The sequence below is a fragment of the Microtus oregoni genome, unplaced genomic scaffold (assembly GCF_018167655.1).
Source record: "Microtus oregoni isolate MIOR12 unplaced genomic scaffold, Mior012 000090F_ref0000504, whole genome shotgun sequence".
Lineage (NCBI taxonomy): Eukaryota > Metazoa > Chordata > Mammalia > Rodentia > Cricetidae > Microtus > Microtus oregoni.
The window spans coordinates 1585851-1730029 of NW_024544599.1; positions in this window are offsets into that span (position 1 = coordinate 1585851).

The following is a 144179-nucleotide window of genomic DNA, read 5'->3' on the forward strand; positions in this document are numbered from 1 at the left end:
TTGCTGGGTCTTGAGATGGGTTGTTTCCTGATTTTCTAAGAAATCATCATACTAATTTCCAAAGCAGCTGTTGGATCCAACTGTTTTTAAGGAGAGTATTTCAACATTTCTTTTGTAGTAGATGCAAGAGGACCATGTGCTAGTAAACATTTTTCTTTAATTGATTTTATTCCCTAGCTGGCTCTAACATCTTGCTTCAAAATACAACTTATGGTCTTATTTTCCTTTCAGAATAAAGAGATAACAGAGGTTATTCTGCATTGGAGAAAGAAAGTCTCTGTAACATCTTAGGGACTATTTTATCTTTGAGAAAATAGTGTAACAATTAATACATCCCAGCATTCATAAGTTGAAGCTGATACATAGAAAGATTTTAGGAACTGGAAAGCATTTTTCATTTTTCAAATCTGAGTGTCTATTTGGGCATATTTTATTGCTCATTTCAAAATATTATGCAACTGGGAGAAGGGATTTTTGTATTAGCAACAAATTATATAATCAAAATTAATAGAGAAAAGTGTCCCTTTAGTTTTCAGTAGATAAAGAATGAGTTTAATTAACGCAGTAAAAGTGCATCTCCCTCTGCTACCAATGACGAGAGACAGAAGACAGAATTAGGTCATTGACTCTTGCTGACAGCACAGTAACAAGCAACGGAGTGAAACAGCCTTATTTTACAAGATGAGCAATTGCAATATTTCTGGGATAACTTTCTGTCACTATTTTATTTGTTCCCTTCTGAGTGTATAAAGTTTTGCATGTGATATGCATAAGTGAGGTTATTAGAGAATTTTTCAATACATGTTTGCATCAAGTCAAATGTCTTCCCTTTACTCATTCCAGAGGAAATGTTCTTCCCTGGGTTTGTATTTATTACACACCTGGAGATCATCCCAAAACAGTATCCGAAATTTCAAATAATAATCTACTCATATAACTTTCAACTCTGGTTAGAAATTCCATAGTAATCACAGAAAAAAAAATTGAATTAGAAGAAACATGTTGCCCATCATGCTCAGTCCATATAATGATTGTGTGAAGAAAATAAGATAGATGGTCCTTAAGGACTTACTGTTCCTCATTCAAAAGAGTGAACCAGAGTTAGCAAGGTGGCTCAGAAATAAGGCATTTGCTAAGAACTCCAACCTGAGTTCAACCCTGAGAAATCTAGAATAGAAGAGTATAGATTCCCAAAAGTTGTACTCTGCCTTCTGTATGCACACTGAAGTGTAGATGCATACACCCCTCCACATACACTGACAATAATAATAATAATAATAAAATAAATCACAAAGAAGCAAACAGAACAATCAGTTGGCTGGTGTGTTCCTCTTAAAATGTTTCAAGTATTCATTCAAATGGGAATAGATTGTCATAAAATTAAGAGTGGAATTGAATAGATGAAGAACACTGTCACCTAGGCAACCATGTCACCATGTACCTAATCAAAACTGTGTGTGCCAGTTGTACCAAGAGCATATCACAACATTACAGGATTCTTCTGCATCACATTAAATTCTTTTGTAGATAAGAAATGAAACATGAGTGTGTCAAAACATTGTAACCTCAGAGGATCCTATTTATAAATCAAGGAGATGATGTCCACATTTATTGTAGAAATCAGGCCTTTCCCCAGAAACAACACTACTAGGATATATGCAGATATCTTTGTGATGGTTTTAAAGGCCCAAAAGTCCTAATGAATAAGGTAATAAGGGAATAGGAAGGCTGGTGGTTGGACTTAACTCTGTCTGAAATCTGAGATGCACATGGGCCCATGTTGTAATCCTCAGTATGAAGGCCCAGGAACAAAGAACTTTCACTTTGGAAGTCAGAAATGGACAGCCCAATTCTTCAGAAGTGAGAGAGAAAATTTTCCCTTTCTTTCTTTCTTTCTTTTTTTTTTTTTTGGTTGATTGGTTGGTTAGTTGGCTGCTTGGTTGGTTTTGTCCTTGTTGATTCTTAGACCCAACACATTAGAAGCTGAAATCAATCTTCTTTATTAGGTCTACTAAGTCAAATGTTTATCTCTTCAAAAATACTATATTTTCATAATTCAAAACTCTGGGGACTGGGTTAGAGTGCCAGCACTCACAGCCAGTAGCGTACAACTGCTGTGAAATAATGCTTTTCTACCCTGTAAAGATTGGTCACTTGTAATTGTTTAATAAAATGCTGATTGGTCAGCAACCAGGAAGGAAGTATAAGCAGGGTGACCAGACTAGGAGAATTCTGGGAAAAGGAAAGGCTTAGTCTGCAGTCACCAACCAGATGCAGAGGAAGCAAGATGAAAAACGCTGCACTGAGAAAAAGTACCAAGCCACATAACTAAACATAGATACGAATTATGAGTTAATGTAAGTGGTAAGAGCTAGTTAATCACAAGCCTGAGCTAATAGGCCAAACAGTTTATAATTGTTACAAGCCTCCATGTGTTTCTTTGGGCCTTAATGGCAATGGGAGGAGGCAGGACAGAAACTTCTGACTACACACAACTACCTGTAACTCCAGCTCCAAGGACCTAATGTCCTCTTCTAGATTCCCTGAGCACCTTTCCTCACACGTGCATAAACCCACACACCATCACACATATAATTTTTTAAAAAGTAAATCTTAAATAAATAAAGACAAAATACAATGACCTTATACTTTGGGGACAGATGAGTGTCGACTTTTATTACAGAAAGTATAATTTAACATAAATGACTACATTTCTTCTATATCTGTTATTTGTGTTGCTTCGTTGTTAAACTGGCTATTCTGGTGGCTGAACCTAGGACCTTATACACATCAATTCAGTACTTTACCATGGAGCCCTAATGTAACAGCTATTTTTCTCTGAAAAAATACAAACTATAGTATTACTATTAGAGTTGCTTGAAGAAGGAGGTAAAATGAATTCTATGAACTATACTCCTATATTTATAACTCATTCATCCTCCATCAATGGAACTTCTCCTACCACCATCTCCTCCATTTTGAGTGAACTACGTTCTGGTGAACTAGCATGACCTTATGGTTGATCATTTTAACCACTGCCTGATTAGCTCATTCAATGTCATTACTTTAGTATTGTCATTTTAGTAAAATACCAGCATTAGAGCAATGCAAAATCTTACGCCCATGTTCACAGTGCAGTTGAGTTGAAGTCACTCAGTCAAGCACAATGATGCTGCTACAAAGTGATGCCTCCACAGTCACCTACCAGCATTATTTCCTTACATTCTCAGACAATACAACTCTTTTTCAGCAATTGCTTCAAGCTATTTTTCCACTCTTTAAGGGCTTTCTCTGTAAGCAAAATACCCTCTTCTGTTACAGTTCTTATGTTCAAACCCAGTCCCTAAGAATGGCATTAGGAAGTGAGTTTGAAAATGGTTATGGGCTAAAAACAGAATTCACCAATAGTATCAGCACTTTTATAAAAAGTCCTGAAGATTCCCCATACTTGGTATCCCACTGCCACTAGATAGCACTGAAAAGACAGATACTCATGAGCCCGAAAACATGTACTAAGAAAATACCAAGTATTAGACTTCCTAGCATGCTGAGCATGAGAAATACATTTCTCAAGACATAAAACAATTTGTTTATTGCTCTTTTAAGAACAGTCTGAAGTAACTAAGGTAGTTGTATTCAGATCTTTCCTTCTCCTCATAGTCTTCTCTGAGATTGCCAAACTGTTTTTGCACCATTATTTTGTGAAAACTTGGTTAATATGTCAGATTCTTGTAACCTAATGCTTGCAAGGTTTATGCATATTGCTCACGGAAACAAACTCCAACATACTACTACAAAATAGCATCTGCTGCATGCATGAATGTCTATGTTTGCCATTTGCCTAACTCTACTGAATCAAGTATGTATATGACCCAACTCTAGAGTCAGGATTATTAGCCCTTACCTATTGTGTACCCAGAGTCTCTTTGCCCTACCTCTACTTCCTGCCTAGTTTCTCCACTTATACTTCCTGCCTGGCTACTGGCCAATCAGCATTTTATTAAAAGTAATGCAAGTGGCAGGATAGAAGACCATTGTCCCACAGCAAGCACTCATTTTGAGCATCCCCATTTGATCTTCCAAAGGAGCCTACTATATTAAGAGAGGTCTGTGCAGCTCACTGAAATATGAGAAGCTGACCCCCACAATGGCCTTCGTGACTTGCTCAGGGAAAGTCAGGGAGCCTTGACTGGAAACTTCTATGAACCTTGCCATGCTGTGTTCAAAGAACTCTTAGAAACAAATTCAGTTTATTTTCCCAGAAGAAGGGAAATGAATGGTGCAATAGTAATTGATGGACAAACTTTCAATGTCTATATTTTGTCTGGGTTTCAAACCACCAATGCTTCCTAATGTCAAACTTTAATATGTCTTTCTGGCTATATTTCTATGCAGCCCTTATGTTACTGGACTCGTGGTGGATTCAGCAAATAGAATTTTATTTTCTTCACCAAACCAGATGTTTGGAAGTTTCTTTTTTAACCAGGATATAAGAAAGGTAACATTTGGGGATGCAGATTTTTTTTAAAAAATATTTTCACATAGGTAATGAACAAACAATACCATGGAAAAATCTGGAGTCTTCCTCTACATTCTTAGTTTTTGATTCAGGTCATGTATTAGTTTCTTTTCTCATTGCTGTGATAAAACACTCTGACAGAAGCGACTTAAAAGAGAGGGTCTTCTTGTAGATCACAGTGTGAAAATGCAGCTCATCACGGTGGGAAGTCATGGCAACAGAAGCTTGTGACAACTGCTCTCATCATGTCCCGATTCAGGGCAAAGAGAGACATGCATCCGGGTGTTCTGTCACTTGCTCCTTTATTTCCAGATCAGGCTTCACCACAGAATAGCAATGCCTCAGTTATAATGGGTCTTCCCACCTCAAGTAGCCAAATCTAAATTATTCCTCACAGGCATTCTCAGGGGTTTGTCTCCAAGGTGATTCTAATCCTTCTAAGTTAACAGTTAGTACTATCCACCATGGAAGAACAACTTCATGGTGTCAAGAGAACTGCTCTCATTTCAAGTCTCACAGGGTATATCCATTCCATGGAGAAATAAAGAAGTAATTCAGCTTCTTGACTCTATCCCTCTTAAGCAAGAAAAAAAACTTATTGGAAAGACTGTGATAGGGATTTCTGATTTCTTTGGTAGTTTGGCTCCATTTCTGTTGCTAGAGCAAAGTATAAAATGTTGGGAAATTGGTAAATAATAGACAATTATCTCTTGTAGTGTTATATATTAGTAAATCCAACACCAATGTACCAGCCGATTAGTGTTAAATAAAGTCTTGCTTTCTGTTTCCAGGATGATTACCCAATGCTATATCCTCTCAGTATAAAGGGGGAAAGAAAATAAATTGATGGTTACATTTCCAACATATAAGGATGGATCCCCTGTGACTTAATTACCTCCACCAGTCCCTCTGTCATTACCCAGAGACACAAAGTAAGCATATGCAATTTGGAAAGTAAACAATAGTTAAGTAATAGCAATCTAATATGATAATTGTCATGTTTATGGGAATGGTAAAAATGGAATGGTGCTCTTTTTTGGGCAACCTATATAATAGCTGTCTATATCTTTTATCCATTTTTACATCATCCTCTTGTGAAGGCTTAGTTAATATAAAACCAGTCTCCTCTAGACTAGACTTTGCCAGATGAAAGGTAATAGGTGATAGAAAGGTTAAATGACTGGAGTTAGGATGTACCTCATTTGGTAGAATGCTTGCCTAACATACATAAAGCTTTTGGTTCAATTCCAGCACCACATAAAGTTGGACAAAAGTGCTCATTCCTATAATCCTAGTATTCCGCAATTCAGGCCCAGTCTTAAGTATGTAGTGAGTTCAAGGCAAGCATGGGTTACATGAAGCCCTGAATTTAAAAAAAAATATATAAAATCATAGATAGGTAGATAGATGGGTGGATAAATAAAAGATAGAAAGATAGATAGATAGATAAATAGATAGATAGATAAAAAAGTTATCATGATTTTTCCACAAGGTAAGTCTCAGACAGAAGGCTGTGTAGAACCTGTCTTTTATTTATTATAAGGCAGTACAGACACAAAAGTTACATTTACTCAAGGCATTGTTATCATGTGATACTTTCACAAAAATTATCACATTGACTACAGTTGTATCCAGGAACAAATCTGAGGAAAATAAATTTAGGTCACTGAAATAATAGACTTCCAAAAACAATCCTATCTAAGAATCTTCATATAAATTTATATTCCTTAAGGATCAGGGTTTTAATCGATGTTTTTTAACTTCAAAAGCTTTGATCTGAAATTAAAATTTTATATTGTCATTGGTTTTATCAGAAAGAAAAGGGAGCAGATACAGATTTCTGGAGCTAATCTAACAACAGACATCCACAGAGCAAATGCTGGATGCCAAGTCTCCTGAGTTGCATGCCACACAGTCTATGGTCTTTCATCTCCAGGATCCAACTTGGAACCCATTGATGCATCAAAGAAATGCTGTTCCAGCTTTTCAGGCCTCCCCATTTCAAACTTGCTGGAAATAGTTACCTTCATTTGAGGGGATTTAAATATCAAACTCTTTAAGAAAAAAATTTGAATCCCTTATGTTTACTTCTGTTATCCATATTTCTGTTCTTACACTCTGTCCTAAATTTCTATGGCTATAACAAATGCTATGGCAAAAAATCCCCTGTAGAGAGAAGAATTATTTGGCCAGGTCACAGTCCATCACTGAAGAAAGTCAGTATCAGAATGCAAACAGGAACCTAGAAGCAGGAACTATGGAGAAATTTTCCAGGCTGGCTTACTATCTGTCTTGTTCAGTTATGCAATCAAGGCCCACCTGCCTAGGTTGATCCCTCCCACATCATTATCAATCAAACAAGACAATCCCTCACAGACATGGCCACAGGCTAACCTTATCTGAGCAATCTCTCAGGTGAAAATCCCTCAGATGAGGTTAGGTTGTGACAAGTTGACAGCTGAAGCTATCTAGAACACACTCCTCAGATGTAGATACAGTTACCCAACAACAACAGCAAAACCCATCACCACCTCCACCAAAACACAAGCAAACCCCTAGCCATGCAGTTTTCTAGGAAGCTGGCAAATGATCAATACAGGATTAAAAAACACAAATGGAAACAACATACAAAAAAGGTTAGGAGTACTGTTTTGCTTTCCTGAGCTCTTTGTTTTTCTACTGAATCTCATGAATGAACCATGCTACCTGTTTTCTGCCATCAAACTCTGCCAGCCTTCACCAAGAACATGAAAATAAGACTGTAGACAATGCAGAGGCAAAGTAAAGAGATTGTATGACTTTGGGCCTCTCCTATAGCCACCTTGAGTTCACTGGCATTAGCCTGTCATCTTCGTCTTGGTATAAAGTACTTGTTAAAGTGTTCAGCATCAAGTGGTCAACTTCTTTGGTTCTGACCCCGTTTAAAATGGAGTCAATTGTCATTTACATGCGGCCCTGCTCTATGACTACACATTTTGTTTCATGTTTCGTTTGAATGTTGTCCTGTCAACAACTATCTAATCCTTTTATGGCAGTAGTTGCTGTGATTATTGAATATAATTAAGATGTGTTCATTTTGTTTACCCCTTCGGCTGTGTATGGAAAGCAAACAAGATCAATCATTACAGTGCCTGGTGTGTTTGCTACAGAACACATGTCTTGTAACAGAGGAAATGAGACATGCCTCAGACACACTTCTACGAGAGAAAGAGAAAGAATGTTAGTATCTCATCCCAGACCTACATAAGCAAATTTCTTAGCTATGTGAAGGAGCTACATTGCTCAGTCTCCATAGGTGTCAACTTGTGTGTTTTCACCATTTGCGTAGGATTTTATGATTTCTGAAAACTCTTTAACTCCATGGTTTGTGAAAGAAGACTAGCAATGGCAATCCTGTGACTCAATTCAGACATCTGTGGGTGTTTAGGTTCCAATTACTGTTAACTGGTTGTAACCACTTAAAAATTAATAGAAATGTTGCAATAGTATTGTCCCATTTCCCGTAGAAGAATAAATCAATAAAAAACAAGCAATATCAGGTTCCCTATCATCAGCTGCCCAAGGAACTAACTGGGGACCTTGGCTTGGGCATCTGGGAGCCACTCTAGGTTCAACTCTCTTGCCAACTCTAAGGTGGCTCCCTTAACTAAGAATTGTGCTTCCGTGCTCCCCTATCCAACCTTCCTTTATCCCAATCCTCCTTTTTCACCAAGTTCCCCCCATTCTCCCCTTCTCCCTTTTCTCTCCCCATCTCCTCTTACCCCCATCCCACCCCACCCCCAAGATCTCAATTTTCTCCCCGGCCATTTTGTCTACTTCCCATAGCCAAGAGGACAACTATATGTTTTTCTTTTGGTTCACCTTCTTACTTAGCTTCTTTGGGATCACCAATTGTAGACTCCGTGACCCTTATTAATGGCTAGAAACCAATTATGAGTGAGTACATCCCATATTCATCTTTTTGGGTCTGGGTTACCTCACTCAGGATAGTGTTTTCTATTTCCATCCATTTGCATGCAAAATTTGAGAAGTCATTGTTTTTTACCGCAGCGTAGTACTCTAATGTGTAGATATTCCACACTTTCTTCATCGATTCTTCCATTGAAGGACATCTAGGTTGTTTCCAGGTTCTGGCTATTACAAATAATACTGCTATGAACAAATGACCCTATCCTATAGCAATACTGACGAATATCTTGCATATCATCATAGAACCTTCATCTGGTGATGGATGGAGATAGAGACAGAGACCCACACTGGAGCACTGGACTGAGCTCCCAAGGTCCCAATGAGGAGCAGAAGGAGGGAGAACATGAGCAAAGAAGTCGGGACCACGAGGGGTGCACCCACCCACTGAGACAGTGGAGCTGATCTATTGGGAGCTCACCAAGGCCAGCTGGACTGGGACTGAAAAAGCATGGGATAAAACTGGACTCTCTGAGCATGGCGAAAAATGAGGGCTGATGAGAAGCCAAGGACAATGGCACGGGGTTTTGAACCTACGTAATGTGCTGGCTCTGTGGGAGCCTAGCCAGTTTGGATGTTCACCTTCCTAGAAATGGACAGAGAGGGGAGGACCTAGGACTTACCACAGGGCAGGGAACCCTGACTGCTCTTTGGACTGGAGAGGGAGGGGGAGAGGAGTGGGGGGAGGGGGAGAAGGGTGGGAGGAGGGGGAGAAGGATGGGAGGAGGGGGAGGGAAATGGGAGGCTGGGAGGAGGTGGAAACTTGTTTTTTTTTCTCCTTTTCTCAATAAAAAAATGGAAAAAAAAACAAGCAATAATGCATGGTGTTCAGACCCTTCACCTGGGACCAACCCTCTCAGGACTGCAGTACTGATCCTTGTTTTCTCAGGACCTCTGTGGTCAGGCTCCTGTTTTTGTTTGCCATGACAATACCAAATGTCAGGTTTTCATGGCTTTCTTCTCCATGGAAGAGTAACTGTGGTAGTTTGAATAAGATGGTCACCATAGTCTTAGGCCCTTGAAACTTGGTCCTCAGCTAGTGGTACTATTTTAAAGGTTTGGGCCTAGAGCCTTTTGTAGGAAATATGTCACTGGAGGCTGGAACTCAAAATCAAAAGACTGTTTCTATTTATCTTTGGTACTCTCTGATTCCTGCTCACAGTTTGAGAGGTGAACACTCAGGTGTTTCTGATTCCCTGCCATGATAGGCTCTGATTTTGGGTCATAACCCAAACGAATGTATGGTGATTTGAATGAGAATGGCCCCCATAGGTTCATGGACTTCAGTTCTTTCTCAGTTGGAAGTGACACTATTTGACAAGAGTAGGAAGTGTGGCCTTGTTGGAGAAAGTGTGCCACTAGTGGTTATACATTTTGAGGTTTCAAAAAGCGAATTGCAAGTCCAGAGTCTCTCTTTATGCTGCCTGCAGATCCAGATATGGTCCTCTCAGCTAGTTCTCCAGCACCATGTCTGCCTGTATGCTGCCATGATGATAATAAACAAACTCTCTGAAACTGTAAATACGCCCCAATTAAATCCTTTCTCTTAGAACAGTTGCCATGATCATAAGGTCTCTTCACAGGAAAGCAACACTGACCAAGGCAAGACTTTTCCTTCTGTAAGCTGTCTTGGTCATGGTGTTTGATCACTTTATTTTCTTCTTCACAGTTATTATGGCCTAGAATTCATTTTTTTTGCTTGTCCATTTGTTCATTGAGTCCCTAAGAGAATAAAAACTTTTACCAGGCAGGAAATTATTTTTATTTAGCAGGGTATTTGCAACATAAAATTAAGCTTAGCAGAGGATATGCATCAAATAGTTATCTAACCATTGGTCTGCAGCCAACAGTAAACACCTGCCATTTTGAATTTCATGTTATTACCCAAGAAAGGTGCTTTCAGGAAGTACTTCACAAAGAAAGGAATAAAGTTAAGGTATCACTTGGAACATATTTCCAAATAAATGCCACTGGCGTTTTCTCAATTATTAAGAAACACAAGATGACTGGGAAACTGCTAGAAAACATAGATGTTAAAGGCACTACTAATCTCATTCAAGTGAGAAGTACCTTAAAGTGTCAATGGCATGCCATTCTCCCACTTACATATTATATACCTTTACCCAATCTGTTCAAATGTTTTTCCAGTCTTGGAAGCAGCTCATACGGTAAAGACACCCTCTCTGTTCTCCTGTTTACTCAAGGAACCATGCTAGAATGATTCCTCTTCCATATCTGTGCCTCCTGTGGAAAGAGGAAGGCTGCATCTGACTGCTGAGATGATAGAGGTGTTCTTTTCATCCCTTCCCACTTCTACAGGGCAAAATTTCTGCATTTAATCTTGTTGGGAAGTGAAGCTTTGCCTTTGACTTTCTGACTCCATCTACACCTACGCAATGTAGTTTGGCTTTGGTGTGCAGACTTGTTTTTCTATCCATCCCAAATGAGCCCAAAGTCTACAGTGAAAGACTCCATTTTCATTGACTCTCCAAATCAGCTTTGTCAACAGTAGTGGCACTGTTCTTCCTCGCTCCCTCAGTTGCTTGGTCTCTTTCCACATCTCCATTCAGAGGGTCACAGGAAGGGTAGTGAGGTTTTACACTCAACTGCAGCTCTGATTAATGACAGATATTTGGTTCTACAAATTGATTATATGGCTGAAATATGTTTGTTTTCTTCTGGTTTCCACTTGAGGTGTTCTGCTGCACAGTGGTTTGGTCACTCAACAGTTGAGTCCTGCTGCTCCAATAGATATTGAGATGCTGTATTCCTGGTGGCTCAGAAACTGCAGTGCTCCTGTGTAGAGAGGAGATGGAGTGCCTGTGTTATGCTCTTTCTCATTTAGTCCACACAACTAACCCAGTTTTATCCATTGGACCAATAGTCTCTCACTGTTTTTGGACATAATTTTACAGAGTCATTTTCAATTCCATGGTTTTAGTTAATCTCCTTACAGCTATAATTTCACCATTGATATATTTACTTTTAATTCTGCTCAAGCATTTGCTTGTATCTACATATGGAGTATTAGTAATTCATTCATCGCTTTCTGCCTTACCAACTGGCTTAGATCACAATCTTCTGTGGGTGAGAAATGCAACCTAATTTTGTATCATCATAGAATGTGCTGGAATGACCAGCAAGAAGCCAGGGACAATTTTTTCCTTCCATTATGGGAATATAATGATGAAAATAAGAATCCAAAAGCAGTGCGGTCTCTGCTGACCTAGATCTGGTCTCTCGGTGTGTTCACATAGCATGAGTGTTCCAGCCATTCCATCCCTCATTGCACTTCATTACCACTTGTTGATTGCTTTGCTTCCCCCTGGACCATCGACTTGGTGAAAGCAAAGAATGTATCTGCATTTTAAGCATCCATTTGTTATAGTTTCTGCTAATATTAAATTATCCCTCTTTGCAGACAAATAGTTGTAAAATTAAAAGGCTCCACAAGCTCCACCAGAAAACTTTTGAATCTGACAAATACACTCAGCAAAGTTACAGGACCCAAATGATGAGACTGGTCTGTGTCATACTCTTAACTTGCTTCATATTGTAGTAGGAAGCTGCTGGTTCATTTCCTGACCACTCAGACCGGAAATAATCACACAGAAACTATATTATTTGCAATACTGTTTGGCCAATAGCTTATGCATATTTCTAGCTAGCTCTTATATCCTAAACTAACCCATCTCCATTAATATGTGCATCACCATGAGGTCATAATCTACTGCTAGAGGTCGTGACCTATTGCCAAATTTCTGGCAGGCTCCAGCTGGAGCATATGTCTCCTGTGGTGGCTACATTGCTTCTCCCTGACTCCGCCTACTCTCTCTCTCTCTCTCTCTCTCTCTCTCTCTCTCTCTCTCTCTCTCTTTGGATTTCCTGCCTGGCTTTACTCTGTTAAAACATTGGCTGAAAGCAGCTTTATTCATTAACCAATAAAAGCAACACATATAGAGAAGGACTTTCCACACCTCCATATTATGTAAAACAGAGTTTCATTTTATTTTGCTTTAGCATTTAGTTTTGCCCTAGGAGACTCCATTTGATGGGCAGGTTTTAGCTCCATCTTGAAGGAGAAGGATGACTTCAACCAGAGACTGCAGCATTTGTCAGGCACCACTCATCCAACACAAGCTGGAGAGTTTTTCTTCTTTGGGGGTAGAATGGAGGGGTTAGAGACAGGATTTCTCTGTATAGCTCTAGCTGTTCTGGAACTCACTGACCTCAAATTCATAGATTCCCCCTAATACAGACAGGAAGAAGAGGTGGAGCAAAGAAAACAGGAGTACTCTGGGAAGCAGGAAGCCCCCTTCGCCATTCCTGCCCAAACGACCAAAGAAGCAAAGTTGTAGCCTACCCCGCTGAGAAAGATACTGAGCCATGTGGCTAACATAGATAAAAATAAGGGGTTAATATAAGCTACAAGAATAATAAGAAGCTAGAGCTAATGGGCCAATCAGTTTATAAGTAATGCAGACTCTCTGTGTGATTTCTTTGGGGCTGAACAGCTGTGGGAACCGGGCAGGACAGAAACCCCAACACGCATGCCCTCATGTTACACCTTAATTTGTCTCAGCCACTTTGCTGAGATGGGTATATTATATGACAAACTGTTTTCTTGAAACCAGGAAAACTTGTTTAATAATTTCTGACATTGTAGAAAGAAACAAACATGTGTATCTATGCTTCTAACACAGCAATTCACAACAAAAATCACCATACAAAATTTAATATTTGTATGCACACTGATAATAACCTTATTCAGAAATAAATTAAGAAATTGCCCAATTCATTACCTCCTTAGGAATGAACCTAACCAAGGATGTGGAAGGCCTCTATAAAGAACACTTTAAAACACTGACAAAGAAACTAGCAAAGACACTAGACAGTGGAAAGACATTCCATGCTGTTGGATTCACATCATCAATGCTGTGAGGCTGGCTCTGTAACCAAAGTAATAGATAGTCACTACAATCAAAATCAAAATCCACCAAAATTCCAGTGACATTCTTCACAGAACAAGAAAAAAAATCTTAAAATTTATATTGAGGCACAAAGACTACATGGCTAGCAGAAGCAATTCAAAGCAGAAAGAACACAAAAATCATTTCTTTATCTCAAGTGACACTACTGAGTGATAACAAGAGACAGCAAGTTCTAGAACAAAACAAACATATAGACTAATAAAACAAGCAAAGACCAGCGATCAACACACAGAACTATGTACTTTTTTTTTACATTTTATGATATTTTTCATGGAATTAGAAACATAATCTTACAAGCAAAAAGTAAATAATCTGAGCTAACACACGAAATGGGAAACATGAAGTCTAGAGAAGGAGATGACACAAGAACAGAGATCATGAAACTGCCAGTTGTATAAATAAAAAAGATGGAGGGAGAGCAGAGTAAAAACCAATAAAGACATTGGAAGCAGGAACACTCAGCAGATCATTTACCATGGAATAAATTAAAAAAAATGTTTGTGGGAATTGTCTTCCAAGAACCTACACAAGTTGATGTGATTGGACCCTCACATATTCAAGCCACAACCTCAACAGAGTTTAAATAACTCACATAATGAAGCCAAATAGAAAGACTCTGTATTGATTTCTATAAAAACACAACAATCTAGAAAATGAAGATAAATATTAATTAATTATCAATTGTGAATACTTATGACAAAATTACAAATGAACCCCTACCAAACAAAATTTGTAATTATATGTACTAGAAAGAGTTTACTCAAGTGATTTGAATTAAATTGAGAGGTAAAAAATGGTGGCAATAGATACCAAAAAGGTATTTTCAGGATGAAGCATGCAATTGTGATTTAATTAGAAAAACTTTACTGCCAATAATTTTTCAAAAACTGATTTTATTGCTGTGATGAAAAGTGCTTAAAGCAAATGCTGACTCACTAATGATACCGCTATTAGATCTGAAATAAGACAAATGGCTCATTATCCCCAATATTTTACTATAAATTCAAAAGTTTAACACTGCACTAAGATGTAACATAGAAAACAAAGTATGTAATTGGAAGGATGGGAACAAAATAAGCACCACCTCTTCCAATATCTGTCTATGTCTAAAACCTTCTTAAAGGTCACATAAACATGTCATTAACAATCAATTCAACAGGCATGAGATAATTAAAATAATTTTAGAAAATTCAGTGTTAGGAATGTACACTGCCTCTGAATAACTATTCAAACTATTTTTGAAATAGAACCTGATAAGCTATACATATAACCCATTACCATTATTTAGCCAAGAAAAAAAGAATTTATGTGCTGATACAATGACTTGAACATGAATGTTTATTTATATCATTAATATTCATAATAGCCTAAAAGCAGAAGCAGCCTAACACCTGCAAAAATGGGAGAAGTAAATAAAATGTGGTATGCATGTATTTTGAAATACTATTCAATCATAGAAAGGAGAATTCAATGAACTAGGAAGGGGAAATTGGAACTTCAGGGAGATGAAAGAGTTACTGCCTTGATGTCCCATTTATGATAATAACTTCATGAATCAATATACCTGTCCAAACTCAGGTATTTTCGAAAGATGTGGGTGGGTTATGGTATAAATTACACATGAAGAAAACTATAATTTAAAAAGATTCAATATTGGGCTAGAGAGATGACTCATCCTTTAAGGCTGTATGCTACTTTTCCAGGGGATCTGAGTTTAAATCCCAGCATCCATATAGGGTGGCTCAAAACTACCAGTGTCTACACCTCTAGAGGAGCTAAAACATCTTCTGGCCTCACAGGCATCTACACATGTATGGCACACACGTGTGGCACACACACACACACACAAAGAGAGAGAGAGAGAGAGAGAGAGAGAGAGAGAGAGAGAGTAAATATAAATATTTTTAAAAAAGTACAATACAGTCTTCGAAACAAGGAAATCCAGAGAATGGGAAGCAATTACATTGTAGTATAGACCCAAACTTACTTTACTTTATCTTTACTCCCTGGATTGTAAAGTTTTGTAAGCTGTTGCTTGGCTAGATAATATGATCTGTTACAGTAATTTATTAAGAAGGTGAAAAGATGCATTTGTACAACAGTGGCGTACCAGACCCTACTAGTTTATCCTCTATGTTCTACAAATGAAAGGAAGGAGACTAGCCAAGTGAGAAATGAGAGAGATGACTTTTGCTCAAATGGTATGTCTCCCTTCAGAAACCTTTGCTCCCTGACTTTCTCAGATGGAATTTCCAGAAAAACAGTTGGGTCTCAGTTGATTAATATGTTTAAGGTCATCTTTACTGGATACTCATACCTTGTCTTCTGAAGCCTCTTTTCTCACACATAGCATGAAGCCTAGATGATGGAGTAACTTCACTAGACTTCAAAATAATAGTAGTTAACATTTGAATGAAGGGATGACATTTGATTTTCCTTGGAGAAAAAGTTAAGATTCAAATAGATTTTACTAAATGATTGGGAAGTAAATCCCTGGCAGGTGACAATGTCTTTAGCATCTCTGGTGATGAGAATGGCTAAGAAACCTCTTGGACAAACACAAATGAAACAAGTTGTCTGCAGTGCAAGGTTTTGTTAAAACTCTGATGAAATGTGGCAGGCATCACACGTGACAACCAAGAGAGCTCTAAATGTCATGGTGACTCACTTAAATTTTGTCCTTCACATGAAAGAGTCTATGTCTGCCTGTAATTTTGGAAATAAATTTTTCAAATTGATGTTAGAGAAAATGAGTGTGGGGTGTCCATAAGATAGAAATAGAGAAGACTAAGTTTCATATTTAATAAAATTGACTGTATCACAGGATATATACACTAAATTTTATGTTATTTATATTTATTTTATACATATACTTATTTATATTTATTATATCTACATACACACACACTTTTGTTTCTTTGTTCTTAGATTCTTTTCTCACATCATATACTCTGACTACTCTCTCTACTCTTCCCAGCTCCACCCTCCTCCTCTCCCATTCAGATCTACTCTTCTTTTATCTCTCCTTCAGCCTTCTAAAAGATAATAATAAAATATACTAAGATAAACAAAAACTCATACATCAGAATTAGACAAAATAAACAAAATTCTGAAGGAAAAGAGCCCAAGACATGGCACGAGAAACAGAGGCCTACTAATTCACACACTCAGGAATTCCATAAAAACACTAAGCTACAAGCCATAATATATAACCAAAGGACCTGTTTGGTTAAAAAAAAATAGGGAGAAAACTAAAAATAAAATAAAAAAATATGTTAAAACTTTAAAATCTCACCCTGAGAGTACCCTTATCCAATGAGATGCCAATTTGCCTGTGTGAAAGAAATATTGCATGTCAGTCACACATCCATATGGGTAGGAACGCTGCCCACTGACTATTGTAAAATTTGGAGGATTCTGTAACAGGACATTTTTGTGTGTGTGTGTGTTTTGTTTTTGTTTTGTTTTTACTCTGTGGTAAGGAAATTTACATATATTTGTCTACGTGTGAATGAAAGTATAGTATACCACTGCCCTAGATTTTTGATTTCTCTTTTAAAAATTAATTAATTTAAATTTTTTACAATATCATGTGGTGTATAGTGATTTGTGATTACATTCACCCCTTTCCCCCTCCATCATGAAAACGGTATATTTTACATAGCAATGTAACACACCAGGGTGAGACAGGCAGGTATCCTACTGGACTACACTACCATGTTCTCTTCAACAGAAAGTTTTCCCAACTGTCATATTTTCTGAGTCATTCCTCAAAACTTCAAAAATTTATATCTCAAAACTTCTTAAGTATTTGCAGGTGTGTCAGCTCGTTTATGTTCTTAGAACTCTGGCCTCATTTTGGTCATTGTTGACAGGTGGTTCTAAAAATAGAGGATCAAGAGCAAGATGACTGGTATTCTCGGTAGATGTTTTGATGTATCAGAATTGAGTCATGGGTTCTGTTTGATCTGCTTCATAAGTGAGAGCTTTGATGTTGTACTGTTACCTCATTTCAAAAGGCATGCAGGAAAGGAAATACTGAAAGGCAGAATTTAATTCCCATGTGTTTTACTTAATGTGTTACCTAGGTAACTCTATCTGTATTCAATGGTCCTTAAAGCCCACATTTTCCCTGAAGAGAAATGGATTATAGACATTTGGAGAGTTCATAAAAGATGCCTTAATACCTCTCACTAAAAAAGTCTATAATGAGCGCTTGATTTGGAAATTAGCATAGTTTTATTTTGTTAATGAATACTTTATGAATCTATTCAGCACCTGGAACTATTTCAATACTCAAGACAACATTGCAGTTGTTGAAATGGGTAGTCCACAATGTACTTTCACTAGTCAGACCTTCTGCGGTCTATAATTCTGTGTATTATATTTCTAAATATAAGTGGACATATGTAGACTTTGGTCAGGGAAGCAGATAGGATAACTGCATCTTCTCTTCTCCCTCCTATCCTCCAAATTCTACTCCTCAGTCTCACCTCCAGCTCTGTAGCAGATCACCTCCTGAGGATTCCCCTTCTCCCATTGCCACATCTCCAGGAGATCACATAGATCTTCCTCTCCAAACTTCCTTTTCCCTATTCATCACTTTACTCCAGTGCCCAATTCCAACAACATTCCCTGGGAGTCTTCCGGCCACAATGGCAAAGGAAGCAGGCAGACTAACCACAGAACTGCATCTCTTACTCCTCTTCAATAAATTTAATTCCTGTACATCCCCTCCTCTCTGTCTCTATCTCCAGGACATAACACAAATCTCCTCCAACCGTCCTCCAAAGGCATTCTGTTATCTTGCCTCCCAACTTTAGCAGGCATTCTGTGAAAACCTGCAAGCCAACCTTACCAGGGAAGCAAGTAGGCAAGCAAAGGAGACAGGCAAGCTTTTGATATTCACCCTCTCTCTTCTCTAAATCCAATATCCCAACCTCATGCCCAGATCTGGAGCAGACTACCTGCTGTGGCCTTTTTCACTTTCCCTATTTCTAGAGGAGTAAGCAGATCTTCTTGGAACAACCTGATTTCCTCCCATGTAAAATCCCTCAACATTCCCTTCCATACTCATGACTGGTAAGATTAATATAATAAAAACACCCATCTTACCAAAGGCAAACTACAGATTCAATTAAATCCCCGTCAAATTCCAACATAATTCATCACAAATCCTGAAAGGACAGCTTTCAGACTTAAAAGGAAACACACACACACACAGGATTGCTAAAACAATCCTGAATAATAAAAGAAAGGTAGGAGGCATTATCATGCCTGATTTTATGTTTTAAGACAGAGCTATAGTAATAATAATGATAATAATAATAAAATAATAATAATAAACAGCATGATATTGGTACAAAAACAGACATGTTTATCAATGGAATCAAATTGAAGGCCCAGACCTAAATAGACACACTTATGTACACCTGCTTTTTGATTAAGAATCCAAAAATATAAACTGGGAAATAAAGAAAAGCATTTTGAGCAAATGGTACTGGTCAAACTGGATGTCTGCCTTAGAAGAGTCCAAATAGATCTGTATTTATCACTTTGTACAAAATTCAACTCCAGATGGATCAAAGGCCTCAACATAAAACTAAATAAATTAAACCTAACAGAAGAGAAAGTGGGAAATAGCCTTAAACTCACTGGCACAGGAAAGAACTTTCTGAACAGAACATCATTAGCACAGGAATTAATATCACTAATTAATAAATGAGACCACATAAAAGAAGAAAGCTCTGTATGGCAAAAGGCACAGTCAATAGGACACAACATCAGATTACAGAATGGGAAATGATTTTTACCAACTACACATCTGATAGAAGACTAATATCCAAAAGATACAAAGAACTAAAAACTTAGATATCAAGAAAACAAATGACCCAATTAAAAATGGCTTTAAATCTAAACAGAGAATTCTCAAGAGAGGAAACTGAAATGGCTGAGAACCACTTAATAAGATGTTCAACTTCCTTAGCCAACAAGGAAATGCAAATCAATACTACTTTGAGATTTTCTCTTAAGCCCAGAAGAATGAAAGATCAACAAGGCAAGTGACATCTCATGCTGGTATGGAATTGGAGTAAGGGGAACACTACTCCATTGCTGGCCTGAGTGCAAACATGTACAGCTGATATGACATTCATGTGGCTATTCTCAGGGAGTTGAGAATCGATCTACCTCATGATCTAGCTTTACCATTGGGACAACCTATATGTCCCTCAACAGTTGACAAGATAAAGCAAATGTGGTACATTTACACAATGAAATATTACTTAACTGTTTAAGAAAATGAAATAATGAAATCAGCAGGTAAATGGAAAGAACTAGAAATAAATAATTCTGAGTGAAGTAAGCCAGACACATAATGGGAAACATAATGTGTGTGTTCACTTCTATGTGGATATTAGCTGTTAAGTCAATGATAACGAAGTTACAATCCATAGACCTACAGAGGTTAAGTAATAGAGTAAGAAACTGGGTGAGTGGGAGGCACAGTTAGAGCTCCCTAGAACAGGAAAATGCAATATATAAATACAGATAGAAGGGAATGGGAAGATAAAAATAGGACTATAGAGTAGACAGCCGGAGGAAAGAGGAGAGCAAGGGAGGCAATATGAGGAGAGACAGCAAAAATTAAGGGTCATTTGAGAAGTAGAATGGAAAATGAATACAGTAGAAGCTTCCTAAAATATATACATATATGTGTAATCTCTAAATGAAATTCAAAACAATACAGCAGACTTGCCACAACTAGACACCTCTTGCCTCCATATAAGTCTCCACGACCAGGATTAGGTACTAACTGAGTTGTTGGACAAAGGACGAGATGAAAGAAAAGGTTGGCAAACTTGAAACTACAGCAATGAAAACTAATTTAAAATCAAACAAAGAAAACTAAGATTTTAAACCCTACATACATGAGATACCATGCAGCATAATGGACCACACCAAAAAAATGTGACTCAAAGAACAGAAGATAGAAGGAAATACACAGGAATGGAAGAAATGCTGGACACTACTGACTATCTTCCAGTCTAATGAAAACACATAAACCCATGATCTCAGGAAATTCAAGAGCACCAAAAACAAGAGATGTAAAGAGCTACAGAAGATGCCTCCTAATCAAACCACCACAATATACAATATACAATACAATACAATACAATACACAATATACAATGTCAGGATAATAGAGGGAACTGAGAAGAGCAGTCTAAAGAAGAGAATAGGCAGATGCTTATCATGAGGAAGAATGTAAGAAGACGTCAGAGCAGCTTTTGCTTGTTTTGTTTTAGAATCAGGGTCTCTCAAGAAGCTTTTTGGCCTGGAGCTCACTGTATACACCCAACTGTCCTGGAACTCATAAAAATTCACCTGCTTCTGCCTTCCTAGAAGTAGCATTAATAGTGTGTGCTACCATGACAGACTTCTAGCTTTTTAACTCAATCTAAAACATAGACATTAGAGAAAGAGAAAACATGGATAGAATTATTCACTCCTAGAGACAACAAGAAATGCTAAAGTAGGGCCCAGCAAGAGAAAAATGACCCATAAAAATCTGGATCATCACAGAAGAATGAGGAAACCTAGACATAGTGAATATACATTTAACATTAGCATATCTAACTCTTTAAAATGATAGCAAAAACTATTCTGGAAACTGGGAAGATGCTTCTGCACGTCAAGTGCCTGTTGTACAAGCATGATTTGAATTCTCACCTCCCATCTAAAACTTAGGTGGGCAGGGCAGTGCCACCTGTAATCCTAGTATACAGGAGGCAAAACCCAGGGATTCCCAGAGTACACTGGCTAGCTGGGTTGGTCTTCTGGCAGCTCTGCATTCAGTTAAGAGACCTGGCCTTGAGATATTACATACATGAATGAATATGTATATATCAGAGAGGGACCAAGGAGAATAGCTGACATTTTTAGGGATAATTTTAGTGACTTTGCATCAGGACATGAAAATCACAGACGTTAAACAAAATAAATCAATGAGAAAGACTCTATTAAAATTAAAGTGACTGACCTTCCAAAGAAAATGAAAGATCAGACAATAAAGTGAAAGAGAATGTTTGCAACACATAAATGTGACAAAAAGGTCAAATTCACAGCACACAAAGGACTCAGAACATAAAAACAGAAAGACAACCCAATAAACTGTTTAACCTTAACAGAACCTCGTGAAGTATGTACCAATCAATAAACCAATTTTTTAAGTACTGAAATTGTTGCTGGAGAAAATATTTTAAGTTCAAGTTTGACAGTATTTGTAAATTTTAATAAAAGAATCAGACTGGCTCTTGGGGTTCTAATGCTACAGCTAGCCTTCACCATATTATCCACAGATGCTTACATTTTAGAAGACTATAGTCATCACATTAAAGAAGATCAACCACGAAAGGAAACAGTGTTTTCCAAGATGTGCGCACACCCTAAACCACACATTCTTCCTGAGTGTTCAAGCATTTCCTTGGAAAGACCATGTTACTTCAGTAAGACCTCAATGAGTTTCTTACATTTCTTCAATAATTAAATTGTGGGAAGGTATTTTATGTGTTTTGCTGATGATAAAAATGAAAATATTAACTTTTGCTTTAAAGTTATTACATTAGTGACATTATTCATTTCATGTATGTGTCATATTTATAACGGTACAACAGATCACGAAGCCAAATGTGGTAAATTCTACTTTCAGGTCCCTGCAAATACACAGACCAAATTCTGATGAGGCAAAGTCACCGCTGGCTGATAGAACACTACATTATTTTCTCTACATCTGGCTCCTTGAGCTTGTGAGTGCACTAAGGGATTGGCTCCAGCTGGAGGTACACCTAGGAGATAGGCAAAGCAAGTTGAACGCATAGAAATTAGAATTATAAATAATCACCTTTATCAAAGTCAGACAATGAAAAATATGATAGCACAAAGGCAAGGCTGGATGGCCTTGTTATAGGTCATAATTCAAGTCTCACTGAAGGAAGCAGGAAACCAAAGCTTGCTACAGAGTAAGGGCTTTTAAACCTAAAACTAGAGAGATGAGGGAGGACACATGCTGTTGTTGGTGGGAAGTTCTCAAAAAAGAATGAAGTGGGTGACACCATACTTGGTACTTACCCAACTTGTTAGTCACGGGTCCTCTCATCTGTCTTGAAAAGAGCTCAAGGACGGAAGCGCCAGGGTCCAGGCACTTTACTCTGAGAGAGGCCCCGCCAAGCAGAGGATTTTGAGCAGGGGGCAGCAATCACATTTCAGGCTTTTTGGCGGCTGCAGAATGCATGCTCTAGTCAAAGTGCATTGCTTGAGAGTTGATGGTTGTTTACTGTCAGAATAAAGACCTCCAAGCAGAGTGTTGCCTTTAGAGCCAGACCTCAGTAGGCCTCTGACCCTCTCCTGCAGTATGCCCTTAGGCAAGTAATTTCACTTCTTTGATCTCATCAACTAGGAAATACAGATGACAAATCCCTAATTCACGGGGAGCTGCAAGCTATTCCAGCACCGGTGCAAGGCAGAGAGCCAGTCAAAACCACCAGCCCCTTCCTTCTACTTCTCCCTATAAAACCTACTGTCGATAAGAAAAATGTATGTGTGCACATTGTCGTTTACACTTCAACCAAGGGCTGCTTGTCTCCCTAGGCTGTTGTTCTAGTTAAACTCTCCCTCTTGGTGCCATGAGGATAATTCTGTTGATTGTCTAGCGAGCAAAGAGAGATTCATGAGGGAGGCACCATTCTGAAAATCTGGGACTTTCCAGACTATTGTGTTGTCATTACTTTTTATCCTCCCTCTTTGCAAACTTGTTCCAATGGCTTTTTCTGTTCTCTGAGAAATGTCACAGAAACATATGTCCCTTAAATGGCAAGAAGGTTATGAAAGATAATGCAAGCAGGCAAAGAAATTAGCAAGATCCTTGCCTCGTTGCTTTGCCTCTGAAACAAACAAAATGAAAATCAAGATCTCTAACTTGGGCATGCTATGTTTTAGAGCATTGAAACCTACTGTGCTTGCTTTTAATTGCTCCTTAATTGCATACAAAATTACAACACATTAAATCACACTAGAGGAGTGCAGGCAGAATTACTTCATCCGAGTAAAGTCACATTTTGCTTTTTTAAGTTGGTCATTAGGCAATCTAAATGCCAGAAGGTGACACAATTGTTTTGTTGAAGGGCACGATGGAAAAGTTCCAGAGGGAGACTCCACCTACAGCTGAATATTATCAGAAAGAAAAGGAATGGCCGAGTTCCACTTGCCTGTGGTACAAAATACATACCAACTTTGTTGCAAGGGAATTAATATGAGGGTAATAACAGATGCAAACCAAATTTCCAAACCTACACAGAAGCAGTTTTTTATGGTGGAGATAGCACAGCCCTGGAGAATAGGATTGAATTTGAATCCCAATTTTGTTTCAAGGACCTTGGGTAAAATACTCTTTCCATGAAATAGAGCCAAGAACATAATACCTGGTTTTTGCAGAGAATGGGGTTTTTGTGGGTAGAATCATAGCAGTACAACAAAGGAAATGGCTAACTTCTTCCCCAATTCAATTTTATCTTTTGCAATATAACTAGCAGTACAATTTTTCTTAATTTGACCTTTAGTTTCTTCATTCATAAATAAGATTATTAATGCTATCTGTTCTATGGAATCTCTGTGTGAATTAATGGAACAAGCATACATAAAATCTGTGGCATCTAAGGAGCACTTATTAGTCTTCTGCTGTTCTATAAAATGATTGTCATTGAAAGTTTAGGGTCTTTCTCCACCTCTATCTATAATTGCATCCACCAGAACAAAGGTTTTGCCATCTTATACACATCAAATGAATTTTCCTTCCAGGGCATTTCCTTACCAATCTATAACAAACATCACGAACTGTCATTGTAATTGGAGCCACAGGGTGTTCATTAGGATATAAGCAGCAGCATCTGGAAAGGTTGCATGACAGTCTTACTCCTGCATTGTGGGATTATCCACCTCTGTTCTTAATCTATACCGATCCATTTGAGTGAAAAGGTCTAGGCATTGAGTTAAGTCCTGGGGCAGGTAATTTCTGAGCAGATAATAGGAAAGGACACATATATGGGTTAGGAGAAACGCAGCCTGAAGTTTAGAAGGGAGCAGAATGGAGTGACCTATAAACCACCAGGAGGAACTGGGGTGCTGCCCACCACACATACGGAGTAGATTTGATTTCCCTTGATCAACTTCTTCCTGTTTCTCTCAGCCTCTCCTTATGTCATTAAAATATTTCTGTATTTTAATTTTATGTGTATGAATGTCTACCACATGCAAGTCCTGTACCTTAGGAGACTAGAAGAGGGTGTCAGATCCCCTGGAACTGGAGTAAAGAAGGTTGTGAGGCACCACATGAGTCCTCAGAATTGAGCTCTGCAAGAGCAGCAAGTGCTCTACCCACTGAGCCATTCCCCGAGCTCCACGTGGACCACTCTATATCATGGGCAATGCAGCAGCAGATAGTCTAGATACATCCTTCATATACTTTTTTACCTCCTTTAAAATTGTACCAAGAAATTGGATTGATTGATTATAGCTTAGCTAATTTTAGGCTTTGGAGAAACTCCATTTTTGTTTTCCATTATGGCTATGCCAATTTATATTCCCATTAACAGTATAGCCGGGGCCCGTCTTCTCCATATCCTTGTCAGTCTTGGCAGCCTTCAGGTTTTTGGCTTGCTTGTTTTAATCTCAAGCATTCCAACAGGTTTGTTGCAATAGCTCATTCTGGTTTTGATTTGCATTTCCCTGGTGACTAGTGAGTCATGTTGACCATAAAAATAATGTGTAGTGATTGAAAGCTAATCAACTTTCAGACACTATTCTGAGCACTTCACATCTTTATTTCATTTTGTGAGGAACAATTGCTCTCGCAATGGAGAAAATTAAGGCAAAGGAAAATTCGGGTTTCCCAAGTTCACGCAGGAAGTAAGTGGATGAACTGGAATGGCAGACCAGGGATTCTGACCCTTTTAGCACTGTGCTACATTTCTTTGATAATACATTCTGAAACGAGCCACATCCATTTTCCTTCTAGATTATCCATGCGGCTTCTTCTTTGATGATTTGAAATGCATTTTAGCTAGATCTGATCTTACCAAAGTGCACTGGTACACAGTCAGTGGTCTCTTCCCTGGGCATGGTGTTGAGCATATTAATCATGGGCATTTTCACATGAAAAATGGAAGAAGAACTCAACACTTTTAGTATTTTTTTCTTAACTATCAATTATCTGCTTGACTTTTTCTCTTAGTGACTTGATTACCAACCTATTTTTTTTTTTTAGGAAAATTGCTTTTATTTACATGAAGCACTGAAAGCAACAACATGAGTTTCATTGCTATATAAAAGGCTAATAAACAGAATTTTATCTCTATTGCCTAACCCAAGTACTTAACAAAATAATAGCATTAATGTAACAACAGTAAATTGCCAATTATGTCAGTAAGTAATTTATATGATTATCATTGGTGTATATTACTAAAACTGAGATCATATTAACTTAATATAAAATGCTCAATTTAATGTTTAAAGAAACCATCAATAAAATGTCTTAAAATATGTAGTAAAAACATTAAAAGTATAAAATGAGGAGGCTAGAGAGATGGTTTGGTGAATAAAGCACAATTTTGATTACCTGACTTTGTATCAACAGACTCTACATAATGTTGGGTGTGGAAGCATGAATCCGTAAACTCAGTGGTCCTATGGTGATAGCAGATAGAGACATAAGAGTCCCAAGAAATTCCTAGGCCAGCTCCCCAGATATACAAAGTGCTGAACAGATTCCCTGTGTCAAACAAGGCAGTCAATGACCAATTTATAAGCCTGTCTGCTGATACATACACACACACTATACCATATACATACCTTCATTCATCTGCGTGAATATGCACACATGGAGAAATATAAAAAATAAATAAAACGAAATTATACAACGAATATTTCTGCTTAACATAAAATAAAGATATAATGTATGACTATAGGAATAAAAATATAAATTGTACAATTTACAAAATATAATGTATGTATAATGATTTTATCAATATATAACCAATTTTTTTTTACTATTGGAACAAATTGCTGTAGTTGAAGTGACACAAATAAAAAGGACTATGTTGTTCTACTGATGGCACAACCGCTGCCCATGAGTCTCCTGCTGTCTCGGTGGCTCCACATTCGTTGCCTTGCCTCAGGACAAGGCCAAGCAGGACTTGTGTCCATCGCCTCTGCCACTGCTGTCCAATGTAGTTTTTGTTTTGTTTTTTATCTTACATTTTTTTTTATTTTTTTATTTTTATTTTTTATTTTTTAAATTTATTTATTTTTTTTTAATTTATTTATTTATTAAGGATTTCTGCCTCGTCCCCACAACCGCTTCCCATTTCCCTCCCGCTCCCCCGATCAAGTCCCCCCCCCTCTAGGATTTCTGCCTCGTCCCCACAACCGCTTCCCATTTCCCTCCCCCTCCCCCGATCAAGTCCCCCCCCCTCATCTGCTCGAAGAGCAATCAGGGTTCCCTGACCTGTGGGAAGCCCAAGGACTGCCCACCTCTATCGAGGTCTCGTAAGGTGAGCATTCAAACTGCCTAGGCTCCCACAAAGCCAGTACGTGCAGTAGGATCAAAAACCCACTGCAATTGTTCTTGAATTCTCAGTATTCCTCATTGTCCGCTATGTTCAGCTAGTCCGGATTTATCCCATGCTTTTTCAGACCTAGGCCAGCTGGCCTTGGTGAGATCCCAATAGAACATCCCCATTGTCTTAGTGTGTGGGTGCACCCCTCGTGGTCCTGAGTTCCTTGCTCGTGCTCCGTCTCCTTCTGCTCCTGATTTGGACCTTGAGATTTCTGTCCGGTGCTCCCGTGTGGGTCTCTGTCTCTGTCTCCTTTCATCGCCTGATGAAGGTTAATATTCCTGAGGATGCCTATGTGTTTGTCTTTGGATTCAGATGAAGAAAGTATGGAATATATACATATTAGAGTATTACTCAGCAGTAAAAAACAAGGACTTCTTGAATTTTGCATACAAATGGATGGAAATAGAAAACACTATCCTGAGTGAGGTAAGCCAGACCCAAAAAGAGGAACATGGGATGTACTCACTCATATTTGGTTTCTAGCCATAAATAAAGGACATTGAGCCTATAATTCATGTTCCTAGAGAACCTAAATAAGGTGAATCCAAAGACAAACACATAGGCATCCTCAGGAATATTAACCTTTATCTTACATTTTTAAGAGAAAACAAGCTTTTTTTCATTTTACATACCAATCCCAGTTCCCGCTCCCTCCCCTCCTCCCATTACCTCCACTTTCCTCCCACCCCAAACCCCACATACTCCTCAGAGAGGATAAGGCACATTGCTTTGAGGAATGTCTAAGGCTCTCCCTATTGTATCTACCAACCTGATTTTTTGAATGATTAGCCATGTTGGTGTTGAATTACTTCAGCTTTGTTGAGACCACATGCACCGGAGACTCCCTATACCATGGTCTCTTAGGATTCAAGTTAACATTAGTTTTTGATTGTCCCAAAGAAAATCCTCAAGAAATCCAAGCCTGGTAAGCCATTGAAAATGATATTATAATAAATATATTTGTTGATCCAATATCATGATAAAAAGATATGAACATATCTGGAGAATTTGTGTTTTTCAAGCAATCTGTAAAAACAATTATATATATATAATTTGGTGTTGATAAAATTTTTATAGAGAAAAAGGAAAGGATTTATTGATGCCATAAGTGATACAATGGAAGTCAAGGCAAAAGGCAAATAATTAACTAGTATTAATTAAATATTTGTCATAGGTCAAGAACTCAGACAGGATAGGTTAGTGGAGACTAGAGAGATGGCTAAGCGGTTAAGAGCATTGGCTGCCCTTACAGAGACCTGGGTACAATTTCCAGCACCAAAATGGCAGCTCACAACTGTCTGTAGCTTCAAGATCTGACATCCACACACAGACTTACATGCAGGGAAAATGGCAATGCACATAAAATATAAATACATAAATTTTAAAAAGAAAAACAAAGAACTACGATGGTAGAGTCTTTTTTTCATTTATTTATTTATTAAAGATTTCTGTCTCTTTTCCACCACCGCTTCCCATTTCCCTTCCCCTCCCCCAATCAATTCCCCCTCCCTCGTCAGCCCAAAGAGTGATCAGGGTTCCCTGCCCTGTGGGAAGTCCAAGGACCACCCACCTCCATCCAGGTCTAGAAAGGTGAGCATCCAAACTGCCTAGGCTCCCCCAAAGCCAGTACGTGCAGTAGGATCAAAAACCCATTGCCATTGATCTTGAGTTCTCAGTAGTCCTCATTGTCCGCTATGTTCATCAAGTCTGGTTTTATCCCAGGCTTTTTCAGACCCAAGTCAGCTGGGCTTGGTTTCTAGCCATAAACAAAGGACATTGAGCCTTAATTAGTGATCCTAGAGAAACTAAATAAAGAGAACCCAAAGAAAAACAGATGGTAGAGTCTTTAAAAGAACTAATCTTATGAAATTATACCATCATCCCAAAATATGAGGTAGTATCCAATACCCACCTGGTTAGCCTAGAGCCCTGACATGAAATATACAATATTACTAAGAAACGTTAATGGGAAACTGAGGCATTCAGCAACTATGGTACTTATGGAAAGGTCAGAATCTAAAATAGCTATGTTTGGCTTTAGAGTGAAAGCTCTGGGTCTACTTCATGCTACTACTATAATTATATGTATTATGGCTGTGAAAACACTCCGTATTCCCCATTCTTTCTCATTGACTCAATGCTTTCTTATGTTTAAGCCAATTATTATAATAGCAAATCTTGGTCACTTCCTGGAATGGAAGAATCAAAAAGTAATATGTGGTAGTTAAGTAAGTCCTAACCTTTCAAGAGGCCATAGTATTTCTTCTCAGGATTACAAATGCTGTCTCCTTGTCATCCCCCTAGGTCCACACACTACGATCAACATGTAAGGTTTGATTCAAAGTCACAAACAGCCTTTTTCTCTTAGTACTGATCCTCGGTTTTTTTTTCCTCTTAATGAAATTTGTTCATGTATTATCAACATATAAGTATATCTAACTAGATCCATCGATCTATAATAATGTCATATTTCACACTCTCTTTGACTCTAAGATCTACCACTGTGATCCTCATGTGCCAGTGATGTATTGTTGCAAAGAAAGAGGATGAAAAGCTTTTTAAATAATTGGATTTGGGTCTTTTGGCTCTGAATGACTGAGTTTACTGTGTTGTTGAACATAATTGTAGCTCTGATGATAATGACTGAAAGATTTTTTTTAAAAAAAAAAATCACTGTTTTGTTTCTTAATTTTATTTAACTTCTAAAATCAGCTGGTCAGGTTCTGTAGAGTCACTATTTGTGAGTGAACTTTTACAAATATGAATAGACCTATGTGATTTTTAATTAGAGATAATTATCAAACACAGAAATGTGAGCCTTGGAGAACTTTTTGGTGCAAACTTATGTGAGTCTTCGAGCAATTACTCTGATTCCTCTCTAATGGGTTTTCAAAAACCTGGAATCTGGAACACTTCTTGATTATGTCCTTTAAATGTAGGGCATGTGTTGGTACCCATGAGATGTGGAAAATACAAGAAACTAAAACAAAATTGTGGTGACACCCAGAGAGACCTGAAGAAGACACTGTTGATTTGTTTTGGAGAGCAGCAGTGGAGGTCTACTGTCTGACCCATGTAGAGATTGCCTCAACAATCCTGTGAGTGACAGATGACTCATGTGCTTGTTATAGTCAAGACCAACTAGCATTTTGTTCACACAAACACAGAAAACAATTCTTAAGTCTACCTATTTATATCAAAAATGTACGCTTTAAAATCTTATTAACCTAGCAAGAGTAAACTGTATTGCTGCTAAGTAAATATCCTGACAAGTCAGGTAATTATGAACCGAAGTAGCTATGAATAGAACACTCTCAAGAAAATAGATATTCCAGATCGGTGCTGATCTAATTAAATCTGAAGACAATGAGTGTGTAGTGTTATTAGAGAATGCAACACTGGTTATGGCTCACCCAGAGGCAAAGGATAACATGACGCTTGTTCACAATTTCTTGTAGTGCAATGTCTATTGAAGGAAGCCTGCAGCACTGTAGCTGCTCAGTGATATCATAAAATACACGGACCAAGCTGACAAATTCTAATTAGAAAAGAAATTTTAAATGTACAATTCACAAATTTCCAGTGTCTAATTCTTGACTTAATATGCAGCCGCAGAACTAAGGTGTTTTTATAACTGCCCTAATAGTACAGAACTACTTGCCATTGGTGGAGCCTCTGATCAGATCCAAAATGTAACCTTGTTGATTAATAAATTACAAAATATGTAAAATTCAGAACTTTATCAAGCATATTACATAAGATTAGGTATCAGTATAGAAATTCCTCAAAAAGCCTAAAAATGGGTTATCATATGACCCAGCCAAAACACTTGTCTTAGCTAGGGTTTCTATTGGAATAAAGCACCATAACCAAAAGCAATATCAAAGGAAAAGGGTTTATTTCTTCTTAACTGCTGTTCAGGTCACTCACACTGCAGCACTAATACAAGTCAGCGAAAGAACTCAAGGCAGGCTCTAAAGGCAGGAACTGAAGCAGAAGCCACAACAAAGTGCTGCCTAATAACTTGCTCATGCTGGCTTACTCAGCCTATCCCCCACCCATACGAAAGGGTCTAAATATTAGCTTACACCTTCATATCATTGTTCATCATAAAAAGAAGTAAGGATAAGAGTTCAAACAGGTTAGGAACTTGGAAACAGGAGCTACGCACAAGCTATACAAGGATATAGCAAATGATCTTGCTTCTAATGACTTGCTCAACCACATTTCTTAAAAGACCCAGGACCAACCAGTTCAGGATAGGCACCAGACACAATGGCTGGGCCTTCCCACATCAATCACTAATTTAAGAAAAATGCCTTACAGGTTTTCCTATAGCCTGCTCTTATGTAGGAATTTTCTCAATTGAGTTTCCCTCCTCTTAAATGACTTTAGGTTGTAACAAGTTGACATAAAACTATCCAGTACGACTGATAGTAACTTGACACATACACATCACCATTGAGCTACAACCTTCCCTTTCTTATTCCTTCCTAGTGTCTCATATTAAAAACCTAAATGATGACTGAGCTCCCAAGGTCCAGTTGAAGAGCAGAAGGAGGGAGAAGATGAGCAAGGAACTCTTTACCACGAGAGGTTGGTCCACCCACTGAGACAATGGGGCTGATCTAATGGGAGTTCACCAAATCCAGCTGGACCAGGACTGAACGATCGTGTGATCAAACAGGACTCTCTGAATGTGACTGTCAATGAAGGCAGACTAAGAAGCCATTGATAAAGGCACTGGGACCTGTTTCTACTGCATGTACTGGCTTTTTGGGACCCTAGTCTATTTGGATGCACACCTTCCTAGGCCTGGATGTAGGGGGGAGGGCCTTGGACTTCCCACAGGGCAGGATTCCCTGCCCTCTCTCAAGCAGGGAGGAGGAGGATGAAGGGTGAATGGAAGAGCAGGAGGGGAGTGGGAGGAGGGAAAGAAGTGTAAATTTTTGAATGAAAAAATTAAAAAAAAACTAATTGATTTTTAAAGTCCCACTCTATAAATTCCAGCACATTAAGATTTCAGTCTCACCTGGCAGTGGTGGTGCACGCCTTTAATCCCAGCACTCGGGAGGCAGAGGTAGGTGGATCTCTATGAGTTCGAGACCAGCCTGGTCTACAAGAGCTAGTTCCAGGACAGGCTCCAAAACCACAGAGAAACCCTGTCTCGAAAAAACCAAAAAAAAAAAAAAAAAAAAAAAAAAAAAAAACAAGATTTCAGTCTCATTAAAATATCCACTGTCTTTAAAAATCTAAAATATCTTTTAAAAGTTTATAGTACTTCAGCTTTGGCCTCCTGTAAAAATCAAAACTAAGTAAAACATTCTTCAAGAGGGAAGAACCGGGGAACAGTCATAATCTAAACCAAACAAAAGCAAATTCCAGCAGTGTAAGTAACTCTAGGTCCAATTATCTGGAATTCACTCATGAAATTCTGGGCTTCTTCAAGGGGATTGGGTCACTTTTTTAGCTCTGCTCTCTTTCGTACATACAGCTTGTCTTCTAAGCTCATACAGACTCTGTAGTTGGAGGTTGCTTGTTCATTCCCAGCCACACAGATTTGAAATAATCACACAGAAACTATTAATTAAAACACTGATTGGCTAATCACTTAGGTGTATTGCTAGGTAGCTCTTATATCTTAAATTAACCCATCTCTATTAATCTGTGTATCACCTATGAGGTCCTGGCCTACTGGCAAGGTTCCAGAGATTCCCACAGACTTCTTTCTCCTCCAACAGCTACATGGTGCCTCTTTGATTTCGGCATCCACTTTAGTTGTCCTGCCTAGCTCTATTCTGCCCTGCCATAGGCCAAAGCAGCTTCTTTATTATCCAATGATAATGATCCATATTCACAGCATACAGAGGGGAATCACACATCACCTCCTCTTTTCTGCCTTAATAAAAAGAAGGTTTTAACTATAACACAATAAAATTACATATAACAAAAGAGGTTTCAAGCCAGAACTACAGTTACAATACTCAAGGCAAATCAACAGAAGAGGAAGAAACCCAAAAGAAGGCACAGGAATCAGAGACCTACTCATTTGCACACGCAGGAGTACCATAAAAACACTAAACTGAAAGCGATAATATATATGAAGACTACCTGATTCAGATCCACGCTGGCCCTGTGCTTGCTGCTTCAGTCTCCAAGTTCATATCAACTTTGCTCATTTGATTTAAAGATTCTTGTTACCCTGGTGTCCTCCATCTCCTCTTGCTCTTATATTCTTTCCTCCTCCTGCTCTTCGAAGAGTTCTCTGAGATCTTGGAGGAGGGATTTGATGGAGACATCCCATTTATATCTGAGTGTTCCAAGGTTTCTCTCTCTGGCTCTCTTTCTCTTTCTCTCTCTCTTTCTCTCTCTCCCTTCTTCCTTCCTTCCCTCCCTCCCCCATACCTATCTCTGTCTGTAAGGTCTGGCTATGGGTCTCTGTATTTTTCCCATCTGCAGTTGGAGGAAGCTTCTTTGATGATGACCAAATAGGCACTCATCTGGGAATATAGCAGAATAGCATTAGGAGTCATCTTATCACTACTTTTAAACTTTAGGATTAGTAGTATTTGATATAACCCTAGGTTTCTAGTATATCTAGTGTCTAGTTTTTGGATACCATGCAGTGTCAGATATGGCTTACACATCACAAAGTAGGCCTTAAATCAAATCAGACATTTGTTGGTTACTCCCACAACCTTTGTACCACCATTTCCCTAACATATTTTGCAGGCAGGACAGATTTTAGATCAAAGGTTTGTTTAGCCTGCTTTCTTAGAGCACTCAGATGCCCATGCCCAGGAATGGTACCAACTGCACGAAGCTAGGCTGCTTTCTATCAATTAACAATCAAGAAAATGTTCCCATAGACTTGCCTATTACAGGCAATCTGATGGAGGCATTTTCTCAGTTGAGGTTCCTCTTTCCAAATAACTCTAGATTTTGTCAAGTTGACTAAAAACCAAGCAAAACACTACTTCTAGGTACATGCCGAAAATAAATGTATAAAATAATATTTCTGACATAGTGCTGGAGGGAGACTGAGAGACTGGAATAGATGAGCAAAAAAGGAAAGTTATTGGAGACTAAAGGGAAGGAATAAGAGAGAGGAACATGATTAAATTACACCATCTATTGGAAGGAATTCTCTGTATGAGCCATGAACACTACATATGAATATATGCTAATAAGAAAGAAAGAGAATTCAAGTACTGATTGAGGAAAAATAAGACTGAAAATTGAAACAGAATCATTGACAATGATTTGGCTAATTTTATGGCTAGGAAGCCTCTGAATTACGCTGTCTCCTTTGCCAAAAACCACCTCTTATCAAATAAATGAACTGATCCTTGCAGGTAATTCTTGTTCAGCGTTGATCAAAAATCACTGGCTCTAAACTTGGATGTTGAGGAAGATTCTAGAACTTCTAGGGGTAAAATGTGGAGGGTTAAAATGTGATATTTGGGAGAAGGTTTGCATATTAGAATACTTGGCTTCCTGCTACTATGAGCCAAAAGTTAGGTTGGAGGATTATGCCAGGTCACAGTCCAAGTGAAGCAAAGTAAGAAGTTTAGACTAGACTCTGTTTACTGATATAAATACTTATATCCCAAACTTTGAATTTACAGTCCTGGAAGGGGGTGCCAATGATTATAGCTGGTTGATTTATTAGTTGGCTGACATCAGTATTTATCTTTGGAGAGCAATAACTAAATGAACTAAGGATATAATGAAGATAGATATAATAAATATATTTATAAATACTCAATATAACATACATTTATATTCAAATATGCTTATACACTATATTGACGCATATTGTTATAATATATAAATATATTGCCTAGACATATTTATATATTTATATAATAATGAATACTACATTGAGTATATAATATATAAATACATATCTTTAAAGACACTGCATCCACTTGGTGAATCTATCCAATAAGAGACCTTCTTCACACCTGATAAACCCCAAGACATCCAAGACTACATTCTCTTCTTCACAGCATTGGGTAAAACATAGATGAGTAGAGCAACATCCTCTGTGAAAAGCTGATTCACACTGGATGAAGGAAAGTTATGTTCCCATTGAATGTGCTCCCTTTATAATAGTTCATACAATACCTTATGATAACACTTCTCCACAAGGACCAAGAAGAAACAGTTACCAATGATCCATGTGATACTCATCCATCAGGACCAAGAAAAGACAATTATCAATGATTCACCACATGCGTGTGTGTGAAAAATGAAAAATAAAATGCCCTGCAAGGATCTGTAATAACAAAATGTCACTTACCAAGTAGAAGGTATTCACTGAAATTATGCAACAGACTGGCATATTCCCTACAGATAATGCAGACAATGTTTCAGCCAGGTTCTACTTCATCTGTATGATAAATATGACAAAACACACACACACACACACACACACACACACACGTATATATACACAAAATATGTAAAAACAATAAAGGATAAATGTGGGTCCACGAACACTCACTGGTACATTTTTTGACCTCTTTACAATGAATGAGTGAATTATGGTAAATTATGGTATCCAGAGCTCTATCCTTTTTTTGTAGGTCTGAGTATCCAATGGAGTATTTTTCTTACATTAAAGCACAAGTTACCAAAAGGTCATTTTGCCATCCTTATGTTATGATGCCAACAGAACTATTAGCCATAATTATCAACAGAAATTTATCACTTTGTAATGGAGTAAGGAGGCCTTTCCAAACCATCAGGATGGACCATCAAAAACTCAAGTACCTGAGCACTATTAGCCTTCACTCATATACCCTGCCAAGTGGAAAGCTTCAATAATCCTAAAGAATTAAAGGAGACAATAACATGTGAAATGGTGACAAATGGAAGGGAGCCATAGACCCAAATTTATGAAGTATCTTTTGAGCTCTATTTACTCTAATTAATATTGAATAATTTATTACTTGCAAATCATATAATATTAAGACAGGACCATAACTCAGAATACCATGTACAATTGAATGTGATGAGGGACAGGATTATAGCTCCTCTCTAGGAAATCCATAGTAGGTAACATTTTCTTCTGTAAAGATGACTTCAATAAGTTAAGTTACAGGTCTCTGTTCCATGCTTGTTGTATCCAACTGTGCCTATGGAAAAGGATGTGTATAGACAAAGTAAGACATCTAAGTCAAATTAGCTCCCTTATAGCTCACTTTCATTCTCCTTAAGATAGTGCTGAGTTTTGCACTATTTTTCCTCTTCTTTGAAAACCAGAAAAATATTTTATTTTTTAGGTCTTTTGTTAAAAAATATTTTTGAAGACCTTCATATGTATATAAAATGAATTGTTATTATATCCAACCACATAGATAGTTTGTAGCTCTTTAATAAGGGTTGCAGCCTTGTGACATTTCCCCATCTAAACTGGAATGTCAGCTGGTATTGTCATTGTACAGGCCTTGTTTAGGCAACCATATCGGTAAGATTGATGCAGGCAGCTCCCTTTCATATAAGATACTATTTCATAGCAGACTTCCTGTTGGTCCTTTGGCACCTTCAAGCATTTTGACCTTCTTCCAGAATTTTCCCTGTGCCTTGGGTGTAGATGTGCCTTGGCTACTTTTCCATTGCTGTGATCAAATACCATGACAAAAATCAACTTATAAAACAAAGCACTTATTTGGTTTATCGTTTCAGAGAGCTAGAGTCCATGATGGCCAAACAAAAGAGCAGATGAGAGTTTGCATCTTGATCTCTAATTATGACACAGAGAGATGGCTAACTGGGAATCATACAAGTCATTTGAAGCCTCAAAGCCTACCACCAGTGACAGTTGTCTTCCATAACACCACCACATCTTCTAATGCATACCAAACAGTTGCACCAACTGGGAAACAGCAATTTAAATATATGGGCCTATGGGAGGTCATTTTCATTCAAAAAACTGCATTCCATTCATTGGTTTTAGGCCATATCACAATACAAAATACATTTAGTACAAATTCAAAAGTACAAATTGTCTTTCACAGTCTCAACACAGTTTAAAACCCCAAAGTCTCTTCTGTGATTTAAGATTATCCCTTAATTGTAACCCTATAAAATCCAAATGCAAATTTCTTCCAACATAAAATGCATAAAAAGAATAATGGGTGCATAGTGAGGAAATATTGGATAGACAGAAAACTGAAACCCAGCAGGACAAACTCCAAATCCATATCTGATATCACAGGGCTTAGATGGCTCTGTCCTTCTTACTTTTGGTGCCTGAATATTACTTATCTCGCTTTGCCTGGTTTGACATCTTGTACACAGCTCCCATTGGCAGATATCCTAAGACTTCTAAAAGCCTGGGGATTCCAACAAAATCCAGACTTCCCTCCTGGAGCTTCACACAATGGCTTCCTCCATGGAGGGACTCTGTCACATGCCTGGCTTCAGTCATTCTCGTTGATCAAAGAGAATCTACAACCCCTCGACTCGTGTTCCTATCCCTCATGGCTCTAAATCCAGAGCCTTTTGGATGGCACTGCCAAGTCTGAATACCCACTTGGGATGGAACCTGGCACCCTACATTTGCAGCACCTTGCCTTTGTCGTTGCATGTTAGGAGCAGAAAATTTCTTAGGCCTTTTCATTTCACAAGTTGGAAGCTTAGCTGGGTGGGACCTTGCCCTAAGGGTGCCCTTTCGTCTATTCCAAAGCAGCTTAAGTCTCTCCTTGATCTCCTGATCTTTTTTGGCATAATCTTTGGCATTGGCACTAACTTTCCTTGTGCTGTTTAGCATTTTCAACTGTATATTTTACATCACTTTGCACCATTTGCTCTTTTTCATTGTAGACCTACGTAAGAGTGATTACTAATAACCATGGCACAAAGTCAGTATTAGGTTATCTTTAAATTTCCTCCTCGAATTTCAATTCAGCTATAGGCAAATTCACAGGACAAGGGCAGAGAACAGTCAAATTCTTTGCCAAGTACAAGAATGGTCTGTAGCTCCACTGCTAATATTTTCCTCTCTGAAACCTCTTGGCTTGTGTCTCCATAGCTCACACTGTTCTCAGCTCTACTGTCTCAAAGCTCCAATAAGGAAGGCTCATTAAGCCTTGCTTACATCATTCAACAGCTTTCTGAATTTTCTCTTTTAATTATGAAGTCTATTCCTTTAATGCATGTAGGATTATTCACGTTCTCTTATTTCCTTTGCAGAAATAAGGCTATTTGTTTCAGTGCTAACATGAAAACTAGGACCCCTTCCAAGTTCTAAAGTGCCCTGCTGATAAACTAAAGACTGTGTCCCTAACCTCTAGGTTTACTTATTTCCTCCTCTGTGTATGTTTGAAGATGTTATTATACTTGACTTAAATGATCAAATATTTATTATAGCGCTACCTATAACACTCTTATTAGGATTAGCAATGATGTCTACCTGTATTGGAAATTATATTAAACTTTATGAAAAATGGCTTTGAGTTCTTTATAATTTCTAATTTGATTCATGTTGTATTTATTTTTCTACTCATTTTTTGGTAAAATTTATTAATTTTTACTATTCATTTACATTTTTACAACTTAAAATCAATTAAATTTTGTACATCATGCATTTAATACTTTAACTGTTTTTTAAGAGAACCAATTCTTATGTGTATGTACATTTCATCTAAATGTTACTGTGATCCCCTCTTTAGGATACTGTTTAATTAGAAGTATGAGATATGATTTCGAATCATTTCAAAGTTTTGTTTAGATAATGTTATTATTGTAAATTTACTTATAAACCTGTACAGTACATAATATACTCTATTTTTGTAAATATTCCACATGTACCTGAAGATCAGTTTTTACTTTCATGTAGTATTGTCATGGACACACCTAAGTTTAAGTTGACAGGATTGTGAGATACTTCTACAGTCTTACTGAGTATTTTTTGTTTTTTTCAATTAGTGAATTATTTTGCCTGGTAGTTTTCTCAGTTAAGGAAGAGTGTTAAAATCATCGGCTAGAATATGGCTATCTGTGCTCAGTACTGTTTTACATGCACATCTTCACAATCTTTATATCTCCCATGAAGAATGTACATTAATCATTTTAAAATAGCCTTCTCTAGGTCTCTATTCAGACTTACTGCCCTAAATTCTTCCATATTTGATATCAATATAATCACTCCTACAAATTATTAACATTGTTTGCACAGATTGATTCCACTTTATTGCTTTCTACTTTTATCCAATATGTTACTGTTGTTTAAAATACATCTATTATAGTGCATAAGTCATTTTGCTTTTTATTTGATGTGATCAGTCTCTGCTGGTTAATAAAAAATGTTTACTTAATATACAGTTAATGTAATCATTGATATGAATGTGGTTTAACCTAATATTTTGGTAGTATTTGTCTATTTTTTTCCACTTGTGATGTAGGAAGTCCTTCTGTATATGTGTTACTTTTATGGGTTAATAAAGAAGCTGCTTTTGGCCGATTCCTTAACAGAATAAAGGCAGGCAAAAACAGAGATGTACGTAGAGAGTAGGCAGAGTAAGAGAGAAGCCATGTAGCCACTGGAGGAGACAGATTAGTTGGAACCTTACTGCTAAACCACAAGCCTTGTGGTAAAATATAAAATAATGGAAATGGGTTAATTTAAGATAAAAGAACTAGCCAATAAGAAGAGGGAGCTAATAGGCCAAGCATTGTTGTAATAGTATAGTTTCTGTCTAATTACTTCATGTCTGGGTGGCCCTAAAACGAACAAACAGCCTCAACAACACTTCTGATTTTGGTCTTTTTATTTTCTTATTTATTTCAGTAAATCAGTCTTTTTTAGGGTTTTTCTTTCAACTTTTAGAATTTTATTTTCTGCTAAAAGACATTTAAATTTCCCTAGAGATTATGATACATACTTTATCATAGTCTGTACTATTGTAACATCTTGAAAGTAATGTTATATTGCATTCTGTGTGATGTGCCAACCTTCCAACCTTTCCTTTCACTCACTTGCTCTCTAAGTTGACAAGACAGGTTTTACTTCTGCATTTGCTCTGAGCTCCACACTGGTGTAAGTCCTTCTGTGTATGTGTTGCTTCATTGATTAATGAATAATAAAGTTGGCTTGGCCTGTGATAGGGCAGGATAGAGTTTGGCGGGGAAAACTAAACTGAATGCTGGGTGAAAGAAAGCAGAGTCAAGAGGCGCCATGGAGCCACCAGAGAAGAAATATGCAAGCTGCCAGCTGGAACCTTGGTGGTAGAATACAAGCCTTGTGGTAAAATATAAAATAATAGAAATGGGTTAAACAAAGACAAAAGAACTATCTAACAATACACTTAAGTTATTGGCCAAGCAGTGATTAAAATAATATAGTTTCTCTGTTATTATTTTGGGAGTCTGGGTGAGCAGGAAACAAATAAGGAGCCTCCCACAACACCACACTGTATTGTTATTGGGTTTCTTTGATAGCTAAAGTCCTTTAAAGAGAATGGGGGAAAAGACAGTCTTAAATTTTATTCTTTATTTTTGGTCATATTGATTTTGTATTTACTTGAGTTTCCACTGAGCAGTAGTAATTCTACTTTGTGGATTGGGATTTACTTTACAGTAGGCCTTGTTTATGAGTCATCCTCTTGTTTTCTTTTGAAAGCTTTCTTTTGCCATCTTTGCTGAATGGTATAGAAAATATAAGAAGTTAGATGATAGATTCAAAATTAAAACTGACATGAAAGAGGAACGTAACAAGTTGTGGAGATTGTGAATGAAGAGCATCATCCAGCAGAGATGGGACTAAGAAGGCTAATGATGTCAGTGTGTTGATGTCAGAAAGATGAAAACAAATCAGGCTGATTGGTAAGTGAGAGACAAAGAAGTCAGCTGAGTTCTTACTTAGGCAAAGGCCTTCGGAAACATTCTGAACTCCACGTACATTATTTCCTTTACTTGTTCTTCCAAAATTCAATTTAAAAGTATAATCTGAAATCGTAGCCTCAAAGGGTCTACTTGCATATAGTTGTATGACTAACATACAATATGAGTCAGAATTAAACATTTAAGCTGAAAATTATACGTTTCAAAATATCTTAATACATACCAAGTGATGAAACACCTCCCAGATCAGTTTCTATTCTGTGCTCTTGGAGCTGCGAGAAATATTACTGAAACTCCAGAGTCTTAATCTCTTCCTCAACACCATCCCTAGGGCAATCTTAAGAGTTATCTCTTCTGATTTCCAGGAAGAACTGTGAGGGAGACTGCTTGGATGCTTCACTTTAGAGCAGGCCAACTTGCCTATTGGGTCAGTGCCATCACATGCCCTGTTAAGCCACAGCCCTTACAGCATGTACACTTTGGGTCTGATAAACTGCTTAGATTCTAGACACAACTTATAAGTAGAAATTCCTACTTTACCTTCAAAGTTTCTTCTACTCTCAACTACCAATTTGATCTTGGATCAGGATCTGTTCTTGAAAGTGCTACTCCAGCCATTGAAAGCACCTGTGTGTTTTCATATGGAGGCTTCGTACAAGCCAGATGAAGAAAAGGAACTTGACTTACGTGTGTGTGTGTGTGTGTTTGTTTGTTTGTTTGTTTTAGAGAGGGGAAGAGTTGGAGGGGTAGATAGGTAGGAAGGACCTGGGAAGAATTGGAGGAGGGAAAATGCATGATCAAAATGTACTGTATAAATTTATTTTTTGATAAAATGGACAAAAAAAACATTTATAAAATGAAAGTCTTGACAGTAATGTTCAAAATTCATCTGTGAAACTTCAATTATATCAGAAGAGACATGCTTACTATATACTGAATCAAATTTTCAGGATAAATAACTTTAGTCTAAACACAGCTTAATATCTTCTTTGTAGTGAAGTATGTCTTGACTTGCTGATGGTGAACTTCAGAAACAAAATGTCTCTTATTGAGTCTTATTGATAATTATGAACTTGCATTTCACAACAAAACTAAATCAGTTATTTATGGCAAGAAAAGAAAAAATCCTTCAATGGGAGGAGAGTAGAGGTCTTATTTTTACTGGTTTTGCATATATTATGAAAAACCACATATTTGCTTTTAGTGTTATCTTCATGCTGCAATATCTGTTACAAATTAATCAGTTTTTCCTTTGCTAACTCTTTCCATTTACATATTGAGGACTATAGCTATATATTTTTGTTATATATCTCATTAAACCTTAAAATGCCTATAGTGACTGTAAATTAACGTTTCCAAAACCAGTATTTTGTTAGGAGTTTGATTTTTTTTCCTTCCTTGCTTTTCACTCACTGCAATTTAAAATGCAAGCTGAATGAGCCTGACAGAATCCACTTTCCATCTTACCACTCTCAGGGTGATTGCAAAAGTATTCCAAAATAGGCCTGTGCTCAGACCTGTAATACTGGCTTCCCATCTAGCATGAACTGCTTTTTAAAACATCTTTTACTATGTATGTGAGTTTTATAGTGGATATATGTAAAATATGTGTACATATATATGCAGATGTGTGCCTCTGTGCACACCCATGGAGATAAGAGAGGGACATTGAGGAACTGGAGAGATGGCTCAGTGGTTAAGAGCATTGCCTGCTCTTCCAAAGGTCCTGAGTTCAATTCCCAGCAACCACATGGTGGCTCACAACCATCTGTAGTGACATCTGGTGCCCTCTTCTGGTCGGCAGACATACAGACAGAATATTGTATACATAATAAATAAATAAATATTAAAAAAAGAGAGGGACATTGGATGCTTTGTTCTATCTCTCTCTACTTTATTTCCATGATATACATCCTTTTACTGAACTTAGAGTAGGCTGGTGGGCAGTGTGTAACCACAATCCTCCTACCTCCATGCCCATCTTTTTACTTAGTATTTGAAATTCAAACTTTGGCCTTCCTGCATACACACCAGGCTCCCTTGCCTGATGAGCCATCTCCTAGGCCCCACCATTCTTGTAACACTACCGATTGAAACCAAATTGGATAGAAGTAGTTTAATACCATAAAGAGTCACCTCAATAAAACACAGAGTTCCTTATACAAAGTCAGTACTTGAACAATGTTTATATTATTATGCATGGCTGGCTTTCTCTATACAACAAGGTTTTATTTGCTACAGCTGTCTTCCAGTGTTGATCCTCATATCTCCTATTGTAAAAATGTTCATGTTAACTTAGAGGTCCTGAAAAATGACATGAGTGAACCAAGTCCTGAGGGATTCAGTCCAACGCCATGCAGGTAAATAGTGAAAAATCAGGAAGGAGATACATCTTCAGGCTCTGTGGTCATTCATTGTGGTTTTAATTTTTAAACAGGAGCATACATATATAAGTATAATGCAATGATTTTAAGGAACAGGCTATATTCACCCCTTCAGCATTGTTTATAATGAATGTGTCAGAATGGCAGGTTCCCCCAAAGTACCACAATACATACTTATTGTGTCCAATAAGACAAACAGTAGGACCAATTCAATTTACTCAGGCGGTCAAGCAGAGTTAATTGGGAAAAGTAAGAAATGAAACAACCTTACTAACAAAGCTAATAAGCAATCAATCTCAACTCTGGAAGGGATTGCAGTTTCCAATAAAGTTGAAAACTGAACAGAATTTAGAAGATTTTTGAATCAATAGTCTCCATGGGTTTCATTTTAATCTAAGAGAAAAAATACAGCAGACCTTCAGCAAGACTGATAGATTGCTCCAAAATCAATTATTCCCTCGTCCTGGTTATAAAAACAAAACCATAAATTATACTAATTCTTATTTTGGCTAAATAATTTTCAGGGTGGAAAGTGACTGCTCAAGTAATCATGGATTCATCATGGCATGAAGTTCAGAATCATTGCATCTGAATCTCCTCCCTCTCTTTTCTCTCAGTCCTATCAAAACACAAAGGTCCTTCCAGAGTCAAAGTGAAAATCTATTAAATAATTAAAAGTTTTCACTTTCATTCAGATGAAATTTCCTCTATTTCTGTCAGTAGCTCGGGAATAATGGCATGATTCTCATCATAACTAAGTAAGACATGACATAATAGTGTGTTTTTTAAGCTTAATTCTTCTTTCTAATGGATGATTTTTTACTTCCTTAAAATAAGTACATTCTAATGACTCTACTTTGGGCATGTCTTCTAGTTGAAGTCCTTGATGACCCATGTGGATGCTCTTGATCTACTGTGAAAATGCTTTGTGGCTCTATAGCATGAACAAGCAAATAAAATTGACTATAAAAAAGAAATAGATAGTAGACATCAAAAAGCAATTGAGAGAATTTGGTTCCCACTTGGCCCTGCTATTTCTTTGAGCTGGAACACCATTGCCCCATGGAGCCATTTTGCATGAATGAGAATTATGAGTCAACTTTGATGCCAAGGGCTCTGGCTCTATTTGAAATGAAGATGAAAGTTGGATTTGCACTATAGAGAGACTCCATAAACTTTTTCTTCCCATAACTCTGTACTTTTTAAGTTGTATATTAAGTACTAGCTCTGGATAAAACCCTGCATAAAAGGTTAGAGTGATGGCTCAGAGGTTAAGAGCACTGACTGTTCTTCCAGAGGTCCTGAGTTTAATTCCCAGTAACTACATGGTGGCTCACAACTATCTATAATGAGATCAGGTACCCTCTTCTGACCTGTAGGGATACATGCAGGCAGAACTCTGTATACTTAATTAATTAATTAGTTAATTAATCTTTGAAAAAGACTTTCTACAAAGTTTGAAGGACATAGGTATAAAGGAGAACAACACATTTCCCTTCTCTGAGACAGAATGTCTGATGTGGGATTTCCCTCTGTATTCCTTGATTATCATTAATGAATAAAGAAACTGCTTTGGACCGATAACAGGGCAGAACTTAGGTAGGTGGGAAAAACTAAACTGAATGCTGGGAGAAAGGAGGCAAATTTGGGGAGAAGCCATGTAGCCCCGCCAGAAATAGACAGTGGTTGGAATCTTGTTGGTAAGCCACAGCCACCTGGCTATACACAGATTGCTAGAAATAGGTTAAATTATGATTTAAGAGTTAGCCAATAAAAAGTTAGAGCTAATGGGCCAAGCAGTAATTTAATTAATACAGTTTCTGTGTGGTTATTTCAGGGCTGAGTAGCTGGGAACCATAAATGGTCTTCTTACTACAAATGTCAGTCAGGATCCTCAAAAAAGAAAACCCAACAGGAGATAGGATTAGATAAATTGAAGGTGGATGGATGGATATAGTGGATGGATGATGAATGGTTGGATAGAAAGATATTCATGAATATTCAATTTTTGAGACTGACTTATTCTGGCCAATAATTATTTCAAAAGTGACTTGGCTCAGGTAATTTATGAGATCCATCAAGATGGCTATCAACCAGACCAGGTGTCAGGTTGGGAACTGTTCATCACAAACGTATATTCTTTCTTCTTCATAGAAACCTGAGGATCACCTTTAAAAACTTTCAACTGATTAAATGCTGCCCAACTGGATTATCAAGGGCCATTTCTTTTGCTTAAAACCAATGTGTCACAGATAGATATTAATCATGGCTACAAAATGCTATTACAGTAATACCTAAAGATTGGTTATACAAATGAGTGATGTGGTCTACCCAGGTTGGTAGATAAAATAACCATCACAGGGTGATTATAGTTTGTTGAGGAAGATAAATATTGAAGAGATAATTTTTAATATGATGAAAATCACACTGCAGTCTGAGGAATTTGGGTGAACTGGGCTAGCTTAGGTTCCAAAGTACTTCAGAACCCACATACAAGCAGAGACCAGGGGATGGTCAAGAGTTTTCCAGGATGAGAGAGGAACACATTCCATACCCTGGTAGCTTAAGCAAAATCCTTGAATTGATAAGGAAACTGTCACATCTGATAAGCAGAGAAGGGAATCTGGAACCTAATAAGCTTTGGACTCAAATGCTTTTGGTGCACAAAGTAGACTTAAGGAACATAAGCAGGACCTTTGTTATTTGTTTGATCTGGGTAACTAGCCTACCTGCAGCTATAGTAATGTTGAAGACAATATTTTTTTAAATTCTATTGATCCCACAATTAAAGCCCCTATATGCTCATGCACTGAATGTGAAATAAAATGATGGTTTTCTAGAAGACTTGAAAATCAGCCTCTGTCTGATTCAACAAGATCCACCACTTTTGGTCCCATAACCACTTCCCACCATGTTCCCAGACATGATAATGCCTTTGAACATGCTCTTTGCTCTCTTGACAGCTCCCAAAGATTTCCAACAAAAGTCTTCTCAGCTTTCAGATACTATGCACTCTTTCCATCCCTCTACATACAAGTTTGCACAGAGCAACTGAGAGGCATTCCCAATCCCGTGTATGTGTACTCTTCCTCATTGTCCATATCTACTCACTTGGGCATCAAACACAGACTTTGATATTGAACATCTAATGCATATCTTTAAATACAAATTTAATGTTTTGGATAAATAACATTCAAGGTTAACCTTATGAATTGCCAGAAATGAGTAAGAAAACACAATTAATTGTCAATGGGATCACCAGGCTATGTGATGGAATGGGAATTCAGCACACTTGCAAATTGCAGGTGACTGTAAATGTGGCTTGCTCTGATAGGATTAGAGTAACAAACACTTTCTGTCTGAACATGTAACTTTTATATTTGGCTTTTTAATCACTTAACTTCTGTGTCTCTAGTATACCAAAAGGGCTAGAAATAGTCCTTGATTTTAAACAGTGTCCAGACAGACAGTATGGATGAAATAAAAGTGTTGCAAAAATGTTCTTGTTATATAAAAGGGAAGCTGTTACAGGATACATATTTTTAGTAAAAAGAATATCTTAAAGCTAAAGTATGATACAGGAACAAAGTAAATACTTATTTTAGAGATGGTGACTGGTTCAAATCAGAGCTATTGCTTATTATTTGTAGAGTGGGAAAAAGTTTTTAAGAACAAAAAAAAAGATTGTCATGATAACTCAGAAATACAAAACCATGTAGTATGTACTACGAACTGTTGTTATGGCTACTGCCATAACATTTGTGAAACATGAGCATAACATCTCTATCAATGTTAACAGACTGTAGACAATCAATTAATGCAACACTGGTCTATGTCTTGAAAGAAATCACTGAGTTGCAGGCACTAGCCTCCTAAAGCTAAGTAATGATTTTCAATTTCTATATAAAAGTATTTCAAAAACTCGCAGACTCCAAAGCTTTGGGCCATAATTCCAGTGTGCAGATTCTTTGCATTTCTTGCTGTTGTTGCATCCCCTTAGAGAAGCTGGTGGGAAGTCCAAGTGAAGAGTTGTTCAGCCAGCAATGATATTATCTACAAGGTTTAGAAAAAAACTAATGCTTCCTGTTTCCCAGAGATGCTTGAGCTTGTTTAATGGATGTCCCAAAGGCTGCTGGAATGAATAGCATGGCATTCTCATGACGTTTTCCTTTTCTTGATAAAAAGCTAAATCCTCAGCTTCCTCCTTCTTGTTTTGCTTGCTGGACCCCTCAGGAAATCTGCCTCTGAAGCCAGTCTCATTCTTATGTACATCTTCCTCCACGGTTTCTGCTGTAAGGAAATAGTGTCTTTTAGGGATGACATTATAAAATGGAATTTTGTTTTTTTTCAGGTGACTAGAACAAAGAGTTATAAAGAAAAAGTTTGGGCAGCCTGGGAAGTGGAGGATTATGAATGGCTTCCTGGGGGAATGATAACTCTAACACATGATATAGAAATCCTTGTCAGCATGCGACATGTAGAAATGAGATTTGGATATGAAGCTAAGCGTAGAACAGAGGATCATGACTGTGTCAACTGCACAAAGTAGGAGTCTAGGCTACGTTCACTTGATAAGACGGAATTTCTTAGGGACGTTCCATCTCTGTTTTGATTTTGAGAACATCAGGACAAAAAGTGAAGACTTATAAAATGATAGGAGTGGAAGGTTATATTACCTGAGATGGTGGAGTCACCACTTAGCAACATCCGGTGTTTGGCAGCACAAGCTGAGGAGACTCAACTGCAGATATCAGCAGAACTGCCAAATAAAGCCATGTTTCTAATATATAATGTATCAGGGGCCATGTTCAGGACCCTAATCAGCTCCCTAAGCTCTGAGCCCTTTTTACACGGAGGCTCTGTAAAATGTGGTTGTATCTAATTCACAGGATATGCAGATTGGGAAGAACTGATACAAGACTAATAAGAAGTCTTGCTGAATAGTTTTCTTCCTCGCTTTCATTAATTGACTGTATATGTGTGTATTAATATGTATAATATATATCAATTACTAGATTGTACATTTAATATTTACCAGCTAATTTCAATAAAAAAATAGTTTGTTTAGAAAAATTAAATGGTCATAGACAGGATTTAACTGAAGGCCTGGAAATCCCAGTTCAGTGGCTTTTGGTTCCTAAGCAGTCTTGGGACCATCTACTGGTAATTACTGTAATGTGCAAAGGTAATATCATATGGATGTTTTCTCAACTGGGAATATAAGCCAATGTCAACACAGCAAATGGCACTAGAAATTTTCAGTCTAGTCTGGAGAAGGGAGAGCAGAGAAAAATACATTAACAGTAAAGGGAATTCCATATAAACTCATAAATATAAATATAAATACTATGTTTTATATGAATCTTTTTAATATCAGCTTTATTATGTTCTGAAATTGTTACCAAAGCAATGACATGATTCAGACTAAGCCTTTCTCCATAAAATTGGGCACACCTTCCCTGTGTGCAATAGGAAATTCATACTCCATGTAACCTGTATTTGCAGAGTCAACCACAGGCCAAAACATTTGGAAGAAATCATTGCATCCATTCAGACATTTGTTGATGCAAATAATACTGTCCCAAACTATTTAAATATAGCTTTTTCATTATATTAAGTGGTATAAGAAATGCAGGGGTAATTTGTATGTGTGTTTTTTCCAAGTACTATATTTTTTCACTTAGAAGAAATTATTTCATTTGTGGATTTTTAAGCCTTAGAGTAGTGCTAGAAGCTATCATCATTAGTGATGCATGGATGCTCTAATTGATTAGACATGGATCAATATTCTCAATGTGTCTTTCAATGTTTTTCACTTTTACCATTTAATAATTTCAGAGAGATTCTAGATGATTTCATTGAGCTATATCTTCTCAGAAATAGGAAAACTAATCAGTTTGTTTTTTTTTATTGTTGATATTTTTTGTTTCAGCATTACATGGAAATATAAAAATGTCATTAAATTAGAGACGTAAAAATGTAAAAAACTGGAACAAAAAACCAGTAAGCAGCTATATGTTTCACAGATCTGCTCGTTACACTGTTATTGCTCTACCCCATCAACCCTCTAGTCTTTCTGTGAAAAAAATAAAGGAAATTAGATTTGTCATATAATTAAAATTTAATAGACAAAAAATTTAATATTTAACTGGAGAGTGCTTTGATGTCTTCTCTTGGTTTATTAGCTCTGGCCCTTTGTCTGTCTTTCCTTTTTTCTAACACCCATACTTATGAGATGCTTAATAACACAGTTTGGTATTCAACAACTGAATAAAACATAATTTGAGCAGGAATTCCTATTAGCATCCAATATTCATTTATGGGGCCTGTTTTTCATTATTTTGCTATTCCCTTCATGTGCAGAGTGGATAATGTAGTATGAAATCTGCAATTATAAATATCCATGATGAACACTGTATTTGAAACTCAATCAGTTATTACTGTGGAATCTGCATATGATAATTTGACCATCCACAGTTTTTGACTGGCTTTAACGTGTACAGAGAGTACAGTTCTAAAAGTACAACTTCACATGTTTGAAACCTATCTTCTTACTCCTTCCTACCACCTTTTCTGCAGAAACAATTTTATAGTTGGCAAGAGGGAAGCTACATTCCAAGGAAGGAATTGCATTACAAAATCTTGCCTACTCAGATTACCACAGCTCTATGCACTTAGATCTGAGAACAGGTCCTCTAGTTCTATACCATTGTTTAAAATACCCTCAGTCAGATATTGGCTACTTAAAATTATCATTTTAAAGTACTTACTCGAATATTTTCAGTGATAGACTAAAACTTTTTAGAAACATTAAAAATGTGTTTTGCTATTTCTTTCTAGCAGAAAATTGGATTAGAATGAAAATCAGCTCAAAATAAAAGGATAGAAAGTAACATAAAGGTAAGTTGTGGCTGGGAAAAGCAATTTACTGTAAGCAGTGCCCTCCACAGAGGAGTCGGGGAGTTGAACAACATGAATGGCTTCTTACAGAATTTCCAGTTATCAAAAATTTCAGTCTCACTTTCCAGCACAAGTTATCATGATATGGAAGGTGCTGGGGGATTTCTCTGTAAGAAAAGAGACAGTGACCTCACATATTCCGAAAACTCTCTTTCTTTTCTTGATATCAGCAAACACTGGTTGAGCACATAGCTTGTGCTAAACTCACTGGGAATCAGAAAGATTAAATCTAGTTCTGCATTTCCAAACACATTTTTTTTCTCACAATAAAACCTGAAAAACTTGATAGATCTAATACACACACACATGTACACACGTACTTATGCACACACAAAAAATCATACACAGACATGCAGATATACACATACACAGGCACATGCAATATGCACACAAATACAACTCTGTTTATTTCTCCTAAACTTTGTCAGAAAAACACAGGCCCGCATGGAACATTCTTATTTCTAGGCCTCTTTCTAGGAACTAAACATAGGCTTTAGATGTACACTTGAAGTACTTGAATACTTTCAACTTGGAACAGTCAGAACAATAAACAGTAAAATTGTGAAACCTCAGTTGAGAAATTTGAGTGTTACCTAATAACTATGTATTTAATAAAATTAAAAGATGTGTCTTAGTCAGCACTAAGGATATTTCAAACCCCTAGAGCCAGGTAGCTATAACAAAAACATTCATCAGCTACTAGTTAATCAAATGAAAGACTTTGCTGCCGGAAGGCTGGAATCCTTGGCCATGATCATCTGTACTGATTTAGCACATTTCATTAACTCTTCCAGAGAAGGGAGGACCATAGTTTATTGATAGAGATCAAGTGTGTAGTCATGACATTTTTGGTGAGGAGCAAAATACAGCCCAGACTCTCCTTGCTACAGACCAGGTTATCTTATGCCTCAAAGGTCTGAAATAAATTCTCTGCCTTCACATTTTCTCCATCTGATGATTCTACATACATTTCTACTTCTTCTCTAAATTTTCTTCTTATTTCTACCACCAACTTAATAATAATAATACTCAACTTTTTGCTTCTTCCACAATGACTCTGAGACTGGACGAATCAAGTTTTGAGTTGAAATTTGAAGTAACTGAAGGGATTAAACAAAGAATGGAGATGACAAAGGGAAGTCTCGATATCAGCCTTTACTGTTGCACATGGCATCAAGTTCATTTCCATCAAAGAAATATCTAGTTGGTAACAGGGCTCTTACTTGCATCTCCATTTCCTCTTGTGATTCCTATCTCTTTTCTGTCCTATCCAAGTGGGCTATTCTTTCCTTTGCATAACTTTTCATGGAAAAACATAACACAAACATCTATTCACATTGATAAGACCTAGGAAACAATCCCACCTGAGTTTAGTGTGGTTAATCAATTCAATTATTGGGGTTACTTAAAATAGTGTGGGTGACATAAGAGCACACGCGTCACTGAAAAAATCCTCTACACATTGGTGGTGACTCAGGAGAGGTGCATCCTTGAAGATCTTTGCAAGAGTTGAAGGCAGCTTCACTGAAGACAATTTATTCTTTCTCAGCAATTCTCTACTGCTATATAATGTCATGAATCTTCTACAAAGTTCAGTGCTGAACCTTTTAAATCTGGTAAGCTTCCTGAGTTGCAGAAGTGTCCCACTATCCTCTAGAACAGCATGTCTTATTTCAAATGAAATGATAAAACAAAATAAACAATACAGAAATAAAAATAAGAAATACAAACTCTCCTGCCACATCCATTTTTATAAAGCTGCTGTGAATAATAGCTATTTTTTTGAAATATGAAGGTCATTTCTTTCAGACCATGGCCAAGGGAGGAACAAAACGTCCCAACCTTAAAGACCTCAAGACAGTATTTGTCATAACAAAAGGGACATTATTCTTCCTCATAGGAATCCCACCTTTCTCCAAGGTTAAGGAACCTATACCCTTTACTATCTCTTCAAAATAATATGCTTTCCCTCCTTTTATACATCCATTCATTAATTCTACAAAAAAATATTCAGTTCCTTCTATGCATAAAGTACCATATCAGGATTTGGAAAATGTAAATTTTAATAAAATTTTGATATATTATCAGATCCCTTACTAAAAGAAAAAATTCATTATACATAATAGATATGGAGTATTCCAATGAGTGGCTCAAATCACTTTTTTATTTTTGCATGGGGACAAATGAGAAACTATCTATTTGAATTTTATAGGTTACTTTTCATAGTAATGAATATTTTGCTTTCAATTAGCAGTCTTTAGTTCTCTTGGAAGGCCAAGCACAAATCTTACCAATTCTGAAATACATTATCCTATCATGGCAGATGCCTGTGACAGGGAGAACACAAATCTATTCCTTAAACTCAACACTGTCAGAACAATAAAGCTTTCTCACCCTATCCTTCTATTTTATGGGGAACTTTATTTTAGTTTTGGTCAAATGATTTAATTTCCAAGTGTTTGAGAGTAATTCCAAACAACCTTTAGAAAAGTACAACCAGGATAAAGAACATTGTGGACTGGCCTAGTATATGTTACTTCCAAGGAATTAAAACTGCAATACTTCACAAATATTTCTACATGACAGTATAACATCCCTCTTTATGTGTTTGTTTTAGTAAATGCACCATGCCAAATATGCCCTTTGTGATAATAACTGCCCAAGTTGTTTGCCTGGTATAACAATATAATAACTCTCAGTTCAGTGTGTGTGTGTGTGTGTGTGTGTGTGTGTTGTGTGGGATGATTAGTCAAGACCCAAGTGAGGGAATTGTGTGTTAGGTTTTATGTCAGTTGGCTCAGAAGAAATTTGGCAGTTTAGGAAAATTATACTTTATCATAACAATATCTGAACTGAAACTTCCAGGAGTGGAGAGAGTAGAGTGAATCAAGGCTTAGGGGGCTGTATGCAGAAGGTCGTAAGTACCCACTTGTGGGAGGAATAGAAAGCCTGCTTCATTTTCACAAACGTGCAGAGTTTCTGACATTTTAATATCTTTCATTTCTTTCTATCACACATTGGGTTAATCATCTCACAGGACGTGGTCTCTCTTCTGGAGCTATTTCATGTATTAATTCACAGACATCCACTAAAAGAAAAGAAGTTGGCCATGTTCAGCTGTCAGAGACCAAGGAAATATATAGCATATGGCAATTGATAATTCAGATGTCAACTCACCAGAGGAGTAACTCACATGGAGGTTCATCCTGTCCATGCAAGGCTGCAGGACCATTGACTCTAGAAAGTGTTGCTCATTTTTGCTAAAGCAGCTTCTTGTCTCCTCAGTCCTTTCATTGTAGTGTGTAATCTCATGATTATGTCTCTAAATTATGGGCACATATATCTTGTTGGTGGTTAGGAAGATGGCTTTTACTTTAGCTATAAATTTTTGTTATATGGAACATATACTGGGACATACTTCATAACTAGATCTATTTGTCCCACAAGAACTGTAGACACTTAAAAGCCTGCTTTACTCCATTTTGTTCAAACTAACTGTACTGTTCCGTTTTGCCTCAAATCAAGCTTAAACTTGACTAAAGGATTTTTGTGAATAGATCATAAGTTTAAAACTTTACAGCTATGCACAAAGTCAGAGTCACAGATATCTAACCAAGATCGCTACACAAAGCACCCTAAGAAAATCATGCCAATTCTTTGCTTGCCAAGTCTGTTTTTTTTTTTTTTAAAGACCTATGTTTTAAAGCTTTTCTTACTGGGCACTGTATCCCCACCTTGAAACTTTGTGTTGCCATGGCAATGACAGCTCTTAATTGCTTGCCCTAGGAATGTGCTTTTGATCAATGAGAGGTAACTCTTGTAATTTTTTATCCCTTCAAGAGTTTTGTAAGATGAAGAGTTTTAGAATAGAAGCTGGGAGGAATTAGAAGTAGGACAGGAGATTTAGAATAAAGACAGAAGACTAAAGAGACATGTTTGAAACAGCACATGTGTGAGAGGAATAGGATATCTGAGAGAAGGTATTATAAACAAGACACTCCTAGAAATAATGTTTCCTCTAGGAATGACAAAAATAGAAGGTCTCAATCTTCTGGATTATGCTGAAGATATGGCAAGGCCAATATTGGACCAATGTATGTAGATCAACAAAAGAAAAACAAGGCAATCCATTACCATAAAAAAAACTCCTCTCTCAGGCCCCCAAGTCAAATATGATTCAGTCATTCCCAGTCACTGTGGAGGACATGTATCCCTGGGAAATTTTAAATAATCCAGTGTCTGCTGTTAAAAACCATACTGCTCTGGATGACAGAATAATCATGGGGGATGATTTTCCATTAGAAATTAGAAAACATATATTTTGGCAGGCTTCTATAAATGATCAATCACCAAAACTAAAAATACAAATAGATAATGTTATAATTGAAGGATTACTGGACATGGGTATGGATGTGACTATTATCACTCCAGAATCTTTGCATCTAAATTGACCTCTTCAAGAGGCAGGTGTTCAATTCCTAGGAATTGGAACCCTATGTAATGTAAAATGAAACATGAGATGGGTTGAATGCATAGGGCTAGATGGACAGAGAGGATGACTGAGGTAATATATGGCTAGTTTCTCTGTGAATTTATGGAGTCACGATCTGTTGCAGCAATGGATTACCCAGATTACCATTCCTACAGTCTCAAAAATGGAAAATAAACCAACTCATATTTCTGGAAAGGACACTATAATGTACTATAAAAAACAGTCGCCAACCATTGCATAAAACAACTAGCAAACTTTAAGAGGTATCAATGGCCCTACCTTTAAAATGGTTATCTAAGAAACCTACATAGGTTAAACAGTGGATTTTAACAGAAGAGAAACTACAGGCTTTAGAAATGCTGGTACAGTAGCAACTAGATGCTCACCATATTGAAGAATGAATCAGACCTTGCAATTCTCCTGTATTTGCTATTTTAAAAAAAATTGGAAAAATGGAAAATGGTGACAGATCTAAGAGCTGTTAATACAGTGATTCAACCAATGGCTGTTGTAAGAAGGCTGCTTGTTGGTTCCTGGCTACTCAGGCCTAAAACAATCACACAGAAACTGTATTAATTAAATTACTACTTGGCCCATTAGCTCTAGCTTCTTATTTTCTAACTCTTACATCTTAATTTAACCCATTTCTATTAATCTGTGTATCACCGCGAGGCTGTGGCTTACTGGTAAAAGTTCTGGCATCTATCTTCAGTAGGGTTACATGGCTTCTCCTAACTCTTTCTTCTTTCTCCGAGCATTTAGTTTAGTTTTCTCCACCTGCCTCTATTCCCTGCCCAGGTATAAGACAGTTTCTTTATTAATCAGTGTTATTCACAGTATACAGAGGGGAATCCCACATCACCTCCCTTTTTCTGTTTAAATAAAAAAGGAAGGTTTTAACTTCAACATAATAAAATTACATATAACAAAACTAATATCAAGCAAGAGTTACAATATTTATATCTACTTTATCTTTTATATAACTATAAATTCTTAAACTCCTTCAAAGACTCCAAAATGATATAATAATAAGTAAACAGGAAGTGCATTGTAAGCAACTTCCAAAACTCTAGAAATGACAGAGATGTCTCACTGCTTGGACAATCATCCAAAGTTCTTCTGTACTGTTGGAGTATCCATCTTCAGCCTACAGGCCCATAGTATCCAGTAGACTTTTATGAAAAGCAGGAAATTTCAAAGAAAGTTCCATTCATATTGGCAGTTTGTCAGTCACTTTCTTCTTTGTCCTGCAGAATGTCTAGCAGACTCTTTTGTGTAGCAGGAACCCTGAAGGACCATCTCACCTTTAGGCAAGTTCAGCAGTCATTTCTCTGTGGGTCCTGATGTCCAGTTTAGCAATCCAGGCAAGAGCAGTTTCTTGCCCAAATGGCTAAAAAACTCCATAAGGAGCCTCTTCGATGCCCATCTTCATCTTGAAGTAGATTACTACTGCTAGGAGCAGCTGTGTCTCATTGTCATGAAAAGTCCTATGTTCTTAAAACATTTTAAATGCCATATTCTGTAGTATTTGAAAGATTTGAAGAATGCCTATCCATCTGAAATATATCTCTGTACATTTAGAAAATCTAACTAACATGACAACAAGTTGACTATAATAGATGACTCTCTATTTACCTATATTTCTTAATTATACATTACATTTTTAAATGAGTTGCACAAACACAATACCTTAAATGCAGAAATATACATGTAACAAAATTGACCTTAAATTTGTATCAATAAACCAAAATCCATACCAATGTAAATCTCTATAGTATATACCCTTTTAAATATAAACAAATATTTATAAACAATATTTGGGAATGTGGGCATTATAAAGAAATGGAGGTTAAAATAAAGCCATGTAAAGATGAAAAATATACAGAGAGTCTGGATACTGTATATTATTGTGTTGTCTTTGAAGTGTTTGATGACTGAGGAAGAAGCAACAGCTGCTAAAGAATATTTGTTTATAAATTCTGCTGAATTAATCTGATAAATATTTTGAAAATACGTTGACTTAAAAATTGAAGTCAAAAGGTATGTTACTTTGGAGAGGAGGTTTTGCTTTTATTTTCACAGGAAATGAGAGACTATGGATTCATTCTGGGTTAAAAAAATCATGTTTGATCAAGGAAAGCCCCTTGAGAAATCTCCAATAGGAGCAGATGGCCTTCATGTCTGAGTTCTACATCCAGGACAGATTCAAGACTGCTGCCAGAGATGATCAAGCCTCTCAGGATACTTAAGTCATGACTTTATCATAATTCTAAGTTTTCTTTAGGTCCCCATAAGATTATCAGCATCCCCAATCAGCAGGAAGTTACCTGGAAAACTATGCCCACATTCCCAAAAAAACGGATTATGGATTTCTTTTGTTTGTTTAGAATATTGGTTACAAGTCTTTATGGATAATGGTTAGTAGAAAAGCTAAACAAGGGAGATTCAATTCCCAGTTCTTGATTTTCTATAGAGGGGTGCTGAGGGACAATGGTCTTTTATCCTGTTACTCTTGTATTGTTTTTAATAAAATGCTGATTGGCCAATACCCATGCAGAAAGTAGAGGCATTGCAACAAGAATTATGGGAAAGGAAATGGTCAGTCTGCAGTTGTCACCCAGACTCAGAGGACACAAGATGTGACTGCCTCACTGAAAATGTACTAAGCCATGTGGCTAACACAGACAAGAATAATGGCTTAATGTGAAATGTAAGAACTAATTAATAAGAAGCCTGAGCTACTTGGCCAATCAGTTTATAATTAATGTACATTTTGTGTGAATCTTTGGAACTTAACAGCTGTAGGACTGGGTGGGACAGAAACTTCAGTCAACAAATAGATCATTGTAATCTAGAATACCTTTGCCTTCTCTATTGCCTAAAGGATGGCCTCTTATAATTATTCATTTAAAAGTTTGTTTCTTCATTCAACCTTTATAAGAAAAAGAAAGAAAAATTTGCCTTCACAGTGCCTACTTATAATAATTATAAGTCTATTAAGAGATATCAATGGACTGTCCTCCCACAGGAAATATTAAATAGCCTCACTTTGTCCCAATATTTTATGTCATTCATTGGAAATATTATGTAAGCAATTTCCTAAATCTATAGTTTACCATTACATGAATGGCATTTTGCTATTTCTTTCAAATGTAGATAATTTAGAAAGAATGTTTGAAGAAGTATAAAAATAAAAACCACATATAAGGAAAGATTGATTGCACACTTTTAATGACTTTCAACGATTGCTAGGAGACTTTTCCAATCTATGGTCCACTTCTAGAATAACACCTGTTCAAATAATTTATTTAAACAAAACTTTAGATGGTGACAAAGACTTGAACAGTCCCAGGGAACTAACAGCTGAAACTGAGAAAGAATTCTCCTTGACTAAAAAGAAATTACAGTGGCTCATGAAAATACGAATCTTAACTGCATCCTGGTCATATTACCCTCCAAATACTCTCCTACAGAAATTTTAATGCAGAGGGAAGATGTTATATTAGAGAATAGATCTTTTTACCAGGTAAATTGAGTAAAAAATTAAAACGTTATGTGGGAAAGTTCTCTGAATTAACTATAAAAGGAAAATCGAGACTTTGTTAATGAGCAGGAATAGATCTAGCAGAGATTGTAGTTCCTTTTACCAATGATGAAATTAACAAATTATGGGAAGAAAATAAACCCTGGAAAAGTGCTTGTATTAATTTTGGGGGAGAAATTAATCACAGTTATCCCAAATGTAATAAAATTAATCTCATAAAGAGAGCTAATTGGAACCTTCTCCACATTGTATGTGACACACCAAAATGGAGCCCTTATATTCTATACTGATACAAATAAATCAGGAAAGACAGGTTATAAATCAAAAGATTTAAGTAAAGTGGAACAAAGCCCTTATGATTCTGTCCAAAAGGCAGAGTTATATGCTATTTTCATGGTACTAAGGGATTTTAAAGAACTTCTCAATATAGTTACCGATTCACAATATGTAGAAAGACTTGTTTTGCATACTGAAAGCAGCGTTACAGATGATACAGAATTGACTTCATTATTTATTCTGGTTCAATACATAATCAGGAATAGGCTTTGTCCCATATACATAACACACATCCAATCCCATATGAGTCTGCCAGGTCTTCTAGCACAAAGTAATGCAGAAATGATCGATTATTGATTGGAATTGTGCTTAAGACCCAGAATTTCATAATTTCAAAAAAGACATCATATCAATAGCAAAGACTTGAAAAAGGACTTTTCTATTACATGGCAAAAAACTAAGAATATTATAAGGAGATATCCTACTTGTTCTTTATATAACCAAATACTACTACATGCAGAATGTAACCCAAAGAGTACTCAAAGGAAGAAAATCTGGATGTGTTACACTTTGTAGAATTTGGAAAATTAAAATACGTGTACCACATTATTGACTCATATTCAGGTTTTCAATGGGAAACTGCTTTGAGTTTAGAAAATGCTGATTCGATAATCACACATTCACTAGAAGTTATGGCCATCATGGATGTACCTGCACAAACAAAGACAGACAATTGTCCAGTGTATGTCTCTATGAAACAGTTTTTTGCTTCTTATAATATAAAGCATTTTACAGGTATAACACACAATCCTACAGGTCAGTCAGTTATAGAAAGATCAAATTGAACTATAAAGGATATGCTAAACAAACAGAAAGGGATTAAAAGTAATTCCAGAAATAGATTGCATAGTGCTTTATTAACCTTGAATTTTTTAAATGCTAATGAGAAAAGAAAACTTCCTGCAGAGAGACATTGGATATTAAAAAAACTTGTGAATTAAATCAGCCAGTGTATTTCAAGGATATGTTGACCTCAGAATAGAAACCAGGAGCTGTGCTCTGTTGGAGAAGGGTTTCCATTCTTTTTTCCATAGGAGAAGGAAAGATATGGATACCATCAAATTTAATAAATATACAGTTTAAAAAAGAAAAACCTCTCCATAGAGAAAAATGATAGCTCATCCATAGAGGTAACAATCTTATAGGAGGTAAGGAAATGCATAAGGGTTGGGACAGGGTTCTGTTCTTGTCTTTGCAGAAAATTACCAATCTTCAAAAAGTCAAGACACCTTGGAAATCTATATTCCTAAAGAAGAAATGATAGCTATCCAGAAAGAATCACCAAGCAAAGAGAAATCTGACTTATGACACCAATATCCTCTGAAGGGTAAAATAGCAATACCTAAACATACTAACCTACACATAACAGTAGTCAAAAATTATTAAAATTCAAAACTGGGTTTGGAGTTGGGTGGTGGCTATTCTTATCTAATTCCAACAAGCTGTTAAAAGAAGAATTCAGTTTCTGGCTCATATTAGAATATAACTGGTGTGGGACAAAATGAAAAAAATCTAGGACTAGTATTAACAAAATTCTGCTTTCACAAAATTTTAATTCTCTCCACACCTATTTTTGTCTCTATGGTAACTTTTGTTGAATATATGTCTATATGAATATTGTTTAAGTTTTCCAGAGTAAACAATAAACTTTTCTGCAGTAATCTTTGAAGTTTCTAGGAAGAAGATAGGGCTCCACAACGATTCCAACTGGTTGATATGATGTCATTGTGTTAATAGCACCACTTTAAGACCACTTTTGAATTGTGGAATGGTTCAAGATAGTTCCAAATTGGCTGAGATAGTGTACTGTCTTACAATGTTCTGGACAGAACTTCAAATAAGAACATCAGAATAACCCTATCGACTACTCAGAGACTATTTGCAATTATACCAGGCAGTAATCTTGAAACTTAGACATCATTTTAGTTTTTACACAATCTATAGAAATAACATTGCTCCCACAACAACTGGAATTAATTCTAGAAAATGATGTACCCTCTCCCAACAATGTTTGTATTCAGGGTTAGAAACATCTATTAGGTTATAAGTGTTATAGGGTTAGGGATAGAAATGAAGTAAGCTCAGGGATATCTTATGATACAGAAGAAGGGGAGATTAGATAGGATAACAGGTAGATTAGATTGTTACTTCTCAGCTATCATTTATAAACAATTTATATTGGTATAGATTCTTGTATATTGGTACAAATTCAAATTGTATTTGCTATATTGAATATGCTTCTATTTCTTACAATATTTGTACACCATGTAAAGATTATCATATTGTATACATGCATGTTTCTATCTCTGTTTAAAATATTTTGCATATTGATGCAATTTTAGAATATATTTATCATATTGCACTATAATTTCTACCTTTGATCAAGATACTTACATATTATTTACATTTGGAGGTCACTGTCCTCATTTGCTACACATTTGTTTAAAGATTATTGAAGTTTTTAATATGAAGCCTTAATCTTTAAGCTATATAGTATTAAGAATTACAGATCAATAGTTACCCATGTTTGAAATACTTATAATTAGACTAATCAGGTTCTTTAGATGCATAGAGATTGCATTCCACATAGATACATAATCTTCAAACACTTCAAAGATAGAATATGGCATTTAAATAACTTTAAATTTTTTGATGTGAGACATGATTGCTCATGGCAGCACCAATCTATTCCCACGAGATTTAGCATTGAAGACACTCCACTTAGAGCTTGTTTTCTTCTTGGCAAAACTGGCCTTGGGGTGAAGAACTGCCCCTGCCTTGACTTCCCACAAAATGCACAGTGTCCAGAGTGAACAAGCAGGATACAAGCAAAAAGACTGTCAGACCTTGCCAGGGCAGGGTAGAGGTTTTTCAAAGTTTCCTGCCTCTGAAAAATGTCTATCGGTTATTCAAGACCTTAGCCAAAGTTTGTTGCCCCAGTGTTGAAAATGAGACCTTGAGTGATTGCCCAGGTAGCCAGTTGTCTCTGTCATTTCTTGCACCATTTGGAAGTTGTTCGATTGATTGTACTTCTTGTTTACTCAAGTAATATTATTTCCCTTCTCAGGGCTTTGATAAGGTTGAAGACTAGATAATCACAGTTACTTTCCTCTCATGACTTAGCCAAGCAATTTTTAATATAAGACTTAGGCTCCTTAGGAGAGGATAACTATTGAAACATTTAGTATGTGATGGAGGAAGGTCATTGGCTAATAAAGGAACTGCCTTGGCCCATTTTATTGGTTAGAGGATAGGTGGGAGGAGTAAACAGAACAGAACGCTGGGAGGAAGAGGAAGTGAGGTCAGTCTCGACAGCTCTCGGGAGCAGACGCCTGAGAGAGACACCATACCGTGCTCCTGGGCAGACACACGCCATGAAGCAAGCCGCCAGGTTAGACATGCTGAACCTTTCCTGGTAAGACCGGTGCTCACCGATTATTAGAGATGGGTTGATCGGGATAACAGAATTAGCCAGTAAGGGCTAGGGCTAAAGGGCCAAGCAGTAATTAAATGAATACAGTTTATGTGTTGTTATTTCGGGCATAAGCTAGCCGTGCGGGCAGCTGGGGTGTTGGGGACGCAGGCCCACCGCCCTTATTATTACAAGTATGTTTCTTGTTTGATGTTGTTCATGCTGATTGCAATTCTAATTTTTATATATGTTTTTGCCTTCTCTTTTTCTGGGACAATATTTGATATTTGTTCTTATTATATATAGTTTTGTATTAGGCTTAGAACTCTCTTATTTAGATAAAAGGGGGAGGTGCTGTGGGAACCCCTTCAGCCAATAGTCTTTAAAGAACCAGCTCACTTTGGGTGTGGTCTCGTGCACTATAAATGCAGATAAAAAGTTTGCATGGGCGTCTTGGTTGTTGAATTTGGCTCCAGTTCCCAGTGAACACAGGGGACTGAAGATTACTATTCTTTTTGTGAGTTTATCCCCAGATAAATAAACCTTTGTTATACTCCATTTTTCAGGCTATTGTGGAACTCTTTTGTACACCAAAAGTCTATCTTGTTGATTTTCTCAAAGTACCAGCTCTTTGTTTTGATTCTTTGTATTGCCTTTTTTATTGCTATTTTATTGATTTCAGCCCACAATTTAATTATTTCTTGGCATTTATCCATTATTTCCTGTCACCTACCCATTTCTTCCTCCAGTTGGTGCAGGCAGTGTCTTTGCCTCTTAGTCCAACTCTTGTAGTCAGTGTCTGTCTCATGAATTTTATCTTGGACTGATTATTGCAGTTGCTGTCTGTGTCTCAGAGAGCTGCTGTTGGGTCTCTTTATACAGTCATTGTCTGTGTCTCAGGAAGACCCTGAGGTCTTCAGGAATGGGTGGATTTGGGGGGCAGAGTGAGACTTTTAGATTACACTGTCCAATGCAGCATGCAAGGAGTGTTGTGTCAGCCCGCCTGAAGCAGGCTTGCCTTCGGGCTGGCTAGTACAGCTGAGATGGGTGGAGAAGGATCTGGGGTTTTGTTGGGGGGTGGGCTAGGACCTAGAGACTGAATTGTCCAGTTGAGGGGTTCCTCACTCAACTCTTAATCTGCTCTGTGCAGTTGCTGTTTGTATCCCAGAGAGCTGCTGAGGATATGGGGAATGGATGGGTCAGGTTTTGAGTTATGTAGTTCTTATTCTGAAAGAAAGGTTGCAACCTATGGTCTTGGTGTTTGAGTATATTGTGCAGGCTCTGCGAAACTCTGTGACACACAGTCCTTTTTCTGTATGCAAAATAAGTGTGGATTCTTCTTCATTAGAAAAGGGAAGCTAAGTGAGATTTCAATATTAGTTATTTTGATACTAGATGTATCTCCAGTGTGACAATTTTTCCAACTTCTCTTCCTCTTTTCCTCAATTTGTAATCATTCTGCCTGCAAAAAGTCTACCTTCTAAATAACATATAGGTTGAATGATTGAAATGCTGTTTGTGTCTTCACTCAGTGAAGAGAGGAATAGCAGCCATGGTGCAGAGAGACAACATGATTGAATTATTTGAGAATGTTTTGCTCCTAGGAAAAGCCATCTCAAAGGAAATAATGAGTGAAATACTCAAGCTAAATCTTAGCATCAGTCAGAAGTCATCCATATAATCAATCCCTTTTTCCTCTATCCATTCATACTTTTCCATTTGATGCTACTACTCTCGGTCTACTGCTTATCTCTCTGTGTGCTCCTGAATCTTAAGAGATCAATCTTATGACTAGACATGGTTGTTCTGTGCTTGGGCTTCTAAAAGCCAATGGATTCAGTTGCACTCATAAACTTAATTACTTTCATAGAATAATATCAGTGTAAGTTTGGAATTACAGAGCTAAACACTACAGATTAGAGGACTAATAAACATTAAAAATTTGCTTGCACTGGTTCTGTAAATTGCTGGAGTGACTTGGCTCTGCTGAGGATCCTCAATAGGTTAAAGATTAATCACTTATGACTATGTCCTCCCATGACACAAAGAAGGCAAGAGAGATCATTGGGATCCAGGTTATAAGGACACTTTATTGGATTTTCATTCTACAACAGAATATCTGATGAGGGACATTAGAGCAAGTATTTATTTTTACTATTCTAGAAACTGAGGAGTACAAGATCAAGGCAAGAGAAAAGTTTACTGTCTATTGATAGCATTTTTTTTTTGAGATCACAGTGTATTTATTGTAACACTTAAAGCAGTGCCTGCAGTACAGGATTTCTTAACACATGTCAGCTATTACCATAAGTAATATAATCAAGTAATATTACAAATAGGGAGTAATCTATTATAAGTAATTTGTTCCCAATTTTTATTTTTTTATTTATTTATTTTTTTAATTTATTTATTTATTAAGGATTTCTGCCTCGTCCCCACAACCGCTTCCCATTTCCCTCCCCCTCCCCCGATCAAGTCCCCCCCCCTCATCTGCTCGAAGAGCAATCAGGGTTCCCTGACCTGTGGGAAGCCCAAGGACTGCCCACCTCTATCCAGGTCTCGTAAGGTGAGCATTCAAACTGCCTAGGCTGCCACAAAGCCAGTACGTGCAGTAGGATCAAAAACCCACTGCAAGTGGGGGCTGGTGAAATGGCATATGCTGCTCTTCCAGAGGACCCAGGTTCAATTCCCAGCACCCACATGACAGTTTACAACTGTCTGTAACTCCAAGAGCTGACACCTTCTCACAAATATACACGTGGGCCAAACAACAATGCACATAAAATAAGTAAATAAATTTTAAAAAAAAAAAAAAAACCCACTGCAATTGTTCTTGAATTCTCAGTATTCCTCATTGTCCGCTATGTTCAGCTAGTCCGGATTTATCCCATGCTTTTTCAGACCTAGGCCAGCTGGCCTTGGTGAGATCCCAATAGAACATCCCCATTGTCTTAGTGTGTTCATGGCAGCATTGTTTGTAATAGCCAGAACCTGGAAACAACCTAGATGCCCTTCAACGGAAGAATGGATGAAGAAAGTATGGAATATATACATATTAGAGTATTACTCAGCAGTAAAAAACAAGGACTTCTTGAATTTTGCATACAAATGGATGGAAATAGAAAACACTATCCTGAGTGAGGTAAGCCAGACCCAAAAAGAGGAACATGGGATGTACTCACTCATATTTGGTTTCTAGCCATAAATAAAGGACATTGAGCCTATAATTCATGTTCCTAGAGAAGCTAAATAAGGTGAATCCAAAGACAAACACATAGGCATCCTCAGGAATATTAACCTTCATCAGGCGATGAAAGGAGACAGAGACAGAGACCCACACGGGAGCACCGGACAGAAATCTCAAGGTCCAAATCAGGAGCAGAAGGAGACGGAGCACGAGCAAGGAACTCAGGACCACGAGGGGTGCACCCACACACTAAGACAATGGGGATGTTCTATTGATAGCATTTTTCTGTCGAAGATGGGGGTTTAATGCTTCATCAGCTGGAAAACAAGTGGTGCATTCTAATGTGGTAGAAATAAGTCGACAGAGAAGGACCAATGCTTCAATGGACTCTTGTTAGTAGGACTCCTAACCCCATTCATGAAGGAGGAGTCTTATCTGCCTTTGTGTCTCAAAGACTTTACCTCATAATATTAGCATGGTAATAATCCCCTTTGGTGGGGATTGTACATATCAGATACTAAGCCCATTCATGAGGGTTACACCTTCATAATCCACTTGTTTTTCAAAGACTTTGTGTGCTAACATCAAAAGCATAGCTATTAGGTTATCAATATAAGGATGATAGGGTACACATGCTCCACGGAGAGCATCTGTCATAAGTAGTTCTACTCTAGCTATTGGGAATAAACTGTAAGGAGGATGGAACCATTCTACTCTCATAAAATCAACTTTATTTCAGCAAGTATCATTTATCTCAAAGGAACTAACTGGGAATGGCATTCAATTTCATCAACATGTTGAGCTAAGGACCAGTGCCAATTCCATCCCTTATACCCAGCACTTTATCCCAAACATTGATTCATGACAATTAATCAAATATTATCATCCTAGACAGTGAGTTTGGCTCTACAGGTCCTTAGTGTCTTGTTCTGTAGTAAAATTTCCTTAGAAAGCAGATTAGCTATACGCAGTCTCCAAACCATGCTTGCTAGCACTTTAGTTTTGAATAATTTTCATACGTACTTTGTGTCACAGTTCCCTCCTCTGTGATATAGAGATAATAATAATACCCACTTCATAGAGTTCTAATGACACAGACACTGGAACATGATTGTTAAGGGGATAAAGGATGAAGCTTTCGGTGTTAGTGCCAATGTATCTACAGTCTTTTAAATATTTTATAAATATTAAACCATTCAAGTTTCTAACAGCTTTATGAGAAAAATTTTCATAGGAAAGATGAAATGAGGAACTAAACCCAGAAATAACTGAGAAACATTGTGAGGTTAGGATTCAGATGCAGATATTCTGGACCCAAAACAATGAGTTTTCAAAACAGGAATGCTTTAGAGGCAGATGCTCAGGAGTTTGACATGTTTTATTTTGTTTTTCCAGAGTTTGATGAGCTTTTATGTTAATTTTCAGGCAGTCAAGAAACAAACAGAAGAATGTCATTATCACTGACCCCACAGTAGTTTCCACATCTCAGTTTTTTATAGAAACCAAGTTATAAGTTCTCATTTCCCAGATTCTCTTCAGCAGACTAGATTGAACACGGCCTCCAAACTCTTCAAATCGGCAAAATTCCATCCGTGTTACAGAATTATAAATAAGATTTGTAAAGCCAACCTTGGTCTGTCCTTCAATCCCAGCAATTGGGAAGTAGAAACAGAGGATCAGGAGTTCAAGGTCATCCTCAGCTGCATAGTCAATCCAAGGCTCTCAGATTACATCAACATCCTCTCTCAAGAGGAGCAAGACTGAGCCAGGGACCTGGGCCAGAGCGGGCCTGGGACAGTGAACTCCATGGGAGCAGGAGTGGATCCAGACAAAGAACATTTGTGGAGGCATGACTGAGCCAGTGACCTGGGCTAGAGCAGGCCTGGGAGAGCAAACTCTACAGAACAGGACTGAGCAAGTGACCTATGCCGGAGCAGGCTTGAACAGAGAAATCCACATGAGTGGGAGTGGATCCAGACCAGGGACATTTATGGAAAAAGAACTGAGATAGTGACGTAAGTCAGAGTAGATCTAAGACAGTGAACTCTATAGGAGCAGAAACAGAGGAGCAATTGCTGAGGGAGTGGTCCAGAGCCAGAGACCTCTGAGGACCCAGGTATGAATCTGGGACACACAAGGGTGTAGGCACGATCCAGAAACCTCTGTGTATTCAGGAGTGAGTCTGGGGCCTTTGATGGAGTAGATTGGAGCCAGAACCCCTGTAGTTCCAGGCATGAGTCTGTGACCTCTGACAAACTAGGCCTGAGCCAGGACCACTGCAGGGCCAGGCGTGAGTCCAGGATTTCTGAGGGAACAGGCAGAAACCAGAAACCTCTGCAGGTCTGGGAATGAGTCTGAGACCTCTGAGGAAATAGGCCTGAGCCACATGCTCTGCAGGTCTAGGCCCACCCTAGTCTGGGACATCCAAGGGTGTAGATTTTAGCAAGAGACTTTGGCAGGACCAACACCAAACAAGGGACCTCCACAAGAGCAAATTCAGACCAGGGAAATTTACAGAAACAGGTCTGAACTGGCAACCTAGGCCAGAGCAGGCTTCAGATAGCAAACTCTACAGGAGCAGAGCAAACCCTGGGAGTGCTGAGTGACCTCCAGGAACATGGAGTGACCAATGGAGTAACTGGAACCGTGGCACTGACTGCACCATGAGGAGCAGCCATTTGAACCTTGAGTCCACTGGCACCTGGAAGATTGATTACCAGAGTCAAAGACAACACAAGCTACACCAATTAGAGGAAAAGATGGGTAGACAAGGTAAGAACACATGCAATACCACAAAGAGCAACACAACACCAGTAAAATCTAGTACCTTACATCAGCAAGACTAAAACAACCAAATATAAATGAAGCAGAAAAAAATGAACTAATAAATAACTTCAGTAGAATGTTTGAGGCCCTTAAAGAAAAAATGAGAAAATCCTTTAAAGAAATGGAGGAAACAAAAAACAAAAAATTGGAATAGATCAACAAATCACTTGAAGAAAATCAAGAAAAAGCAACCAAACATATGAAAGAAACTATTCAAGACTTGAAAACTAAAATAGAGACAATAAAGGAAACACAAGCTGAGGGAATTATAGAAACAGAAATCATGAGAAATTAGGAACCACAAATGCAAGCATAAACAGCAGAACACAAGAGATGGAAGAGAGAATTTCAAGTGCTGAAGATACAATAAAGGAAATGTATTCATCAGGAAAGTGCATAGCACTAAATGCCTACATAAAGAAGCTGGAAAACTTCCACACTAGAGAATTAACAGAACATTTAAAAAACTTTAGAACAAAAATAAGCAAACATACCCAAGAGAATTAGATGGCAGGAAATAATCAAATTGAGAACTGAAATCAACAAAATAGAAACAAAGACAACAATACAAAGAATCAATGAGACAAAGAGTTGGTTCTTCAAGAAAATCAACAAACCTTTATCCAAAGTAACCAAAAGGCAGAGAGAGGATATCCAAATTAACAAAATCAGAAATGAAAAGGGGGACATAACAACACACATAGAGGAAATCTAGAGAATAGAGAATCATCAGGTCATATTTTAAAAATCTGTATACCATAAATTGGAAAACATAAAGGAAATGGACAACTTTAGGGATAAATATCACTTACTGAAATTAAATCAAGACCAGATAAGCAAATTAACCACATATATAACTGCTACAGAAATAGAAACAGTCATCAAAAGTCTCCCAATCAAAAAAAAAAAAAGCCTAGGATCAGATGGTTTCGGGTCAAAATTCTACAAGATTTTCAAAGAAAAACTAATACCAATACTCCTCAAATTATTCCACACAATAAAAACAGAGGGAACATTGCTAAACTCTTTTTTATGAGGCTACTATTACCGATTCCCAAACCACAGAGAGACATTACTAAAAAAGAGAATTACAGAGCAATCTCATTCATGAACATTGATGCAAAAATACTAAATAAAATACTGGCAAATCAAATCCAAGAACACACCATAATCATCATCTACTATGATCAAGTCAGCTTCATCCCCAAGATGCAGGGATGCTTCAACATATGAAAATCTGTCAACATAACCCACCATATAAACAAACTGAAAAATAAAAACCACATTATCATCTCATTAGATGCTGAAAAAGATTTCAAAAAAATACAACATCCCTTCACAATAAAGGTCTTGGAAAGATCAGGGATACAAGGAACACACCTAAACATAATAAAGACAATATACAGCAAGTCAACAGCCAACATCAAAGTGAATAGAGAAGAACTCACAACAATCCCACTGAAATCAGGAACAAGACAAGGTTGTCCACTCCCTCCACATCTATTCAATATAATTCTTTAGGTCCTAGCTAGACAACATAAGGACATCAAGGAAACACAAATCAGAAAAGAAGTCAAACTCTCACTATTTGCTGATGATATGACAGTTTATATAGTGCTCCAAAAATTCTACCAAGGAACTTCTACAACTCATAAACACTTTCAGTAATGTATCAGGATATAAGATTAACTGAAAATAATCAGTAGCCCTCCTTTAAACAGATGATAAATAGGCTGAGAAAGAGGTCAGAGAAACATCACCCTTTACAATAGCCACAAATAACATAAAATATGTCAAAGTAACTCTAACCAAACAAGCAGAAGATTTGTATGACAAGAAGTTTAAATCTTTGAGGAAAGAAATTGAAGAAGGCACCAGAAAGTGGAAAGATCTCACATGCTCTTGAGAATGTAGAATTAACATAGGAAAAATGACAATCTTAACACAAGCAGTCTACAAATTCAATGTAATGCCCATCACAATCCCAGCAAAATTCTTCACAGACCTTGAAATAACGGTACTCAATTTCATATGGAAAAGCAAAAAACCCAGGATAGCCAAAACAATCTTGTCCAATAAAGAACTTCTGGAGGAATCACAATCCCTTACTTTAAACTCTACTACAGAACTACAGTACTGAAAACAGCCTGGTATTGGCATAAAAACAGACAGTAGGACCAATGGAACCAAATTGAAGATCTGGATATTAGTCCACACAACTTCAAATACCTGATTTTGTAAAAAACAAAGCATATTTAACAAATGGTGCTGGCATATCTGGATAACAACAGATAGATGAATGAAAATAGATACATATCTATACATACATATCTATACATACATATCTATACCATGCACAAAACTCAAGTCCAAATGGATCAAAGACCTCAACATAAAGCCAGCCACACTGAACCTTATAGAAGAGAAAGTGGTAAGTACACTTGAACACATTGACACGGGAGACCATTTTCTAAATATAACCCCAGCAGCACAGACATTGAGAGAAACAATTAAAAAATGTGATCTCCTAAAACTGAAAAGCTTCTGTAAAGCAAAGGACATGGTCAATAAGACAAAACGACAGCCTACAAAATGGGAAGAGATCTTCACTAACCACACATCAGACAGAGGTCTGATCTCCAAAATATACAAAGTACTCAAGAAATTGGTCATCAAAAGACCAAATAATCCAATAAAAAAGTGGAGTACAGACATAAACAGAGAACTCTCAACAGAAGAATCTAAAATGGCTAAAAGACATTTAAGAAAATGTTCAACAGCCTTAGTCATCAGAGAAATGCAAATCAGAACAACTCTGAGATTCCATCTTACACATGTAAGAATGACCAAGATCAAAAACACTGATGACAACTTATGCTGGAGAGGATATAGGGTAAAGGGAACACTCCTTCATTGCTGGTTGGAGCGCAAACTGGTACAGCCCCTTTGGATACCAGTATAGCAATTTCTCAGAAATTAGGAAACAACCTTCTTCAAGACCCAGTAATACCACTTTTGGATATATATCCAAAGGATGCACAATCGTGCCACAAGAGCATGTGCTGAACTATGTTCATAGCAGCATTGTTTGCCATATCCAGGTACTGGAAACTACCTAAATATCCCTCAACAGAAGAATGGATAAGGAAAATGTGATACATTTACACAATGGAATACTACAGAGCAGAACAAAATAATGACATCTTGAAATTTGCAGGCAAATGGATTTAACCCCTAAGAACACATAACTTTCCAGTGCCTGGTGTCCAAACAACAGCCTTGCGTACCAATATGCCAAACACAATTTTTATCTGAGCTCAAGTATTTTCTTCAAATTGATGGAAGTAGGGAACTGATTTATGTTAAAGGGTGGAACATCTATCCATACAGACAGTAACCAGGGTGCAAAATTAAGAATGTGCATACATTTCTTAAAGAAAATGACTTTTGTATGAATAAACTATAAATTACAACTGTGAGGGAGTTTATTAAACTCCAAATCTGGTCTCTGTAATGATTTTTTAAAAGTTTTAGGACTTTCACCATATTTGATGAAGGCCTATAGCCTACCTTCAGGTAGACATGTCTACTGAGCATGTGAGATGAAGTAACCATAGGTTACCATTACAAGGAGCAATAACTCTGTGATATGATGCTGCACATACTTTCTCCTGCGAATAGCAAGGGACACTTCTACTGTCAAAGGAAGTGATGCCTATTGGACCATGCTTGTCAGTTACCCAGTGGTTCTCCATTTCTTCTATGTTTGTATGTGTATTCTGTACACCGAATGAGCTCACCAGTGGCTCATAGGTAGAATGAGCTCAAGATGTGACTTATGTTAAGTTTTATGTGCATGCTTTATTAGGCAGAATACCAAGGCTATGATTCAATCTCAATTCAGCTGCTGCCAACACTTCAGGTATGACTCAAGGGGACTTCCCTGTTTGGAAAGGTGTGTGGTTAAAAGTAGGTTGTGGTTGTTATAAAAATATCATGGGGGAATCAAGGAGATATTTAGATTCGTGTCATTGAAACAGTGGATAATTTCCTCCCAACATTTTTTATCAAGGATGAGTGGCTTTGCTAATAATAGAATTTCAGTTGAAGTTATCATGATAAAACAATTTGTGGTTAAAAAAATATGTAAGTCTAACTTCTAAGCAAATAGCTTGCACACAGTTTTGAAATTAAATACAAAGCCTTGTAGCATATATCATTTTAAAACTTGGGTACCCATACTATGATTCTATCAATAAGCAGCTTATTGTGCACTTGCATTGTCTTCTGGGAAGATATTCCTGAGGGGAAACTTAAAACCTTACTCATCAGGGCTCTGAATTATCTGTAAAATCAATGGATACAACATGGTCAATTCTGAGCAACAACATCAAAGTAAGTCTTTATCTCCCACCTCATACTTTCGAAGCTGGCACCTGTTTGTCCTCATTAGAAGATCCATGGAGTTAGAGATGGTATATTTTGCTCATCAAAGGGCAATTTCCACATATTACATCATCTAATCCTTTCAACTCCTCTGTAAATGCATACTAATCTTATTTCTATTCTATAAACAGAGAAACTTTTCAATATCATGTCTAAGATATCACAGGATATCTTAGTCTGAACTTTAAGGCAATCATACTATGTCATTTCCACTCTCATCACTGCTTTCAGTTGGGTAAATCAGAAGGGGGAAGTTGCCTAATCTAAATCACCATACACAGAGTAAGTCAGCCTAGTTATTTAAGACTTTCCATAAATTAAAAGGGGAGAATTTTGGAATTTACCAATATTATCACCAGAAGTCTTTCCAGTGTTCTGACACCACCCTCCTTCCTGACCACAAACCAGTTATTTAATTCCCTATCACTTTGCATCACATTGAATAATTCTTTTTGATTATATTTTTATTTTTTGAAATTTTAATATAATTAGATCATTTCTCTCACCCTTCCCTTCCCTCTTACCAAATGCTCCACTTTGTTCTCTTTCAAATTTGTCCTTTTTTCTTTAATTGTCATTACAGATAGTACTGACCCCAGGAACAAGGGCACAACAATTATTGTCATTTATTAAACATGCATTCATGGCAGCAGTGGACAAGAGTCTTCATGCCCTACCGTGTGCAATCTAATCACAACTCTACGGAAGGCATATTTCTGCCCCATCTGAAATTTAGTGGTATGTGGAATTGGAATTTGATTCCAAGGCCTATATGACTTCATATTTCAGATTCCTTTGTGTATTTGTGCTTCAAGTCTCACCAACGCATTCTAACAGAATGAATTTATACTCATGTATGAATTTGAGAAAATCTTTTTCTTGCCCCTAAGTCTAAGTTGGTTATTTATTCACAGGATGAGAACAATAATCACAATATCAATATTTTTATTTTCTAGCTCACTATCCTTTCCAAAAGATTATTATTTTAAAATGTAGGCAAATCCACCAGATTAGTCACTTTTAAAGTTCATAGCGTTCACTAGCTCTACTATCTATCATTTCATGTGTTCTAGAAAATAAAACAAATACAAATTGCACAGCCCAAAACTTAAATTAAACCTACAATTAAAATAGATTTTTCTATTGATTGTTTCATTGCAGAACTGTGGGTAAATGTCACCAGACGTTGGACTGTTTTTCAGGCACCACCTGCTTTGTTGTCAGTTTAGACTGCTGTATTAAAAATTCTGTACGCTGAAGTTCAGACTGCTGTGATAAACAATACTGTACACTAAATGGATCTAAATACTGGTATTGGTCTTCTGGGATCTGGAAAGGCCAAGATCTGGGTGATGATAAGTTTGGATCTTGGTGAGGGCAGGTCACCGTAGCATAAAAGAAGCCATTATGCCTCATTCGCTTTTAATAAAGTCAGAAAATTCATCATGGAGGCCCCACAATTGCTACCAATCACCTTCATGGGGTCCTTTACCTCAGTTCATACCGGATTTGTGGGTAGGTATAGAGACACTCTTTTATTGCTATTCCCTGGCAGCTTTTGGAATCCTCAGCTTCTAGCATCAGGCAGCGGCAGCTGAAGATGACTGTGAGCAACAGAAGGTGGGGCCTTCTAGAGTGGCAGCTCATATGCCTACCTTGCATACTGAGATCAGTATTATAGTTGGGGTTCTAGAAAGTCAGTATTCTCTAGCCCTGATAGCAGCTAGAGTAACAATCCTTAGGCCTGAGGTGTCTGAAATCCTTGGCACCTTTTTTTTTCCCTAAATATTTACTTCTATAACTTTGTAATTATGTGTATGGATGTGTATTTGTGTGGCGGAGAGTACAGAGCCTAAGAGGTCATCAGATCTAGGAGCTAGAATTACAGGTGATTGTGAACCATCTGATGTGGATGTTGGGATCTAAGCTCAAGCTCTCTACACAAAGAGTATATGCTGAGCCATCTCTTCAGCTCCAAACCCTTGGCTCTTAAGGTCTAGAATCCTGCCAGTGACCAATGTTTATAGTTTCTTTTTTTTCTGGCTCTTTATGCCTATCTATCCTTCCTCAGTTTCAGCCCTTTATCCTTGTTCTTCTCTTTACTTCTACCACTCTTAATTGTTTTGCTTTGGGATTCTTCACATTCCTCTTACTGCTGTTGCTACTGTCATGGTTGGCACCACTGGGTGGAATTCTCCCACTTTTATTGCCGTTCAGTTCTCACCATTATCACCACGGCCCTTGGTGCTGACCCAGCTATTGTTCTGGATACTATCACTTATTCAGTTATGAACTAAGTTCCCTTTACTAAACACAGGTCAAATGCATGCAAGAAAGACAGCTTGAGAGAAGCCTTTCTGTTGGACCTAATGACACTGCCCCCTTTTACACTGCTGAAAACATTCCTTCTGTTAGGCTACCAGAGGAAGTTTCTCTCCTCTGGCTTGGGAGGAAACAGTTACAGGGTTATCTAGATTTCATGAAGATGTGTGGCACTAAAAACACTAGCACAAGCTGTTTGAAACAGCCGTAACTGGGCAGCAGTTCATATGTCAACAAAATAATTTGGCAGCAAGCAGCGATAGTTGTTATGTAGCTTCCTCAAGGCATCCAAAGAATAGACAGCAGCCAGTGCCAGCATACTGACAGTATAGCTGCTAGGTTAATAGTCTTCTATCCAAGGCAGGCAAGACCTGTCAACGAGGGAGTCAGTGGTCCAATCTACCAACATCTTAGCCTATCCAATCTATTACAGGATAAGCAAGCTTCAGAATAATAGTCTATCAACAATACTTCACTCCTGCCCAACTCCCCAAGGAGTTCTCTGAATCCATCTCCTTCTAATCTCAACCTGATTATATATTAAATACCTATCTCCTAATATCATCATGTTTGGAGTTTATGGTTTCAATATGTACACTTTGAGAACAAACACAGCCTTTTACTATGCTCTGAGTAAAAGCCCAATTTTCCTATTTAATAATCTCGCGCTCTGAGATTTTGTTACACAGCACTGTGAAATGGTCTTTTGTGTTGTTTTTAGCACCTTCTCCACACATCATTAGTTATTTGTCGCAACAAATTATTTATTTATTTAGGCACAAAAGGGGGAGCTGATGTGGGATTTCCCTTTGTGAGCAGTGAATATGCAGCTGCCAATGGAGAAAGATGTCACGTAGCCACTTAAGAATCCAGAGGTAACAAATCATTGGTTAACGAATAAAGCTTTTTTGCTCAATGGTTTAGCAGAGCAAAGCCAGGCAGAAAATCTAAAGAGCGATATAAAGAGAAAGTAGGTAGAGTTAGGGAGATGCCATGTGGCTGCCAAGGGAGAAAGATGTCACGTAGCCGCTAAAAAATCAAGAGGTAACAAATCATGAGCATCGTGGTAAAATACTAATTAAGAAAAAATGGGTTAATTTAAAGAAGTAAGAGCTAACTAGAATGACACCTACACTAATAGGCCAAACAGTGTTATAGTTTCTATGTGATTATTTGGGTCTGAGTGATCAGGAAACAAACCAGCAGTCTCAGCCTACACAAGTGCGCTCAACAGTTTTCAGTCAGCATCTCTCCTACCTGAGCAAAGACAAGTTTTTCCACTCCTTGACTAAGGTTGAACTAGGTGTCTTTCCATGTCCCTGTATTCAACTGTCCTTAGTCTACTTCAAGACTTTAGATATAAAATATAAAACCTTAGAAAAACTGAGTTTTTTCTGCTAATCTACCTCCTGAAGTTGACTGAAGATTTTTGATCACATTAAGAATTCTGAACACAGAAAATGGGAAGGAATTTAAGAACAAAACCTCATTCATACATGCCTCCTGTCTTCATCCTAGGGGCAAGAGAGCTCTGCTATGATAGTGACCTTAGCAAGAGTTCATGGGCTTGCTATTTGGTGGAGAGTACATTGAAAAGGGGAACTCAACAGGCTGTATTTGTTTAACAGCTTGGCTATGTAGAATTTATGTAGAAATCAATGATAGGCTAGTATGCCTAACTCGTCTCAATGGCATAAAACCTCAAAAGGCAAAATGAGCCAAAAAAAAAGGACAATTAATTTCTATGTTAAAAGACTAGGTTGAGAAGAAAAACAGGGAGAAAAAAATCCTCCTGAGGTGCTGATGCTGAGTAAATGGGAAATCTACTGTTTTAAAACCAAAAAGACACAGGCAGGAGAAAGAGAGAAAAAATTATTATCAAGACCAGTTTATAGCCCCATGTGATGCTGAATCCCTGCCAGAGGCAGAAGGCAAAATTCTAGTGAGATAATAAGAAAAGAGACCAGGCCATATTTTTGTAAACTTCTTACCTCAAGAGCTTTCCCAATGTAACGTGGAAAGGAGGGGAAAGCACATGAGAAGGGATTTCCATCATGAAAACCTGTAGCATCTCTATATATTTATCTGATATTCAGAGACTATACTACGGATCCCCAGGGAGTAAAGGGCATGGAGCAGAGGAAGGAGAAAAAATAGGATGAGGCATTTTATGACTTATAAAATAAATAATATGAGAATTTACCAGTGCTATTGTTACTACATATTTCTAAGATTTAGACTATGTTTAAAAAGAAATGAAAAGAAGTCCTAGGACAGAGAAAATGGATCCTTGGGTAATATACTTGCTGTAAATACATGATGAAATGAGCTAGGGTCCTTAGAACACACATGAAAGCCAGAAGAGATAGTGTGTGTCTATAATCCCAGTGCTTTTCTCAAGAGATAGGTGGTAAAGTCCACCACATCAAAGAAGGTTGTGGATAAGGTGGCCTGGTGCACCCTGCTGCAAACAACGAAAGAGAAGCCATTTTCTCAATGGGGTAGAAGGCTAGAAGCCACATCTCAGGTTGTCTTCTTCCTTCCACACTCATGACATGGCAAGTGCATACCACTACACCACACACACACACACACACACACACACACACACACACACACACGTGCATGTACATTTCGAACACCTAGTTCTAACCTAATCTCATATCCTAAATGACAGAATTATGACAATAACTCTTTAATAATTTCCTCCAATATTTGCTAAATTGGGGGTTTCTGGAGAAGCAGGACCCATTGGATATATAAGACCTGACAAGGTTATTTATTATATATTTTGACTCACATAATTATAGAAGCTGAGAGGTTCCACAATATGCCTTATGGAAATGAGGATTTGGAGAGTGGGATGATATTGGTGTCAATCTTACACCCCAAAGGTTTGAAATCCAGCAGCCCTGATATCCAAGGGCTGGAGAAGATATTCATCCCAGTTCAAGGAAAGCAGAGAATTCTCCATTTTGTGGTCTGTTTAGATCTGGACTGAACTGACCCATGTTCACTCTTACATATTGGACCTCACAAAAGCTTATGTGATGGACAGGTCATATTTACATTCTCACATAAAATTGCCTGTGGTGGTGAGGCTCTTGGGCAGTCATTGGTATTAAATGAAGCCATGAGGATGGGCTTCCATAAAGGTACTACTGCCCTTAGGAAGAAGGAAAGCTGAACTGTCATATTTGGTCCATCTCAGCACATAATGTCTCACAGTATGTCACGATGCACAAGGAGGCCCTCACTAGAGGCTGGCATCGAGTTCTTCTAAATAAAACTTTATTCTTTATACAGGACTCTAGGTTGAGAATATTGTTGTAGAAACAGGGAAGAGAATAAGGCATAGCCCAATAAGGTCAAACAGAAGACCTTTCCTGTTTCTGGCTTTTAAGACATCTCTCCCTGAGCCATTATTAGGTATTCCATTTACACGAGATCTTCCCTCAACCTGTCACAGAGCAGACACGGGACCTTCTCTTCCATTTCACTTGTCTGTATCTAGTGGATCTCATACTTCCCCGTTTATTTTTAAATCAGCAATGTAAAAATCACTCAGTGTATATTTACACTGAGTGAGATGTTGGAAGCAATGAATTTATTGACATTGTATATGTCCAAAAATGTTGTTGCACACTCAGACTTGATTTGGAGTTTGACTGAGACTGTTCTTTTCCTCAAGACACATGTGGCGGTCACTGGGCAACCTCAGCTGTCGGTCCAGCTTCTTTGAGACAGGTTCTCTCATCACTCATCACTCTCTACCTGTCCTCACACTTTCTAAGATTCCTATTTCTCCCTCCCACATTCCCTCGGGAGCACAGAGATTGGAGACATCTGTAATACTGTGTGCAGTGTGTCCATGTATCCTGAGGACCTTCACTTTAGCTACTGATCCATCACCTCAGCTCTCAGAATCCTTCTTATTCATTCCACTAGGAATGGGGCAGGTACTTTTGATGTAAAAATTTATATCCTATAATTAAAGGAAACCAATTCCTGATGGGGTATTAATTAGAAAGTGTTTTTAAATATAAATTCCAGTTGCTATCTTTTAAAAACTAAACACAATAATTAACACCATACCTGTCCCATTTTTGAGACCCTATAGATCACTTCTCATGATTCATCCAGTTAGGATCAAGGGCTGGGTATGTGAGTGAGAGAAGGGGATTAGTGGAGCATTTTAGAGCCTGCCATCAATAACTTTCCTAGAAATGAGCAACCACTCTATTTTTTCCTCATTTGCTTTCAACAAAAGCAATGGGGCAATACCTGGCAGGCTGTGGGCTTGTAGATATGATGTAGAGAATTTCCTAGATGGCTTCTGAGAAGGAGTTTTGTTGAGGAAAATACTTGATTTTTCTCTTCTATATGTGAGTCTAGGATTTTTTTTGACAAGGAATAAAAACCCCAATACTCATGTTCTTATAAAAATCACAGTCTATAGACAGAGCAATGCTATGGAAAATACTTTATAAAAACTACAAGGATAGCCTTAAACACACAGGGGATTTGTAAGAAAAACTAGTAATAGGAAATTTAGCCTAAAGTTGGAATAATCATTTAATTAATTTGAACAAAATATTGATTTTCTTCATACTAAGGTATATAAGGATAAAAGATTTCCTCTGCAAAGCAATACAAATTGATGAACACAATTTTAACTTCACTTTCCCAATAGACATTCATTTTAAATGTGAAAATCAGTTACTTATTTCTTCAAGAAAAAACTCTCAAACTGAGAGTGTTGGAAGAGAAGTACTCGAGACAGTTTCTATGACTCTATTGCTCCCAATAAAGAGGAAAAAAACTGGGAAATTATTCTCTACTTAACACAGTCTAGTTAGTTAATTGGGTTTTTCTCACTTTTGAATTGATTGTGGCAACACCAGTACAGCTAACTTTCTTTGCCATGTTTTCCACGTGAGAGACTAATTACTTCAATCTCTCAACTCTGAACATGATGTATTTGGAGGCCGTGGATTCAAATGGATAATTGAACAGCTGTTCTCACCACCAGTTCTCTCTGTGTGTTTCATAAACCTGTTGTATCTCAGATTAATCTCCTCAAAAAATATTGCAAGTTGGCATTGATTGTTAGGTACAATATGTGAGCAATTTGGAGCAGAGTCAAAGGTGACATTTTCTCCAAATGACTTAGAAATTGGTGGGGCATTTGTGGCACACCTTCAGCACCCACAGCCAGGATTCTATGGTCAAATTCAATATCAACTCAAATCTGAACAGACTGGCCAGTCCCAGAAACAGTTATATAGTACAAAGGATGTTGACCAAGCAATTGAATATTCCTTATGTTTTCATAAAATGTCTTATTATTTATTAGTGTATTTTCAAAACAATATGCAGATTCACCTAAAAATATTAACATTGCATGTTTAAAAGAGGAGATCCTTTTCAGACACCTATTATATGTCTACAACCACAGTAGTACAATGGTAAGGAAAGGAATGTCATAAATCTCAGTCCAAAAATTCAGTGGTAAAGCATAACAAGACAATTATACAAGAATGCAAACTAATATATATATTCAATAATATATATATATATATATTCAATACATTTTGTATTCAAGATAGTACCTGGAAAGCAGCAACTGGCATCCAAAAGACAGACAATAGATAGATCGGGTATTCAATAAATGAATAAATAATAATTCTATAAATGAATGAGATACATGGTACAGAATGCTACTGAAAACTAGAGATAAATAAACATATAATTTTGTGAGATGAAACTAATTATATAAGATAAGGACTTATCCAAGTCTTTGAAAAGTTAGGGACATTTTAGCTCTAAAAAAGAAAACAAAAATGACATTAGCTGAGGTGTCTTCTTAAGATTATGCCATTCCTTGCCTTTCCCAAAGAATCATTAAGTGTGGGCTTTCTACTATTTTGTGAGTTTATCATTTCATTGATACATAGAGATGAGGTTGCATAGTGTTTAAAAGCCAGGAACCTGGAGTTAATCACTTGGGTTTGGTTGAAATTTTGTGTGGCCACAACCTTTGTATTTAATTTTTCTACATTAATTTTGCCATCCACATCTACTTGCTCAAAATACTACACAGAGTTGTTAAATGTGTATAATTTTTTAAGAAAAATTATTTTTTTTTTTAAGTTCGAGGCCAGCCTGGTCTAGAAGAGCTAGTTCCAGGACAGAAACCAAAAGTTACGAAGAAAACATTATTTAAAGAATTATGCCTTGAAATATGATAGATGCTTTTCATTATGAAACAAATTCCTTTCCTTATGGTAACCCCTGCTTTAAGGAACACTAGGCCCTAGTGAAACTGAAGAATGTGTGTTTCTGGATCATAGGGGCCATTGTCTTTGAACATCTCCCACTTACCCCTTTTAGATTAGCATATTTACTGCAGATGTCCTATTTCTGTGTTGACAATATTTTTCAAATGTGTCATTTCAGATAACTTGTTTCTTCTTGTTTGTTTATTTGTTTATGGAAAGGTTTCTCTGTGTAGCCCTGGCTATCTTGGAACTCAGAGATCCATATGCCACTGCCTCTCAAGTGTTGGAATTAAAGGCCTGTGCCAACCACTGCCTAGCTGATAATTTTCTTATCACTAGGCTTTTTAAAATCAAAGAAACTCAACTATTATCACAACTTATCAATGACTTAGATAATGAGATTCTAGACCTTAGACACATACTGGAAGACAGGATATTAGAAAGGTGTGTGGATAAGGAAAGCATACTTTGCAGATAAAGGGATATAAATAATTTTTAGCTAGAAAATAAAAAGGAAGAAGTTATTTGAAATAAGCCTGAATGTATCCAGGTTTCCACAAAGAGAGATCAGGACTGGTTCCCATTGTAACATGCATCTGAGGGGAGACAATTACCATTTAAGACCAACAGATGATGACTTGTAGACAATACTAGACATTCTGCAGAACTGTCCAGTTGCATTCTCAGCTAACAACCAGAACAGTGATTAGTGGCATGGGCCATCCTTGCAGTCCAGCTCTGGAAAGCATTCTTATGGCTAGCATCTGACTAATCCTACAGGAAAACATCTAAGCAAAAATGGACTAACTAGACCTCCAAATTCCTGACTCAAAAAACATGGAAAAAATACAGTGGTGGTTTTAAAGCACCTGATTTTAGGTAATTTTAAACAAAGTGGTTCCATATGGAACAATAAACAAAGAAAAATACTTTAGATAAGTGAAGTAGAATAAGGATGAATTTATTGGAAGAATAAACACTGCTTGTGGTGTCAAACAGGCAGAAGCTATAGCATCCTAAAACCCAGATATCAGAGAGTACTTAATTGTATTTTTTAGTTCTTAAACAGGAGAAAATGAATCAAAGAAAGAAAAAAAGTGAAAATACCTCTACTCTTTATCTTACTGAATTCCAGGTTGTAAGCTTCCAGTCTTTCCACCACTGCCAGGAACTTGAGCAACAATAAAATAGCATGTCACGGCTAATCATCCCAAAGTCTCTGTGGTCCTTATAATGCTACATAACAAACCATCATGAAACCTCAGCTGCACCAAACAATCAACGTCTCAGGGTCATTTGGGAAGCATGGCTACCTTTAGCTAAAATTGCTTGTGTATCTAGGGAGGGGCTGAGAGCTGTATGATCTACAATAACCAATGCCAAATGTCAGTGCTATATCTATCTTTCCTCTTCTCACTAGCTAACTTCGGATCCATCAAGTTGCTTTAGCCGTACTCATGCAGTCAACACAGACACAAGAGAAAAGGCAGAAATCTTGAGGGGCTTGAGGCTGAGGCTCAAAACTAGAATCTCTCTATGCCTATTACATCCTGAAAATTGAACTCACAATCAAGCAATAAGGCAAATTCTATTCCATTCCTTCTGTGAGGGTAACTGCTGATTCACACAATAATGACCGTGGACATATGAGAGTTTAAAAGGCTTAGGTCATCAGGAACTTCCCTCCCTCCCTCACCCAGGACGCGTAGAGCGGTGGTGGGAACAGACAAAGGTAACCTAATTTTCAAAATGAGATTTAAACCAATACCAGGAAACCAACTATAAAAATAAAGCCAATGTATACAAAACTCATGCATATGTGAGTATAGAAAGGTATGCTTAGTGAGGGGTCTAGAGCTTTCATGAAATGACTGGATCAGTTCTGAACTTAGCTAACTGCAATGACTCAGTATGTGATGAAAGCAGAACCATGACTATGCTTGTTTAGAGAAAAGAATAGCCTCGGATGGTTTCCCCTTAACTCTTAACTAATCAATTTCATAAGTGTATATGTTTTATTAGTTTTGGGGGAATTTGATATGATTATTTTGATAATATTCACCACCCACTCCTTTCCCTAACTTCTCATAGATTCACCCCCCCCTCCACTCCCTCCAAAATCATATGTTCTTTTTTTTTAAAAAAAAAAAGCCCATAAAATTTGAGTTTGTGCTGCCCTTAAAAACTCATGAGTATGGGGCCATCTACTGGAGTGTGGTCAACCTAACACAGGTCCATTAGGAGGTGAGGATTCATCAGTCCTTTCATCTCCTTGCTAGAATTTTGACTGGATTGATATTATGTAGATCCTATGCAGGCAACCACAGTTGCTGTGGGCTCACCAGTGCAGCAGTCCTGTCTGTGGAAAAGGCACTTTTCTGTCCCACGCCTCCTAACCTCTGGCTTTTACAATATTTCTGTCACCCTCTACTTCCTACTTTTTTTTATTTATTTATTAAAGACTTCTGTCTCTTCCCCGCCACCGCCTCCCATTTCCCTCCCCCTCCCCCAATGAAATCCCCCTCCCTCGTCAGCCCAAAGAGCTATCAGGGTTCCCTGCCCTGTGGGAAGTCCAAGGACCACCCACCTCCAGCCAGGTCTAGTAAGGTGAGCATCCAAACTGCCTAGGCTCCCACAAAGCCAGTACGTGCAGTAGGATCAAAAACCCATTGCCATTGTTCTTGAGTTCTCAGTAGTCCTCCTACTTTTTAAGAGTGTCAGCCACACTGGTTAAAGTAACTTATATTGATGATCCATGCTCTAAATAACTGGAAGAAACACAGGATTCTTTTATCTTCTAGGCCTTCTATAGGGCTATGTTCATAGGCCACCATAAGCACTATGTCTCAAGAGAAGGAAACAAGTTGGAGTCCTATATTCCTTGAGGTGGAGGTTGTAGATTCTCTGGGGCAAGAGAATGGTGAAATTTCCTAAGAGGAATGGATGACTTTCTATAGATGTTACATAACATCCACAGTTGTTTGAATGAGAATGGATCCAAGAGGATTATATTGTTTAATACTTGGTCCACAGTTGAGACTATTTGGGAAAGGTTGGGAAATGTAGCTTTGTGGAAGATGTGAATTATTAGGGACAGGCTTTGAAGATTGAAAAGACTTATGGCCAATGTGTCACTCTTTGCCTGCTACTTGTGGATCAAGATGCAAACTTTCAGCTGTTCCTACTACCAAGTCTTTACTCTGTACTCATGGATTCTAATCCTCTGAAACTATAAGCCCCAAACTAGGCACTTTATAAGTTGCCTCCATTATTGCGCCTTACTACAGCAATAGGAAAGTAGCTAAGACAGCACCGTCACTACTACTCTGGCAAAAGAATCAGAATACTTGTTTAAGTCCTTCTTTATCCCTCAGTGACATTAAGCATCTTTAACCTTGTTAGGTGACTCAATAGCCCAAAAGGCACAACAGTGGTATGCATACATTAGTTGTAACTAAAAGTTCCCCATTTGAACTTAAGGCCTACTCAACAAGAGGGAAATCATGAAGCCATGCCTTGTACAAGTCAATTACCTGGAGTTAGTGAAGTCATGGATCTTGGAGGAGATTAGACTGTTCTAATTAGCAGCAGTGAGAATGACCTATACCATATCACAAATGCACGTAGTAAGTCTATTGTAAAAGTTGGGAGAGCATGGAGTCATGGAGGTCTGCCTCAGAAGGAGAGTGATGGGGAAAAAGGAGGGGGAATGGAGAGAGCTTGCTTTTAAAGGGGGCTTAGTGCATGTGCACAGAGACTATGCAATCACTTAGCACATTCTCACAGACTACATACTAGTGACACAGCCGTAGGACCTTGGGCTGGTCAGGTATCTGCCTAAATGCTGACAGTGCATATACACAGGGGCCGGGCTCTTGGTGCTTACATCTGAGGGCCCTGGGGGCAGGCTAGCATTATGCCTGAAATGCATAAGCACATGTGCATAAGGAATGGTTGGTGACTATCCTGCCAGGCACCCAAGGGCAGGCCAGTACAATGTCTGAATGCTAACACCTACATCTGCCACTTTACTAAATAAGCACATTCCCTAACTACATTCTAAACATTTGTCTTTATACCCATAGATGAGCATAATCCTCGTCCCTCATTAAAGAAATGTCTCTTTGCAACAGAGACCCAAACTATACCCAAACAAATGCAGGGAGCAAGGAATTATGTGGTGTCCAGTCCCAACTCACATATCTAGAGCACAAAACACTTAAGACTCAGGGATCATTGCAGAAGAGTGGTGGAAATATACTAGGAGCCAGGGAAACAAGATGGTTGTTGTGAGATTGTGTCTGCTGGAAATGTCAGAAAAGCTACACTCAAGAAATCTCATCGACATGACTGCCTAAACATGCCCTAAATAACAGCAATACCAGTGGACATACTGATAGGGAAGAACAAAATCTCATGGGGCCTCAAACCCATACAAAAACTATAGGCAATGAGGGAATGCTGAGAGCATGAGAAATGGTCTTTCTTAGATAAGAGAACCCAGTTGGTTGCCCAATATCAAGTGATAAGACCTGATGTCATATACATATAGGTAACATTATACAGATTTGTACATATTTATGAGTGTGTGTATGTACTTATAAAACAACAATGAAAGAAAAAGAGGCCATGGAGCATACGTCTTTTATATTAAGATTAAATCATTACTTAAATTTTAAGGTTTTCAAACATGATTAGCAAAAAAAAAATTTTAAATTAAAAAGAAAGCAAAAAAATCCAGCTTGAATCTCTCTGGGAAGGGAGACTAGAATAGGTTTTGTGGGTGGCCTGGGGTGGGTAGGGATAGAAACTGAAGGGATCAAGTGTATGTGGAGGACTGAAGGAGAAAGTACTGGGAGGTGTGACTGGAATTGGGGGAAATTTGGGGGGTGAGGTAGAAACCTAGCACAGTGGAAACTCCCAGGAATCTATTAGGATGACCCTAGAAAAGACTCCAAGTAATAGGGGATTCAGACAGAACCTGAGCCTATGATCTTCTGTAACCAAGCAAGGCTTCCGTGGAGGAACTGGGATACCAATCCACCCACAGAACTTTCAACCCATGATTTTCTCTGCCTTCAAGATATGCTGGGGCTGGGCGGTTGTGACACATGCCTTTAATCCCAGCACTCGGGAGGCAGAGGCAGGCAGATCTCTGTGAGTTCGAGGCCAGCCTGGTCTACAAGAGCTGGCTCCAGGACAGGCTCTAAAACTACGGTGAAACCCTATCTCAAAACAACAACAACAACAACAAAATGCTGGCCTAAAGGCAGTACAAAGATTGTGGGGGTGGCCAGCCAATGATTGATCCATCTTGAGACCCATAATGCTTCGAAGGAGGTCAAACCTGACACTGCCTAGATGGCCAGGAATCAGAGACAGAAAAGACTAGAGACCAATCAGGACTACCCACCCCCACCCCCCACCCATGCCAAAAAAGGCAATGAAACAATTCTTAATGATACTCTGCTCTACTCATAGGCCAGAGCCTAGCATAATTATCATCAGAGAGGTTTCATCCAGAAACTGATGGGAACAGATGCAGAGCCAGATATTAAGTAAAGTTCAGGGACTCCTGCTGAAAAGAAGAGGAAGAATTAGAGGAACCAGAGGGGTCAAGAACACCACAAGAAAATGCACAGAATCAACTAAACAGGGCTCATAGGGGCTCACAGAGACTAAACTGGCAATCAGGGAATCTGCATGGGTCTGACCTAGTTTTTTCACATATATGTAGTGGTTGTGTAGCTTGGTGTTCTTGAGAGGGTCCTCACAGTGGGAGCAAGGGCTGTCTCTGACTCTTTTGCCTGCTCTTGGGACTCTTTCCTTCCTATTGGCTTGCCTCTTCCAGCCACGATATGAGGGTTTTGCCTTGTCTTACTGTGCCTTTTTTTGTTCTCTCTGGCTGTTTCTCAGAGGCCAGCTCTGTTCTGGAGAGGAAATGGAGGAAAGAGTGCATCTGGGCAAGAAGAGAGGTGAGGGGAGAGCTGGGAAGAGTGGATGAGGGGACACCATGGTTGGGATGTATTGTCTGAGAAGAATCTATTTCAATTAAAAAATAAACCTCAAGATTTTTATTCCATGTTTATACATTCATTTCTTTCAAAAAATTTAAACTTCCCTCATCAAAAAGGACTATGAGAACCCTTAAAATCAGTAGGACAGGAATGTTATCAGCACATTCATCTGCTGTTTTAAAATCTGTAGTTTCATACACACTAAAGAATCCTATGAGATACAGGGTGATTTTTCTATTGTTCTATAGTTCTGAAAATAGACAATGTGTCAAATTCAGGGCAATGAAAAACAAAGTGAACCAGGTATTTGCCGAATCCCAGTTCTGACAGACACTGTAATGAGCATTCTTCTAGGCTGTACTTATCAATGGACCTGGGACAGAAGCACGCTCTGACCATTTCCTTTGTTATTCACGTCTGAGTTATAATTTCCCCACCCCCACAAAATAAAGCCGTGAGCTTATTCTACAGAAATAACAAAATGATATCTACAACACTAAAGTGTGAAAAGCAGAAATTCTTCAGTGAATTGAGAGACCATTCCTACCGAACAATTCTTTAGAGTTTGAATTATTTAAATGAACATTTTATTAAAATTATATGAATATAATAATTTGAGTATAAATTTAAATATACAAGTGACTGACAAATTTTCAAAATCTAGTACAATAAATATTAATAATATATTAGATGATTTTTTTGTTTTGGAATTTTTTCACTTTTTATTATTATTTTTAAAAAAGAAAACAAACCATCTTTTTATTTTACATACCAATCCCAGTTCCCACTCCCTCTCCTCCTCCTTCCTTCCACCTATCCTCCCAGCCCACCTTCCATTTACTCTTCAGAGAGTACATTGCTTTGGAAAAGGTCCAAAGCCCTCCCTAACATATCTAGGCTGAGTAAGGTATCCATGCAAAGACAACAGGTTCCAAAAAAGCCAGTACAAGCAGTAGGAATAAATCCTGGTACCACTGCCAGTGGCCCTGCAGTCTGCCCCAGCCATACAACTGTCACCCACATTCAGAGGGAGTAGTTTGGACCTATGCTGTTTCCTTCTCTGTCTGGCTGGAGTTGGTGAGTTTCCATTAACTCAGGTAAACTGTTTCAGTGGATGTTCCCCATTATGGTCTTGACCTCTTTGCTCATATATTCACTCCTCCCTCTCTTCAACTGGACTCCAGTCCAGTGCTCTAGTGCAAGTCTCTGCCTCTGTTTCCATCAGTTGCTGGATGAATGTTCTATGGTTATATTTAAGATATTCCTCAGTCTGACTACAGGGCTAGGCCAGTTCAGGCATCCTCTCCTCTATTGCTTAAGGGTCTTAACTGGGGTCATGCTTGTGGATTTCTGGGAATTTCTCTAGTGACAAGTTTCTTGCTAGCACCATAATGGCTCCCTCAATGAAAATATCTCTTTCCTTGCTCTCATCTCAGTCCTTCCTCCATCTTGATTATCCCTCAAGTTTTCTTCCCCTTCTCCCCTCCTTTTTCCCTTCTCCCCTTCCTACTCCCCTCACTCCCATGCTCCCAATTTTGTCAGACAATCTTGTCTATTTCCCCTTTCCAGGTAGATCTATGTATGTTTTTCTTAGGGTTTTCTTCTTACTTATCTTCTCTAGGATCATGAACTGAGTTCAATATCTTTGCTTTACAGCTAGTATCCACTTTGAGTGAGTACATACCATGTTCATCTTTCTAGGTCTGGGTTACCTCACTCAGGATGGTCTTCTCTAGTTCCATCCATTTGCATGCAAATTTCAAGATGTCATTGTTGTATACTGCTGAGTAGTACTCTAATGTGTAAATGGGCCACATTTTCTTTATCCATTCTTCAGTTGAGGAACATCTCGGTTGTTTCCAGGTTCTGGCTAGTACAAATAATGCTACTATGAACATAGTTGAACAAACCCAGGAGTAGTATTGCTAGATTCTGAGTTAGGCTGATTTCCAATTTTCTGAGAAACCGCCATACTGATTTCCAAAGTGGTTGTACAGTTTGCATTCCCACCACCAATGGATGAGTGTTCCCCTTACTCCACATCCTCTCCAGCATAAGCTATCACTTAGGCATTCTGACAGGTGTAAGATGGTATCTCAGAGCTGTTTTGATTTGCATTTCCCTAATGGCTAACGATGTTGAACATTTCTTTAAGTGTCTTTCTGCCATTTGAGATTCTTCTGTTGAGAATTCTCTGTTCAGTTCTGTACCCCATTTTTTTAAAATCAGGTTATTTGGAAATTTAATCTCTAATTTCTTGAGTTATTTATATATTTTGGATATCAGTCCACTGTCTGATGTGTGGTTGGTGAAGATCTTTTCCCATTCAGTAGTCTGCCTTTTTTGTTTTATTGACTGTGTCTTTGCCTTATATCAGGTTCTCAGTTTCAGGAGATCTCATTTATTTATTGTTGCTTTCAGGTCTGTGCTACCGGTATTATATGGAAGTGATCTCCTGTGCCCATGAATTGAAGGATATTTCCCACTTTATCTTCTATCACATTCAGAATGGTTGGATTTATATTGAGGCCTTTAACCCATTTGCACTTGTGTTTTATGCATGGTGATATATATGGATCTATTTTCATTCTTCTACATGTTAACTTCCAGCTATGCCAACACCATTTGTTGAAAAGAGTTTCTTTTTTCCATTGTGTGATTTTAGCTTCTTTGTCAAAAATCAGGTGTTCGTAGGTGTGTGGAATAATACCTGGGTCTTCGATTCGATTCCATTAATCAACCTCTCTGTTTTTATGCCAATACTAAGCTGTTAGCATTACTGTAGCTCTATAATAGAGCTTGATGTCAGGGATGGTGATGCCTCCAGAAGTTTTTTTATGGTACAGTATTGTTTTGGCTATTCTGGGGGTTTTTTTTTGTTGTTGTTTATTTGTTTGTTTTGTTTTTCCATATGAAGTTGATTATTGTTCTTTCAAGGTCTGTTGTAAAATGAATGGGGCCTGCTTGTTGGGGTTTCTGTCCCCCCTGGTACCTCACAGCCGGCAGGCCCCAAAGAAAATCACATAGAGATCTCTATAAGTTATAAAGCTGACTGGCCCATAGGTCAGGCTACTTATTAGCTCTTGTAGGTTATATTAACCCATTATTCTGATCTATGTTAGCCATGTGGCTCAGTACCTTTTTCAGTGGGGCAGATCACATCCTGCTGCTTCGGTGGTCTGGGCAGGAGTGGGAGGAATCAACTTCCTCCTTCCCAGAATTTTCCTGTTCTCATTGAATCATTTCTACTTCCTGTCTGGTTTTCCTGCCTATACTTCCTGCCTGGCCAATCAGCATTTATTTAAAACACGGTTGACAGAATACAGACAATTCTCCTGCACCAGTCTGTGAAGAATTGTGTTGGGATTTTGATGGGGAATGCATTGAATCTATAGATTGCTTTTGGTAGGATTGCCATTTATTATGTTAATCCTATCTATCCAAAGTTCTTGTCAAACAGGTCTTTCACTACTTTGGTTAGTGTTACCCCAAAATAGATTTTAATGTCTAGTACAATAAATATTAATAGTACATTAGATGATTATTTTTAAAAAGGTAAATTGGGGACTGAGACTTCAGTCAGCAACAATCATAAAGATTTGAATTGCATCTCTAATACCTACATAAAACAAACAAGGCTGGGCATAGTGGCACATATTTGCCATCCCAGCCCTGGGGAGGTAGAAACAGGTAGATTGCTTCTGCTTGCTGAACAGCTGTGCCTCACAGACTTGGCCAATTGCAGCCAAAAGAGAAAAACACAATTTCAGAAAATGAAAAAGACATGGAAGACTCCTGAGTACTGGACACCCAAAGTTGGTCTCCGACTTGCCTCCATGCTTACATGCATGCACATACATGTGAATGAACACACAGAGAAAATGACAAATTAGTATGATATCTTAGGATTTATTGACAATGTAAGTTCAATATGAACCCTACAAAAGTCTTTTAAAATTAGCAAATATCTAACAGTATCTTTAAAAGTAAAGGATTTGACAATAACTTTTATGGTGGATTTTACTTTGCCTAAGCTGATAAAGACTTATATCAGATAGATAAAATACCACTAGAGGAAGAAAATCAAATTACATGCATTATAAACTTCAGACTTGCAGACGGCAAAATCAAATCTTGCCTGTCTACAAAAATTACAGATCATGGAGCAGAATTCAGAATGAGCAAAATTTTGACTTATATGTCTCTTCTTTTTAAAATAAAGAAGAGCCAGGAGTTATCCACAAGAAATGATTCCACAAAATATGATTTTTCAGGCTCTGACTGACAAACTCCACACTGATCAAGATCCTCCTGGCAGAGGACCTAAATTATCATGTTCTCCAAGCCAATCCTCTCATTTAGACTGCTCTTGATGAGTGCCATTAAAGATGTGAAAGTGAACAAGAAACAGGTGGGGAAGCCTGGTCCTCACAGCTCCGCTAACAATGGGAATGCGAAAAAAAAGAGTAGGGCTGTTTCAGTGAGAATTTGTATCCACGTTCAACTCCAGAATATTAGAAAGGGAAGCAGAACTTGAAAATGAGCAGCACTAACGAGTGACTGCTTACTTTGAATAATTTATTACCCTGAATAATTTGTCTATTTTCATACTCTCAAATTCTTCTACCACTGATTCATGCATTTGGGATTTTTTCCCCCTAGCTTAGTTGGAAAACATAATTTACTCTTTTTTTTAATTTATTTATTTATTAAAGATTTCTGTCTCTTCCCAGCCACCGCCTCCCATTTCCCTCCCCCTCCCCCAATTAAGTCCCCCCCCCCCCCAGCCCGAAAAGCAATCAGGGTTCCCTGTACTGTGGGAAGTCCAAGGAACCCCCCACCTCCATCCAGGTCTAGTAAGTTGAGCATCCAAACTGCCTAGGCTCCCACAAAGCCAGTACGTGCAGTAGGATCAGAAACCCATTGCCATTGTTCTTGAGTTCTCAGTAGTCCTCATTGTCCGCTATGTTCAGAGAGTCCGATTTTATCCCAGGCTTTTCCAGACCCAGGCCAGCTGGTCTTGGTGAGTTCCCAGTAGAACATCCCCATTGTCTAAGTGTGTGGGTGCACCCCTCGTGGTCCTGAGTTCCTTGCTCGTGCTCTCTCTCCTTCTGCTCCTGATTTGGACCTTGAGAATTCAGTCCTGTGCTCCAATGTGGGTCTCTGTCTCTGTCTCCTTTCATCGCTTGCTGAAGGTTAATATTCAGGAGGATGCCTATATGTTTTTCTTTGGGTTCTCCTTATTTAGCTTCTCTAGGATCACTAATTAAAGGGTCAATGTCCTTGGTTTATGGCTAGAAACCAAATACGAGGGAGTACATCCCATGTTCCTCTTTTTGTGTCTGACTTACCTCACTCAGGATAGTGTTTTATATTTCCATCCATTTGTATGCAAAATTCAAGAAGTCCTTGTTTCTTACTGCTGAGTAATACTCTAATATGTATATATTCCATACTTTCTTCATCCATTCTTCCATTGAAGGGCATCTAGGTTGTTTCCAGGTTCTGGCTATCACAAATAATGCTGCTGTGAACATAGTAGAGCATATACTTTTGTTGTATGATAAGGCCTCTCTTGGGTATATTCCCAATAGTGGTATTGCGGGGTCCAGGGGTAAGTTGATCCCGAATTTCCTGAGAAACCGAAACACTGCTTTCCATAGTGGTTGCACAAGTTTGCATTCCCACCAGCAATGGATGAGTGTACCCCTTTCTCCACAACCTCTCCAACAAAGGCTATCATTGGTGTTTTTTATTTTAGCCATTCTGACAGGTGTAAGATGGTATCTTAAAGTTGTCTTGATTTGCATTTCCCTGATCGCTAAGGAAGTTGAGCATGAGCTTAAGTGTCTTTTGGCCATTTGAAGTTCTTCTGTTGAGAATTCTCTGTTCAGCTCAATGCCCCATTTTATAATTGGGTTGGTTAGCATTTTACAGTCTAGTTTCTTGAGTTCTTTATATATTTTGGAGATCAGACCTTTGTCAGTTGCGGGGTTGGTGAAGATCTTCTCCCAGTTAGTGGGTTGCCTTTGTGTCTTAGCGACAGTGTCCTTTGCTTTACAGAAGCTTCTCAGTCTCAGGAGGTCCCATTTATTCAATGAGGTCCTTAATGTCTGTGCTGCTGGGGTTGTATGTAAGAAGTGGACTCCTGTGGCCATGTGTTGTAGAGTACTTCCCACTTTCTCTTCTATCAGGTTCAGTGTGTTCAGACTGATATTGAGGTCTTTAATCCATTTGGACTTGAGTTTTTTGCATGGTGATAGATATGGATCTATTTTCATTCTTCTACAGGTTGACATCCAGTTTTGCCAGCACAATTTGTTGAAGATGCTCTCTTTTTTCCATTGTATACTTTTAGCTCCTTTATCGAAAATCAGGTGTTCATAGGTTTGTGGGTTAATGTCAGGGTCTTCTATTCGATTCCATTGGTCGACTTCTCTGTTTTTATGTCAATACCAAGCTGTTTTCAATACTGTAGCTCTGTAGTAGAGTTTGAAGTCAGGGATGGTAATGCCTCCAGACGCTCCTTTGTTGTATAAGATTGTTTTGGCTATCCTGGATTTTTTGTTTTTCCATATAAAGTTGATTATTGTCTTCTCCAGATCTGTGAAGAATTTTGATGGGATTTTGATGGGGATTGCATTGAATCTATAGATTGCTTTTGGTAGAATTGCCATTTTTACTATGTTGATCCTCCCGATTCAGGAGCAAGGAAGATCTTTCCATTTTCTGGTGTCCTCCCTCTTCAATTTCTTTCTTCAAAGACTTAACTCTGACCAAGGATGTGAAAGATCTAATTTACCCTTTTTTACGCTTATCAGTTTTTTTATTCATTTCATATACCAACCACAGATTCCCCTCTCCTCTTACTCCCTCCCCCACCCCCTTTAACCCTCTCCCCACCATTCACTCCTCCTCCATTTCCATTCAGATGGGATAAGGCCTCCCACAGGAATCAACAAAGCATGACACATCAGGTTGAGGCAGGACCAATCTCCTCCTTGTTCGAGTATCAAGGACAGATAAGGTATCCCACCATAGAAAATAGGTTCCAAAGAGCCAGCTCATGCTTCAAGTACAGACCCCAGTACCACAAAAGATCAAGCCACACAACTGTCACTTATATGCAGAGGGCCCAGGTCCATCCCATACTGGTTTTTCAGCTGTTCATCCAAGAGTCCTCCCTGAGCTCCCACAAACTCAGGACAACTGTCTTTGTGGGTCTCCCCATTATGACCCTGAGCCCCCACCTCTCCTCATATAATTCCTCCACCCCCTCATTAACTGGACTCCCAGAGTTCAGGTCAGCATCCAACCATGGATCTCCGTATCTACCTCCATCAGGCACTGGACAAAGGCGCCATGATGACAATTAGGGTAATCACCAACCGGACCACAGGGGAAGGCCAGCTCAAACATTCCCTCCAATACTACCAGGATTCCTAGCTGGGGATCATCCCTGTAGACTCTTTGGAGCCCCCAAGCCCATAATGGCCACCTCTATCAAGATATCTCTTTCATTACTTTCCCCCTCCTTTCCTTCACCCAACTTGACCATCCTCATTCCTCATATTCCTTTCCTCACATCCCCTCCACTCCACTCCCCCCACACTCAATTTACCCATCTGTCTCCTCTTCCCAGGAAGATCCATGTGCCCTTCTTAGGGCCCTGCTTGTTACTCTGAGGATTATTGCCTATTGTTTGGGATTTTCCTACTAGCACCTATGACTTAAATTAACCTTCTTTTATTTTTATTTTTTTTTTATTTTTTAAATTTATTTATTTATTAAGGATTTCTGCCTCGTCCCCACAACCGCTTCCCATTTCCCTCCCCCTCCCCCGATCAAGTCCCCATCCCTCATCTGCTCGAAGAGCAATCAGGGTTCCCTGACCTGTGGGAAGCCCAAGGACTGCCCACCTCTATCCAGGTCTCGTAAGGTGAGCATTCAAACTGCCTAGGCTCCCACAAAGCCAGTACGTGGAGTAGGATCAAAAACCCACTGCAATTGTTCTTGAATTCTCAATATTCCTCATTGTCCGCTATGTTCAGCTAGTCCGGATTTATCCCAATGCTTTTTCAGACCTAGGCCAGCTGGCCTTGGTGAGATCCCAATAGAACATCCCCATTGTCTTAGTGTGTGGGTGCACCCCTCGTGGTCCTGAGTTCCTTGCTCGTGCTCCGTCTCCTTCTGCTCCTGATTTGGACCTTGAGATTTCTGTCCGGTGCTCCCTTGTGGGTCTCTGTCTCTGTCTCCTTTCATTGCCTGATGAAGGTTAATATTCCTGAGGATGCCTATGTGTTTGTCTTTGGATTCACCTTATTTAGCTTCTCTAGGAACATGAATTATAAGCTCAATGTCCTTTATTTATGGCTAGAAACCAAATATGAGTGAGTACATCCCATGTTCCTCTTTTTGGGTCTGGCTTACCTCACTCAGGATAGTGTTTTCTATTTCCATCCATTTGTACGCAAAATTCAAGAAGTCCTTGTTTTTTACTGCTGAGTAACACTCTAATATGTATATATTCCATACTTTCTTCATCCATTCTTCCGTTGAAGGGCATCTAGGTTGTTTCCAGGTTCTGGCTATTACAAACAATGCTGCCATGAACATAGTTGAGCATATACTTTTGTTGTATGATAGGGCCTCTCTTGGGTATATTCCCAAGAGTGGTATTGCTGGATCCAGGGGTAGGTTGATCCCGAATTTCCTGAGAAACCGAAACACTGCTTTCCAGAGTGGTTGCACAAGTTTGCATTCCCACCAGCAATGGGTGAGTGTACCCCTTTCTCCACAACCTCTCCAGCAAAGGCTATCATTGGTGTTTTTTATTTTAGCCATTCTGACAGGTGTAAGGTGGTATCTTAAAGTTGTCTTGATTTGCATTTCCCTGATCGCTAAGGAAGTTGAGCATGACCTTAAGTGTTTTTTTGGCCATTTGAAGTTCTTCTGTTGAGAATTCTCTGTTCAGATCAGTGCCCCATTTTATAATTGGGTTGATTAGCCTTTTACGGTCTAGTTTCTTGAGTTCTTTATATATTTTGGAGATCAAACCTTTGTCAGTGGCAGGGTTGGTGAAGATCTTCTCCCAGTCAGTGGGTTGTCTTTTTGTCTTAGTGACAGTGTCCTTTGCTTTACAGAAGCTTCTCAGCCTCAGGAAGTCCCATTTATTCAATGATGCCCTTAGTGTCTGTGCTGCTGGGGTTATACATAGGAAGTGGTCTCCTGTGCCCATGTGCTGTAGAGTACTTCCCACTTTCTCTTCTATCAGGTTCAGTGTGTTCGGACTGATAATGAGGTCTTTAATCCATTTGGATTTGAGTTTTGTGCATGGTGATAGATATGGATCTATTTTCATTCTTCTACAGATTGACATCCAGTTTTGCCAGCACAATTTGTTGAAGATGCTCTCCTTTTTCCATTGTATACTTTTAGCTCCTTTATCGAAGATCAGGTGTTCATAGGTTTGTGGGTTAATGTCAGGGTCTTCTATTCGATTCCATTGGTCGACTTCTCTGTTTTTATGTCAATACCAAGCTGTTTTCAATACTGTAGCTCTGTAATAGAGTTTGAAGTCAGGGATGGTAATGCCTCCAGAAAATCCTTTATTGTATAAGATTGTTTTGGCTATCCTGGGTTTTTTGTTTTTCCATATAAAGTTGATTATTGTCTTCTCCAGATCTGAGAAGAATTTTGATGGGATTTTGATGGGGATTGCATTGAATCTATAGATTGCTTTCGGTAGAATTGCCATTTTTACTATGTTGATCCTCCCAATCCAAGAGCAAGGGAGTTCTTTCCATTTTCTGGTGTCTTCTTCAATTTCTTTCTTCAAAGACTTATAGTTCTTGTCAAGTAGATCTTTCACTTCCTTGGTCAGGGTCACCCCAAGGTATTTTATGCTATTTGTGGCTATCGTGAAAGGTGATGCTTCTTTGATTTCCCTCTCTGCTTCCTTATCCTTAGTGTATAGGAAGGCAACTGATTTTTTGGAGTTGATCTTATATCCTGCCACATTACTAAAGCTGTTTATCAGCTGTAGGAGTTCTTTGGTAGAATTTTTGGGGTCGCTTATGTACACTATCATATCATCTGCAAATAACGAAAGCTTAACTTCTTCCTTTCCAATACGAATCCCCTTGATCTCCTTATGTTGTCTTATTGCTATTGCTAGAATTTCAAGCACTATATTGAAGAGGTATGGAGAGAGTGGACATCCTTGTCGTGTTCCTGATTTTAGTGGGATGGCTTTGAGTTTTTCTCCGTTTAATTTAATGTTAGCTGTTGGCTTGCTGTAAATAGCTTTTATTATATTTAGGTAGGACCCTTGTATCCCTATTCTCTCCAAGACCTTTATCATAAAGGCGTGTTGAATTTTGTCAAATGCTTTTTCAGCATCTAGTGAAATGATCATATGGTTTTTTTCTTTCAGTTTATTTATATGGTGGATTACATTGATAGATTTGCGTATGGAGAAAATCAACAAGATCGACAAACCCCTATCCAAACTAATTAAACGACAGAGAGAGAACACGCAAATAAATAAGATCAGAAATGAAAAGGGGGACATAACCACAGACACAGAGGAAATTCAGAGAATCATTAGATCTTACTACAAAAGCCTGTATGCCACAAAACTGGAAAATACAAAAGAAATGGACATTTTTTTAAATAAGTATCATATACCAAAGCTAAACCAAGACCAGGTGAATGATCTAAATAGACCGGTTTCTCGCGAAGAATTAGAAATGGTTATCAAAAATCTCCCTTCGAAAAAAAGCCCAGGACCAGATGGTTTCAATGCAGAATTCTACCAGAACTTCCAAGAAGAACTAATACCTATACTCCTTAATGTATTTCACAATATAGAATCAGAAGAGTCATTGCCAAATTCCTTTTATGAAGCTACAGTTACCCTGATACCAAAACCACAAAAAGACCCAACCAAGAAAGAGAATTACAGACTGATCTCACTCATGAACATCGACGCAAAAATTTTCAAATTAACCTTCTTTTATAAATCTTTGTTTAACCATGTGGCCTTTTATCTTTTTTTCATCCTGTATGTCCAACTCCCTCCATGTCTTGTTGGCATCTCCTCTACACCTCCTATTTCCTCTCTCTGCCTGGAAGCCCCACCAATACCTCCTGCCTAGCTGTTGGCCATTCAGCTTTTTTATCACACCAATCACAGTAATACACCTTCACAGAGTGTACAAATATCCCACAACAGATGCCTTAAATTTGAAGGAGAGTAGGGATATATAGGAGGGCTTGGAGAGAGGACAGAGAGAATGATTATAATGTGTATGTGTGTATAAACTCATGTCAATTTTCAACTTTCCCTGCTATATCTGGAACTGGTTCTCCAAAATTTATTCAGGTAAGAAATATTAACTGAATGGGAATTAGAATGTAGGTCACCTTATCTGAAGCCATAGTAGTAAGTCATTTCCTTCTCAAACCCTTAGTCTTTTCATTAACTCTTTTTTTTTCTACCAGAACTTCCAAGAAGAGCTAATACCTATACTTCTTAATGTATTTCACAATATAGAAAGAGAAGAGGCATTGCCTAATTCCTTTTATGAAGCTACAGTTACCCTGATACCAAAACCACACAAAGACCCAACCAAGGAAGAGAATTATAGATCAATCTCACTCATGAATATCAACCAAAAATTCTCAATAAAATACTGGCAAACCGAATCCAAGAACACATTAGAAAAATTATCCATCATGATCAAGTAGGCTTCATCCCAGAGATGCAGGGCTGGTTCAACATATGAAAATCTATTAATGTAATCCACCATATAAATAAACTGAAAGAAAAAACCATATTATCATTTCATTAGATGCTGAAAAAGCATTTGACAAAATTCAACACCCCTTTATGATAAAAGTCTTGGAGAGATTAGGGATACAAGGGTCATTCCTAAACATAATAAAAGCTATATACAGCAAGCCAACAGCTAACATTAAGTTAAACGGAGAAAAACTCAAAGCCATCCCACTAAACTCAGGAACACGACAAGGATGTCCACTCTCTCCATACCTCTTCAATATAGTGCTTGAAGTTCTAGCAATAGCAATAAGACAACATAAGGGGATCAAGGGGATTTGTATCGGAAAAGAATAAGTTATGTTCTCGTTATTTGCAGATGATATGATAGTATACATAAGCGACCCCAAAAACTCTACCAAAGAACTCCTACAGCTGATAAACACCTTTAGTATTGTGGCAGGATATAAGATCAACTCCAAAAAATCAGTGGCCTTCCTATACACTAAGGATAAGGAAACAGAGAGGGAAGTTAGAGAAGCATCACCTTTCACAATAGCCACAAATAGCATAAAATATCTTGGGGTAACTCTGACCAAGGATGTGAAAGATCTATTTGACAAGAACTTTAAGGAATTGAAGAAAGAAATTGAAGAGGACACCAGAAAATGGAAGGATCTCCCTTGCTCCTGGATTGGGAGGATCAACATAGTAAAAATGGCAATTTTACCAAAAGCAATCTATAGATTCAATGCAATCCCCATCAAAATCCCATCAAAATTCTTCTCAGATCTGGAGAAGACAATAATCAACTTTATATGGAAAAACAAAAAACCCAGGATAGCCAAAACAATCTTATACAACAAAGGAGCGTCTGGAGGCATTACCATCCCTGACTTCAAACTCTACTACAGAGCTACAGTATTGAAAACAGCTTGGTATTGACATAAAAACAGAGAAGTCGACCAATGGAATCGAATAGAAGACCCTGACATTAACCCACAAACCTATGAACACCTGATTTTCGATAAAGGAGCTAAAAGTATACAATGGAAAAAAGAGAGCATCTTCAACAAATTGTGCTGGCAAAACTGGTTTTCATTAACTCTTTAAGTAACATAGCAAGTACAGGTGTCGACAAAGCAATGGTTGGATGCATCTCAAAATGTTAAACACAAACTCCTAAATGAACCTAATAGTTTATCAGTGGTATAAAACCTAGAAAAACTAATTCTTCCCCTGGGAATATTTTGAAAGATAGTTTCCTTCTAGGCATATTTTACAATTCCTAAGTAAAGGGGAAGCAGAAAGGTTTCTTCTTGAGTGAGGCCAAATATCCAGGCTCCACTTCAATTCAGGCTTTATCATCTGTCACAACATTAGCAGTTGCTCATTAGAGAATCCCTGCTTTCTCTCCTTGGGTTATAAGCCTAAGGAAAGTTCTAGCTCAACTTAATGCACCAATTGTCTGAGCTGTGGATTTCTGCTTTGTGTTTTCCTTCTGAATAAACCATGTGTTTATTTTTATCTTCAGGCTCGTCACTTGACTTTTACCTTTTAACAGAGACCTTTTAAGGTAAACCCAAAATTAAGCTGCACCTAACTGGAGAATTTGGCAAGAGTTATAAATAATTGCCTCCCATGCTTTTTGAGATGCTCTCAGCTTTACTTCTTTAGAGGCTGAAGAACTTAGAATATATCTGTTCATGTGTAATCCCGTATTTATTAATTTGGTTAGCACGTGACTGGTGACTTCTGAGTGCGAGGCTGCACATGACATGTATCACATTTCAGGGCAAAAGTCATTCAGAAAACGGCAGGATTGTATGGGGACTAGTAAAAAGGAATATTTCCACTGGGTTATACAGGTCACAGCGGACTTTCTTTAATCTGTCTCCCTCAACAATCTTACACAAAAAGGTATTAGTCTCATTTCATATGAAGAAGCCAGAGCTTAGGAATAAGTGGAATGTGTAGCTTCTGAATGCCTCACACTTTGGAAAATCTTTACTTAGTCTATTTTTGCTTGATAGTCCATTCTGATTTTAACTGCATGTCCTTTCAATACTTTGCCTTAACCTCCACATTGCTTAACTGCAGGGACTAGAGGAACACAACCATCGCCAATCTCAAGGTTTTTCCCAATCTCCTGTTCATGGGACTTAAGCTGACAGCAAGGTCATAAAGGGCCCCAAGGATATATGCTCCCTTTCTCTGGGTTCATAAGCTTTAGGGACAAAGTAAGTTGAAACTATTTCTGACAAATTCCATTACATCCAGTTTGGACAATGTTTTCAATGTAAGGAGTCTGGTCAATCGCAGAAAAGTTAGAGGCTCCTACCTACAAAGTTAGACAACACTGACCTAGAGAGCAGGCTTCAGATGTATTTCTGACCAATTAGACTAGGGTTAATTCTCAGTCCTCCAATAGCCATCTCTTCTAATCTCATAATTCACACCCAAGCAAATGTAAGCCCACTACATCCAGAAGATGGCCACAACAGTGACAAGGTTTTACTTCTCATTCTTGGGTCACAAAATGGTGGTATGAAGGCATGCTCCACCCCTCACCAGCTTTACAGCCTTGAGCAATTTACGCGAGCCAGTTTTCAAAAGTGCATCCATTATACACTGAATAACAAGCCAACCTACTTCTATAAAGTTGTTTTTCAAACACATAGTAAAAATGCCCAGGAAATTATAGCTTTGTTATAATCGTAGTACTGAACAAGAGGACTGTAAATAAGATAAGGAAGGCCAACATTAACCTTTCAGAGATTCACCTATAATATATAAAATGGTTCAGTGGCACACAGCTTAACGTTTACATCACATGCTGTGTGAATTCGCAGGAAATATGAGAGCTGATGGGGAACAAGAGTCAGGGATTCTGGCTTTATTGGAAACATATTCGGTGCTTCTGTGCTAAAGACCAGCAACTTAATGATGTGGAGAGACAATCAGTACTGGCTGACTTGCTCCCTGGTCTCCTGCTCACCCTAGACAATTCATTTTACAGATCAGAACTCTGAAACACTGTATGTGATGCATGAACCTACACCTCTAATAACTCGAGTTCAGATGTTAAGAGCAATCATACCTAGCTTCAGATCCACACTGTGCCATTAATCATGGTGGACCACTCTAACAACCATAGATGTTTGAAAGTCACTCAAGTTCCCCCATTCCTTTTAAATCACAAACCCCTACACATAAGCCTACTTATCATCCTTAAGATAAAAATCTCTTAAAACACTGAGCCAAGAGAATCATGTGACAATTGCACCTCCTATTCCAGACATGCTATCATTTCACCTTGTACTCTTTCCCTATTCTGAACAATGCCCATGGATCTGCACCGTGTCTTCTAGAGGTAGAATAAACCGTCCAAATGTATAGATTATCTTCTAACTATTTCGCTTTTTAGGTGTTTCATTAAAAGACTATCTGTCTTTACCTATGAAGCAGAAATAACCTTTGCATCTTTTTTATTTCTAAGGTAAGTTTAGAAAGTGCCCCAGGAAACAAGCAACTCACAACTGAAAGGAAAATGAAATGCATAGACATTTATTTATTTGCTCTACTGTGTTCATCTTCATCTTTCCTGCTACCATTGTGAAATAATTGCCTACGAAGCAATCTGTATCTCTTTGGTATTGTTGATGCCTGTACACGCAGCACGTGCAGAGCTGGAGGCTTCTGGTTTGTGGGCTTTTCACTAAGTATTCCAAGACGGCTTCTGCCCAGTTCTTCAATATCCAGCACTAGCCCTTCAAGGCTGAGAAAACAGTTACAAATGAAGCTTTGAAACCACCTTAAAATAGCTCTGCAGCCCTCACAAGGACTCTCCTCTCTATCAGTGTCTACATTTTATCCTGTACTTACACTGTACAAAAGTGACCATGTCAATAAGACATGTTAGTGAAGGCCTGTCTGTGTGATAAAGTACAAAGTAATTGTAGCACACATCTTGTTCTAACAGCGGCTTTTTCTCAGATGCTGACGTAATGCATAGTTCTGATAGAAGGGCCTGGGTGACTCAACAAGCCACATTCCTCTTGTTCTAGTTCCACCCCAAACGTTCAGCTTTTCACTGCGAAGCAAACTTTGCTCATTCCATGTTTACTAAAATTTCTAAGAAATATGCCTTCCTAAAAGTATATACTCATGCAAATTGAAATAAAAAATGACCAAGTGTACAGCAGTCCAGGGCATTTTTTTTAATGTTACATATATAAGACTCCTCTCAGAGAGCTACAATATTCATTTGCATATTTAAAATTCAGACTGAACGAGCACCAAAAGAATCTTTTATTTTCTTTAAAGTCATTCATGCATGGACTTTTCCAGATATTGTGAAATCATATTGAAGAATTGTTGTTGCTTTTGTTGGGTGCTCTGACATCTGCTAAGAGTGTGATGAGCCACCAACCCAATAACCCTTAAGAAGTGAAGAGATTACAACTTCTACTATCAGGAGTGCTACCAGTTACCAGCCACTTGCAATGAGTGCTCATACAAATTGCTCTCATACTGTTTTCTTGTTGCTATTAGGTGAAGATAGGGCACCCTGCCACCCCATGGCCCTCACACACTAATATGGGTTATACCCCTTCCAGGGTCATACAGATAAATACTGAATCTTATGGAAACAAAAAAAAATCCTGACATTATCATAAAGAGTATTCCAGAAAAGTAGCAAATTCTCAGCTTTGTAGCATCCTGTGGAATCAACTGAGGTCTTGACAGGTTTTCCTGGCAGCCCCATTTCTCTACAAAATGCTGCTTGCTTCTTCTCTCCTTATGTAGTAATCCTGGAGCCACTATCCATTCACTGTGAGTTCATGGAAAAGAAGCAACAGTGGTATGGCAGAACATTTTTATATATTAAAGGTGGGCCCTGGAAAACCACAAATGACATCTATAATGATATGACATCTTAAAACTGCAATGGAATAAAGCAGGGGAAATAGATGAAAAAAGCTCAATGCTAACAATTGTCGAAGCCGAACAATGAGTGTGTAGAAGCTCATTGTACACGATTCTTCTTTATATGGTGGAGAGTCTCCATTATTAAATGTTTTAAAAATATTATTGCCACACTTTCTCAGAGAATCAACTTTTCAAGCAACTTGTCTCTTATCTTGGGATACATTCAGTGTTCCTTTGTTCCTCCAAACAAGGACCTAAATGAGCCAGGAAATTTTCCCCAATCACTTCCCAGTCACTCTGGGTCTGAGTTATTCAGAGGGGCCTCATTAATGCTAATGAAAATGTCATACATTAGCTAATGAACAGGCAGCCCTCTTTAATGCTACAGACAACCTAGCTACAGATGCCTAGAAATCAATGCTTGCCTTGTGGCGGCCTTTTCCACAGAGGCAACCTAAATGTGCCGAGTGTGCTGGACTGTAAAAATTCACCCAAACACAGGGAAAGAGGAAGAACTATAGCAAAAGCTACAGGAAAACAGACCAGCATAACAGAGCCAATTAGCCCTGTGAGCTGTCACTCAGGCAGCTGGAAACAAAAGCTGTAATTACTTCTTGCTTGGAACATTAGCCTTTCTTAAAGTCCTAGGACAGGACCTGTGGGCAGCTCGGGGGTACTTGGTAAATAAGAAGATAAGCGTGGGTCTTTTCTTCTCAGTCCAGAGAAGGCCAGGATGGATCTCTTAGCAACTCGTGTGAAGAAGAAAAATACTCTCAATGATGGAAGTCCACTGGACCTGTCATCTGGACCTTCCACCTGGAGATTCCCCTTCTTCACACAGCAAGGCCTTGAGCTTTCTCTCTTGGAGAATGTGATACCAATAAATACAGTCACTATGTAGTAGGAAAGGCCAATGATGAGCTATATATGATACTAGTTCCATATTTTAGTGACGTCATAGTCATTATAATTTTGTGTAGTCATCCTCCATCATGATTGCACAATATTGAAACTGCTGACTGATACATTTCTTAGAGAATGTGCCTACGGGTGAATGATACATTACTGTAAACTCTTTCAACACTAGAATATTAAGAAGTGTGGCTGAGGCACTGATGCAAAAATAGATTGTGATTCCCAAAGAGCTGCTGTTTATTATTTCTCTTCCTAATTAATATATGCTTCTAAGTGTGAAATATTGTAAGCAAATGCCACTCTGGAAGTACCAGAGATGCCACACCGCTAGAATAAGTGCACCTCTATTTATGCCTCTTCAGCATCCAATGTTTTTCTTCTCTTTTCCTTAAAATAATTTTATTTCATTTGGAAATGGTCAGTTTCTAATGAATATGGGAATAATGGACATAGGTTGGGAATGTTCACACTCTAAAGATGCTATTTTTTTAAAAAGGCCCAGAAGGACATGCCAACATCCCTATGCTATTTGCCTTGGGTGGCTGGGCCCTGGGGCCTTAGAATGACATCTCCCCTGTCGGTTTTCTAGAGGATGCATTCATGCATCTTATGCTGGAAGAGCCGCAGGCCTTTTTTTTTTTTCCAAGAAAGTGAAGCAGCAAAGTAAAACTGTAGAGAAACAGCTCCTGGCCAGGCAGGCTGTGGGGCTGCATGCAGAGCTGGCACTGGCAAACTGAGCTGGAAAAGATGCTACCATTTAAAGCTTTTTGCCTTTCAAACCGTGAATAAGCTGTGAGTCCTTCCCTGGTGACAGCAGGAAGGCAGCAGGGCCTGAGCCGGGAGGGGAAGAACTCAGCTCCAAAAGAGGGTATTCTTTTTATAAACACCTTTGATTTGGATTGCAAGCATACAGCTCTGTTTCCGCAGAAGAGCCGCTGTGTTCCACCTAGGTGCCTCCCTGCAGGTGGTCCAAACCATCAGGCCTCTTGCAAGCCACCCTCTCTGCTTCCTTTGTGCTAGGCTTTGCTGGCCTCCTATCAAATAGCAGGGGAGAGGGCTCAGAATAAGCCTCTAAGAATCCATGTGTCCAAATGAAAAAGCGGTTTGGAAGAATACAGGAAAAAGAAGAGATAAAGCATGCTGTAATGCTCTTAACGAACAGGGTAAGTTCTGGATGGAAGAAAAGAAAAGCAAATATTTTGCTTTTTACCTGTAAATTGTTTCTCTCCCACCCACCCCCCACAGCCACTGCCCTTTAAGAATTCAAAAAAGCAAGACATCCTTTCCCTGAGCTACACCCAAGATGATGAGCGCCAACTCTTCTTGAGTCACTCAGGCAGCTGGAGGTGGGGACAAGAGGCTGTTATCCAATCACATTCTCTCTGCCATGTAATCTCCTATCCTAGGATGTTCCTGCAGCACCTGCACTAAGGAAATCACGGAGATGTGCTAACAGGTGCTAAAGCTTTGATGAGAGGAAGCTAGTCCAAGAGTAGAAACTGCAATAAAAACACAAGCCTACCTGGCATGCGCCACTTTCCACACACCCATCCTGACATCCACAAGATGAGAAGACAAAGAAAATCCACAGTCCCGAAACTGAATGTGAGAACTGGGGAAGTGGGCGAGATGGCAAACTGCGGGAGGTTCCCTTGAACGGGACCTCTCTTCAGATGCATCTGCCAAAACTGCCTCTGCTTTGGCGCTGGTGCTGTGGCTTTGCCATGTCTAGTAATATCGGTCCCGGGACTGATTCTACAGGACCTCAATAGACTTAAGCAAAAGAGCACTACCGAAGGGAAAGAAAACCAGATCCAGATACTTGGCTATGCATTCCCCTCAACTAGTGCTATATGTGGCCCTAGCACATTGGGCCAGGCACTTAGAATAAATTGGAAATCAAAAACAGTCATGTGTTAGACATGGTGGCCCCATCTATAATCCTAGCACACAAAAGACTGAGGCAGGATTTCCAGGCTAATGTAGGATACAAAATAAGTTCTATCTCAACAAACAAATAAGCAAAACCAAGCAAAATCTAAAACAAAAAACAAATAGGTGTCCACATCCTCCATTTATACCTACTATCCAGAAAGACAGACGCTAATAAATTAGCTATACATAAATAAGTCAAAAATTAAAACTATAGTAAGTGATATGAAGTGCTGGGGTGTCTGTGCCTAATTCATTATAGGCATCTTTTCACTGAGTTCTGACTTCCTGAGTGATACTCAGTATTTATGCAGATAGAAACACAAGAACTGACCAGCGGGGCAGGGGTTTACTGGAGTAGCTCCTAGTCGTAAAATAGACATGTTTACCAGGAACTCCTCTCACTGCACTGTAACGGGAAGGGATCAGGGGCCCAAATGCCTAGACCTAGAGAAGTAACTATCATACATCAACCAGGAGCTCGGCCCAATTACCAAGGAAGAGAGCAAAAGATGGGAAAGACTAGAAGTCAGGGCTGTCCAGGGGTACGAGCTAGTATCTGTCCTCTGCTTTCCCTATTTTCCTTTCTTAACTCCTTGATTGCTGTGGGACAATGGTCTTTTATCCTGTTACTTGTATTATTTTTAATAAAATGCTGATTGGCCAGTAGCCAGGCAGGAAGTATAGGTTGGGCAACCAGACAAGAAGTAGAGACAGGGCAAGAAGAATTCTGGGAAGAAGATTCTTCAGTCTGCAGTCATGACTCAGATGCAGAGGACACAAGATGTGACTGCCTTGCTGAAAAAGGTACCAAGCCACATGGCTAACACAGACAAGAATTATGGGATAATATAAGTTATAAGAGTTAATAAGAAGCCTGAGATACTAGGCCAATCAGTTTATAATGAATGTAGACCTCTGTGAGATTTATTTGGACTTAATGAGTGTGAGAACCAGGCAAGAAACAAACCTCAGTCAACACTTTATCATTAAATATGTGGTTATCAGGGTTGTGTTTGTATTTGCCTTGGGAAGTTTTGGTAGTCTGCTCCATTTAAACCCTGCCTACCCAAATCTTGAACTCTGAAACTACCTCTGTTTTTGGCATCTTACTCAGACAGACCTCGAGGACACTTTAGGTTTGGTATCCTTCACTGTACAAGTTTCACACAAATCTGAAGCATACACTAATAAAATTAATTTACAGAGGGCTCTGAATCATCTTCTCTTGTTTCCCATTCTGAAAGCTTCTAAATACTGACAAGGTAAATCACCCTTGGTAGGGGAAGCCTCAGTTTGGGTATGAGAGGAGAAAATCTTGTACATGGCTTACCTAGTTAACACAGACAGAGCCACACTCAGACCCCAGGCATGAGCCGGAGGTGAAGAGTCATTATTCACATGCATTGTCACAAATCCATTCACAGTGCTTCCTCAGCTCTGTTAAAACAACAGCCTCTCCCTGGCTCCCTCAGCAGCCTTCCGCAGCAATGCATGGAACTTAGCTTCGACTTCTGCCTCACAGACTTGGCAAGGAAATAACATAAATGCTAAAAATAACTCTTCTGCCCTCTGTTCTTTCTGAAGAACTTAGAGAGTGCTCTTTCCTTGTAATCAATATTTAAGGAGCAGGATCTGCTCTTGAGGCCGTCACATACAATAGAGCTAACCTGAGTGGTAATGAGCCATGTGCTATGTGAGTTTACATACAGTGTCAGCCCAAGAACACTCGTGGGATAAAGTACTACACACCACAGTAGGGCGAATACACAGCGAGAGTCAATATGCTGTGCACTTCAGGCGATGCCAGTTACCGTCTAGTTCAAGAGTGCAAACCATGGACAATGTAAGCACAAGTGTTTACATTTCACAGTGCAGTAGTATAAAGCAAACACACCAAGGAAAATAGTGTGACTGCTAAAGAATACAATTACACTACAAAATCACAGAAACTACCACACACATAGAGTATGAAGTACGACCCAACACAGTTACATGAATTGTCATACGTTGCCTAATTCCATATTTATAACACTTTTTCAATCTGAAATCATTCCAAAATAAAAGTCCATGCTGCAGAAATTCTTCACTAACATTTTCATGGTTTTGAAAGAGTCTCCACTTGCAGCAGTCTGTCATAATAACGGTTATGGACTAATATGCCCAAATGTTTACCGGAGTGTGACTTCAAATTTGATTCTGAGCTTCCTTCCTGAGAAGTGTGAGATGAACAATTATAGAATTCTTAGTGTTGGAGAGCAGGAAACCTCCTCGTTCCTTAGCACAAATGAAGGCTTGCACCAAAAAGAATCAAAAAAGAAGAGGAAGGAGGAGAAGGGAGAGGAAGAGGAAGAGGAAGAGGAGGAGGAGGAGGAGGAAGAAGAAGAGGAAGAAGAAGAAGAAGAGGAAGAGGAAGAGGAAGAAGAAGAAGAAGAAGAAGAAGAAGAAGAAGAAGAAGAAGAAGAAGAAGAAGAAGAAGAGGACTTAATAAATAGTAATCAAATGCTATTGGGGCAATAATCCCTGAAGCGATTTTATAACAAACACAGGGATAAATGTCAAAAGGTTCCTGATGTGATTCTTCTGCAGAAGCTTAAGGTAGAGCCAGACTGTGATTCAAGAAAGAAAATTCTAGCAGGCAAGCACAAGGGATGTGAGTTTCTCACATTCTATCTGGAAACAATGACAGACTGAATTCCATGGGAAGGCAGAAAGACTTTAACTCCCCACCACACACACACACACACACACACACACACACACACTCCAACAAGTATCTTTCCATCCCAAGATTTTACTTAGAACAATTCAAGTTAAACATTAATTCAGCCTATAATAGAGTTGAAGATGCTGATTGGAGACATCTCATTTGTGATAACATATAGTTGTTAAGTAAAGAAAACCTTTTAAGTAAGTTTTTACACTTCTAACTGCTAAGACAAGAAACAAGTTAATTCTCTTAAGCACGGTATCTATCACATTTGCAGGGTGCTAGGTAGCATCTAGAAATGACCTAGCTAATAATACCTGTCAGTATTCTTACATGACACTCTCGTTTCTTCAGTTGAGAAGCAGGCCTAGACTGTTAACATGTCCAGTAGCACAAGAAGAATACTTCTCAGCACCATGTCTGAATCCAAGTCCCAACTTCAACATCTGCTGGCAATGTGACTTTTGGTATGGTTAATTCCTATGTTCTCCGTTCATACAGTTGTGGAATTGGGATAAAATCAAAACTTCTTTAAAAGATTGTCATGAGATTTAATAAGAGAAATAATTAATAACCTATGTAATAATAACCTGTGAAATAATAAATATCATAATGTATTTAGTACAATGACAAGCACCTAGTAAATCTTCAATGAATTATACACTTTTAGACTAAACAAAGGGTTAAAGCCTATGCTTTAGACACAGAGGACACCACATGAGCAATGCTTTCAGTCAGATCAAAATTCAGTCAGATCAAAAACTACCTGATGGAGCTTTGGCTGAAAGAGAAACTACAGTAAGATGTTCCCTGAAAAGTAGAAGTAGATATATTCTGTAATACGTGAACAATGTTTTGCTACAGTCTTCTATGTTTTATGAATCACAACCGATAGCACATCTGTTGGTCTGTACTGGATATGTAGTGATGAATCAAAGAACACCTTGATTAAAAAGGGAGACAGAACCAAAAGTCACCAATTTGCAAGGTTAATGTAAACCAAAGTTTGCATTCCTTTTAAATATTATGGGAATGCTTCTGTATTGTTTTCCTTGTGCCTGTTACATACTCATATAGCCCATTTTAATGTAAAAGAATTTGAACTACTTTTTCTACTAACTCAGGTTATATTGAAGCACTAAAAATGAATTAGTAACCATGACCCCAAGAAGATAAAAAAGCATTAAAATAAATTAATGACTTAAGAATAGTCAAAAATCGGGTTTATATTTTAGTGAGATCATTAAACTAACTAAGTGGATCTGAAGTTCAAATACTGTTGGAATCTGTCCTATACATCCATTCAAGACTATTTAATCTGAACTTCTGCCGAGACAGAGGACAAATGGTCTTCCAGGATGAACCATTTTATGTTCATACTCAGATTCACGCTAAGACCAAAATTGTGTTATCTCAACAAAACAACCTGAGTTGCATAACCTAGAGCAAGTATCTTGCTACATAGCTACACACCAGAAATTGTTATTGTATATACCACTACTCCCCATCATATTGCTTACAGTAGAAATGACTGAGTAGACACACCATTCCTTTACTGTTGAGGCCAGCATAGCCTCAGCTTTATGCTGAACCTACATGTTAGAAAGAGAGTAGGTACGGAGCAAGATCACTCAAGGAAAAGGAATGTTCTACTACCCATCCCATCACCCTCTGTTAGATCCAAACCAACTCTTACTCCCTAAGGGTCTTCATTTTGCTCCTGATCCTTATCAATACCAAATACAGCTATCACCTTACAAGGGATCATATTCTTGAGTTAATGAGAGTGATCATGGCCCGAACTGTACTGTTGGAAAGTTCAGCTAAGGCAGTTACAGTAAATTTGGGGAAATCTCTGCTATAGACTTCAGATGTTGTCTAATGACTTTCTTAGCTTTGGGGTTGGTAGAAGAAACTAATAGCCTACTAGGCTGCTGCATTCAGTTTTAGCTGATAATTACAAACGTATTAGGTCAGACACAGACACAGAAAATGGCAATAAGTGGTTATTAAGCAGATCTAAAGATAGCCCAAGACAATCTGGGTGTTTTTGGAACATTGCAACTCTCCAAAAGCATGAGGTTCTAGTCAATTAATCAACCATAGAATATTTAATGAAGGTGTGGCTTTTTTAAAAAAAATCTGGAAATGTCTGTGTATATCTTTGTGTCTGGGCTCAGTCTACTACAACAAGGGGAAAAACACTAGTTGTCATGACAGCAGAGACATATCTCTGCGGCCCAGGATCCTGGGTTCCTCCCTCCACGCAGCATGATCAGAATAGGACATTCAATAGGAATTGAGTATTTCACTATGATACTTGGTTCCTACAGTAACTCAAATCCATGTCAGCAGCAAAAGAGAAAACGCTAGGTACATATGGAAGCTCACTCCAGAGCCTGGGATCAAGTGAATCCCTTTACACTAAGACAATTTCTCCTATTTTCATGTCATAAGATGTCCCATTCAAATGCTTTTCTGAGCTTTTCTCAAGTAGAAACTGATAAAGATCACACAAGGTCCTACTTCCACACTTCTTCACTGACAGACAATTTGTTTATTGTAGCTCTATTATAATAAGGTGAGAATTGTAAAAGCCAGTACAATTTGGATGAATAAACCTTAAGAGGCTTTGTGAAACCCTTGAATTGACTTTAATCATGAAGTGTTGGTTCTACTAACTCATCTCCATGGTTAAAAATACACAAACTAGCTAAGTATGGTAGCCCATATCTGCAATCCGTACATTTGGAAAATTAAAGTAGGAGACAGTAATGGGTTAGAGAACAGGCTGGGCTACATAGTGAATTTTGCAGCTTGAACTACAGATTTGAGACTGTGTTTAAAACAAACAAACAAACAAAAAAAACAAAACAAAAAACACTTTTCACAGTTTTGGGGACTGAAAAGTCAAAGGGCAAAGAACTGTAGATTTGATCCTGGTAAAAAGGGCCTTTTCCTGGCTTGTAGATAGTATCTTCTTGGTATGTATTCATCAGACTTTTCCTTTGTGCTTGCTCATGGAGAAAGAGAGAGCTCGGCCTCTGTCTTCTTATAAGGGTGTTGATTCCATTGTTAGGGCCACATTACCAGGACTTAATCGAAACCAATAACGCCCCAAAGGCCCTATTTCTAAATAACACCACACTAGAGATTAGGACACCACACATTTGAATTCTTGGAAGGAGCAAACATTTATCCTCAGGATGGAAGATAAGGTTGGGCTGTGAGGATTTGATCTGTCCTTATTGATTTAAATGGTTATAACATTTAGAATAGACATAATAGTAACTCTGGAAATATCTGTTAATTAAGAACATGAGAACTATCAGTTATATAAGTGCTGAACTAAAATGTAAAAGTCATTTCCAAATTTCACAAGTGTTACTAATATTCACAATAATATTACAGATTTCTACTGCCCAAACATCAGCAGATTATTGTTGTGGTTAAGAGCATGAGTTAGGACATAGGTGTTGTACATTTAGGACTTCCAGGCCTTCTTGGATCAATATTTTTGAACTGAGAATTTTAGCTTCCAAAGCTAAGACAAATCTTGGACCTTTGGGGAAACTGATGACCATTCCCTTCAGTTAGGCAATAAGGTTCGTCCTGGGTCTTCTAAATGCAGCTTGGTGGGAATAATCAGTCCAGTTCACCTTGTAAGCATGAACGCCTGAGCTGGCTCACCAGAACACATTTAAGAAGTCAGGCAAGGTGTGTATTCTTGTAATCCTGGACTTTGGAGGTAGAATACCTGAGGCTTGCTGGCCAGTTGACCAAGCTATTTGGTGAACTTGGGAACAACAAGAGAGATGTGGTCTCAAAAAACAACATTCATGGCTCCTGAGGACTGGTGTTGGAAATTGACCTTTGGCCTTGCATGCACATGTCTGCATACACACACATACTCATGTGCTCACAAAACCACACTCATCATGCATACATAAAAATACACACACATATGAATATGAAAACATAAAAAGATAAAACCAGCTTGCCAGGAAACATGCATCAAAACATGAGGAAAGGGGCAAAGGGACCAATCTTCAAGTTCTTAATCCTCCTGATACATGGTTCTTTTAAAAACTTCTGAACATATTTTTTCTTAACTTCTATATAATGCCTCCCTTTGCTTTACTCATCACAGTGGCAATAAAGTGAAGGCCTCATCCAGAGATCCACACCATGTTCCCAGACTGTGCACCCAGCCACTTTTATAAGACCCCAGCTCATTTCAAAATCCCAGTAGCATTCTGGACATTTTCTGAAGTGCTTAGAGTACTCATCACGTTAGTCCTTCCAGGCACTTGAAGGCTCCTACACTCATTATTTGTGCTCCTTCCTTCTCTGTCATCTATCTCCAAGGTCTCCAAAGCAAAATTGAGGACACTTCTCTTTGAGAACTAAACTGCCAGGGACAATCAAGAAAATGCAGTAAATTCATAGCTCCTTCTCTCTCCCCGGTTTCTGTTCTCATTGTCTTATCATTTTGGGCACTTCTCTCCTCCCTTGGACATTAGTTCTTAGTATCTCTCCTTTAACCCAGTACACATCAAGCCCAACAGGAAGGGACATGACTGACACCTCTATAAAAAAGAGAAGACAGGCTGTTCTCACAGCCTTACCTCGAGGTTATGCCCTGCTCTTGGGCTTTTCCCAACGCTGGGCAGCCAGGAGTCCCAATCCTAATGAGAGTTCAGTGAACCAGCAGCCCCTGTGAGATGGAAGAACTTTTTTGAAAGGAACTCTGTAGTCCTTGTTCTTTCTCCTTTCTGAGTCATTGTTCCTGAATAAAGCTAGTGTTTCTACTTTTGCCTCCCTTCGCCATAATTCTACATAAGGAGAGGCTTCTGTTTCTAGTGGGAACACAATCATCCTGCCACTTCTCTGTGCCTAGGCCCTCTTGAATTCTAGGAAGTACTCGGATCTGACAAAATCTAAAACAGCTGTGCAATTCTTCATGGAAATGAATGTTGTAGATTGAATGTTAGTTACACCACCACGATCTCCTATGCAGGAACCGATTACCAGAGCGATGACATCAGAAGGCCAGGCTTTGGAAAGTTCATAGGTCATGTGGATTAAGTCTTTATGGAGGAGATTAAGGTCAACACTTTCCCTGTTTTCTGCTAGGGCAGGGTACAGAGAGAAGGTGGCCATCTGCAAATTAGGAGGCAAGACTTCACCAGATCCCAGATCTACAAGCACCTTAAGTTTTGATTTTCCAACCTCCAGGAGGGAAATTTTTAAAACACCAAAATTGGCTGAAATAGCTTCTCTCTTTAATAGCTAATAAAAACAAGGCAACACACTAGATCCATGAGTTAACTCAACTACTCAAGTTTCTTGAGTAGTTGACTTGACAATTCTTTGGTTTTTTTTTTTCAGTCTCACAAACACTGCTTTATTTGTAATTACTTAAAAGTTATAAAGGAAAAAAAACTACAGTAGCAGTCAAATGAGCTACAGGGGCAAGGAGTTCATCTTGTCAAAAACTCTGGGGATTTTATTAACTCCCTTACTCCTTTGCTTGACAATTCTTATCATTTTTACTTAAAACAGAGGGCATTCCTGGGAATTGAGAGTTTAATGAGAGTATAATATAAGCTTTGAACTTCAGAAATGTACTAAATAATTCTTTCAAAGGGTGGAAATAGTTATAATTAGCAAAATATTCTCTCTTCCCATTAGCTTTTTTGCTTCTTCTCCTCATGGTTTTCTGTTTTATTTCTGGATCTAAACTCAAAATAGATTGTTTACTGATTAGAATTTCTTTGTTTTATGCCTTGAGCTATAGCAATTTTTAAAAAATGACAAGTCCATCAAAAGTACCATTTGCTATAAAAAGAAATATATTCAGTACATTCCAGACATAAGACTATTCCTAATTTTAATCCTATTGTGCAGAAATTGGAGATGTGACTCTAAATTTAGCTGGGTCTGACCTGACTCAACTAAATTCACCCACTATTAACAATGAGAATCTTTAAACTTCCCAATCCCTGCCAGTTTCTATTATTAATCACTAAAGCATTCCCTTAATCCTTCACACCCAAGAACAGCTTCATTACAATTATAAAGTTACTGTCACAAACCCCGCTGAAATATTTGTTAGAAAATATAATTTTAGAAAAAGTGAAAACTAAGCAACATGATAAAAGTATATTTGTGAGCTACTCACTTATTGAAAAAGGACACCTTTAGAGATGAGAAGTCAGGTGGCTGAGAAGTCTTTATTAATTTGAAGATCTCTTGACCCAAAGTCACCAACCTTTCTATTTTTCTCTAGAATAGGAACAAGTTATATTCCGTCCATTCTTTTCCCTATAAAAGACAGATTGGAGGCTCTGAATTGCTGAACTCAATACCATGGTTGCACATGATAATGAGAACCGTACTACAGACTCTTCCATCAGCATCTCCAAAGGCTGCACAGTCAGTGGAGTACCAGACGAATATGTGCATTTGTGTGAGAATAAGAGATTAAGTATCTTCACAGTCACCATTTCCTATGTCTCAATTTCTTTGCCATGTGGTCATCACCACAAATTCACAACAAAAGAGGCTGTGCATTCTACTACTTTACAGCTTTCACTGTGCTCTACATGGAAAGGAAACAACTTGGTACCTCATCAGCAGACCAGGAAGGGCCTCCATCAGCAGCTCGTGGGACTGAACCTGCTTCAAGGGTTTGTTGAGCAAGAATCTAGTGCTTTGGCAGCACTTATTTTACTCATACCGCATTGGTACAAATGAAGCTGCGCATGCTGCAGAAAGGGACAGGGCACAGAAAAGGGACAAATTCAGTCAGAATCAAGGCTAATGATTTAGGGTATGAGATCACATTGGCAAGAGTTGAGTGTCAAGAGGAGATATGAGTCAGAAAAACATTATTAGAAATAGGCATAGCCCCAGAGTAGGCACAAGCCTTTACAGGGCAGAGGCAGGCAAACCTATGTGAGCTTGAGGCCATTCTGTTTTACCTAGGGAATTCCAGCCAAAGATACGTAGTGAGATCATCTCAAATATAGTTAGCAGTCTTGGGAGCTTGTGGCAGTTCTAGCAGGAGAGCAAGTTATTTATAGACCCTCAACCAAAGAATTGGAGAGGATGGCTTAAGTCTTGCTTGAGAAATCCTTTAACAATATCTGGAAAAGGAGTACGGCCATATAGGAGTCAATTTTACTCTCACGGTAAGCACCATTTACTGAAATTTGAGCATTTATTTTATTCAAAAAAATCTCTACATAAAAGGCATATTGTCTCGTTGTAAACCACCTTTGTGGTAAAATTTGGCAACTGTGTTGGAATTCTTTATTCTCAGCTGGCAGGAGGCTTTACCCAGACTCTGGAAAAAGCTCCTCTCTCTGCTCATGTCACCACCATTTTCACTCCTTCAATCCTGCCTCAATAGACACGTGACATCATTTCAGAAAATTCATAAAACAAAGAACCACAAATAGCAGGACAAAAATACTTGGTTGCTTGGGGGTGTGTGTGTATATATATGTGTGTGTGTTAGGGGCAGGGGTCTGATTTTCAGAGTTGCCACAAAACAGATCACAGAATACAAAAGACTGAAGCACATAAATAAACAGAAAATGACAGATATGAATGCCACAGTATCAATAACCACACTAAATATAAAAAAATCAATAATCAAGGGGTAAAGGACACCACAAGAAAACCCGCAAAATCAACTAGCCTGGGCTCATAAGGGTTCACAGAGACTGGGTCACCAACCAGAGAGCTTGCACAGGACTGACCTACGCCCTCTGCCTATGTTACAGTTTTATAGCTTGCTTTTCTTGTGGGATTCCTAACAAAGGGAAGAGAAGCTGTCTAGCCTTAATAGAACAGGTTGTGCCTAGTCTTACTGTAACCTGATATGCCATGGCTGGTTATTAAACATGGGAGGTCTATCCTTTTCTGAAGAGAAAGGAGAAAGAGTGGATGAGGGGTAGAAAAGAGGGGAGGTTGGGGGTAAGGTTCAGAGGGAGAGGGGAAAAAGAGGAGAAACTGTGGTCCTCTATGAACTATAACCTGTCAAATCTAAAGCCAGGGTTGGTAGTCTGTATCCTGAAGCTTAGCCACAGGCATAGGTGTAGAATTCTAGGATGGTGGTGTTGATAAACATTGTCTCAGACTTGCAAGTTATATGATTTTATTTCTTTCTCTCTTATTTTTCCATTCTACTTTTAACCTGATGTACATGAACCCTCATTCCTCTGGTTCTCCTTTGCTGTCTACCTCCACTCTTTAAATATCATCCCAATACTAATTATTAATCTCACTCTGCTCTTTTCCTTTTTTCATAGCCATAGTAAAGAATATCTTAGTAGTTCAAACACTGCTATGAATGTTACCTTCCATTCTATCAGGATTGGTTTTTATTTTACTTTGAATTTACTGTATTTTTAGGGGAGGAAAGAACAACATTTGGAAAGGTTGTATTTGGAGACAGTATTCTATTCTCAGAAGAGTAGTGGGGATTGGGCCTTATGCCCAGTTACCGGGAATGATAGTCTAAGAACTGAGCTAGACCTTAGTCAAACAGATGAAACATGGTCTCAACGTGACTGCAGTCAGGACGCTCATCAGCACTATAAACACTTCCATTATAAGAACAAAAGTAAATCAAAAATTTAAAATCCAACCAACCACTTAGCCACAGATATGCAAATGCTAATGAAGAAACACAAGAAATATTAAAAAAAAATAAAAAACTATTCTTCCAAAATTCCCAATTCTTTAAGAGTGGACTAAAAAAAGTGATTATAAAGTTTGTTCAAAGAAATAAAAGCATATAAAAGGAAATGCATGAATGAATTCCCAGAGAACACAAATAGGTCAATGAAATGAAGTCATTACAAGATATTAAGTGTAATTCAATAAAGATAAAGAAATTATGTTAAAAATGTTTCTGAAATACTGGAAATAGAAAGTTTAACACTAGAAATAAAAAGCTTGGGGGCTGGAGAGATGGCTCTGCGGTTAAGAGCACTGCCTGCTCTTCCAAAGATTCTGCATTCAATTCCCAGCAACCACATGGTGGCTCGCAGCCATCTGTAATGAGGTCTGGTGCCCTCTTCTGGCCTGCAGGCATACACACAGACAAAGTACTGAGAATACTGTATAAATAAATAAATAAATAAATAAATAAATAAATAAATAGAGTCATCTACAGACTATCAAAACCATTACCTCTCTCTTCCATCTTAAAAAAAAAACCAAAATGCTATAACTAATAATAATTAATGGTAATAAATAAAAAATTTTTAAAAAGAAATAAAAATCTTGAGTGGAAATCCTCACAAATATAACAAATCAGGTGGAAAAAAGACTATCAGAGGTTGAAGATGAAGTAGGTGAATTGGACCATTCAAACAATCACAAAAATAAATGAATAAAAAAGTGTGAACAGAGAATTTGTAATCTACGAGACATTATGGAAAGACTGAACCTACAAACCTGAGAATAGAAGAGAATTTTTTCCTACTAAGAGCATTAAAATATAGTCAATAAAATTAAAACAAACATGTCTCTTCCATTGAAAATGAATTTGTTACATCAGACATTTAGAACATCAAATAGAGAAGATAACAAAAGAATCTCCCCACATCATAGTATAGTAACAACAAAAATATACAGAGGAAAGTATATTGAAAACTGCAAGAGAAAGATGCCAAGTCATACATAAAGGCAGATCCATCAGAATAACAGCAGACTCCTCAGCAGAAATTTTAAGAGTGGCGAAGATTTGGAGTAGTATCTTTTATGCTCTGAAGGTAATTCCCAACCAGTCACATCAACGAAAACTGCCTGACATAGTTGAATAAAAAAAATGGAAATCTGTCTGATAAAGACAACCACTAGGCCTCTACAGAAAACACTTGAATGACTCTTTAAGACTGAACAGAGTGATGAACATATCTATGGAGCTACAGGAAAGAATAAACCACACCAAGAAAGAGTTAAGCAAATGAGGAATAAGAAAACACTCAAGCTACAAACTCAATAGAACAGAAGCAAACACATTATTTCAATAATAATTTCAAGTATTACTGGTGACAAATCCTGAATCAAAAGACAAGAGAGTAGCAGATTAGATTATAAAACATGATCCATCTATTTGATTCTTCCAAGAAATGTATCTCACTATAAAAAGCCAGATATAATTTTCAGTAAAAGGACAAAAAAAATGTGTTCTGAACAAATGGCATCAAGAAGGAGATATAATTGTTTACTATACGACACTAAACTTCAAACAAAATTGAGTGAGAGAAGATTAAGAAGGCCAGTTACTTCACGCTGATTAAATTCACCTGATCCATCAAGAGCATATAACAATCCTAAATAGATATGCACTGAACACCAATGCATCTACTTTTGTTAAATATACACTATCAAATGTAAATACAGATAAAACACAGCACAGTAACAGTGAATAATTTCAACACCTGAATATCACCAATAGATGTTATCAGCCAGACCAAAAAAACGACCTGAGAAACATTTGAGTTACATGATATCATAGATAAAGTTGGCTGTCTCTAAAGTAGATCATATAATACAATACAACAAACGTCTCAACAAATACAATAGAACTGAAATAATATTTGTATTCCATCTAAACACAAAGGAATAAAACATGAAATTAGTAACATAGAAATGAAGGAAGAAACACAAACTCATGGAGATGGAAGAACACACCATTAAATGATACGTGACACATCAAAGACATCAAGAAAGAAATTTTAAAGATTCTTAGAATTGAATACAAATGAGGATACAACATAACAAAACCTATTCTATAAGATGAAAGCAGAGTTGGGGGGGGGGTTCAGCTATAAGTGCCTATATTAGAAATTCTCCAAGATCTTAAACAAATAATTTAGCAATGTATATTAGTGCCAAAGAAAATAGAGAATAAAAATATGACAAATTCAAAATCAGTAAATGGGAAGAAATAAAAAGATTAAGGAGGGAAAACGAATAAGTGATACAACTGGTTGATTCTTTGAAATAAAAATATCGACAAAACTTTAACAAAAATATCAAAATAAAAGAGAGAAGATTCAAATAAAGAAAATTAAAAGTAATAAAGGCTCTATCACAACAGACACCCATAAAACTCAAAGGATCATTGGGGCATACTTTAAAATTTAAATTCCTTGTTTTTGTCCTATTCTGATTTGGTTTGGTTTTACATTATTTTACTTTGCTATTATTCTTTATTTGCCTATTTGTTTCATAATGAGAGACAGAAAGGATGTAGATTTGGATGGGGGTGGAGAGGGAGACTTTTGGGGGAGTTGGAGGAGGGGAAATCATAATCAGGATATATTATATGAAAAAATCCATTTTTAATAGAATAAAATATGTAAACCTCAAAAATGTGAAAAGTCCATCAACTAAACAGAAAAAAAATGCGATATGGCATATAATGTACTATGTCATCAAATAAAAAAGATATACTAATTCACACTAAACACTGATGGATTTTAAGAACAGTGCTGATGGTGATTTGAATGAAAATGGCTACCATAAACTCGTATGGAGTGGCATTTCTGGAGGTGTAACCTTGTTGGAGGAAAACTAACAGAAATTATATATAAAAAATATGGATAAAATATAGTAGCTCTTATAGGAAAAAAATGAAAATCTGTATCAAAGTTATTCTTGGCAGAAAGTAGAAGAACTGTGTTACTACATAGATTTCTACATACCCTGAGACCATGGGATTATCTGCCTTTGTCTATATATCGTATGTATTCACCTTTGAACACAAAGATACTTGACCACTGCCAATCATAAAAAATTCACAGTTCAAATTCTTACATAGTGTCTAATCTTCATTCAGGGGTATTCATGCTCCTTTTCCTGAAGTTTTTTGATGACAGTAAACTGATTTTACAAGACAAGCCTAGGAGCCTAGGAGATCTTTGGAAAACAACATCAGCAAGCCATTTGTGGTGGTTTAAATGAGAAGGGCTCCTAGATTTCAATGACTAAGAAGTGTGGCCATGTTGGAGAGGGTATGTGCTTAGAGATTTTAAAATATTCACGCCAGCTAAACAATGGTGGTGTACCTTTAATCCCAGCACTTGCAGGCAGAGGCAGGCAGATCTCTGTCAGTACAAGGAAAGCCTGGTCTACAAGAGCTAGTTCCAGGATAGGCTCCAAAGCTATACAGAAAAATCCTATCTCAAAAAAACCAAATCAACCAAACAAACAAAAACAACAACAATATGCCCCATTCACAAAGCTCTCTGACTCCAACTTTCAGATCAAGATATAAGCTCTCAGATGTTCTTGATGTCATGCATTTGTTCTGCCGTCATGGACTATAACCTTCTGAAACCATAAACTTCAAATTAAAGATTTTCTTTTGTAAGTTTCCTTGGTTGTGGTATTTTATCACAGCGTAGAAAGAAAAAAAGATGAGTCTAGGGCCTTCCTGGAAAGCAACAAGAGGAAATCATGCAACTTCACCAATACCATGTGTATCAAGAAATCCTTCCTCTTTTAGAAAGCCCAGTAAGACTAGTGTGTCCCTAAGTGTATGGAACTTGGCAATGGATATCATGGTCATTTACTTGTAATTTGACATTTCAGTAAAATTATCCATGTGTGAACAAATGTTAGGAGCAATAAAATAGTGTCAGAAAAATACTGGTAGGTCTTATTTTTTGCTGTAATTTTAATTATCCTAACTAATTTGTACTTTCTCAGATATATTTTCTGGTTAATAATTAATAGTTTGACCTTATGCAAGTTTATTCTTTATCTACAAATGAAGAAACTGAACCAAAATGAGGTCTGAAGTTTGCTTTTACACCAATAACATGTGTTCTTTTAAATAGAGATTCGATTTTAGTCATAATATAATTACATGTTAAACATCCCTGCCCCGCTGTACTAAGTACAATAACCAAACCACTAAAAACCTTAAAGTAGCTTAGAACTATTTCAATTTAGTTCAAGGAGAAAGCTAAATGGGAGTTTAATATTCTAGTTGATTAAATGTAGATTTCATGAGTGCCTAGTTGTCTATTATTATCAAGAGGTTCAAGGTAAAGGGCCCAGTTGTAGTCAAATCACATTCAGAAGTGTTCTTGGAATTTGAGTGGGTTTCAGAAGTAGCTAAATAAATTACATGCTTCAAAAATTTCTATAGAAAAACTACCAAATATATTTTCAATGAGAAGTGAATACTTTGACCCCATCAATCTACAATAGCTCTGCATATAGCTTACTACCCTATGGAGCCAGGGGAAGGCCTCTTATGCCTGTAGTTTTATGTCTGAATTATACTATATACAGTAAATATTCTATAATGGCTATACGTAGCATTATCTTCATTAGGTTATTTAGTCAGAGGTTATACTTGCATTACCGCAAGCACACTGAAACAATGACCCACTTGCAAAAAAATAGTCTCTAACTGAAAGAGTAGATAATACCAAAACCACATTTCCCCTGACTTCAGCCAAGCATAAATGCCATAAATGGTTTTATTTCTCCTCTTTGTTGTTCAGCTAAAATCAGAGATTTAAATGTGAATAGTCCTAAATGGCTCTCTATACTCAGGTAACCCTCTGTTGAACATCTGCCAGAATGCACAGTTCCTAATATAGAACACCACTCCTCCTGGCAAGTTCATTTTCCCAATTTTCTAGAAGCCTCAAAAAAGCTCAGCATAGAAGTAGGCCCCAGCCGTCCTTTAGAAATGAAAAATGCCTCAAACAATGAAAATCATCTATTTCGTTGAAAAATTAAACCACAATTTGGCATACATATTTTCTCTGGGCAGGCCCTTCCCTTAGTAGCAAGCTGTGGTTGACTCTTTATTTGAATCATTTAGAAGCGATTTGAAGACAGATGAGCTCAAATCACATCTTTAAACAAAGCCAAATAGATTTAGAATTCCACAAACATCTTTTAATTTTTCATACACACTGAATCCATTAAGATAATTCACCTTATGGAATAACTCACTATAAGGAGCTCCCCACACCGCATGGAAGAAGAGGAGATTGAGTTATGCAAATCATTTTCTTTTAAATGGTGCCCAATGAACAGTTGAAACTGTAAGTGACTCAAACTGTATGTTAATCATTTCCCATCTACAGAGTTCTAGCAAAGCAAAGCTGCCAAGGTCAGATTTTCTAAAGAATTCCGAATGGAAGAATCCTGAAGGCCAAGAGCCCTGTCGGACATCCCCGTGATGAAGGACCTTCTCACGTAACAGGGATACCCCATTCTAATGTACTTACTGGGCGACGGTTGCCTCTGGTGATGTAGATCTTTGATGCAGAAACAGCACCTGGTACTACTCTAATTATTCAACTTGGACCAAATTAAAAGTTAGCTGCCATTGTTTGCCATAATAGTGACAAATATCATTTGTCTCTGGCAGCAGGCTGAAGAATCTGAGTTTAAAACAAAACAAAACAAAGACAATGATTCCTGCTTTCTTGTGAAATCTTATTCTATTTTGACTAAAGAGGTGATTGACCCCACATCTAAAAGCACTGATACTGGGTATGGTATAGTACCTGGTAGGTTCTGGAGTGTTCTGCAGCAGATTCCAACACAAGGAAGCTTTACAAATACCCCAAAGACTTCCCTCTTACATTTACAAAACTGGAAGTTTTTTCCACCATACCCACAAATGCCCCATCTAGTATCATCTTAATGGGTCAAAGACCTACTTCTAAGCCATATAGTCAACTAAACTGAGTCTAATTTCATTTCATCCTCAGAACTTAAGATAGGAAATCTATAAGCATTCCTCATTTGAGAAACCACTGAGGAATCTCCAAGACTTTTCTCATCATCTTGGAAACTGGAAATCGAAGCTAAGAGTAACAACACAGTCAGGGTTGGGTGAGTTCACTGTTCTAGGCTGTGGACTGCTGCCTGCTTGTACCCTCACTTGACAGAAGAGGAAGCTAGATCTTTGTCTTATTTTATTTAGACAGTCCTGTATAGTCCAAGTTTGCCTTGAGATTGCTATGTAGCTGAGGATGGACTGCTCTGGTCGTCATGCCTCCACCTCTCTAGTGCTGGAACCACAGGCATAAGCCGCCACCTCCAGTTTTATACACTGCTGGGGATCAAACTCGGGGTTTCAAGCATGTTAGTTTACTCTGCCATTCCTAACGGCTGCAGAGTTGTATGTGACCTTGTCAGATCACAAGTGTCTCACCTACAATTACAAACTCTGGTTCCCTAAGACTGTAAAGTTTGTTCCTCCTTCTCATGCTTGGTTAAAGTGTCGGTCTTGAACTCAAAACTTAACACTTTGACATTCAAAGAGATCTAGTTTAGTCTGCATTAATTTGTAAAATCTTCCCACCAGATTCAAATGTACACTTTTCTTCAACAACCACTGGTTTTATAACAGTCATGCAATAGCAAGGGAATGAATGTATGTGTATATTCTTCCACATCCCAAATCCCCCCAAAAATGCAAAGGAATTCTTAGTATTGTTCTCTGTGTACTTTCTTTCCTTTTTAAAATTTATTTATTTGTTTTAAGATACGGTCTCTCTGTACAGCTCTGATTGTCCTGGAACTCATTCTGTAGACCAAGCTGGTCTCCAACTCTCAGAGATCTGCATGCATCTGCTTCTCAAGTGCTGAGATTAAAGACATGTGCCGCCACAGCCTGGTTTACAGCCTGGCTCACTCTCTCTTTCAATAATTAAAAGAAGAAATCATTCTAAGTCAGTCTGGGATCCAGAAAACCAAGTCTTGTGAGTTAATTTTATCCTTTCCAGTGTGTTCAGAAAGACTATTTGCATTCTTTACTTACTCTACAAATGTCCATGTTTCTAATCTATGGCATACAATATAAAATGGCAAATAAGATGTAAACATGTTTCCTCACTGACAAAACAATATTAAAAAATTTTCATCTGAGCTAATGAGGGGTAAGGTGGGTAAAGGCTATCAAACTGATTTCTGTCCTCAGGACACACAAGGTAGAAAGAGAAGAACAACTTACACAAATTTTACTCTCATTTTCACAAACATGTCCTGGACTTCACACACACACACACACACACACACACACACACACACACACACACGTAGTAATTAGGGGCGGCGGGGCTGCATTCCCAGCACCCTGGCCGCCTGCACGGCTAGCTTTTGCCCGAAATAACAACACACAAACTGTATTCATTTAAACACTGCTTGGCCTATTCTCTTCTAGGCTAATTCTCACATATTAATTTAGCCCATTTCTAATCATCTGTGTGTAGCACCCCAAGGTGCACTTACCGGGAAGATTCTAGCCTATGTCCATCCTGGGTCGGAGCTTCATCCCGGGAGCGGGGCATGGCGTCTCTCTCAGGCGTCTGCTCCCGAGAAGAGAGCTGTGGAGTCTGACCTCACTTCCTCTTCCTCCCAGCGTCCTGTTCTGCCTACTCCTCCCACCTATCTTCCAACCAATAAAATGAGCCAAGGCAGTTCCTTTATTAGCCAATGACCTTCCTCCATCACACACACACACACAGTGGACACAAGACTGACACCTGACACTTCCACCAAACATAAAGGAGCAAAAACAAAATTATTTCACCTGGATGCTGTGAGATTTAGATTTTTCTATAAAATTTTGAAATTTAGTAATATATGTACTATAATTCCCCTTGGTAACAAAAGGTTCCTCTTCTCCTTATTCAAAAGCAATAGACTATGTCTGAACATATACTTCAGGCTTCGTACATGCTGAAAGCTGCCCAGAGATCGACCTCCAAGAATAAGAAGTGTCAAGATTATGATGAGGAATAGCTTGGTATTTGTTGGAGGCTAAATATGGCATATCTCCTATAGACTCATATGTTTGAATATTTCTCCAGCTAATGGGAGAAGATTATGGAACGTTCAGAAGGTAGAGCCTTGCTAGAAGAAATGAATCACTGAGGGTGGACCTAGAGGCTTTGCAGCCTAGCTCCATGTCCTGTTCGTTTATGCAATGTCACTAGCTAGCCTCCTGCCACCGAGCCTTCCTCACCATAATGGAATGCATACCTTAGACCTGGAAGACAATCAACACTTCTTTCTTTGCTTATTGCTTCCTTACTTTGTTGTCCACAGCGAGGAATCCGAATCAGGATAGAACTGAGGCACAGAATATTGCATGTTTACCTGCACCTGAGAAACAAAAGCAGGAATCTGATCAAGATTAAGTACTTGAAATGAAAAGGACAGCAGAAGGAAGTAAGTGAGGACTGGAGAAGAAAGCCCCCATTGCAGAGGGTCCCACAAGGGGATGTCTTTGAAGCCTGAGTAATTGTGTTGTGCCAGCTGAAGAGCAGATGCTTAAAGGGTGAAACTGTCTCTGAAAATAGAAAATCTGACTGCAATTTAATGCCAGTGGTACCCAAGCAACTAAAATGAAAAAAAGAATTTTTTGTTTCATCAAGGATAACATTCTCCAGCAGGCAATGTTGCCATGGCATTTTCAAGTGTTGGTTACACCAGACTCTTGGCTATAAACTGAGATGGAGACATAATCAGGTGGTATTCAAACTCTGGCATACTATAATTATGTAATTATTTGATCCAATGATTTTGTTTAGTTCCTCTGCACAAAAGCTAGCATCTCTCTTTGATTTCTGCCACTGTCATACTCAGTTCTTGCTTGATATTTCCGAGCATAAAGGCTAAATATCCAGATTTACTTGCATATAAATAATGATGATTTAAGCTAACACACTGGGAGCAAATCTCTTATTATAATACAATCAAACCTTTGGAGATCCCATCAGTCAAAGGTACAGAAAAATAAATTCAGACCAAAATTTTGCTATGAAGGCAAAACAAAATTGACTAAAGGTTGGAAAAATGACTGGACGGTTACCAATTTGCTTCTAAGAATGAGGTCATTTGCACGGTCAGCATTATGAGAAAATGTCAGCTAAGGTGAGAGCCAAAGGAAAGTCCATTCAGAAGATCTAGGCAGTGAGGAGTGGTGAGACTAAGTGAACATCTCCAGAGGGGAATGCAAGAGGAAGAACAGGAAGTAGACAACTTAAGGCTTTAGAGGTTGAAGCAACCTGGATTTTACTTCAGTAGTCCCCTGACACTCCTACAGGTCTTTAGCAGAAGAGTAGCACTTTTTGCTCTCTGCTTCTGAAAGATTGCATTGGCTGATAGAAGAGATTCAAAAGAAACAGATGCAGCAACAGCAATAGTAGCCACAGCAGCAGCAGCAGCACCGAGGCACCTTCAACCCAAGTGAAGGTGATGACTTGAATTATGGTTGGTTATAAAATAATGGAAAGGGCTTCTGATGGATAACATTTGTTAGAAAAAAAGGAATCCTGGATTTTGGTATTGACGACAGTGATGCAACTTGGAGATAGAAAAATTTAGGGAAGAAGAGAGAACTGAAGGGGCTCCATAGCTCTGTTATGCTCATTTTATGCTTGAGATGTAATTTAGGCCTCTGCAAACATTAATTTTCTCATTGTTGCAAGCAAATACTCAACAAGAAACAACACTAGCATTCTTGCTTTCATGACATGTGAGACATGGCATTTGGAGTTTAAATCATGATGACAATTGTGACCTGCTATATCTCTATGAATCAGAAAACAAAGGTCAAAAGCAAGACCTGCCTATAGTAACCATCAAGGTATAACCCCCATTGAACCCCTTCTTCCAGTTAGGCTTCAGTTCCCAAAGGTTCCACAAACTCTCAAAACAACACCACTAACTGGAGTTCAAGTGCCTGTGGGAGATATTTAATCTTAAAATGATACAATCCCACATATTCAGATATTATGTAGATAACTGAATATATAAAACTTGTGCTCAGGCTAGTGTTTTGTTCTATTTGTTGTTTTTGTTTGCTTGCTTGTTTGTTTGTTTGTTTGTTTCAGAGCCACATGTATCCCTGGCTGGTCTTAAACTTCCCATGTAATTGTGGATAACCTTATGTTTCTCATCCTATTGCCTCTACCCCTCAAGTGCTGGAATTATAGACAGTCAATATCACACCAAGATCCTTATGTTAGAGTTGACTGCACAGATTTGGGTATCATTAATATAAATATGTATATTACAATCTTTCCTATGACTTAAGAAGCTATGGATATTATTTCAGACATTTGAATTTCTCGTACGTACTGAGACCTAATAGAGAACTGAAGCCTGCAGGGGAGCTAAGGGGACAAAGCGATGTGATATAAGAAAACCAGAAAGAAGTCATGGCCACCCTTGCAAATCCTGCTCTTTCGTATGAAACACAGACAAAGAAAAAGAGATTTGGTCTAGAGTTAATGAGGAGATGAAGTGAAGACTTTGACAGAAGACTATTTCAAAGCTACAGGAAACAGAAGTGAGCTAGAGGAGCTTTGAAGGTAGAAAAAACAATATACTTGCAAAGTAGGACAATACTAACAAAAGCACATGAGCCACTAGGAGTAATCCAAGGAGGCCAGCTGATTGATTGTATTAATTATGCTAAGTTATTCTGCAGTAAGAAATAAAGAGTAAGAACTCATTTTAGTTCAATAAACATTTATTGCTCACTCTAGACCCTTGGAAGCTGGGGTGGTAAGTATTTGTTGTTGTTGTTGTTGTTCTAGATTTTATACCCAGTCAATGATCTTCCTCTTTTGTCTAGACAATGTTTCTTCATTGCTATAAGGGACAGATTGAACATGGTGGTTTATACAGGATAGGTGATGGCCAGGTCTGAAGGAGGTGCACTTCTACCCTTATTCCAGAACTTGTCATATGACTTCATGGAACACAAAAGGGTGAGTGTTGTGAGATATTTGATTACACTGTGTAATGATATGTCACTGTGATTGGTTCAATAAAAATGCTAAATGGCCAATAGTTAGACAGGAAGTATAACAGGGACTTCTAGATAGAGAGCACACCAGGAAGAAGAGAGGCAGAGTCACCAGCCAGGCAAAGAAAGGATGGGGAAAATGTAGATGAAATAATGAGTGCATGGAAGAACATAGACTTAAAAATATTGGTTAATTCAAGTTATAAGCACTAGTTAGAAACAAGCTTAAGGTAAGGCAGAGCTTTCATAATTAATAAGTCTCCATGTCATTTTTGTGAGCTGGAGACTCAATGAAAAGCCCACCTACAGGTGAGCAAGGCATTCTCTATCACAGTCAGCAAGAAAATAAAGTATGCTAAGTCTATACGTATCATTGCTCTATGTCTTGTCATTAAAAACACATTTTACTCTTCCATGTATACAGCATACTCATGCCTTCCTCAAGGTGGCCACCCAGAGGCTCAAAATACACTGAGATTAACTTGAATTCAGAATTCCTGGATGACCATTCCTTTGGGTATGGCTCCTCACATTCAGCAGCCTGTGAACTAAAAAGATTATTCCCCTCACCCCTGTATATAATTCACAGTGGTATTAAAGGGACAGAGGAACCACGTACACACTGCATACAGAAAAGGGAAAATGCAGATAAGCTTATGTGATGTGGGATTCCCCTCTGTATGCTGTAAATGTGTTTGGTTAATGAATAAAGTAGTTGCTTGGGCCTATTACAGGATAAGATAGAGTAAGACGAGAATTCCAAGCAGAGATAGAAAAGAAAGTAGGCAGAGTGAAGGAGAAGTCATGTAGCTGCCACAGGAGACAGCCTCTAGATGCCAGACAGAAACTTACCAGTAGGCCACAACCACGTGGCAATACACAGATTAAAAGAAATGGGTTAATTTAAGATATGAGAGCTAGCCAATAAGACGCATGAGCTAAGAGGCCAAGCAATGCTTTAATAATACAGTTTCTGTGCGGTTATTTCGGGTCTAGGTGGCTGGGAAACGAACGAGCGGTTTCTGACAACACTTAGGAAGCAGCTAAAATGTCATGGACCTATATTGAAAAGGTCTTCTGCCACAACTGAGGAAAATCTACATAAATGAAGCCTGATTCTGCATCATGAATCAGAAAGTCTTTTTAAATTTATTTATCTTTATTCATTGGTATCTGGAGTTTACACAAGATTGCTTTCTGCAGTTTATTATCCATTTGGGCCACATCTAACATGGACAATGGAGACTTTCCCCTCTCTGACAGTACACAGCTTATGTAGACCACCTTTGCCATGATAGCTGTTCTAAGACTCCTTGGAAAGACAGACAGGCTTTTCTTAGATGAGGCTCAATTATTTCTTAGCAGTAAAATCTTACAGCAGTTAAAGTGTTTCTGCTATATTTGCTCATAGCTAGAGCCTTGGGCTGCTAATGTTAGTCTATGCTCTCTGATGAGACTATTACAGTTTCCTTAATTTCTTCACTCCATCATCTCCATCCTGTCTTTGATGGTGTAGCTATCTTAAGGCCACTAAGCTTGAGACAGGCTTTTTGAAATTACATCTTTTTCATTGCCTTTAGCTTTGCAAGGAGTTGGTGCTTTCAAACTTTTCAACTGACTTGGGTCCTTTCATTTCATTTGTAAACTGGAATCCTCCCCGACTCATCCTTTGGTGATGAGTCTATAGCTCACCAAGTCTTAGTTGTTCACCATTTTCTATTTTAACATCTTCATTTTCTGACAATAATCTCTTAGGCCAACTGAAAATTTCCCTCTTAATAAAAGTTAGGTAAAAACCATACTGCATCTTCCTTCCTATGATTGAAGTTTAGCATTCCTTAAAATAGAAGCAGGAGACAATTATCCAGCTAAAGTGTTTACATTCTGTAGTGTATCAAGATAAATTAAAAAGACATAAGAACTGAAAAATAATAGAAAATGCAATTCAATTTTCAAGCAATAAGATTAAAGGATTTTTCAATATTCTACCAACAAAGTATTGGGACAACTTAAGACAGTTTAGCAAATTTCTAGGAACACAAGCAAAAACAACACCATTCCTTATGTTATTAATAACTCAATAAGAAAGTGTAATAGAAAATTTGCATTTATATGTATAAAAATAAGAAATTTAACAAAAGTTTTTCAAGACTTTAAAGTAACTATGAGTCATTAACAAGTGAAGGGAATAAAAAACAAAGATGGCACTTCTTTTTCAGTATAAAAATCCCTTTGTAGTCATGAACTCACAACTAAAGGCATCATTCAGCAAGATTTATATGGCCACTTGCCTGTGACCAAATTCTATACATTGAAAAGTCATTTCAATGGACTTCATGGACTTCAGTATAGTCAAAAGAGCTATGCTGAAGACATGGAGCTTTGCTTAGGATTTGACACTTCTACTATGAATTACACTTTTATACATAAAAAAGGAAAAGTTAGAAGAGTTAAAACTAGAAAGCGAACGGCTTTATATCTTCTTTCTGATTCTTGTGTCCTTCACCCTATTCCATCTTTTCATATCACCTAATGTCACCCTTTCTTGTTCTTCTTTCTATATGTTACTTAAAACTGACACATATACCCACTAATACATATACAAATATACACTATAGGCTAGAATCTACATATGAAAGAGAACATGCATTCCTTTCTTCCTGATATTAGATGACCTCACTTGTTATACATTCTAAGTCTACCTATTTTCCTATAAACTTGTGATTTTATTTTCTTTATAGCTGATTAATATTTCATTTATATAAGCATCACATTTTCATTTATTTCATTTGTTTCATTCATTTTATGTATCTAATAGATATCTATATAGCTTTCATTTGCTTGCTACAGTAGTTAAGAGTAGCTAAGAATGTAGGTGTGCAGCTATCCCTCCAATGGGGTATGGAGTTCTCTAGGTATATGCCCAGGAGTGAAATAGGAGGTTCATATGGTAATTCTATTGCTAATATTTTGAGGAATTGCTATACTGATTTCCATAAAGGTGTATTAATTCATACTCCCACCAGCAAGGATAAGGGTTCTTATTTCCCCGCATTCTCTCTAGTGCTTTTAAAGCTGAACACTTTTAAAGACAATTATTGAACATTTATGTTTCTTTTTCTTAAGTGTTTAATTCACTAGCACATTTGTTAGTTGGCAGTTTTTTCCCTTGAAAATTTCCCTGAAATTCTTTATATGAAGCAGAATGCGTCAAAACACACCAGATGGGGGAAACGTGAATCAAATAATTCCAAACTAGCTCTGAGTAGGATATACTAAGTTTTTTTTTTATTTGTTTAAGAGGAAATTCATGGATTTGGATGTTCACCTTCCTAGATATGGACGGAGGGGGGAGGACCTAGGACTTACCACAGGGCAGAAAACCCTGATGGCTCTTTGGACTGGAGAGGGAGAGGGAAAGGAGTGGGGGGAGGGGGAGAAGGGTGGGAGGAGGGGGAGAAGGGTGGGAGGAGGGGGAGAAGGGTGGGAGAAGGGGGAGGGAAATGGGAGGCTGGGAGGAGGTGGAAACTTGGTTTTTTTTCTTCTCCTTTTCTCAATAAAAAATAAATAAATAAATAAAGTTGCTTTGGTATATAGGGACAAGGTGATTTTGTCATAGAGAGCCTGGTCCTGAGGGTCTGAGCAACAGCCCTCACCAAGGATTTGATCTTAGGATGTCTCAACTCCTTTTGTTTTTCCCTGTTGTTCTAGATTTTTTTCTAAGCTCTTCTCACCAATAGCATTTCCATAGAAGCTGAGGTCTGTCTTCTAGGACAGCTGAGACTAATTGAAGCCTATTGTGTGGGGTAGCCATATTGCTTAAAGCCCATGTTTTCACCATTTCCCTAACGAAAGGTGAGTGCAGGCCACAAGATACTATTGCTCATTTAATTTCCTTCAGATCACTCATACCTACAGGTTGTCATTTAAATTTTTTTACTACCTTAGGGTATTTGGTGCCAGATGGCTTCTCAGAGCATATTACTGGATAGGCAGCTAAAACTCTGGGTAAGTCATCCCAGATCCCAGATGCTAACATGTACTGGTGAGGCTAAATCCTGTCCTTGTACCTTCTCTCCCTGTTCATTAGTTTCGACAATTTCCTCAAACTTTTCAAATCTTTTTACCACTGCCTTTGTAAAGCCTGAATCTACTGTCCAGTATTCCATTCTAATACCCTCGTTGAAGATTACAGGTATGAAATTTGTTCAGTAAAGATAATGTCTCATTCACGGACATAATTTTGATGGCATACATATGCCTTCCTGGAGAGATACCTGATCCTGATCCATTCATCTATCATAACTTTTCAACAGATTTCTATTGTTAAATTCAGCAGCACAAATTCTTTCAGATAATGTCTCAGCACCCATCGACATTGACTGGATTTTGTCAAATTAATGTTATCCTTTTAATATTATTAATTTTTAATTAGATGTTCATTATTAGTCTATAACGACTGTATCATTTCTAAAAGTGCCTCATTCTTTGCTCTGTTATCTAACCATTTTCTTTACAATATAATATGAAAAACAAAACTATTTTCCAAAATCAAATAAATAGATGTACAAGGAAAATCACATAAGCCTTGCAGAGTACCATCCATAGCTTAAGCAAAATTGTTATTAAATTTCTGAATGGTAATATTGTCAGTAATCATATAACTCTCAAATCTTACCTGCCTTAGGTAATTTTGGTGAATTTGGCTAGCAGGTGTCACAACTGCAGCCACATGGCAAAGGGGCACAGAGGAAAAGCTTCTGCCAGCTTCTCTGGGATTGTTAACTCTGGTTCCACATGCCATCTCCTATTTAGATACTGATAGATAAGCTTTATTTAACAAATTAAGAGCAGTTATTAAGGACAACTAAAGCAATTCTGAGAGTTGGTGGTCAAAATAAGAAGGATGCCCAAACCTCTCCGTCAGTTATGAACCACGAACTGTGTGCCCCACACCAGCAGAAGAAATTCCACAGGGATCAGTGACTGAGTAGTAGAGGCATGTGGGCTATGAGCTGCGGGCAGGGAATGCACCGCTGGGCTGACAAACTGGGAGCATGGTCATGGTAAGCATGGATTCGAGATTCATTCCCAGGTGGGGGCCATTATAAAGCAGGCCACATCAGAATGCATCAGATGGGGGAAATATGAATCAAATATTCCCAAACTAGCTCCGAATAGGGTATCCTAAGGTTTTTCTTTATTAAAAAGGAAACTCATGGATTGCAACAAGGAAATAGAAATGGGGTCCAACATCCAGGTGTGGTGCGGGGAAGGAGAGGGCAAGCGGGTGGGACCATGACATTTTGGTACCCAAAGTCACGCCGCCCTAATCTGGTCCAGTCTCTTAAAGGCCGCTGACTGAAGGAGGTTTCCATTCATTTATAATTCTAGATATTAGTCCATTGTCTGAAGTTTAGTGTCAAATATCCTCTCTCATTCTGTGTTTGTGTGCTCTTAATTGTGCAGGAAAAAAAAAAGGTAATTTCATGCCATCCCGTTTGTTGATACCTGGAGCTGGTTTCTTTGATATTGAAGTTCTATTCAGAAAAGTTTTGCCTCCTCCAATATCTTGTAGAGTAGTCCTTATATTTTCATTTAGAAGTTTCAATATTTCAGATTTTCATCTGAAATAAGGTTTTGAACAATTTCAAAGGGACTTCTGTATAGGTGAAAGGTAGAACATAATTCATTTTTATGAAAATGGATATCCAGTCTTTACTGAAACTTTTGCTGAATATTTTGTCTTTTTCCTAATCTATGCTTCTGCTTTGTTTGTCAAAAAACAATAACAAAAAAAGTGGACATAGCTTTGTCAGTTTATTTCTGGGTCTTCTATTCTGTTCCATTGGCCTACCTAGCTGCTTTTATGCTGTACCCGACTGGCTTTATCTCCATAGCTCTGTATTATAAGTTAAGGTCAGCACCCAGGCACCCACCTCTGGTGAGTGTGGCGCACACCTCAGGACTAGGCCCCTGGCTCTGCCAGGTGCTCTGAGCACAGGATCACTAAGCCTCCAGCAAAGTGACATTAGAGGTAACTACAGAGCTAGAACATCAGCAACAGGGTCTCCTAGAGACAAAAACATGGGCTCTAGTAGTTTCTATGACAAATGGGTGTAGGTTTTGGACTTAGAAAGTTCCGCATGTCACTGCAGGACCAGTAATAGATGCTACTGTGGTTCCAGCAGTTACCTGAGGTCTTTGGTACAAACCACAGCACTCCCCTCCTTAATATAATGACTTCAGTATGTCTGATTTTTGATTTTCTCTCCCCAGCAGACTCACAAAATCAAATGAGTGATCAAGGTTTTAATTCCATCTAACTGACTTGGGGTCAAGTGTGCAGCCTCATCCTTTGTCCTGTTTCCACAGATCCAGATGAGATCAGCTGACAATTCCATTTGACAGTCAACACTGAGTTTCACCATTCCCTATAGCTAAACCTCATCCAATATACATGTAGGAGAAGCTTCAGAAAACAAACATCCAGGCATACATGTAAGAATGGAAAGTCTAAACTTAAAGATAATTACACTCCTTCAGAAACAAAAGAAAGACATAGCAAACACAAAGAAAATGATACAATCACCCATGACCCATCCCTCACTTAGGAATTCCTCTATAAAGAGTCCAAAGCTATAGTAATAGACATTTCTATGAAAGAACTGTCCTTTTAAAAATTAATGATAATATAGAAGACTCAAACATATAGATTCATGAATTATGAAAATCTGTCTAAGACCCAGAGAAGACTGAGTGAAACTGTAATTTTGAGGTGAACACTGAAAATATGGAGGGAAGTTCACCAAGGAGACTAAAATGTTGAAAAAAAAACAAACATAAATATTTTAAATGAAGAAGATAATGAATTAGATAAAAACAATCGCAGACATCATCATTAAAAGACAAGAGTGTGCAGAAGAATGAATTTCAGGTCTGGAGACAAAGGTAAGATAATAATAGAGGCACGGATAAGGCATGCAACTGAGGAGCATGCATGGAATGTTCAAGAAGTCTGAACCTTCTTGAGGTCAAACCTGAGAATTCATGTTGTAGAAGAAACATCAGAGATAAAATCAAATTCAACAGACAGAATATTTAACAAAATTTCAGCAGAAAACTTCTCAAACTTAAGAGAACGAAGTAGACTTTGAACCACAAGTGGTTTGTGGAATGTCAAACAGACATGACCAGAGAAGAAACTTTCCATGATATATCATAGCCAAGATGTCAAAAATACAAAGTAAAGAAATAGCCCTGATGATGTCACAAGAAAACTATCAGCTCCCAAAAGCAGAAAGATCAGAATTTTCATCAACAGCCATAAAATACAAGGGAACATGGAACAAAATGTTATAAGTTCTGAAAGTAAAAACTGAACCAAGAATGTTATATCCAGCAAAATTATCTTTCAAAATTGATGAAGCATCTTAAAATAAATGAATAGATATACTATCTTCATGCATGTTTTTACTAAAAATATATTATTTTGCATAATATATATCTCATATAATATATTCTGATTATAATTTCTCATCCTCTAATCCTGCCCAGATACTCTTCACCTTACCACCCCCATCCCCAAATACACATCCCTATTTTCTCTCTCACACCAGAAAAGGACTTAATATAGTTTAATATCATTTGGACACAGAGAAACTTCAGTGACGTGGTCACAGACATGTATTCAATAAACAGCACTGCAATTGAAATATAAATGTCATATGAAAAATAAGATGTTTTTGATGTTTGCTCTATCTGACATCAAGAATAATTTCTACATTACAGTAAAGAAGAAAGTCTCCTACCTGTAGAAGAGCAGATGGAGAGGCCAGTGGACTAAAACAGAAGTCAAAGAAATAAATGCTTGTCAGTGTAACAATTAGATGCAGCCTATTAGTTTTCTATTACCACTACAACAAATGCTCACAAATTCGATGGTGTAAGTGACACATCCATATATTATCTTTTCATCTTATTAGTTAGAAGTTCCATACACATCTCCTTGTACTAAAGTAAATATATTAGTAGGATTTTGCATGGAATCCATGCCTAGTACCGTAAACCTGGAAAAAGTCTGTGACCGGAAATACTGCAGAGCTTAGAAGCAAACCTAGAAAAACCTGATGTTTTTCTAAGTGGACCTGTATTCACACTGCATCCTAAGCATTTATGCTTATACCCACAAACCAGTGATGCTCTCAGACTTGGTCAGAGAAGTTTCTAGTTGCAGTGGCTGATGGTCAATGCACATAGCTAGCTAAAGTGCTGAGAGTAAGAGACTTGTGAGTACTTAGCACTTGAATGAACCTCTGTATTATCCTCTCCAAGGTCTGGGTACACTGAAGAAGAGAGGTTAGAAACATGATAAAAGCCAGAATCTGATATTGCCTGCTATGAAATGCTATATTTTAGATATGATATGACTGCTGCAGTCATCAACACACAGTAACGGTGGCTACCCGGGTAAGACCTAAGTGCACACACATGCACATACATGCATGCATTCACACATACAAACACACACATGCACACATGCATGCTTTCATGACAGAAGGAGATTGACTAGCTGTGAAGAAAAAATTTGGGTCAGGGATGAAGAGGTAATTGGAGCAGTGATTATAATAACAGTACATTATCTACATATATGATATTGTCAAATATAGTAAGAAGAACAATCTATATTTAACTTATTTTCTTGCCTTTTCCACTTCCATAGCCAGCCAGTTACATCACCTGATAAATCTTCTTTCCCTATCTTCCTGTCTTATGTCAGTGAGGTTGCATCACTGACCACTTTGCTATAAACACATTTCCCTCTGACTCTATTGCCTTTCTCTTTTACTTTCGAGGATGATTTTGATGATATCGTGCTTGTTTGGTTAATGTAGGCTAATCTTCCTATCTCAAGGTCACTGAGACTAGTAAGCTAGCAATCTTAAACATTAACATTAATCAGTAACATTAGTAACCTATTTTCCATCCCTAACATTACTTCCTTGTTGTCATGTACCTTAACACATTCCCATACTTTCTCTCTGTCTCTCTCTCACACATCAATAGGCATCAGACACCTCAGATTTTATGAAGTTTGGAGCCAATAAGATTTGGAGCAGATATCGTGAATAAAAATCAATGCTAAGTGTGGCACACAGCTGTAATTTCAACACACAGGAGGCAGAGGCAGGCAGATCTCTGCGAGTTCAAGGTCAGCCTGGTGTGCATAGTGAGTTCCAGGTTATCACACCAAATAAAGGGGGTGAAGATGGTCACTCTGATATCCAGGGTTTAAAAGCAGAAAGAAAGAAATGATACAAGTAATTTTTTACATGCACAGAAACAAATTGCATGAGCACCTTGTTAAATTGATTTCTGGGAACATGAAAGGATCTTGTGTAAGGATGGGTCCCTAAAGCTCATGTTTCATTGTCTTTCTAATAAAAGTACCTCCCATAAAAGATAAACCACATCGACTAGCTAGAATCATTTGTTAGCTGTGCGAACAAAGATAAAAATAAATTCTGCCATCATTTTCCAAAATAAAAAATTTTTCCAATGTATTAACAATAACTATACAATATAAAAATAATTCCATAACCTTGGGACAGAACAAGAAATCTTTCAAAACCATACTTACTAAAGGAAAAGGTAGAAATTTAAAATACAAAGTTTTTATTAAAACTCTTCAAATTCTTCCTTTGACTACTGTGCCACAGTTTCCATATCTAGCCCACACCCCATTAGTCTGATCCTTCTATGGATCTAAAGTGAGAAAAAATTGTGACTGTCTCCTTCCAAAGTGAACAATGTAAGAATTGGCCATCATCAACAAAGACGGTCTATTATATAGGATAAGAGCACTGTGCACTTTCCAGACAATGTAAGAATTGGCCATGAACAAAGACGGTCTGTTATATAGGATAAGAGCACGGTGCACTTTCCAGACAATGTAAGAATTGGCCATGAACAAAGACGGTCTGTTATATAGGATATGGGCACTCTGTACTTTTTCAGACAGCACTCTTCAGCACTCCGTGTGGCAGAAGGAACTCAGACTCCCATGGCCTGTTTACTAAGTTCTCAGAACTGTTGGACGATGCCTGCTCCAAAAGAACAAGATTTGTCTGGACCAGTATCATTTCCCTAACAATATGTGCTCCTTCCTCAAGGGCTTGAATAAGGAAGGGTACCAAGAAAATCAGAAGGAATAAAAAAATCATTGTGTGTCGGGAGAGGAGGGGGGAAGAGTGTTACTCTTTTTGCTATTAGGCTGCTCTGGCAATAAGGTAAGAGTTTTAATAATCAGTTTATGGGGGTTAAGGAGATGACTCAAAGCAAGAAGTTCTAAATTCAAATCCCTATTACCCATGTAAAAGGCTTGCCACAGCGATTTGAACTTATAGCCCAGTACTGGGGACACAGAGATAGGTGGTTCCTGGAGATTTGCCGGCCAGTCTTGGACTAAAATAGCAAATTTCAAGTTTGGTAAGACTCTCTGACCTCAAAAAAAAAAAAGTATGGAAGAAGACACCAATATACTCCTCTAGTCTCTGCATACACATACACACACACACACACACACACACACACACACACAAACCACATAAGTCAGAATAATGATACAGTAACAATAAACAAGTGGGTTTTAAAATACTACAGCAACAACAAGGACTGGAAGAGTCTCACATTTAAAATACCATGGTATTTTTATTTAGCCCATGCATGTGGTCCTGGGTATTCATGTTTATCCAACCTTATTTCCTTATCGACAGATCCTCTCTGCTAAACTCACACTTTGGAATTCACCTTGTTCTGTGTCTGTGCTACTCCACATCCCAAGACTGTGGAAGAAAGGCAGTAATGAGTGTCCCTCCATGCTCCCGAGACTGCTCCTAATTCTTCTCAGGCTGTCAGGGACACTCTCCTTAAAAGAAACAGTGTGTCAAGTGGTTCAATGCCTTCACTTTCAGCCCACTCTGACTCCTCTGGCATCTTCAACCACTTGAGTTACTGTGACAGAAGCAAGGACAGGGCCGTGAAGACTTTCCTGAATCAGTGTCTGCACAGCAACACTACTCTACCATGGGCTCTGATAGCTAGTAAGGGAACAACAGCCAGTCCCTCCCTCCCTCCGTCCTTCCCTTCCCTCCCTCCCATCCCTCCCTCTCTCCCTCCCTCCCTCCCTCTTTCCCTCCCTCCCTCCCTCTACACCTCTTTCTCTTTCTCTACTTTTCTCCCCCTCTGCCAGTTCAAGTTGAAATGCTTTCATCCCTTCAGTGATTGCAACGTGAGGAAGAAGGGGAGGGTTAGAATGGAGAAGACACACACTCGGTGGATTTGACTGAAACTGTGTTCTCTGAACCTTTGTAGGTTCAACACTGGCGCCAAAGGCAACAATGTCTGTATGTCTGTAGCACATGGTCCTGCCAATCTCTTTTTATATTAATCATCACATTCCATATACTCCAGGTACATACATCTCATTGCTACCCCCTTTTCTCTTTCACAGCATGTACATGCCCCAAATCACCATGGCATTCATCCAATAATACACTAACCTTCTGCTGAACTCTGAATTAGCTTCTACACACAAAATCCTAAAAGAAATATGGTCCTTCCCTGGGGGGGGGGGCTTCAATTAATATACAGAATATAACAGTATAAAAAAAAGAGCCAGCTCAGTGAGAGGACTGTATTGTGGGGAGAGGTGGAGCACATGGCACATGCTAGAGGGACTAAGAAAGATTTCCTAGGGGAGCAATCCCCCAGCTGGAAAATGCACAGGAGGATTCTTCTTGGAGTCTAGGAAATGTCAACAGTACACCTTTGTGTGGTGTCTCGCCCTCAGCACTGCTGACACTTTACACCAGAACATTGTCGCCTGGGAGGAGAGGGCTGCCCTGAGGGTTGTTAGGTGCTCCACAACATGACGATTCTCTCCACTGACAATATCAACTACTTTAAACAGCAATAAAAAAATGTCTCCGGACACTGTTGAGTTTTCCTAGGAGGGACAAAAACCGCCCCAAGTCGAGACCCCTCTACTAAATATAGCAAGAAGAACTGGATGCAGGTTGGTGTACTGAAAGCCTAAATCAGAAGCAGGCAGCTTCTGGAACTGGAGATGGAGAAGGAAACAAAAGCCAGGTCTCTGAAGGCACAGGAGAGTTACTTTGCCTAATGGGGCTGTTTGCTATTTTGAAAACTGGAACTGGTGATATTTTCCCAGAGGGCTGTGGTGATGTCTGCATTGGGCCTCAGTTTCAGAGAACAGCACAGTGTTGTTGCAGACAAAAGTGGAATTGTCCTTGTCTCTTCCGCTCAGCTTCATTGTCCAGAACGAGAGTCACGATGACGACCTGAAAAATGCCAGATGCTGGCATGAGGGGTGGCCAAGACCTCAGGGGCAGGGACAATGGAGCCACGGGAAGAAATGACAACTGAAGTGCTGAATGAGGTTCCACCTGGGGAGCAGAATCTTTAAGGCTCTCTCCCTGCCACTCCACAGTACTCATCTGAGCTTATCTTTCCAGAACACATGGTCATCATACGTGAGTCAGGCACACTTGTCTAGTATTTATCTCAATACAGCAAACACCTACAGTGTCCCTTATATAGACATGCCAGGGAATGGAAAAGAAGGAGAAGACACAAATCTAAACAGGTAGAACATCTAGGCAGTAAAACTTCTATATCGAGGATAGAGAAAGCATATCTTGCTCTTCTGACAAAAATCATTCCCTCATCTGACAAGCTGAGTTCTCAGCTGAGGTCTTAGCTCCTCACTAAAGCCTGACCTGTGCTATCCCCATCCTGACAGGAACACTGCATACTCTGCATCTCTGCATGCAGCCACAGTGGTCGCATGTCCCTCTATCACAGACGGGGCTGTGTTGTACTGCAGCTCACTCATGTGCTGGCCGATGACCAACTTGAGGTCAATCATCCTGCATTTCTCAAAACTGGTTGCACTAATATACCAAGACTCAGATCCTTGATTAAGCTTCCCACTGCTGTTGAGGATAAGTATACGGAGATTTGTTTATTTCTTTAGGTTGGCATCCTCGCCCTCCCTACCTGTTGGTGATTGCATATGCATTATATCCCAAACAGCACATGATATACTTTCTGTTCACGGTTTCGGAGATTTGGGAGTAGGGTTTTGCAGAGATGCCGTAAGATGCTATCAAATTGCCAGCAGAACTTGTCAGCTGTAGTGGCATCAGAAACAAAAGTTTGTTCTTGCTCAGTTCTGGAGGCCCAACATTTAAAACAGTATGTCAGGAACAATGTCAAGTTGTGGGCAGGAAGGACTCTCCTGTCCTTTTAGGGGATATTGGCGGTGCTTGGTTTGTAGATGCACGACTCCAATCTCTGTGGTCACGTGGCCTCTTCTTTTCCACGCTCCTATGTGATTTTCTTACGAGGATGTGGCTGTTAGATTATGGCCCACTTGACTTAAACTAAACACTTCATCTCAGGTCCTTATCTTGATTACATTTTCAAAGACACCTTTCCAAGTAAGACTACGCCCGTAGATCTTGAGGATTCAGCCTGGATATATCTTTTTGGAAGGTAGACTGTGGTGTGCTGTGTACCATCCTTACCTCGGATGCACCCGTTAGAAATCGAAAGAGCTATGGCCACTTCCGGCCTCCTGCCAGGCTACTGTAGTAGTTGGAATTTACTATAGTAGGAATTAATAAAAAATGCATTTCTTTTGAGTTTCAGGTAGAGTTTGTCTGGTGTTCTTTTGTGTGTGCAAACATATTTCCATGCTTGCACGTGTGTGTGTGTGTGTGTGTGTGTGTGTGTGTGTGTGTGTGTGTAGGTAAGATGTTGATGTTGGGTGTCTTCCTCAATCTCTCCCCACCTTACTTTACGAAGCAGGCTCTCTCACTGAACTTGGATCTCACCTATTCAGAGCGACTAACTGGTTAGAAAGCCTGCGGAATCTCCTGTCTCCACCTCTTTAGCAATGGGATTACAGTAAAGTACTGATCCACTCATTTTTTTCACCTGTTCCAGGGGATCGAACACAGATCCTCTTGCTTATTTAGCAAGCACTTTACCAACTGAGCCATCTCTTCACTCCTAGTCTGTGTTCTTTGCAAGTGTTATTTTTGTCCCCCAGCAGCTTGGGCAAAAATATCAGTGTGGTCAGAGTTAATCCTCTGAAAATAGAGTTCCGGGTTGCTCTCTGCAAACATATTAACTGTTCTTTCCTTACCTGTAAATCAAAGACCATGAAAGAGTGTGTGAACATCTTTACTCATTACATATATTATCTAATTGTGTTTTCCTAGGAAGCTGCCAGGTAAGAAATGTCCCAATCCTGAGTTTCAGAAACCAGTAATAAGGTTTAATATGATTAAGCATTTTTTTCATAATTACCAAGCAAACATGAACAAAACAGAAATAACATATGGTCTGCTTTGAAGACAGTCTTTGCTAGACTGAACCCTCTGCTTTCCATTAAACAATGCTATATCTCTCTCAACAGTGTCTGGGGTAAACACTATTTTCCCCTGAATTTCTTTACTAAGGCATCCCACTATACATCCCAAATTACAAACACTATACATGCACATAGAAGCTTGCATACATACACACATACAATCCTTTATTCACAAGAGTATGAATAATTAACAATTGGTTTTCACCTGCTTGACACTAAGTGTTGTCAGGGCCCTGAGCAGGGGGCCTGTGTCCGCATTCTTCCGGGGCTTTTCAGCATTTGACAACTGCTGTCAGCTAAACCAAACTGCTGACAAGAAGCCCAGGTTTAATAGAGAAGTTTCTAGGGGGAAAACACATTTAAATGCTTGCCCAGCCTCAAGAAGACAGTGACCCTATTATGACTCTTTTGTCAGCTC